The sequence below is a fragment of the Rhinolophus sinicus genome, linkage group LG16, assembly GCF_036562045.2.
Source record: "Rhinolophus sinicus isolate RSC01 linkage group LG16, ASM3656204v1, whole genome shotgun sequence".
NCBI classification, from domain to species: Eukaryota; Metazoa; Chordata; class Mammalia; order Chiroptera; family Rhinolophidae; genus Rhinolophus; species Rhinolophus sinicus.
The window spans coordinates 9,601,337-9,703,110 of NC_133765.1; the positions used below are offsets into that span (position 1 = coordinate 9,601,337).

At 39.6% G+C, this 101,774-nt stretch overlaps 1 protein-coding gene and 1 pseudogene across 4 annotated transcripts; one reads left to right on the top strand and one right to left on the bottom strand.

The window, feature by feature from the left end:
* Positions 1-462: 462 nt before the first annotated feature.
* On the bottom strand, positions 463-84,541 carry APLP2 (amyloid beta precursor like protein 2). 4 transcript variants are annotated; one of them, XM_019713972.2, is made up of 18 exons: positions 84,351-84,540; positions 35,894-36,067; positions 34,906-35,029; positions 23,889-24,001; positions 22,900-23,096; positions 22,289-22,509; positions 20,942-21,109; positions 17,726-17,856; positions 16,655-16,729; positions 14,985-15,143; positions 13,999-14,127; positions 10,948-11,047; positions 9,217-9,369; positions 7,678-7,713; positions 4,718-4,803; positions 3,573-3,647; positions 3,049-3,204; positions 463-1,908 (listed from the first exon to the last, which is right to left on the bottom strand). In XM_019713972.2, exons 1-18 carry the CDS (start codon positions 84,444-84,446, stop codon positions 1,807-1,809), a joined length of 2,295 nt encoding a protein of 764 aa, XP_019569531.1. In that variant the 5' UTR covers positions 84,447-84,540; the 3' UTR covers positions 463-1,806. The 4 variants fall into 4 exon arrangements, with proteins under 4 accessions (XP_019569531.1, XP_074177739.1, XP_019569532.1 ...); XM_074321638.1 differs by lacking the exon at positions 20,942-21,109 and having other exon boundaries at positions 84,351-84,541; XM_019713973.2 differs by lacking the exon at positions 7,678-7,713.
* Positions 59,490-64,661, top strand: LOC109435843 (cell division control protein 42 homolog; annotated as a pseudogene).
* Positions 84,542-101,774: the final 17,233 nt, after the last annotated feature.

Consider the following 101,774-nt stretch of genomic DNA (forward strand, 5'->3'; position numbering starts at 1 on the left):
ATGGGTTTGCCATCATTAAAAAAGGGATGTTTAAAAAAACAGTAAGATAAAGCAAGCAGCCCTTACAAAATTTAAAAATATGATTATAAAATTCACTAGAAATGCTGAAAGGTAAAGAAAAAGCAATCACTCAGATTACAGAATAAAACTAAAGCAAAAGAAGCCATCAGGGAGGTCCAAGGTCTAACCAATTATAATTTTAGAAAACATGCAAAATACAGTGGAGGAAAGCATTAAAGACATAATGAAAGAATATTTATCTGAGTTAATAGACACCTGCCTTCAGGTTGAAAGCACTTTCCCTGTTACTTTAATGGAATTCAAGCTCAAGAGTCCAACTTGTGTGAGCAGACTAATCCCCACCTCTGCCAGCAGCTTGGCAACCCATCGTCCTGGACGTAGTAGGGTTGAAACCATCACCACAGAATAATAAACCAAGGCCAATAAAACAAGGAGTCTTGGTGGAAGTTAAAGTATTTATTGATGTGTTTAAATTCTGTACATTCTCCACAGATCAGATTAAGGAGTTTGTAGGTACAGTTTATCTGTGCATAGTGGGAAGAGACATGGATACGGGAAAGGAGGGGAGAAGAAAAAAAGTCACAAGGAAATAGAAAAAAATACACCACAGGTTACCAGAACCTTCAGCATAATAAGAAACAGCTGTGAGCATCAATGCCAACTATACAAGCATTACAGAGACTCGTGTGAAGGAAACAAAATCTTCACCACTTCCCATGGTGTCTACAGACCATATCAGGTGTAACTGAGAATATTCTCCTTCCACAGAAAGCAAACCTCCCATGGTCTCTCCCCGGCCACTGGCCACCTGCGACTACAGTCTTCTCTGAGTGAACACCAACAAGGCTGGTGATGGGAGAGGGAGGGCAGAATAGTCAAGGTACAAAGGGGGAGGGACAAGAATCAGTGCCTTCAGAGGGAAATGTCCAAAGAGGGAAAGAGCACATTCGGACATTCCTTGGGAGGGAAGTGAGCTGTAAAAAGCTACGGTAAATAAATGGTGGACAGTGAAGTTCATATACAAACTACAGGCTAATTTTCTGTGGAAGAACTGGATTTAGAAGGAAAGCAGTAGTGGATGCCCTATTCTGTATACATTAGGCTTGCTTAAAGATGCTGGAACTCAAATGCTTTTAACCTCCTTGGTGATGGGACTTGTGTGGAGACACCAAGGTACCCAGCAGTCGAACACCAGACTCCCGAGATACCGGTCCTTTAAAATAATTTGGAGAGGGTATCAAGATGTGCTTCAATGGTCTTACAGTTCCCTATTTCATTTAGTTTCCCAGCAACTTCCTGAAAGCCCATTTTAAAAGGGAATACCTTTAAAAAAAAATAAAAACCAGGACAGTGAATGAGCCTTAAAGAGTTGATTTATACAATGCAACTGGAACAAACAACCTGCATATACAGTCTATCATTGAAAATCAACATTTTCCATGTCTATAGAGAGCACGTGTGAAACAATACAATAGAAGTGGGATTCCTGATTAATTTAAAAACAGAAAACTACATCAGTCAAATATCTGCAATAGATCATTTTCTCATTTCATTTAAGGTTTATATATCATATATTGTTATATTAACATTTTTTTCACCCATTTAAAAGAATGGAAATTGTGATTCTACAGTAGTACTTTATAGTCTTAATGATCCAGGAGGTCTGAATGTAAGATGAAATCCTCTGGAAGTAATTGTTGGTCAGTAGTCGATCCCAAATGCTGGACCTCTCTGGCCCACCTGCACCATTGCACTCCAACGGGGGGGCCACATGCCTTCTCCCACTTAAACCTGCATCTGCTCCAGGTATTTGTAGGTCGGATTTTCATAACCATGGTTCTGCATCTTGTTCAGGTGACGCTCTTCGGGGGTGAGCATTGGGTCGACCTAGAGGAACAAAGACTAAGGATCACCTAAGAGCATGGGGTCAACCTAGAGGAACAACGACTAAGGGGCACCTAAGAAAATGGCACAGGGTTCAGAAGACCTGAGCTGTTTGCTGTGCAATCCCCTGGGGACCAAAATCAGCCCAGCGTCCCATTTCCACTGGGTGAACCAAAAAAGAGCTGGTGGTGAGGACACAGGAGGACAAGAGAGAAAAGAGGAGGGTCCAAGAGGCAACGCTTCTGAAAGCTGGAGTCCTAAAAGCTTCGTCCAAGTCAGAGAAAACAGTGAACTGAATTTCCTAGAACCACAGTGACCAGCAAGTCTCTGTTTTGCTACCTACCATCTGGGACAGCCTAGGCGAGCACCCTGTAAAACAAGGAGTGGGCCGGAGGCTCTATCGGGTCTTTTCCAGCTCTTGGAATTCTACAACTGGGTCTGTGTCCAGCGGGAGATGAAACCAAATAACTAAGACATGCATCTAAACTAATTTCCCAGTGCATGTTACATTCCTTATTGGATTCATTTTCTAGAATCAAGAGACTGGACATTTCCACCACCCACCAAAATACGGTGATAAGCAGTTCTAATTACAAATCAGCAAACGATGGAACAGAAACAGCCTGCTCTGGCTCTTTCTAAATTTCTGTTGCTTTTTTCACCATTAAAAGAGAAGAGTATTATTCCCAGTTCATCTTTTTAAGGCTTAATTCACTCATAATCGCCACTGTTGCCTGACCTATCATATACCTGGTTTGTTCCTTATAAAACAAGTCAACAACAACAACAGAGTATTAAGAGTCCTTCATTCTCAAATATCAAACATACCTAAAAAAGGGAAACACTAAGGAAATAATTGCAGAGAACAGTTTTCATCCTCTGCAGCATAAAATGCTCTTCGTTTTCTCACATTCACAGTCAAAGCCCAAATTAATGCTGAAAGTTGGCAACAGCCCTTTGTCATGGGATCAACATCATTCAGTTGGAGCCGACTTCCATAACGTGACCTAACAATCCAGTGAGGAGTTTCCATGATGTGCAGCACCCAACAAGTACAGACATCTGAACTCCACACAGCTCCAAACAGCAGACAGCAAGCCTTGCCCGCTCAGAGCCAAGTCGGAAAAAGGCTCAGCTACTCACCTCAACAATCCCATGGCTGATGGTGCCGTACTGTCTCTTCCTCAGCATCACCAGGCTGATGACTATGACCGTAGCAATGGCCACCGCAATGACCAACAGGCCAATGAGGGCACTGCTGCTCAGACTGAAGTCCTCCCTCAGCTGCGCCACGGATTCCTAAAACAACAGGGCAGATGTGTGACAGTCCCAGTGACCATGGGCACAGCGTGAGAGATGGCAGCCAAGAGGAGAGCAACTCAGTGAGAGCCATGCTCCTTTAGTGTGTCTCTAGAACCAATGGGCCCCAAGAGCCTGCTTTCCAGGTAACCATCCACATGGGGAGAACTCCCACTTTTTCCAGTCTCCTTGGAGATTCTAATTTTAGATATCTTCTCCCAAAGTATGGAAAAATGGGGATGAGGGTCCTTGATAACCTAAGACACCGAGCATCTCTCCCATTTTCTACTTGAATGAGATGTCAGGAAAGAGAAATAGTTGAGATGGACATAAAAACCTGGCATTAGTTTCTGGAGTTAAACACATACCGGTTCTTCCTCAAGGCCTCCAACTCGCTCAGAATTGAAAATCATTTCCTTAACATCCAGCGTCTCATCAATGACCTGAAACAGTATGAAAATGTCAGTAACGGGGATGAAAGGGAAATGTAGTATAAACATTACTCCATTTACTATTTGGTAGAGGGAAGCAGATGATACCTGATGGAAATACACTAATCAATCAGTTCTGTCACATTTATCTAAATCCATTCACCAAACCCCTACATGAAGGACCAAGTGTGACTGGAAGACTATTATACAGCAGTTGGTCCTTTAAGGGCTTTCACCTCCTTTTTCCCACAGAAAACTGTTGTGGAAAGGTATTTCAGGACAGATTTCTAGGTTGAAATATCAAATTCAGTGAAGGATAATCCAGAAATTTAAGTAAGAGAAAATGCTAGAAGAATAATGAATAGGTGGTATAAACCTAAGGCAGTGTAAGGACCAAACCCAGCTCTACTCCATTTTTCCTCCCTCCTTCTTCCGCCTCTCCCTCCCCCCTGCCCCCACTCCTCTTCAAGCCATTGTTTCTCAGTCTAGTGTGTAGGACACAGCTCCCTAGCCCATGCTGGTATTATGAACCTTGCGCCGCACCCCCCTCCCCTCATCTCTAAGGCGGTCAGTCGGCGGCCGCTCACAGCAGCACTTGGCAGCTCATGCCAACCTCTGGCTGCTCACGGCAGCCCAGCTCCAGGGAGAGCCGTTGTTCACAATTTTAGCTGTAGAGGGTGCAGCTCACTAGCCCATGTGGGAATCGAACTGGCGACTTCGGCTTTAGGAGCACAGCGCTCCAACCACCTGAGCCATCGGGCTGGCCCTCTACCCCATTTTCATTATGAAACCTCTACTCACTTGAAAATGGCCTCTGATAGTTCATTCATCTCTTCAGTTGCAAATATATTTTCCCACAGTATAGTAATAATGAGCTACTGAAAAATAATTATTTATTCCTTCTCATACCCAGATGCTAAACAATACAGCAATCCTGTGGGAGCAGCTGGAGCCCACCCATTTTCTATCATATGGAAAATGAACACATGGTGGTTCATCTGGGAAGAATCTAAAACAATGTCACTTACTTTAATTATTCTCAAAATTAAAACAGGGCAGGGCAGAAGAGAGAAATGGCTCACCATATTTTCATCCACTTTATTCTTACTGTTAATCACTTTCTCCTCAGCACCAATCAGTCCTCCATCCTGCTCTCCTACTCCAGAGCCTGTGTGGAGAGAGAGCATAGCTGAGTTTCCCAGGATGGGCTGACCACAGAAGCAGCAAACACCCTCCTGAGGGCAGGGAGCCCCCGTTGAATGCCTCCCCTTGTGACTCGATATGCTACTTGGTTCCCATTTTTGAGGACATACTATGCTCTATAAGGATGAATGAAACAGGCATTTTTCAGAGGGCCAATGGGAATAATGAAGAGAGAGTGCTTACTTGTATCCAACTCGGAAAGATGGAATACAAGCCTTTAGAAGAGAATGTTTATTGTAAGAGAAACAGAAGCTGAATCCAAAGGCATTCTAACATGGAACACATGTAGCACCCTATGAGACATTACCGAGCACCTACTAGCCCACAACTCACTGCTTCAACACCCGGGGTTCCCTCTGAATGGAATCACTGTTGTACCAGAAATGAATTTGCATGTTCGCCTCCAGCATCGTATTTGATCCCACAGGCAATTCTTTCTGCCTGAAATACCCTCCCTGACCTTAAACCCTTCCTATTTGTCCTTCAAGTTGTATCTGCTCTTAGGAGACAATCCCAGGTTATGGCACTTAAAATCTCCTGTGTCTCCAATAGGCTGTGATCCTCTCAGGGCCTAGACTACACACAGTCACATCCTTTGATGGTTACTAGTGAATGAACAGGAAGGAAGCATTCCACAAACAGGCGGACTCCTAACACCAGGGTGGAAGGTACCTTTCTATAAAAGGATCAAGAATAGCAACTCTCTTCTTGCCAAGGTCAGACGTGGCCTGAGCCAATGTCACTTGTGTGTAGCACTCCAAATGACAGTGTCTGAAGGTGCAGTATGACTGAAGCCAGAAAAAACCCAGAGAGGAAAAGTGAGGAGCAAGCCTTTTTATTTTTAGCTCCAAAGCATGTGATTTCTAGCTATCCTAAGAGTTTCTTATTAATAATAACATACACAGTGCTATATGAACATCTATGATTAAAACCTTTATAAATAGCTCAACCCGACAGCATACTCGGCATTGTAAGGTGACCACCTGCAAGTGAGGAACATTCCAACATGAGTATGTGCAAAGCACTGCTGTCCCTGTACTTGCCAAAGGCAGGCAACGATACTGGGCCAGCCACAGCAAAGCTTTCCAGCTTACAACTAGACTCGTTCTTGATGGAGCAATTCATAACAGCTACTGCAGTTGAACTTGCAGGCCAGCTAATGCAGTAGTAACTCATTAGAACGCAGCCAAAAATGGTGCGTTTTTTTTCCTAAAGCTTTCATTTTAAATAATTTCACAATTTAATTCTAGGGTAAGTTAAATCAGGACTGGCTTTTGTAGTCTCAAAATACAACACTGCACTTGAATTATTTGAGAAAGGGGAATGGCGCTGCCTCAGCTAGGATGCTCATGCTCAAAGCTAATCACCTCTAATTCTCAGCTCTGTCCATCACTTTTCCTTAGGATCTCTTCCTCAAAATTTTAAAGGTCATAAGGACAGGATCCTATTTGAAAAATAATGTGGCACTGAACCCACTAATTTAAAGTCCTACTACCAGTCCAAGCTAGTTGAATACTTTTTTGGTGGTATATCCCACGTGTTTCTTAAACACTGACCAAAACCATTTTGGTTTTACAAAATGCATAAACAAGTTGACTTTAAAAGACCAAAAGTTAATATTTAAATTATTCCAACTAATAACAGTTGATGTATGAGGGCAAAAGCCAGTTAACATTCTAGAAAATTCATGTCACACTAAAAGAATCTTAAGATGTGCTGTTCAGAGGCACATTAACACACTGATGAAGAGGCATATCCCAGCAGAATAAAATAAAGTATTTACATAGAAGCGATTTTTAGAAGATTTAAATCACACCCTTACATTCTGAGAATAAGCTGTGGCACAAACCACCAGCACATTCTCAGCCAGGGAACCCTAGCGGTCCATCCACAATCCATCTGCCAAAGCCAAAGGAGCAGGCTCATAGAACACACACTAAGAACACAAAACATTTCAACTGACTCAGTGACTCTAGCAATTGTGGACTACCCAACAACCTGGGGATATTCAGCAGCCAACACTGGCATTTTATGTAACCGAAACAGCATGGGCTTTGAAGACAGAGGGAACTGGGTTCAAATTCTAGTTCCTCCACCTCTTAAACTCATGACTTTAAGCAAGTCCTGTAATCTGTAAGACTTCTTCAACTGCTCAATCTATAAAAGAGAGCTGAAAATACTAACTACAGTGGCTTCAGAGGATTAAATGAGATCAAGTATACAAAACATTTAGCACAGTGCTTACATAATGTTACATTTTTCTGAAAATTGGAGATTCACTACAGCAAGAGTTCACTTGTCTCCACCTGTTTCATCCATCAGTTTCTAATACGTTTTGATTAATGCTGTAATTCAGGAGACATGAGACAACTGGCAACAGACAGTTGGGCACAGACAAAGGGCAAGGGATGGCTAAAGAGGGAAAAGCTGTAAGTGGGAGGAGCAGAGAAAACAAGAGGTGAAAGAAAATGACTCTCCACCTGACCATAAATTAAGCATATTTGTTCACATACTAGCAATTTTCAAACAATCTGTTTAAATAGGATATACTTTTGAAAGTCTACCCAGATTGAAAGAATTTATGAAAAATCTACTTTGGTTACTCTGGTAGTCTCTGGACATCCAGAAGGAAAACTCAGGATGGCCACTGTGTAACCAATACCACTGACACTGGACTCTAGGTACTGAAGATAGGGCCACTCTGGCTCCACACACAGCCATGTCTGAAGAAATGAGGTGGAAAAATCGGTGATGTTATGAAACAGAACATGAGACTTCTGACACATTGGGGAAGTGACAGGAATGACGGTCTTTAAGGGAACATCTCTGACAAACCAACCTTTTTTCATTGGGTGGTACAACTCCGGCTGGGTGTCTAGCAGAAAGGAAAACAATAAAAACAAAATAGCACAAAAGGAGATTAAGAAAGAAAACGGCTTCTTTCAAATGTCCTATCTTAGAATTTCTCCATAATGTGAGCAAAAAGTATCCTTCCTTAAGAACCATGCCTGAGATATTCCATAAACAAACCAACGGTAAGAACTACAGCAAATGACCGGAAGGTAGGAGAGAAAGAAGTAGGTCTGTCTTGGGTCTTCGGGGGAAATTTTTTGAGATTCCCAAATTATTTAGTTTAGCCCACAAAGTTCTTTTTCTTAGACAACAACAAAACCAGAAGTTAGTATCGATTGTGATTTTCTGAAAAGCAGACAAGTCCTAGTTCTGACAGGTCCAAATGCCCTGGTCCCAAATAAGCTGTGTGGGCGTGGCCACTGTACAGCCCCCCCGGAAGTGCACGTTTTAGGAACACAGATAAACACTCTTTGTTTATCCACCTCTTTTCTCAGATTCTGTTGTATTATTGGAGAGTCAACTGTACTGAGTTGGTATTTCTGAGATAACTAGTTGAGAAGACATTTAAGGTCTGAAGGCTAAGCTGGATGCCCCCTTCTCCCCCCGATGCTTTTCTCAGGCCTTCGTCCACCACTAGGCTATCTGGTCAGAGGTGAGTGACTGCCTAGGACTGCAGGACCAAACCAGCTTGGGTTCAAATCCTTACTCTCCACCTACAAGCTACATGACCGTGGGCAGATACTTCACCTTTCTGTCTGGGAACCCCCAAATGGAAATACTCCAGTAGAGAATTATTTTGAGGATTAAATGAGAGCATCCATGACCGATGCTTAGCTAAAGCTGGCATAGCTGTGGCCACTATTTTTTCCATCACCACCATCAGCAGCAACAGCAGCAGACAAATAAGTAGAATCTAATTCCACACCCTGGTATTAGGGTACTGGTCTCAGCAGCTTGCTTGTTTCTGGTGCAGAAGCTTTTAGAGATCCCTCGAGACATCAAGAACGAGCAAGGGAATAGAAGAAAGCATGCGTGACTGGGAGGAGAAACAGCTTATCCCCACCTCATATACCAGAGGTGTCACCTTGAGCGAGTCGTGTCACTGCTGTCCTCTCCACTACCTACCTCCCAAGACTGTTATGAAAAGATAATGACATAATATAACATGAAAGTGCTATTTAAACTGTAAAATGACTTCCACATGTAAGGCATTACACACACTGGGGAAGCTGATGGGACCAGGAAAATCAGTGGTATTTAAGCAAACCATCTATAAAATGGGAGAAATATTATTAACCTCATGGTGCTACTGAAACCAACTATCTGAAAGCACCCAGCATGGTGTCTACGCAGAGTAGGTGCTCAATGAATTGAGTCTCCCTTTCTCTGCCTGTCTCTACGAGAATCACAGCCTCCCCAACACAACGCAGGCTCAAAAATCTGACCTCAATCTTCTAACTGTGTTCTTCTCCCCGCACACGCTCCACCCCCACTGCCAAGAAGTTGTAATGTCGATCATACACACCTTCGTTCTCAGGTAAGGACGGGAAGGGATGGAAGGGGTGGAATGGCGGGATCTCATCACTCTCTTCAGAGCTCACCCGGACATCCACGGGGGTCTCTGAGATAGAGGACGTGAACTGGTCCATGTCTGCACGCTGTTCTTGAAGTAGCTCATCTGACAAAGACAGACATGGCAGGGAACCAGGTTTCCAGCAAGATCTAGTTTCTAGGCACAGGACTAACAGTCTGAACAAGGCTAATTCATGTCATCAGAGAACACGAGACCTGCCGAGGGGAGCACCTCTCCAGCTCCCAACACAATCAACAACCCCCTCCCTCCCCCCTGAAACAGCTCCCCCGATTCTGGGGCATCGCAGAACCCCAGCACCGGGAACTCCGGGGCTCCAACCTGGGCACCGCTTGCTTCTCTATCGATTCACTCAGTTTAAGTCATTTCACCTGATGGCACAGTTTTAAATACCACCCACATATGACTCCCAAACCTACCTGCACCCACGGCTTGACCTACGCTCATCAATCTACTAGCCCACCTTCCACCTCCACTTCATATCCAGCAGGAATTTCTGTTTAACGTGTGTAAAGGCAATGCTTTACCTCAGTCAAGTTTGGCACCACCATCCACTCAATCGCTCACAATGAAAACCTGGGCATTCTTTTTTTTTTTTTGCGTTATCCTTGATACTTTTCTTTCCCTTACTCTCCCATCCAACCCATAGCACATCCTGTTCACCCTACTCTGAACCATTTCCTGAAAACCACCCCATCTCTGTCTCCTTTTTTTTTTTTACCATCTTAGTGCACACAACCACCCTTCTCCTGGACTTTTACAATCGCTTCCTGGGTGGTTTCCAATTTTAATCAACTCTCCACATAGCAGCCCATTATCTTTTCTTTAATTCACGTTCTTTTTAAAAAGCATAATCCAGATCTAGTTAGTCACTAGTTTAAAAGCCTCTAACAGCTTTCCATTATCCTGGAATAAAATACAAACTCCTTCATTTTGCTAAAAATTGCTTGTAACAAATTGGCCTCTGCCTACTTCCTTTGGCCTCATTTCTCCCGCTTTGCCCTACTCACATGTGCTGCCACTTGATTTAAACTTCAGGCCTCTGCAGTAGCCATGGCTACGCTAACAGGCTTTATTCTCCTTGTGGTCTCAGGTTACTATCCCTGAGACAGCCTCCCTGACCTCCCAGCCATTCTTCACAATCTCACCCTAGTTGCACCACCCTACACAGCTCTCGTCCCCTTGGAATACTTATTTTGCTGTCTGTTTCTCTCCTACTAGGACATGCGCTCCAGGAGACACTGTCTGCATGTGCACCATTTTACTCTGTGACACAGAGCAGATACAATAAATACTTACTGAATAAACAAAGATGATAGAGACAGAAGGAGAGGATGTGGCCATGTGTGTAAAATAAATGCCTTGAAATGTATCAACAATCAAGGAAGGAAAGGGTAACAAGAGACTCCCCCAGTCCCTTGCCATTTCACAGCCTAGATTTTTCTTCCGGTGACAGAGTGAAGGTCAATGAAACTCAAGGCTCAGAGCCAGTACTTGACCTTGCCACACAAGCTCCAGTGAATTCCAGACTTCTGAAACGATGGTGTGCTAACACCCAGCTTCATGGCATTGCTTGTGCTATTTCTCTAATCTAGCACAGCTGTCATTCTCGAGATTCAGCAAGAAGTCCCACCTGACCTCAACACAAACACAGTCAGCACCCACCAATTTCCTCTTGGATTTCTTGGGCTACATAAGGTACTTTGTAGAGCAGAGAGAGGCTTTGGTTCCTTCTTTCTTCAATCACGTGGAGATGAGTCATCACCTGGAAGTACAGTATGGCAGAGAGGCCTTGTCACCCAAACATCGGGCCAAGAGGGACATCCAAACACACTTCTACAGAGGCCAGCTGAAAAGGTACATATGCTCTCTACAACATCCAGCAAAGCTGCTGGTCAGAGGGAATGTATTAATCCCCACACAATATTTATTGACCCCTAAAGTATAAGAATGTGTTCAGACTGTGTGATACCCCTCAGTGACCTTAGAATTTATCCAGAGAGAACTCCAAGTTAAAAGAAAACTTTAAAATTTTCACAAGCCACTTGTTGATTTTTCATATGAGGAACTTACTAACTGTACTGAATGAGTTAAAAAAGAACCCTAATTTTTACAATGCCAGGTACTCAATAATGTTTTTCTGAGTGAAAATGGGAAAGAGTCGACCAATTTTTACCACTGGTCAGATTAGATGGGGTAAAAAAAAGAATGAAATCACAAGCTAAAAAACAGATTTGGGGGACATTCATGGATTTTGCTTAGTAAAGCAATTAACTAAAATGATTATCATGATGAATAAGAGTACTAGTTTATTCCTATTTAACTAAATTAGCTAATCTTTCAAAAATTTGCACTGAGATATAAATAAACCTGATTTTAAGGGGTGATAAAGGAAGACTTATCTACCACCTGTCTTCCATAGCTTACTACCTTTTCTAAATGAAAAGTTCCAAGGTTATTCACTAAAAAAAAAAAAAGCCATTAAAGCCGGTCACTTACTTTTAAAGTTTTTCAGGGTGGAAGTGAAAGGTGATTTGGGCTAACTTCCACCCCAATGGCACAGCGAGGCACATTGTAGCTCCCCCTAAGCTACTGTCCTGCCTGGTTACACTTGCAGTTGTCGAGCTCTCCCAACAGAGGGCGCTCTAAACCAATGGATTAATTATGTGGACTTGATGCCATTAACATGAAGGGTCAAAATGGAAAGAAAAAGTTAAATGGAAAGATGCTTTTATTGTAGATTGATGTCTCTCTGACCTTTAAAAGCAAGGAGAAGTAATTTAATTTTGTATTTGCCATTCTTTTAATCAAGTAAATTGATGGGAAAGTACAAGAGTGAGTGCCTCAGAGACAAAATGCAAATGGAAATGGAAACATGGACCACCCACAGCCTCAGCATGTGTTGACACTGTTATACTTCTTCAGATGAATTAAGAAGCCATTTGAGAGAGGATGGTTCATATACCCTATGAGGACACACAAACCACACGGTGGGATACTGGACATTAGTATCTGCATAGTGAACCCTTGAGCTGTAGAGCATGAGGTGAAAGCACCACATCACCCACACCCAAACCAAATACGCACATGTTGTAATAGGCTGAAAATATTCAGGGCTCTCTAGAGTCCAGATAACAGAATAGGGGACAGATAAAAGGTTAATGAAATTCAGTGGCCAAGCTTCACTAGAATTAAAGGGTCAGAGCAGACAGTGAGTATCACACACTAGAACTGGGTTCCTCCGCCCTGAGATTTTTCTAAGGAGGGTTCTACTTGTATGACCTAGTGTAGCACTCTGATCTTGCCTGTAGATAAGTCATTCTCTACTTGTTAATTTAATATACTGATCAGGTCTCTCCTTTCCTTCTACTCTTAACCACATAGGACAGGCTCCCCCAGCCCATAAAATACTATGCAGTAGTCTAGTTTTTCACACACAAAAAGGAAAAACTGATTACATTTTTAAAAAATCAAGTAGACCTGAAAAACCTAACCTGTCAAGATGCATGCATTGTTCCACCTAAGCTTCCTGGGAGCCAATCTAGCAGATTCTTGGCCTTTTCTCCTTCTCTTCTACTCCGTCCAGCTTAAAGGGAACCACTGAGCCCCAGGCCTATACCATATCCCCACTGTGGTCCCAGATCCATCTCCTGTCTACATTCTTTCCATCTTGTAGGAGCCCAAGTTCTTTCATGTCTCCCAACATCCAAATGCTAAAGTGAGCTCTGTATGTTTAAGGACAGTTATTCTTCATCTTTATAGTGAATTAATTCTGCTTCTCAAGGGTGCACAGGGATTGATTCAACTTTCTATCATGAGATGCTAGTGCAGAGTTTGGCAGGTGAACAGGAAGCACATAAACTTCTGCTCAACAAATGGAGCAATAACAACCTTACTGCACTGTTCCTAGACCCGTTAGGCAGATTTCCTTCCCATCATAACACACATGCGACAAGAGGCTAGGAAGGGGAGCTCCTGGGATGATGGGCAGGGACCCGCGCTTACAAGTGCCTCCCACATATAGTGGGTGCTCACAATCAGCACAGTGCTGCATTATAATATGGGAGGAAACACAGTAAGATCAGTTACATGGTTACGACGCCCTCTAGGAAAACTAACAGGCTGAATTATTAGACTTCCTGATTCAAAAGGAGAGCTAGCAGTCTTGTAGGCAAGTTCATTTTCAATGAATACAAGAGAGTAAAACTCAAGGTAATATATGGGTAATACTGAATTAGAAAGAGGGTCCAGAAACAAACTTTTGTAGATGACTGTAAAGAAAAGCTAGACCCAGCATAAGACAAAACCCAGGAATGTAAAAGTGTCTGTTTAAACAAAAACTATGATGTACAAAACAAAAGAAACCAATTTTTAAGATCTGCTTGATATATTTGCCCAAAAAAGATTTCAAATATTAATTCTGGTGGTACCCTAAATCAGAAGTAAACTGATAGAAACAGACTTCAATTCAACATAATCATGCATTCCTGAACTTTCAGAAACTATTTAAGTAGAAAGTACTTAACATAAAAAAGTATGGAAAAAGATTTTAAAAATAGTAACTTTGCAAAAACCAAGTCTTGTACCTAGGATGTCTCTGGAAATCAAAAATCATTTTCTAAGGCCTGGTATCAAGCAGAACTATCAGTGCTGTCCAACTGTCAGTCAAAGCAGTCTCTCTCCACTAGAAACACTCTCCTACTATGTCTAGTGTACCTGGGATTTCATCTGGGCTGCCTTTTCGGGGTCGACAGCCAACACATGCTGGTAATGACGGATGGTATGCAGGCGATCTTTGTTCTCAGCACGGACGTAACGCCGCAAGGCCTGGAGGATGCGATGAGGCTGCAAGAAAGAACAGTTGTTTTATATCCAAAGACCAGGGAAGTGAACACAGGCAGGAAAACAAAGCTATGAAGATTCATTAAGAATGTAAAGCGCAGTGAGGCACAAGAATGAAAGCTGTACTTTTAAAAGCTTTCAACTTGTCAAGTACCAAGAAGCTACCTTTCTAAGAAAAGTACCAAAAACTAAGTTCCAAAGTTATACTTGCTCCTTAACAAACAGTATTTTCCAGAACCTCTAGCCCACTGTCCTCTTCAATGTGTACTCTGTCGTTGGCTCAGCCTCCAACACCTTAATTACAAGCTAGGCGGTCCCTGTGTCACCCAGAAAAGATTTTACTTGCTTACCTAAGAAGGATACAGATATCCTCCTTTTCAATACTTTTCGTCCCCCAAAGCAAGACAGGTTAGAATTAAGGGATAAAAACGTTTTGAGACCACCAGCACAAAAAGGTTTCTGTATAAATTACTTTACCTCTTTCTTCATCTTATTTAGAATAGAAGTGGTTCAAAAGCCTTTGTCCATGGAAGGCATATTTTTGTCTTTGAACCTAAGGCTGCCGCAAAAATTCAGTAACTGGATAACTACCAACCAATATCCTGAGGTTATGCTTTTTTGGTGTCAGATGCTTCCAGGCCACAGGTGGCATTTGTAGGCGTAAGGATAATGCTAAGCTTACATAAGCAGATACTACAACTAATACCTTTTCCTCCTTCCTCTTTCCTTACCTCCAGCTTTGCCAGAATTTGTCATAAAAATGTCATTTTATTGACCTGTGTGTCATGCGTTGGTTCTACACAAACACTACTTCAGGGCAGGTGACACTTCATCAGTGACCTGCTCTTAAAATGACTCACCCGTGGTGGGTCAGACTGCAAGGCGGCCAGGTAGTTCTCCAGAGCCATTCGGCGGCGGTCGTTCAGCATCGCTTCCACTCGAGCCAGGTGGGTCTCCACCAGCTGCTGCTTCTCGCTGGCTGCTTCCTTCTCTAAAGCTTTCACCATAGCTTGGAAGTGCTAAACCCAGGACGTAGGAACAAGATATATGTAATTCATGGTACCTGGAGGAAGTCTAGGCAAACAACTTTAGAGCCCAATGCTGCCTGGGCACGCTGGGAACCAGTTCAAAGAGTTGAGCAAGGAGAAGATCTAAGTATTGTATAAAGTAAGTCCTCACTTAACATCCTTGATAGCTTCTGTGACTTTAAGTGAAATGACGAATAACAAAACTAATTTCACCATAGGCTAATTGATATAAACAAGAGTTAAGTTGCTACAATGATACTGAATGAAAGGATGTGATTCGAGAACCGGGTACACTTTATCTGCCTTGTCAGGATGAATCACTTCCTTGTCTAATGACAGCATGGTAAATCGAATGGCAGAAGGACTCCTTAGCATATCCGTAAGTGACATTACTCGTTTCTCCACATACTCTACAAGAAAAGGAAGGCGGTTGCTTTCCACATTGTAGCAAGGTACAGACTTCCAAATCCTGAAACCACAGCCTAATAGGAGATGTATTTTAAAACATATTCCAGGAATATGGTGGGTTTGGCTGACTCATTCACACTGCAGTCCTGAAGGGCAAGTTGTGATCTGTGAGGTGCCTGGCCAACGTTTACAAATATAGGGATTTTTTTGTTTGTTTTGTTTTTTTAAATTTTTACTGGGGAACATTGGGGAACAGTGTGTTTTTCCAGGACCCATCAGCTCCAAGTCAAGTCGTTGTTTGCACTCTAGTTGTAGAGGGTGCAGCTCACTGGCCCATGTGGGAATCGAACCAGAGAAGTTGGTGTTATGCGCACTGTGCTCTAATCACTGAGACAATTGGCTGCCCCTAAAGGTATAGTTTAAAGCTACTGAATTAATTTCCTTGCACAGGATGCAATGGCTATCTAGAAATTAGCACTCGTAGATTTTCTAGGTGTTCTGATAAAGGTTATCATGAGAACAGAGATTTCAGCTAAACATAAACACCAACTGATTTAAAATGTTTAAAAATTTTATGAAACCCAAGTCTGTCTTGTGCATTACTATCTCTATTCCTATCAACGCCCCTTCTATCCAAGGAGAATGCAGTTGCTGCTGTGATTCTACGGTTACACGCTTACAAAGTTAGAGGTGAATTGGTACCAGAGAGCTTTATTTTCTGCCTTTGACTTTCCAATAAGTATGTAAAAAAGGAATTCAGTACTGCTAAAAAAAACAAGTCGCAGCCTAAGAATGAAGATGACTGAGGACATTTGCCAGGGAAGCAGAATTAACAAATGGAGCCCAGCTAAGGTTACTTCCTGGCATGAATTAGGTGTGCTCTGGTCCGGGATTTGTTTTCCGTCTACCATAGGTGAGCTATTCTAGAGAACACCAGTTAGGGGATGAAAAAAAAAAGCAGGCCAGTTAAAACTTCCTTGTAACATAAGCTGTCGACTAAAAGGAGGTGTCAAACTCTAACTTCCTGGGACTCTGACTTTGACGGTACTTCAAAGGGTCAGGCTGGAGCTCTGTCCCTGGAGAATGCATCTTACCTGGATCAGAGTCTGCCTCTCCGCTTTAGGGAGGTTCTTTGCCTGAAGCTCAGCCTCTTCCCATTCCTTCTTTACCTAGAACAAAGGTCAAACCATTCTAACCAGAGAGTAATCTCTAAAACAGTGCCCCCATTTTCTAAAAATACAGCCAGGTCTTGAATATAACGTAGGAAACTGTGCAAAAGGAAATCACACATATGATCCCTTCATGAGCTCAGGGTTGTTTTATTCATAAAACTATCGCCTCCTAAGAGCCCAGGCCTCAAATATCCTCAAACAGAGTCTCAATCCTCTGATCTCCTGGCGCTATAACCTTGGGGAGGTTATTTAACAGTCTCTGTGCCTTACTCTCCTCACCAAAGAAAAGGGGGGAGGGGGTTAGTAAATACGTCTCAGAACTGATGTGGATAAACTCCAATAATGAGCGTTTCCCAAAGTATAAACGCAGCACAGGTGATGTGTGAGATTTTACGTGGCACTCAAGACCTGGCAAGGAATTCTGTTTTTAATTTTCTTTTAACCCTTCTGAATAAGTCTAGGAGAAAGTTGCACTACAGTGCTCACGTGGTTCTAACACTTAACAACCCTTTAAAAGAAAAGGACACATCCCTGAGGCTCACAACCTTTACCAGGCAACGGGATCTAGCTAGACTATATTAATAATACATGTTTGCTTTCACTTAATATATTTTTATGGTTAGTTTGTTCTAATGGTAAATGATACTAGCTTTCTATTTACAACAGTGATATACAGGTTCCTTCTTCAAAATAAAAACTTTTTAAAGCTAATTAATGGCAAAGAAAAACAACAAGAACATAATGGTTACTGGAAAAGTGTTCTGCAGAGTCTGGAACAGAGGGTAATTATGTTATCCTGGAGGTAGGAGTTGGGGGAGGGGAGGAAGTTACCCAGAAAGTAGCTCCCCTTATACTCTCACACCTCACCTGTCCTAGGTGACAGTGGCACGTTAGCCTGACAATCTAGGGAGATGGTAGCCCTTTTCTTCAGCTATGAAAACCACGTTACCCAATGCCAAACACCACGAAGGTAAGGGAAGTGCATAGGTTTACCCTGTCCATCCGGTTGCGGTGCCGAATTTCTAGCTGCTCCTTAGCCTTCTGGAAGCGAGCATGCTCATTATCATCTGCAGAGGTCTCAAAATACACATCGACATCATTGGTTGGCAGAGGAGTTGGGGGAACTGAAACAAAACGACAAAGGGTGTTCTCTTTGGGGGTCAGGCCCAATGTTGAAACTGCACTGTGCTTTAGGAAGAAAACCGAGCTCAGGACTGCAGAGCAGGCTAGTTTGTCTTGTATCACGTTCAAAGTACAGGGTGCTCCTATCTGCCAAGGCCCGGCTCTGTCAGATACACTGGTCCATCTTCCTCACATGACATTCACCCACCAGGCCAGTCCAGGCCCCCTGGTAACTGCGGCAGCAGCGAGGCATCTACTTAGTTAGGACTCCAGGAGCAGAAATGGAAATCACTTCTATACCATCCCTCAGTTCTTGAAGTCTTAAATCCTAAAAAATAACTACCTTATTGCTGTCACTGATAACATCTGACCAGAGAGGAGGCCTGAAATCAGACCTGTAGAGGCACTTCTACAAATTCTCCATTTTGAAAGGAATTTCAGTGCTCAGGTTTCCTCCTTTCTTCTGGCTATTTTTAGGTTGGAACTTACTTTGGGGAACTGATTCAACTGAATGTTTTTTGCATGTGATCGACTAGGTAGAGAAAGTCCCAACAGCTCTAGCTACAGTTGTTCAGTTTTCAGTTATCACTGAAGGACGCTTAGCCCCACCCCCAATAACAGAGAAACAGGGATAAAACTAAGTTGCAAGGACAAAGTTGCTATATTTGTTTGACAAGGATTTACCAGAGTGTGAAGATACCTTGGGATTTTCAATCCGTGACATTCATTGGCTAACAGGCCATCACCCAGAGAACAAACCCATTAGAATAACCACTCCTCACTGATAGTCAAACAGAGATTCTTATGGCTCCAGGCAAGGAAGTATCTGCACAATGGAGCTTAACCCCATCAAGGAAAGGACTGAGATGACAGGTTAACTTAGTCAACTTCTCAAGAAATATCTATGAAAATTTATTAGTCCAGTTCACTCGAGATTTCCCAAGCGAGGGAGGATGACATGCAACTTGCTGGCACAACTTGCTCTATCCTGACGTAATGTTAGAGCTAAGTGCATAGCAAATGCCCACATTCAATGAATTTTAATTCAGAAACAAATTCACCTAAGTTCCAGAATTGCGTCACTTTATGTAACTTTAAAACAACTGATTAACTGACGAATTTAACTACACATGCGCCAGCCACTCTAGTTTCCCATCAGAGCATCTTTTATTTATTAAACCTATAAACTACAACTAAAATCTTCAAAAGAATTGTTGCTATTATACATTCATTTAAATAGAACCTCAATAGCCAATTTTCAGATTAACTAAATTAAAATACATAGCTTCACAAACCGCATTCCCCATGATACTCCAAAGTTCAGCTAGGAGAATTTCAAAGCACGGAAGTCCACCGTGACACTAAGCACGTCTGCAGCTTAAAGGCTTATGTGTTGGAGACAGAGTCTTTGGTTCATATCACTAGGCTGGATAAAGATAATACCAAACACAAGCTGCCTCCACCCCCTGGGAACAAAGGGGGAAGAGGAAGTAGGCCTAGAAGTTTGGTTCTGAAGACACATGGGCTCAGACCTAGAACCACATCCCCTGTCCGTGTGAAAACAACCAGCTCATTCACCCATTTCAGTCCCCTTCAAGGAGGAACACCAACTTGACCACGGGAACAGTGATGCTTCTGGGCTTGCAGAGCACTCCAGCCAGGGGCCCCACGAGTACTGCTCCTTGGCACGCCTCCCCTACCACAAATAATAGGAAACCACAATTTTGCGGACTTCATTAATGCTCTGAAGAACTGCCATTCCAAAGTGTGCTGTGGCACTACCTCTCTGATCCTTTGGGAAAAGGACACCATCTGCATACTCAGCAAGATCTTAACAATCCGTGATTCCTCAGGCTTCAACACAAAACAAATGTCTTGTTGCCTCTTAGTTTAAGTAATTTTATAAAGCAGGAAATATCACAACAATTTCTATCTCTACATCTTTCCTGAATAAAAAAGTCTCTGCCCAAGTTCCCTAAGAACTCATTTATTTTCCACCTTTCAGTCATCTCAAATCAAAATAGTCTTTTCACAAAGCCGCAGCTGGAGTGGAAGTGCTAAAAATATACCATATTATATTAAGATTTCAAAAATGTTTTGGTGCGGGGGGAAGAAAGAGGGAACCATGAAGATATCTGAATGAAAAGACATCAGAAGCTACAGCCAAATACCAGGAACAAGCAGCAACTCATTACTCTAATGCATTTCAGAACAGGAACCAAGAAAGGACTGCCTGGCTTGAAGATTTTCCAAACACATGGGTTGGGTTAGTACTGCAAGGTAAGAGAAACAGAGTCTTAAAAAAGAAAAGGGGTAACCATGGAGAAAAGCAAAACTTTTCCTATCTAAGTAAACCCAACTGAACTGAACCACTGAATTTCCTTTGTGACCAAAGAACACACAAACTAAAATTCCTTCACTACCTAAAGCTCTGCATAAACCAGTGTTGCCAAAATACTGGAGAAACAGACTTACTACCACTTAGCTGCAGAGTTCACTCCCTAGAGTGCCTAAAGCAAAATATTTCAATATTTTGGACTCCCAAAAATATCCCCATTGCCACTGCTTTGGAAAGCGGGCATCATGGGGGTCAGAGAGAGGTTAGTTCAAAGACAAGAATGAGAGGGAAAGCCTGGAAACAAGCATATGCAGAACTCATGGCAGATCTGGTTACCCTTTCATGCCTTTCAACTAGAGACAATCAAGGGCATGGCTGCCTTCCCAAACAACACAAAGTGCACTGGGAGCCTGCAGACTACACGGCGAGATGAGAAAGAACAGGACTCTGGGCACTCTGGGGGTACCAGGAAGGGAACACACCACCACCACCGCCACCGCCACCACCACCACCACCACCACCACCACCACCAGACCCACAGTGAGCACGGGACATGGAAATCTGAGCTTACAACTACCCACAGGAAAGCAAGTCTAGATCTAGAAAGCACAAGATGAGGGAAAAACGACTGACAGCAAACACCTGAGTGGGCAGGGAGCACTACACAGATGCAGTCACGAGGACGGCTGGGAAAGACAGAACGCTGGACAGGACGATCTGCTGCACAGAGCCAGCGTGGTGGGACTTACTCATCGTTTTACACACAGCCATACAATAATCCTCAGACTCAAAATTGTTCCTGTTGCCTCCGCAGCCGCCATATATAAAGCGCACGCACTTTCCCTTGGAGAGGTCGAAGTACCAACGGGGCATCACGGCCCGGCAGGGCCCCGTCATCGCCTCCTGGGAGCAGACAGCTGTGTGGAAACGGTCAGAATGTCAGCAGGACAGAGGTAGCAGCTTCAAATGTTTCACAACGCTACAGACTGCAAGGGCTGGGCCAGGTGAGGAGGAAGGACCGGGTGACACTTAACAACAGTGAAGGCTAAGGTTAGACAGAACCTGATCGCCCTGGCTGACTATCTCACCAGCTCGAGCCAGTCATTTCTGACGATGCGTTCCTTTTCCATTCGGAGGCAATACAGTCATTTATGAACTGAAAAAAAATTTTGTGCTGTCTTGAGTCTAGATTGATGTATAGGTTGACATAGAGAATTTCCTTATTTCATAGCTCTGTGAGCCCCACATTTCTGACCAGTTAGGTGGCGGTATGTGCCTGATTTGTCTGTCTTGGTGGGGTCAAGGCCCAAAGGAGAACGCAGGTGAACAGGTTGCATCAGCAGTGATGACCCCAGCAACCGCTACTTAAGCACCTGGAAAGGATGAGTGTGCATTTTTAAGTCCTCCAAGGTGAATCATAAACTTCTAGGCTCACTAAGTAATTTCTCCCTAGTTGGTCCTAAATAATTCCTTAGATCTTAACTGGCTTCAAATACACAATCAGCAGGAGGCTCTGGGTAAACGGTTCTAGAACTATCGCAACCCTAAAATTCACAAGATGAAAAAACTGTGGGTCCCAATTCCTTACCAATAGGCCATTAAATTCCACCCTCCCAGTTACAAACATCTTTCTAATGGATAAATAGGGCAGCCTACAAATTGGAACACACTCAGGAAAAGAAGAACCAAGAAAGTTATTTCCACTCCAGAAGGTAGGGGCTTTAGCAGTAAAGCCCCTTTAGAGAGGCGGGGCTCCCCTTAGAGAGAGAACATTTTCAGGCTGAATGTGGAACAAGCCTGCCCCAGGGTAGACCCTGTGGTCTCTCTTACTCTCCAGTTAAGTCCTTACAATGCAAAAGATAGTTTTCTGATTCAATTCTGCACCTCTCCCTGGACGTGACAACTGGCAGACCCTGAGGTGGCCCAGCCGCCCACTGCCAAGCTGGCATCACCAGCGTGCTGGAGAGCTGACTTCCCCTTCAGTGCACAGAGGCACCACCTCTCCTTCTGTGACTTACCTGTGATGCATGCAGACCACAGTTCTAAATAAACAGTTACCATATGGGTTTTACAGCCACCGCTCGACATCGGGTTACCTTTAACATCGTGAGTGATTTCCTTTTCTGAAATGGCCCCATCGCTGCTGGGTTCCGTGGGGTTCTCTTCGGTGTAGTCATCGCCTTTAAACGTGTCGTAGTAGTAATCTCGATCTTCCACCACTTCCTCCCCTTCGTCCTCATCCTCGTCGTCGTCGTCATTATCCTCATCCACAGCTGCTTCTGTGAAGTCTTCCAAATCTGCTTCGGTAGGAAACTCACTAAGGTCACAATAAAAGAGGAAGGTTAACCAATTCCTCTGCACAAAGCACAACAATGATTCCCTTCCCTATTCTGAAACACACAAAGAGAGACAGGAAGTCAGCTCAGCTCGCATTTAACTGCGCCACTAAGGCCCTCGGCCCCGCTACGTCAGCAAATAGGAAGAGTTAATGAACAGAGACCACATTACCCTGTAGAAAATAATGTGGCCCAGAATAACATAAAGCCAAAAGCCACTGATTCTCCCATGATTGGCTCCAGCTGGAATGAAATGCAAGCTGGCTCAGCGCCAGCATGAACAAAGCAATGCCCACTGCATCCAGAAATGAGAGGCCAGCAGCCCACAGCTACCAACAAAATAACCTCACGGGCTCAGTACAAGAGTTCACCTTTTATAAATGTCATAGTCTTCCTCTTCCTCCTCCTCATCTTCCTCCTCCTCATCTTCCTCCTCTTCTTTTGACACAGTAGATTCAATGATCTTAGTCTGAGGGCAGCACACATACTCGGTGCCGTGGAACTGATCCACCCCACAAGGGAGCAGCATGCCGTAGCTGTATAAGGTCATTCCCTGAGTCAGACAGGCCTGAAAGAGACCCACAGACCCACATCAGGACATACCCGATTCCCAGCTTTATCCAAAAGAAACCCTTATCAAAACACTATGCAATGCTTTCTCTTGTGGACACATAGATTTTCTGTCAAAAAGTTATGATGTTATTACTTTAAGAAGATTGACAAATTTTGCTTAACTTGCAATGGGCAAACAATATTAAAGCCAAAAATAATAAAAGCCCAAAGCTGAAAAAAATTAAGGGAAAGGGAGTTTCTTCTAGTAATTATCAACACCAGTTAGAGGTGGCCAGTGATCACTTCCATTCCAAACTTGTGAGGGGGAGCGCTGCTTCAGACACTGACCAGTTTGACCACCGACTGGAGAACCGACTTAACCACAGAAGACAAGTGCTAAGAAAGGGAACTACTTCTCACCACTAGAAGAATGAAATGACATCTAATCCTGTCAGCGTGTGTCCAGACACAGAGTTTCTGTAATGGGTCATTTCTCCCTTGAGGCCTGAGGGTTAGGACGGCCTTCTTGGAAGCCCTGCTGACAGTGTCCTTGCCTAACGATCCTTTTCATATCCTTAACTTTAGAGGCTGGATTGTCAACACCATACTTCTTACAAAAACATCTATTCTTCTCCCAGATTATTTTTAATTTAGAGGATACAAGTAATTATAAACTTTGAAGGGAGAAAGGGAAAATAAAGAAAATTACTTTAAAACCGTGGTGAGATTTGCTAGGTGGTGAGGAAAATGCTACTTTCTCTCCTAACAGAAAAAAACAACCCTTGACTTTTCCCATCCATTCTTTTACCTCCTTGACGACAGTGTGCCAATGCTGGTGATTCTCGCACACCTCCATCCGCTCTTTGTGGAAAAACTGGCACTTTTCTGGAACTAGCAGAACGTCACTTACAAATTCACCCACTGGAAAAGAAAAGTTTTGTCAGAAGCAAATCTGAATTACAGTGAAAATGACCCTTACTGCAGATTATGACAGTTGCAGTCAGGTGTAGACAGGTTCAGCATCTGTCATCTGCAAAGGCCAACTGGATGTTACAGCTCAGGCAAACAGCCACAAAAACTCAACTTTCCATTATAGCCACAATGCCTGGAACTTTCCTCACTCTTCCCTGACTCCCCTCATAGTCCTGCTGCAGAGCTATCGCAACACATGATGGGGCAGTAGGAATAGGATCCCCCCTCCATGACCTCCAAAACACACACAGGTACTTTTCCCCACCTCTGACTTCACATGCAATAATCCCAGCCTCTTACGTCTCTATTTCTGCCCACAGTGGTGCTAATAACAAAATGCCCAGGAAACTAAGAATGGGTATTCTCCTAAACTACAGATGAATCTTACTCTAGCCCTTTGTGTACCTAGCTCTAAGATCAACCATCATTGTAGTAACTGATTCACGTAATCATCAATGGAAAGCTAATTACAAAGGGAAACAAGTGATTTGGCAATGGAAAACCGGTGGACATGACCGTAACCAGCTTTATATCCCCAATCATGGACAAGGTGACATATACCATGTCCTAAGAAGAACGTATTACCTACACAGTCTTTTTGCCAAAGTATGTCAAATCATGATAATACAATAAGGCACAATAAGACAAATCATGGTAACACAATAATACAAATTCAAATTCAGGGATATTTGGTTAAACAAATGACCTAGACTCTTTAAGAATATCACTGTCATGAAAGATTTTTTTAAAAAAATAAGCCTTAGGCACTGTTCTAGATCACATATAATGTGTGATTCCCTTTTAAAATGAAGCTGTAAAGGACATTCTTTGGACATTGAGGGAAATTGTTCCAAGTATGATTGTGATTACTGTATCCTAGTTATAGAATGTCCTTGCTCTTAGGAGAAACAAGCTGTAGTACCTGGAGGTGAACTATCATGACGTCTCAACTTACTTTCAAACAGTTCAACAACGACGAAAAGTACGTAAGACATACACACACACACACATAATGGGATGGATAAATAAGGCAAAATTGGAGAACCTATATAAAGGGTACAGAGGAATTCACTACTACATTTTTTCTATAGGTCTAAAACTTTAAAAATAAAAATCTGGAGGAAAAATACACATAGCTGTTTAGAAAAGAGAATCCTTATCTTTTAAAAAATATTTATAGGAAAAAAATGGTATCTGTGATTTGTTTCCAGATAAATCAATCAGGGGGTAGGTGGGAGCAGGACCATAGATAAAAAGTAGGAGTGGCTCACGAATTAACGAGTTACACACCTTGACAGCGGGGATGTGAGGGTGAATGGTATTGTTTTCTATGTCTAGGTATGTTTGTAACTTCCATATAAAAAGCTAAAAACTTATATATCACCAGATTATCACCCAGAGATTCTGATTCAGTAGGTCTAAACTGGGACACAGTACTTTGCACTGAGCAAGCAAACACCCCAGGCGACTCTGGTGCATCACCGATATGCTCCCACAGGTTGTACGTGGGTGGAAAACCATGGACAGGAGAGACATGTACTTAGCTCAGGGAGAGATGCAATAAGCAGGGGCAGGAGAAGGAAGCAGGCAAGCTAACTTCTGAGGTTTAAAAAAAGGAAAGTATAGTAAGAAAGTCATCTGGCCTCAGAAAGGCCTTAGGGCTCTGAGCTAGTGTGAAAGCTATGTAGACCCCTCCCCAGCTTCGTCATCATTGCCTGCTCCTTCAGGACCTGTCGGCCTCATCTCTGGGCAGGAGAAGCCAGCCTTTCCACTACCCAAGTGGCAAGTAAAGGAAGTCTCTGATCTACTATAAGGGGAAGATATGCTCCTGACATTACAACTAGAGCAGTAAACACTGCCTCCCCATATTACACATGGGGAGTGAGATTATTCATGGTAGTGAGATTTCACTATTAGTATAGGGACTTCTGGGGCCAAACAGCTCAATTTGACACGAATGCAGGAACACAAAGGTAAGTTAGACCCATGTACACAAACTTTACCAATCAACCAGATTACAATCAAAGCTTAGAAAAACAAAAATCTCCTGGTAAACCAGGATTTGCCTCTACTGGGAGAGACACCCCTGATACTCAACGAAAGTAGAAATCACAAAAATTCTGCCATCCAACCACCAACTCTCATTGTTTAATGTGATTACTGTATATTGACGAGGAGATTTTTTGTTAATTTATGACAAAAAGCAACAAGAGGCAGTGTGTACGGAGTTAAATGCCGGGGTTCAATCTCAGCACCATCATTACCAGCAGAGTGGTCTTAGGCAAGTCACTTAACATTTCTGTGCCTTGGTTTCCTTATCCTGTTATGAGGGTGAAATGACAATATATACAACAGGAGTACATGAAAAGCTTACAGCAGAATCTGGTACATAGGAAGCACTGAGCACTACATAAATGTTAGCTCTAAGTACTGATGTTAATGTTATTCGTTTAAAGTCCTGAGTTGAGTAACTAGTCTTATACAAAGCAAACTATACAACGCACAGTTATTTTTTAAAAATCTATAGTGAGGCAACAGTTAATATAATTTGTAAAATCTCAATTTTATACATACAATTGCAACATCAGAAAAAATTAAAACACTGATTTCATTACTAGATATATATTCTACAGAAACAATAAAAAAGCTGAGTTTTTAAAAAATATAGCTGAATACTATGTATCAGGTTAAAATGAATTAACTAAATTTACTTACATCACACCTTAGATAAGCCTCAAAATGACGTAAAGTAAAAGCAAGTTGTAAAGGTAAGATACAGTATACCATTAATGTAAGTTTTAAAACAAAAACAAATTGTTTATAGATGTAGTAAAAGTATAAAAATATGCATGAGAATGATACATGCTAACAATGGGGTAGTGGTTACCTCTAGAGGGAAGAAGGGAAGAGAGGAGGGGAAAGAGGTGGAATGATGAGACTTTGGAACATCTAAATCCTTTATTAAAAAATAAGATGGAAAATAAAGAAATTTAAAAAAAAATGGAGATATACCAAACGGCTTATGGAGATGGCAAACTGTTGAAGAACTTAAATCAGAATGGTGAGTGCATGAGTGACCTTCAGATTGTTTTATCTTTTCAGCATGCCTTGAAATATTTCAAAATCGAAAGTTTAAAATTAAACCTTTTTTTTTTTCCTTTTTCAGGATTTTATTTGGGAAGTGTGTACTTCCAGGACTTTTTCCCAAGTCAAGTTGTTGTCCTTTTCAATCTTAGTTGTGGAGGGTGCCATTCAGTTTCAAGTTGTTGTCCTTTCAGTCTTAGTTGTGGAGGGCGCAGCTCAGCTCCAGGTCCAGTTGCCGTTGCTAGTTGCAGGGGACACAGCCCACCATCCCTTGCGGGAGTCAAACCCGCAACCTTGTAGTTGAGAGGATGTGTTCCAATCAACTGAGCCATCCAGGAGCTCAGCGGCAGCTCAGCGACAGCTCAGCTCAAGATGCCGTGTTCAATCTTAGTTGCAGGGGGCAGGGCCCACCATCCCTTGCAGGACTCAAGTTGTTGAACCGGCAACCTTGTGGTTGAGAGCCCACTGGCCCATGTGGGAATCCAACTGATAGCCTTCGGAGTTAGGAGGACGGAGCTCCAACCACCTGAGCCACTGGGCCAGCCCAAAATTACAACTTTTTTAAAAGCCAGGAATTTACTAATTAACTCCATGATTAATCATGAAATGAAATGCCACCAATCTTTAGCTATTCCATGACTGACTCGATCTGTCTGACCTCTGAAAACCACAAAAGAATTTATACCACTGAATTTGAAAATAAACTATAAAAATAGAAAAACAAAAGTATTATGATTCAATTAATTCTAATTCTAAACATATATTCTAAGAAAATAAGCAAGTGAACAAAGATATTCATCACAGTGTTAGTATTAAAAAAAAACAGAATCAACTTAAATGTCCATTAATAGGGAATTAGTTAAATAATGCTACTTATGTACTGTGGAGTCATAAGAAATACGGTTTATGTCTATGTTTAAATTATTAAACAAAAGCGATAAACACACCCATATCCCCAAATCCTCCTCCTCCTTCAGCCTGGATAACTCCTGAAGTTTGTCTTTTATTCAAAGGTGCATGTATCCTTAAGAGGAGCACTAACAGATGCTCAATAAATGTCAACTTAAAAAGAAAAAAGAAAAAAAACAATAAAAAGGAATGTGCAGTGTGATCCTATTTAGAAAAAAATGCATTGAAAGTACACACATTTCCTTCCACGTGAATTGAAAAGAAAAGTCTCAATTATACAACAAAACGTTAATCATGGTTAACTGAGTGCAGAAATGGGAAATGACTGTTTTTGCTTCCCTCCTCCCAACTTCTTTTATTGAAAAATAAACTTTTCAAGCAAGTAAACTAAAAGAGGAACACATTTCAATCCTAGCATCACTTTTGCATTTGCCACAATTATGTATCGGAAGCTCCTAGGGAAAAAATGGCCTACGCAGATCAGTATTACTCTATTTTAGAGAAGGACACTGAAAATGGTATGGTCATACTTTAAAGGTTTATCCAAATTTTTAAGTCCTCAATTTAATCAGTGGAGTACAACAGATAATGGCCACAATTTCCCAAGTATATCCCAAATAAAAAGCTATATTGTTTTTGCTATTTGATTGAACAAGCTGATCAACATATATGGCAACTGAGCAAAAACTGAGCAGCTTTTATGTAAGCTGCATTTATTGATTTATTGCCAATCTCTATCCATTCCCTTTGACTGTTTTTCTTTTATACCACCTCCCCATAGCAGGGCCATGGCAGACATCAGGTTTTCAGAGTTGCTAGACTGTTTACCCAACAATAAGACTGTTTACCCAACAAGGGAAGCCCCCAACACCAACACTCACATTATTATAAATAAACCTACTTGCAAAAGTACTCTCCAATTGCAAATGGTAAGACCAGGTTATGTGTGGGGCTCTTGGAAGCTGTAAGCAGGTGGGAGAAAGCCTTTTGTAATGAGAGTAAACCACCCCAGGCAAGTTGTTCTGAGGTCTGGTGGCCCTCCCTAGCAGGTGTCTGAGATAAATAAGGCTCTGAGAAGTTAAAGACCCAGAATAATCCCCACAAGCAGGAACATACACCGGGCACAGGTATCCACACTGGGAACAGGGTGAACTGCTGATGGACTATCATGAATTCAAAGGGAAAGATGACTTGCAAACGGACCCCTGCAGTGGTGAGCTGCTGAGATACCAAGGTACGGCTGCTGAAGACTGCACCTCAAAGCTTTTGAGAATGAAAAGTTCCTTTGGTTGTCTTCACACCACAGTAACACTCCCTGTCCAAATCTTCTCCCAAAAATAACCAAACACGAAAACAGTCCTGGGCTTGCACAGCTCTCTTCTTTTAGTCCAGGATCCAGTCTATATATAAATGTCAGAGATGACTAACTCCTTCCCCTAAATACCAGCAGTTTTGCTTCTTCACACACCACCAACTCTGTCCTTCTCAGATCGTCCTATTTATTTATTTAGATAAATTTTTACAGATGAACGGGAGGCAATTAGTAGTAACGTGAGATATAAAGGCTCATTTTGAGGAGAAAAGTGAACTGTAACTTCTCACCGAATATACCACGCATCAGTTAAAAGAGTCACATTGATGGGTAATTAAGCATGCTCTCAGAGGAGAGCAGAGTTGAATGACGTGAACACAGACATCTCCAGACAGTGCAACATCAGATTTGATGCAAACACTGCTAGCAACCTAAATTCATTCTCAAACTGTTTTCAAGCGTGCTAATCAAGACACATCCTTCCCCTCAACCTTGAAAAAACAACAAAAACAGTACCTGCATACACAGATAAGGCTCCTGGAACATCCAAACCAATTCATAGAGGCACCCAACCAATACAGACACATCCTGTTTTCTCCCCAGCTCCCACCTTCTAACACTTCTGGCTTGCCTATGATTTGCATTCGCTGGGAAGCAGTATTGAAAAGGGGTTTCAGGGATGAAGATAATTACCTACTACCATCTTTTTCCTACAAGTATTCATTTTAATATGCATAAAAGGACTCACTATGGTTACTCTGATGAATAAAATGTATGCATTAATTTTTAGTACAGTTTGTTATGTTAAAAGAATTGAGTATGGTTGCATAATTCAGTGAATGTACCATAAATCATTACACTGCATACTTTAAAATGGGTGAATTATATAGTATGTGAATTATATCTCAACATACCTATTCACAAAGAGAAGAGACTGATTATTTACAGGGGATACTGAGAAAATTAAAAACACATACTGAAGACACTGGAATTGGAGGTATCAACATGAGCACAATGTTTTTACTAGATACATACAGAAATACAGATTTGTGTGTGACTAATATACACATACATATATTTCTTAGCTCTGTCTCCTGAGTGGGCCTAGAAGCAGTAACATTATAATAGCAGTAGGCAAACCTAATGCCCAGATCTTGGCAAATCTAAATACCCTTCCCCTTCATTTAGGGCTAATCTAAAGCCCTAAATGAAACCAGGGCTTCTCAGAGAAATGGTTGACTCCAGGGGTGGAGTAGGCAAAACACAGGATGAACCTAGAGCAGGGGTGTCCAAACTGCGGCCTGCGGGCCAACTGCGGCCCATGATCCATTGTTAATTGGCCCGCAGCAAATTCCAAAAATATATTTAGTTTACTTAAATAAACCAGGTGAGGCAATACGTACTTCACCTCGAGTGAGTGGCCCGGCTGTTTGTGTATTTTACCGCATAGGGCCCTTGGTGAAAAACGTTGAAAAAAGTTTGGACACCCCTGGCCTAGAGCATCTTTTTGTACCAGAAAGTAAGGAAGCTTTCAAAGAATGACAGGGACATAGTAAAAAGACACAAGAACTAGAATAAATGGGCTCCCACTGGCTCAAACTGAACAATGATCCCATAATGAAATAAATACATGAATGCAGACAACATCTTAGCCAGGTGATAAACGTTAACACCGGCAATGAAACAAACGGACACCATGCAACTCCTACTACCGTACGAGGCAGCGAGAACACTTCTGTGACAGTACTCTGAAAAAGGCATCATGAAAAGGATCATAAGACAAACTCAAACTGCAAGGCATTCTACAATGTAACTGGCTTGTACTCTATACAAATGTCAAGGTCATGAAAGACAAGGAAAGGCTTTGGAGAGAAATAAAGGCAACATGAGATCTGAATTAGATTCTAGTGCAGTTGGAACAACAGGCGAAACTTGAACAGGGTCTGTAGATTAGATATTGGATAGATAATTTCCTGATTTTGATGACTGCACTATGGTTATATGGAAGAATGTCCTTGTTTTTAGAAAATACACAGTAAAGTATTAAGGGATAAAAGGACATCCTGGCCGGCTGGTTAGCTCAGTTGGTTAGAGGCGGTGCCCTTAACAACAAGGTTGCCAATTTGATCCCCACATGGGTCACTGTGAGCTGCGCCCTCCACAACTAGATTGAAACAACTACTTTACTTGGAGCTGATGGGTCCTGGAAAAACACGCTTAAAATAAATAAAAGTTAAAGAAAAAAAAAAAAAAAGACATCCTGTCTGCAACTTAAATGATTGAAAAAAAGAAAACAGAAAATTAGTGTGTGTGTATGGGGGGGGGGGGGGGAGGACAAATGATAAGACTAATTTTACCATTATTAACCAAATATCAACAATTAGAAAATCTGAAATCTGAAGAAAGGGTATACAAAAGCTCTCTGTACATTTTTGCAACCATTCTGTAAACCTGAAGTTATTTTAAAATTAATATTTCTAATTTAAAAAGGCAAAAGTAACTCTAAAAGACCATCACCAAAAGGCTTTCTAAGGAATCTATGGTAAAAAGGGAGATGGTCCTTGCTGATTATTAGCCAACATCAGTTCTACCTGGGTACTCTAAGGGGAGGTGGGGTGAGGACAGCAGGAGACATTATTAAATGATGACACGGAAGAATTAGCAATGTTTCTTTCCTATGACCTCCTTTAAACTCCAGTCAGCTGCTCCCTCACTACCTTAGGCTCAGGCAAACTGTATTCATTTCAAAACACAGTTTTTAGGGTAGCTCTACTCACTGGTTAAGAAACTGTTTAAATGGATACTGGTGTAAATACAAGTAATTGTCTGAACTAAGTAACATCAAAGACTGTATAATAAAGAAAGACTGCTTTCTTTATTCAGTGACCACAATGCAAAGAAGTTACTGAATGGTTTACAGTCAAACTGTCTTTTATGCATTTAGTTAATGACAATATCATTTCATTGTCTGGTTCTGTAACACACTGATAAATTCACACTATAGCATTTGGAGAATAAAGTAAAATAGAATTGTTGTGTACTAGCTATGGTTGTGGTCTTGTCTTGTAATTATCATTAAGAGTGTATCCTATATTCTAGGCACTGTCATGGTGCTGAGCAGACAAAAGACTAAAGCAGGGTCCTTGGTTTCAAGGCGTTTACAACACAGTTGGAGAAAGATACATAAACTGTATCTTTTACATAAACTGAAAGAGACATCACTGTCCAGTGACGGGTGTAATGGCAACAACAAGGAGAATTTCAAATATCTAGACAGAAAATACAACCAGGAGGAAAGCTTCCTTTAAAAGAGGCATCCCCTGAGATAAGTCTTGTAGGGAGAACTCCCCAAGAAAAGTAAGTAGAGGCAAGTCATTCTCAACAATGAGAACTGGATGGGTAAGTGACCAGGAGTCCTGAGACGAGTCTAAAGCACAGAGTGGGAGGGTGTGGGGGACTCAGTAGAGCTAAGCAAGGACCACTTTATGGAATTTTTTAACCCATGCTAAGGAGCTTAATTAAACCCTAGTTTTTAGGTGAAGAAGACCTACAAAAGGGTTTTACGTGCAGGAGAGACAATTCAACCTTCATTTTAGATCAGAGGGCAATAGTCTGGACAACAGAACTGAGAAATATGCATGGAGGCCGTTGTCACAGCCTACGCAGGACATGATGAAAGGCTGAACTAGAGAAGTGGGAATCAGATGGAGGAGGGTCTAAGCCACAGGTTCCCACACTTTCTAGCCACAGCACCGAGTATCTCAGTAATTTTTTCACAGCACCCCCAGACCAAAAGAATGCCCCCAAATTAAGTAGTTAGGTCCAGCAATTTAATAAGTACTTATGTCCTAACAACTTAGTGCCTGCTGGTCCCTGTGTAACGCCTCCAACGTTGCAATTGATTAAACACCATCACCTGTATTTCTTCTACAGCGATTTTGTATGATGCTGGCTTTTCATCTCAGGAACCACTAAAATACAGCTCCAAAAAGATATGTGGTCATAGAAAGGAATGAAATGATGTGGTGTTGAAACTGTGAATACCTCAGCTAGCAGTTCACAGGACGTCTGACAGATGTTTCCCTTGAAAATCAAAAATATCCCACGATGACCCTGTGAGTTTGCTGCAATGTCCTGGAGTGCTTCAGTGCAGTTTGGGAACCATGGATATAAGCCATATTTAAGAGGTAAGAATCAGGCTGGCTTGAAAACTGACTGGATGTGCAGGTCTCCCAGACCTCAAGCTCAGAGTTCTGAGTGGGTAGTGGAACCAGCAAGAGACAAACACACAGAAGGGGGCAGACCAGGCTGCAAAGTCTTTAGGGATAACAGTGCAAAGGGAAGAAATGATTCCAAATACTGTCTATCTACAAATATTCAGGAATATTCTCGCTTCGTTTAATGAGAATTTTATAGAGAATGAATGAAACCTCATACGCCGAGATTTCCTAGAGCCAAATAGAAAGAACATCCTTAAACCACATCACACAAAATTTTATCAAGTCAGTAGCATGGTGCTTCAATTTTAAAGTAAGCGAAGTTAAGCACACGTAGTGTCTCTCTCTACCCCTTTTAAAACAAAGAAATTGCTACATATTTTAAATACTGTTATTCAGGTGCTGACTCTTCCTGTTATTTTGCTACATGTAAGGATGAGAAAAGCAACGTATTCCATTTTAGGAAAGGTTTTAATGAAGGGAAGGAGAGGAATAAGTTAAATTCATAGCTAAAATTAAATACATCCATAGAATTACCCAGGATGTCTATGTTAATGCCATATTAATATTAATCCTATCATGGATCATCTAAAATAAACTGTTTTTTGCCTTTTTAAGTTTCTATGACCAAGTCTGTTCCTGAATCACCCAGAGTACAGATATGTGAGTATACTTCAGATGTGTCAGTGATGAGTGGTTAGGATGAATACATTAACTAAAAGCATTTGAAGCAACAACTCTGTTCTGGGTAATAAAATGTGACGGTTTTACTCAAGTTGGCTCTGACTGTTAACACCAACCACACAGAGTCCTAACACCCTTGCCAGCCCTCAGAATGGCAGGCAGCACAGGGCCTGGCCTGGGCATGCCCAAATGTCCACAGGCGGCCGAGTGACTTCTGAAAGCTACCACAAGTTTCATGTGGTTAACAAGACAGGATTTTGGTACCTTGCAAAACGTGGGTAGGATGAGATGGGGGAACAGAAGATTCTATTCCTTGGGCTGCTTCAGTACCACTCCACTGTGAGTGTAAAACAGTACTTTCAGACTCTCCCTGGGAGGCAAAGCTGGGCTACTCTGAGGGCAGCACTCTCAGTCAGTGCCATGGAAAAGACTCATCTTTAAAAGACAGAAGGATGCGCACAATGGGAGACGGAGAGTTAGCGACCATTGAAGACAAGTCAACGATTGATAACAGGAAGCAGTAAACATTCAAGAGAAAGCCCTACAATACATTCCTGCAGCTTCTGAACAGATATAGGTATTTCACTGTGAGTCAAGAGAAGATTAAATTTAAAAACGAGGGACCCCACCTCGTGAGAAGTACCCACCAAGACACTTGAAAGGGATCACAATGTGGCTCTTGCACTGCTTTTTGTCCCTCCGACACCAATTATCCACACTGACTGGCTGGTTGGCTTCCATCACATTATTGATCTGGAGCTCTGGATACATCTGCAAGGGAAAAGAGCACATCCACAATTAAATGGCTTGGTCCAGAATAAATGGACATTCACTCGCAAGTGAGGATGAATATCTATGTTCAACTCAGTGTCACCATTATCCTTTATAAATCTCAAGTTCCACTCTGCTGCCCCTGGCTCCAGATAAACTCTTCAAGCAAGAAGATAATGTACAGATTAGTTTTCTTGTGACAGGCAGATTTCTGACTACCTCTAATGCATTCTCTTGAAGAAAGGAATCTTTAAGGACATAGAAAAGCTGCAAGCTTTTAGCTCAATAAATCTATCACGTATCAAGGCCACTTGCAGGGTACAGGTAAGTAGCTGAGTTCATGAACTAAAACATGTTAGAGGCAAGTCTATAGAAATGTCTGTTAATGAAATTATAGAATAATGCTTCAACCCTGGCCCACAATGCTAGTCTTGGTTATGTAAGAAGTTCACACATCTTATATCCTTTTCAAGGTCACGTTTTGACCCCAACCAAGTTAATCAGACCTGACATGATCACTTACAGCAAGTGGAAAACACAAGCATACACATGCCATGTTTTGCTTCACATCTTCCCATATTAAGTGGGAAGCCAAGAGAACCAGGCTGCACTTCCGCGGTGCGCGTCAGGCTTCTGCAGTATTCCTTCCTGAAAGAACTGAAGTCCACAGCACACACAGGCACAGCCTTTGAGAAGTCTTAATCATACCATACACTTAGAAACAAAAGGCCCCGTGTGCCCGTCACTAGCAACTTGGTCTTAGGTCAAGGGAAGAATGACAGAATATCCATTTCGAAGGCAAACAAACAGGTTCAAATTTGACCCAGAAAAAAAGCAGTTTTAACTTTCTGGTAACATTCTTACCTCCTGACAGTACTGAAGAACTTCTTCTTTTGTTCCAAAGCAGCTCTTCGTGCCTGTTGGGTCAGGTTCCCATTTCCCAGTCTGAATGTTCACATGCATATTTAACTTCCCACAAAACATTGCTATCTGAGGCTCAGCAACAGCAAATCCTGTTCCAGCATTGGCTGCAAGAGCCTACCAAACGGAAAGAAAAAAACAGGTTTACTCCAAAAAGGCTGGCACAAGGGCACAGGCATTCAGGTTTGTGACAGTAGAACTGATCTTCAAAAAAATCTTCACTGTTTACTATTTTTATCTTCATAAACAAATCCTTCTCCTAGAAGGTAGGCCAGAATAAAAATGACCTTTGGACATATAAGATCGAAGTGAAAGGGCAATGGGAAATCTAACTCCTACTCCCCATCTGGACACTTCCAGCTTGGGAACCTAAAATCCAACTATGGTCTCTTCTAATACAAGCAAATCTACTTTCCATTCCTTAATATATCAAACCACAAAAGTATAGGATGGGTAAAGTTCCAGTAAATTTTACTCAATTCATTCACACAACAAAATTTTATTGAGTAAATACTATTATGCAAAGCAACAAGCTAAATGCTTACACAAGGGTAAGCAAAATGTTATGGCCCCTGCTCTCATGGGGCTTATGGTCTAATGCAGGAGACAAAATTCACACCAAAAAAGTGTGATCACATTTCCAGACATCTTAAGAAGGAAAAGAACACAGCAGTGAAGAAGCATATGAAAAGGGACTCTGCCTTAGGCTTGGTAAGGTGATCAAGGAAGCTTCCAGAAGAGAATGGCACTTGCGTAGATCTTTGAGCATATGTGGAAAGAAGGTGGGTAGAGAAGGGGAGGAAAGGCATGCAGGGACAAGACTAGACAGTCTAGACCAAGAAAGGATTTTGATCTTTATCACTAGAAGTGTGAAGAAGTTTAAAGCCCAAAGTTAGTATTTTCAAAATGTAGCTCTTATGCTTTCTCTAGTTTCAGGGTAAACAGACTGACTGCAGGGGAATGGCGCAGGAAGCCGGAGTTGCAGAGTCCTAGAGAGACACACTGGTAGCTTGGGCTCAGGCAGGGTGGGTGATGAGGAAGACGTCACGTCTGGCTTTGATGATGTCAGTTATGGAAACAGAACACTGAGGGATTTCGTGAACAATTTTATTTCGTGTTAGGTAAAAGTAATCAACTGCACAGTCTGTCTTTGACTAGTATTCTCTTCTTTGAGAAAGACTGTAGCTATTAACAGGTCACAGGTTACAGGTGAGAACTAACATCTAGGCATGATGACAGTAAGGCTCCCGCAGGGTCTCTTGCACTAGAAAAAACACAGGCATCCCAGCATCCAGAAATATGCCCACACACGGTTGCATCCACAGGGGACTTTTGTGGTCTGCCCTAATGTAAAAGTTCTTTCAAAATAAAAATTAAACAGCTTTTTTTTTTAAATGTTAACACTTGGGGGGTGGGGGGGTGAAGGCAGGGTTAGATTGTGTGGTCTCTTATATTGTTCTTTTTAAAAAGAGCAATGAACACAAAATGGTTTTCCTATATCAGCAAGAGTAGATTTAACTTAAAACATAGGGGAAATGTATGCTTTCTAAGCAACTCTTACTGATCTACGCTGATGGCCACACAGATGTGAACGATCCTTCCAATCAGGAGGCTACATTTGATTTTGAAATGTATTGTGATCCTTTTCCAGGACAGATGTACCACCTACACGGGTTCTGCTTTGAAACTTAGGAAAATTAGCTGCTTTCTACTAGTACAAGAGAAGGAAGCATAAACACTTGTCGGATCGCTGGGAGAAAACTAATTTGGAAGTAAAATGCTGCCTAGATCAATCCAGGTTGAAAAACACCAATTAAATCCAATGAGGAGAATAATTAGCAACTTTATTAACTAGAATCGATTGTAGCCCTGCTGTAATAGTAATAATCACTTATTAAAGTAAAAGGCAGATTCTAAGCCTTCAGTATAACTGCACGTGAAGCTACAGATTAGGGTGAAATGCTGTCTCCCCCAAAGAAAGAAAAAAACATTTAAAGATACCTTCAGAAAGGAACACACACTTATTTATAGGTAATACTGCAATGGTCTTTAATCAAAAGGAATCATTAAAAGGCAAAAGGACGCTCAAGGCAAGTATGTTAATTCTCACAATGACATGAAGACATGAACCAAAAGGCCTCCTGTGTCGGCCATTCTTCTTTTGGGAGCCATAGCTAAGCAGTGGGGCTAGAAGCTCTGATTGTGACACGGAGGACAATAGGCACATGTAAAACGGGTGCACAGAGAGACAAAGGCAAGGAAACCCCAGGGACACTTCTGTGTATTGAAACCAGTGTTCTCCTCAAATTCTTTCCTTCCTATTTCAAAAGCCCAGACAGAAGTAAATGAGGAAAATCCAGGAAGACATGATAAACATGTAAGCAAGAAAGCTAAACTGACAGGTCAGAAAGGAAGTGTTTCCTAAACCAGCTATATATGAACTAAGACAGTCAAATCTGAAAGATGCTGAGCAGTATTTCCTACATTGTCTGTGGCCTTGTATTATTTTAACATTAAAGGCTGCCCTTAAACAGTAGACTTTCAGGTGTGGTGTTTAATTTTTCAGAAGCATGGGGGGCAGGAGGAGGATGGGGACATTTTACTTCTTAAATTCCAAAAAATGAATACAGGTAGGGCACAGGGTCAGTAAGTTATGTGAGGTCACTCAAGCCACAGCTGTGGAGTGGTCAAAACTGCACAGGCAGCCATTTATCAGCACCAAAGATTATGTCCACATGTTACTCATTATGGCTGCTGGCTAAAAGACCACAGAGTTCCAACTGTATAAATGTTCAGTTTATGGGTCAACCACTGAGGTCAATACAGCAGTGGTAAGTGCATTTGATCTTTGTGCTGAGATGGTCAGCGTTACCTTCCCTAAAGAGAATCTAAAATACCAGAGGTTAAAGCAACAGGAAGAGGCCACTAAGCAGCGGACAGCTCCTCACATCAGTTACCACCGAGAAAAAGGAGAGAACCTGGAATCGTTCCAGACAGCTAATATGCTATAGTGATTCACTTTTGAGTTCAGAAAGATTAATCCTTGTGGTCATAAGAGACTCTCAAGAAGGTATCATCTGAAACATAAAAAGCCTCTGTGGACCATGTCTAGGAATCAACTAATCAAACATACCCCAGCCTTATCTAGAGGATAACAGGATCTTTTTTTCTGTTATGTTTGTACTGCTTTACTTTGAAAATGCTCTTATTTAATGTGCTCTCCATTTTCTTAAGCACACACTGTGCCTTGATCCATTACATCAATGTATAAATCAATCTGTTTCCTAATCTAACATGTTACAAATGGGATTTCACTGCCAAGTCAGCACTTCTGATATCCTGTGAACCTGGAATCCGCTCTGAAAGAAAATTAATGCCCGTGCTTTGGCACGTAAGCCAGTCCTTGTGATCTATGCACACTGCAGTACTTTGAAGGCTTTGAAAACAAATTGCATCAATTGCTTTCCCAGCCCAGTGCTTCCATTTTACTTAATAATTCATTCTTAATAAGAAATTCCATCTTATTAATTTGGCTCTAAGAAGAGTTTAGCTATCTAAGGACAAATTCAACTTGGTAAAAAGTGCTTCTAGTAACTTGGTTGAAAACCTGAAATGGCTTAGAGCAATAAATAAATCTCTATCTGAACCTAACCCAGGCCCTTTAATCATCACTAAGAGACACAACTCCTGGGCGCACCTAAGCCCTACCTCCTTTCACAAAGCCACTCTGGACCAATGCAGCCTCCCAACCCAAGCAAACATGTAGGCCCGTTACTCCTTCCTCACTGAAGCTAGTGCCCCAGAATCTAATCTGGCTCCAGAGTTTGTGAAAGTGCCTGCAGGGGAGGGAGCTGATTCCAAAGAGGATTTTATCCTATGACTGAGTGAATCATGTTTCCTTGGATAGGAAGGTGCTGCATTACTGCCACTCAACTGCCCAAGCTTCACCCTGGGAAGGCACGTTAACACAGTTCTAGTTCTAATCAACACTTGAACAAGCAACTAGTTACCTCCTGAATGACAGAGATATGGGAAGACAACAGCACTCTTACTCAAAGACCCTTTTTAAAAACTGTCAAGTCTGTAAAATGACAACCTATTAATGGATGTAAAAACCCTCTATACTAACGCATTCCTGTTTGTTCAAAGTGCTAAATGCTACTTCACAATTCATACATTCAAATGACTTCTGTGTCCACAAACCTGCACCTAAGATTTACTTGACTGAACCAAGTTTTTAAAAACCCATAGTTTCACGGTAGCTCCCCCCAAGGTATTTATTAACTATAAAAGGTAGGACAAATTACTTCACAGTGAAGGCACCAACATTATCCTCACCAGCAGTAAGACATTTAAGAGGACCGATGGGGAAGGACCGAGCGACTATCACAGGCTGGAAAAGCCTAAGGAGAAATGACGAGTAAATGCAAAGTGGGGGCCTGGGGACAAGATCATGGAACAGGAGAAGGACATTAACGGGAAAACTGGTGCAATTATTGGAATAAGGTCTGCAAACCCATTAATAGTGCTGTCCCAATGTTAATTCCCCCCGTTTTGGTACCTGCACTGTGGTTATATCAGATGTTAATATTAAGGAAGGAGGTCTATGGGTATGGGGAACTCTCTGTGGTAGTTCTGCAACTTTTTTAAAAACTCTATAATTAGTTCAAAATAAAGTGGTTTTGGTTTTTAATCTTGTTCATGACCTGCCTTAATTTCAATTGTGATTGCATGGTTCCAATCTGTCAAACAGAGAAGACATCCTTTCAGGTAGGGCAACTAGTAAGTATAATCAGAGCAGGCCCAATTCATGAAAAACTTACTATTTATTCTGAACACGTGGGTATGCATCATAATGTAGTAAAAACCCCTGTGCACAAGTATTAAATTTGGTATCTCTCCAACGGAAGGACTATAGCAATTCTGCCCAGAGTCTAAGATATAAGAAAGTCCACTTTTGTTACCGTCAAAGCGTGCCTACAGTTTGGAGCCTTTAGAGTATCTTCATCAACGGTACAAAAGTGAAGCTTTCAATTTTAAAAAGTCCAAGCTTCAAACATTTCAACTCACTATCATTATTATTAAACATTTCCCAGTTTTAGCAGCAAACAGAAAACCTGTCCTTAAAAGTGACAGTTTGCATTACACCAGTTGAAAATCCTTGGTCTTTTTTTACATTTGAACTTAATTCTGACTAGAAGCTGGTTAATTGGGTTTAGGAGGGAAAAAACTCCAAATGTAAAAAGGCCATTATCCTTCCACTGACATATACCAGCTGTTAGGTATTGTTTTCAGAGGCAGTAATTTATACAAATAATCCCTGCTTGTATTAGAGCTCTAAATATGAAAGTATAAATGAGGTATCATTTTCAAGACTGGAAACAGTTTAGACTGTCTCCAAGGCTTTTTATACCGGTAGGATCGTGGCAATTTGTCCATCTGGATTACACTGGTAAGGATCCAAGCACCAATATTTAAGAGGGATCTTTCTGTATGTGTGTCCAAGATGACAGCAGGAAGTCTTTTATAAATGAAGTTATTAAAAATACATAGAATACTTTTATGTAAAAAAAGATGCAGAACAGTGTTTATGGACTAAAATTCTCAAGTGAACAGCTTCTTTATTGGTTCCTTTCTTTCCAATTTCCTATAAGAAAATAGGAATCTAAGAAACTGATTTACACAGGTATGCAGACAATATGGATACACCTTGTCCAACCATTGGTCTTCTGCTCATTTCACTCCAGACCTCAGAGGAAGTGCATGATGCTAACAGCATGGGCTTTAAGAGGCAGACAAACTGAGACTGAGTTCCAGCCCCCTCACTGACTAGCTTGCCACCTTTGACAGGTCACCTAACCAATCTGGACCACAGTTTCCTCTCCTATAAAATGATGACAATAGTAACTGCACACCACAGTGTTGTTTTGAGGTTTAAATGAGTTAACACATGTAAAGTGCTTGAAATAGTGCTCGTTACATAGAAGTTCTTCAAGTGTTGGTGGCTATTATTACCAGGCTTTAAATTTCTTTATCTGCGAAACACGGCTACTAACATACATATTCCTCTCGGGCTTGTTTTGGGTATTAAATTACAATAATGCACTAAGCATAATGCTGGCCTCAGAGCAAGCACTCAGATGGTAGCATCATTATCACAGGGCTGGCTCCTGAAGATTTAATTCTCTGGCTACAATTACAAAGAACTGGGGCTTAAATCATGGGCACACAGGGAAAAGCATGAAATCCTCACGCGACCAGTCATCCTCCCCAAATCCAGGATGGCATGAAATGGGCTTAAAAGACTGCACATTTCTTTTTTTGCCTGTTAAATTGGACATGCCTAAAGCAGGCTGCAATAATACTCTATATTTTATTTTGTGGGAATTCAGTGACCAAATGCTTACATGAACAATTTAATACTGCCCTACTATTTAAAGGAAAAGCACCGGGAGCTGCTGGCTTCCTGGCTCTGGTCCGGCTTCCGTCTGGCACGGAAGTGAGTTCAACATGAATCTGCAGTTCCTACTGAGACACTGTTATGATCAAAAGCACTATGTACGTTATTTCTCTAAACGCATTTTCCTGAGGGATAGTCCCCTAGTTACTAGCTATGCGACCTCCTGGAAGTTATTTACTCACTCTCTCTTGACATTAGTTGTCACTTGTGTGCAACATAAATATGGCACTACCCAAACTTTAGTTATTACAATAAATGACACCCACAATATTAACTTTGTATTTTGGTTCACATTCTAACAGATAGAACTGTCCTTTCCTAAAACTCCTGATGCCTAAGAAACACGGCTTAGAAACAAAAAGACCGCATCCTCACTGAATAAGAATCTGCATGATTCCAAAGCTAAGCAGTAACGTGTCATACTTTGAAGGCCAGCTAACTGCAGGTCAGAGAGCCAAGAGGCTTAAACATTAATATAGGATGATCTAAATGGTGTGAACTTGGGCTTAACCTTTGAACTCACTGGCCAGTATCACTTAGGCAGTTATTTACTAAGGGTGTGCTAAGTAAATAGTGTGTGCAAGGTTGGGGGGAACGTATAGAGATATGTTCAAAGGGTTGAAATGATTCCAGTAACAAACACCCAGAAGTACTACTACTAAATATTAATCGTTAAATACCTTCATTCTAAATCATTTTTACTGATTTGCAGAAGACAGAAATAATTCAAATGATGGGAGGTTTTCTGCAGAATATCCAAGCACAAACCTAGCCATAGTCTCAGAAATTATAAGCATACTTCTGGTTGATCCAAAGCTCTATGATATTGCATTTGGTATTTGAAATGCAGTGTCACAATCCTTAAAAATTAGGTATTTCTTTACCATATTTCATGTACTTGAAATGTAATAATTTACATCTTTTAAAGAAGTATTCTATTCTCCACATAGATCCATTTCACTAAAATAAATATTCAATCTAGTGATTTTTACCAAGGTTAAGGTGGGAAACTATCCAACACGTCCACTTTGGCTGAAATCTTGACTTCAACATGCTACAACCACAAACCTGAAAGGCCAATGTCAGAAATCTGAAATTTATTCCTCTGGATCTCTTTTCCTCTAATATATACAGGAAAAGAAAACAAATCCATGCAGCTAAAAACATTCATGTTTTAATATGTAGGATGGTTTTTACTAGTGTTTTAAAGCAAGGGTTCCCTAACACTCAGTAGGGGGCTAATCAGGTCTACAACAGATTTTAAGTGACCTGAAAAATAAGAAAAGTCTCGAGTGCACGTGTATGTGCACACATGGCTATGAGTGTCCGGGTACAGAGCCGCTCACTGTTCTCTCGAGAAATGACTGTCCTGAATGCTAAGATTACTTTCTTTCCACCTTTTGTTTTAAAATGTTTTTCATAAAACGATGGCAAAAGTAAGTAGGTATTATTTTTAAATTAAGTAGGTATTATTTTAAAAGTAATATTTTTAAAAACTATTCTGTAATATTAAGAATTGACAACCTTATCTATCTAAAAATTTTTTCTTAGTGTTTATAGCCCATGAAAACCTTTATTTCTAAGGGTCTGTGATGCCGAAAGTCAAGAAAGGGCAAAAATTCTTAGGTGAATAATCCTTATCTCTGTTTATAAATAGAAAATAAGACAATTTGCCAAAATGACTTTCACAGAGCAGGAAGAGGCAAATTCACATTTTAAAATACAAACAGCAATTTCCACATGCTATTCTGCTAAACATTTTACTGTTTTCTAGGTACAAGCAATTCAGATACCAATCTTGATGTAACGACTCACTTTTAATTTCTAAATCCATTAAAACAACTGTGAAGATAACAAAAATATGAAAGCGCTCCACCCTCTCCAAGTTCAAAGCAAGTCAAAAGGCATCTTTCCTATGATTTATGAAGCATTTAAATTTGAAAGTAAATAGAGGCTGTAGTATCAACTCACACCAGATCTGCTTGCAGACAATAATTCTTCCGGTCTGGGACCCATGCCCATGTGCATTATTGTAATTATCAGCGATTTAAAAAAATAAAGTAATAAAGCCAGTTTGAGCCGCTAGTTAGTATGTTTACTGCGAGCTGCCACGGCCATTAATTAGCCTTCCTGGGTTCAAGCCACCTAACTACTAAGTAAGCACATAAAAGAGAGCAAAAAAAGTAAAAAGTAAAAAGAATGAATAAAAAGAACGTAAACGTGTGTGAGCACGCGCTCACACAGATACACACACACACACACACACGCACACACAGAGTGGGAAGTATAACAGCACTACTGTTCTCCTTGTCAGGTGGGCCTCTGGGGAGCTGTGTCCACACTCTTGTCCTCCATGCTCCGTTCTCCCCACAGCATTCTAAATCATCTTAGAACACATCACTCTTTGGTTCCAAGAGATTCCAACTCTTTAACAGGACTCCTGCCTCACCCCATCACCCAACCTTATGCTCAGCGCCACCCTCTTTGTGTCCCTGTGTCCACACACCACCCAGGGTCTTTCTAGCCTCAAGGCTCTCCACCTAGAACACCCTTCCCCTGTTCTTCCCTAAGCAGGCACATTCTCACCTTTCAAGACTCTCAAAGGTCAGATGTGCATCCTCTGAGGGGCCTTCCTGAGGACAGTCCCCAATACATTGCTGTTTTACTCCCCCCTCAAGCAATCTGAAACTACTTGCTCACTCACCTGCTCTTTCCAACTCCCTTCATGAGAATGTAAGTCCCTAAAGGAGACCCTCATGTTTTTCTAACCACAGTATCTGGAAACAGCACCTAGAATATAGAGGTAATCATTTCCACTAAAGTGACTGTCCGACTCTAAAGCCTGTGTTCCTCCTTTTTATCAAGACATTTAGTTAAAGTAGCATCAATTAGCAGGTATCACTCAGCAGCGATTTCTAAATGATTAACACTGTGCTAGTCTTCATATAACTAGACCGATAACGAATGACAAATTAAAAAGAAACTTATGCGGTATGGCAAGCTTTTATTTTTATTTATTTCGTTATTTTTTTGCCAAGTGAATCCATGTAAACAGCTTGAAAAGCCACATAACACAAGGCTCTTGGAGGAGGAGCAGTCCTCCAGCCCAGGTGAGCACCCCTGTCAAAGGGAGCATCACTTCTGGCCCTTTTATGTGCTTTCTACCTCCACATTTCCAAACATGCTGTATTTCTGTATCTTTTCAGTCCAGACAGTATCAACTTCCTATTAGAAAAGGATTTAACTCTTAAACCACCATACCCTATGTTCATCTGCCTGCTTCCTCTTGTCCCGTTAAGTCAAATCAATGCTCCAATTTACATTATTATAACATAAAAATGTACTGATTACAGTTCCTTTCTTAGGTAGCTACAAGGTCTGACAATTAAGTTTGCGAACTCGTCCTAGAAAAAGTGCTACGTACCTCATTGCTGAAGACCACGACCATCACCTTCCAAGTACCCCCCTTGGGAAGCTATGCACTGATGCCAGCGCCTAGTCCACCCTTCAAACCAATTGTGGAACTCTTTTTCTGGAATGGCCCTCAGAGATGTAGTCGTATTACCCTTGATGTCCTGAATATCATCAAAATGCCTTCCTTTCAACATTTCCTTTATTTTCAGGTAAAGAAAGAGGTCACTGGGGGCCAGATCAGGTGAGTAGGGAGGGTGTTCCAATACAGTTATTTGTTTACTGGCTAAAAACTGCCTCACAGACAGTGCTGTGTGAGCTGGTGCATTGTCATGATTCAAGAGTCATGAATTGTTGGCGAAAAGTTCAGGTCGTCTAACTTTTTCACACAGCCTTTTCAGCACTTCCAAATAGTAAACTTGGTTAACTGTTTGTTCAAGTGGTTCAAATTCATAATGAATAATCTCTGGTATCAAAAAAGGTTAGCAACGTCGGTGCAACTAGTTCGCGAACTTAATTGTCAGACCTTGTCTTTTCCCATTTTGGGTCCACAACTGAGTCTTTTATTTGCTTGGTTTCACAAGTACTGATCATTAACACTCAAGACTGTCAAAAAGATCTGTGAAGAGCCAGCCTGGTGGCTCAGGCAGTTAGAGCTCCATGCTCCTAACTCTGAAGGCTGCCGGTTCGATTCCCACATGGGTCAGTGGGCTCTCAACCACAAGGTTGCCGGTTCAACTCCTTGAGTCCCGCAAGGGATGGTGGGCTCCGCCCCCTGCAACTAAGATTGAACACGGCACCTTGAGCTGAGCTGCCACTGAGCTCCCGAATGGCTCAGTTGGTTGGAGTGCGTCCTCTCAACCACAAGGTTGCCGATTCGACTCCCACAAGGGATGGTGGGCTGTGTCCCCTGCAACTAGCAATGGCAACTGGACCTGGAGCTGAGCTGTGCTGCGCCCTCCACAACTAAGATTGAAAGGACAACAACTTGACTTGGGGGGAAAAAAAAAAAAGGCCTGGAAGTACACACTGTTCCCCAATAAAATGTTAAAAAAAAAGATCTGTGAAGTTCCTTTCAATGCAGTCATATGCGTTAGGTAATCTAACAGTTTTTTTTTTCCTTTTTTTCTCCCTCGACCCACCATTTTCCTGCTTCACCTACACATAGGCCTGAGCACAGCGACCATTCCTGGGACTTTGATTATAACCATCCTGAAAATTCCTTCCACTTTTCTCCTGTTTTCTGACCCAAGACCTTCCTCTTTTTTGACTCACTGCCTATTTTAGTGACTTACATCTTCCTGAGAAAAGGTATGTGAATGGCTAAGTTTCAAACATAACAGGTTCTCAAAACAAGTTTCTATTTTATGCACAGAGTTTATTGGTAATTTGGTTAAGCACTAAATTGTAAGCTGAACAAAATTTTCCCTCAGAATTCAAGATATGGAGATACTGTCTTCTAGCTTCCAGCACTGCTGATAAATCTAAGGCCCACTGATTCCTGAGTCCTAATCCTTTAGTTCTGTTTTTCCCCCCATATGGAAGTAAATTCTAAGATCTTACAATTTCTGGCAATCTGAAATTTGAATATAAGGTGCCTTGGTCTGGGTTTTTGTCATTTGCGTACCTAAGCTCTCAGTGGCGCCACATCAACCTGGACACACTCAGTCGTATGTTTCCTCTGTTCTCGGTATGAAACTTTTATCAGCTGCATCTTGGGGACCTCCTATATCTATCAATCCTCTATCTTTCTTATCTTTTCTAGTTTCTTTTCATTCCTTCTTTCAGAAAGATTTCTATGTTTTTAAATTTCTGATGTCATGTTTCTAATCTCCAAGAACTCTTCCTTGTTCTCTGAAAGCCATATTTTATTGCGAACTATTATTTCACTGATATAGTACCTTCTCCTCTTTGAGGTATGTATCAAAAACTTATCTGATTTTATCTGTTCCTTGCACTGTCTTCAAGTTGCCTTTTCCCCCATCTGTTTGGTTCTTGTTCATGTTCAAGGCGTTCCTGAAATAGCTGGTGATCCTAAACCACCGAATCCATTAAATACTACTAAGAAGGGGACACTGAAAAGCTGGTTAGAAGTTTTCTGTACATGGATTTGTCAACCAGTGACTCTCATTCCCCTCTCCAGAGAAGAATCCTACACCCTGACTGGGGCCCATGAGTCTGGCTGTCAGGGACCTGGGGGCCTAGTTAGGGACATTTTCACCTCTCACTGCCTCATTTTCTGCTGGGCCTGCCATTAGGAGTAAATCTTAAGTCTTCCTGGGGTGAAGAGTGGGGGAGGGGTGTTGAGGGGCTAATCACTCACATTTAGTTTAAACCCCTTCCCTGTTACTGGCCTTACCCACTCAGAGCCCTGATGCCTTCCATCCTTCATTTAAGTTCTGCTCTGCAAATTAGTTTGCTTTTAGTTGGCTTTTCCCTCTGCATGTAGGTGTCAGCTTTTTCTGGTCTACTAGCTCACTTACTCAAGTCTATCTGCTTTCCATCTTCAAGATTTTTGTGGCCATCTTTCCTTCTCTCTTGTTCTCTGTACTTGTTGGTTTACTCATATGTTAAATGGATGGAAAACTAAGCAGCATTCTCTCATCAGGACAGAGCTAGGACAACTAGAATCCTCTGCCTGCATCGTTTGAGGTGCAACAATTCAAAGCTACTATGAATATATTTGGAAACGAGAGATGGAAAAGTATTGACAAGATCACAAGCTTTTATTTTTTATTATTTAAACATAATGCCAGTTAAGAAAATACAATTGTTATCTTTACTCAGATTATTTCATCCTATCACTTTACAATTATGTTACAGTCAACATGCTAGTCACTGGGCATTATGGGTTAAATTGTGTCCCCCCCAAAATTCATATGTTGAAGTCCTACATCCCACTGCCACCAAATGTGACCCCATTTAGAAATAAGGTCATCACAGATGTAATTATTTAATATGAGGTTATACTGGAGTAGGGTGGGCCCATAATCCAATATGACTGGTATCCCTATAAAAACGAGAAATGTGAAGACAGACACACACAGGGAGAACACCACATGAAAACTGGAGTTAAGAAACTACCAAAAGCCAAGAAACTACCAGTAGCTAAGAGAGGCCTGGAACAGATCCTTCTTTAGCACCTTCAGAGAGAGCATGGTCCTGCCGACACCTTGATATTGGACTTCTAGCCTCCAGAACAGAACAGGAAGACAATAAATTTCTGTTGCTTGAGTCATTCAGTTGGTGGTACTTCATTACAGCAGCCCTAGCAAATGAATATACAGGGTAAACTAGTAAGACTCAATGTACATATTGGGGGAGCTCATAGTCTTTAGAGACAGGATCCAGACATAGAGAAACCCAGAACTACAGTAAAACACATACATTATGAATGAGAGGTGAGGAAGTGAAAACTGAGAACACTGTAAGCTGAGAAGAGCTACAACAGAGGTAGGCACAGGGCTTAGCACAGAAGAGAAATAACTATGGGGCAAGGTTCAGGACAAAGTCTTCATGGCCTCTTCTCCACAGAAACTGTGCTTGGGCTCTCTTCCAGCACGAGTTATGTATGACCTTGCTAGGCATATTTTTTTGGGGGGCAATTATGGAGAGACAGGAGGCCAGTTAGGAAGGCAATGAATTCATCCAGGAGAGAGGTGATGAACAAAAAGTCATCAGTGGGGAAAGGACAGACTGGAGAGATGCTGATAGGATTTGTACAGGGGACAAGTAAGGTCACAATGAGTCCACTTTCTAATTCTGACAACTAGGGAAGTAGTGGAATTAATAATCAGCAGAGAAACTGAAGAGCATTAGTAGGGAGGGGAAAGAGGATGGGAGATGGACAGATTTCAGATTTGGATGCACTGTATTTGAAGTACTCAAAGGTTACCCAAGTGGCAATAGTGGGGGTATTCACTAGACAAAAACTGGCGAGTAATCTGGGCTGGAATGATGAATTTGCTCTTCAATGACAGGCTGAAACAATTTTAAACCCAGAGATTAGGTAGGATCATCTGGGGAGACTGCAGATGAAAAGGAGAAAACAGAACCATAAGAAATATCAACATTTAATGGGCATCCAGAAGGAAAGTCCTTGAGGAGGGAGAAGAACCAGGAAAGGTGAATCAGCAGCAACTGAAACGTCAGCCCAAGATTTCAGTGGTTATAAGAGCACGAGTCACTTCAAGGTGGAGGGAGTGACAGAAACAAGACCACGTGAGCCCAAGGAGGCACATGAGATGTAAGGAAATACAGTCTCAGTAAACAAAGAATATAAGTTTACTTTTCCAACTGTCTATTTTATGGAATCTAAATAACAGGTATTTCCTATGAAGATTAACATCCAAATTGAGATGTAGCTGTAAATGTAAAATATATGCAGAACTTCAAAGATTTAATATGCAAATTTTTAAATGTAAAATATCTCATTAATTTTATTACGTCAGCTTTATAAATGACTACCCATGTTAAAATAATATCTCATCAACTATATTGGGTTAAATAAAATATACTGTTAAAACTAACTTCACCTATTTTTGCTTTTTAAAAAAATGTCAATTAGGAAAATTTACATTACACATATGCCTTGTAATTTATTTCTATTGTAGTGCTATGTTAAACGTTCAGTTAACATTATGCTATGAAAGACATAATGTGAATGACACTTATTCTTTCACCTGTAGATTCCATTTAAATACACTTTCCTTTCTTCCATTATGAAGCCTAGCTAGAGTTTCTGTTAATTTCAAGAATGGGTACTTGCATGGCTCCTTGAGAAATCCTCAAGCTTCCAAGAGTTAAATAGGAAACAGCCACAAAGCTTCTCTGAAGAGGCCAGGCTAGTTCAAGAGACAAGTGGTTAGAAGTAACATAACGAACAGAAATTAGACAGGCAAAGGGATTTCAAGACATTTCATCTTAAAAGGGATTTTCTACCGGTTATATGTAAGTGGGTTAAGTGCCAAGAGCCAAATGTCTTATTTTATTCAATTGCTGGGACACACACACAAACACACACACTATGCTCTCCTCCATCCCCCAACTCTTTACATCTACATATGTGTATGTCTGGTTGAAACAAACCAACCCTCTCCCAAGCTTCTAACAACCACGGAACAAAATCCAAACATCTTCCAAAGATAAAAACAAAAACAAAAAACCCAAAACAGATAAAGCATATATCATAAGATGTTCGTATCACACAGGAACTGCTGATTTAATTATTTTTGTTGTAAGTCAATAAACATTTGTAAGGGCCTTAGGAGAGCAGGCTCCCGAGATAAACAAAATGAATGAGTCACACGTCCTCAACTGTGTGGAGGCTTGGCTTGGTAGGGGAGACAGCATGTAAACAAAATAATGCTAATAAAAAAGGAAAGATTCTCAAACTCTTGTCATATAAGAGGTGCCCAGTCACATCTGACTGCTTCCTAAATGACAGCCAAAAGTTAAGCCACAATGAAAGGTACAATGATGGTATCCATTTTCTATAGGCATAATATTATAAATTGGGAGTCTATTCCTAACCAAACATGAAAATAAAGAGAAAAAAGAGCAGACACTAATGTTGTTATAAACTTAAGTATCTCAATCATGAAAGTTCTTTTCAAGTGTTTCCTTTATAGGCGAGAGTGGCTGAAGCTTCTTAAAATATTTAAATCTCATGAAGTACAAAAAGAAGATGACTTCTTTCCCTTGAAAACTTCCTGGAGCAAGCATTAGTATCTTCTGCTGCTCTAAGCACCTTGTGTTTCCTTCATGTTTGCATGCCTGGATGATTTTCATTGCCAATTCATTGTAGTACCTGAATGCTTCAATCATGTCAAGGAGGGAGCCAGGCATTCTCCCAAAGACACATGTTCAGCGATCTCTTACTCCCAATTTCAGCTAATTTTTCTGGAAAACTTTGCGATGTTTCTGTACCAGTACTTGTAGTCTTCCCCTGAACAATGATTTTCTTAAAATTCATCTAATCTTTTTTTTTTTAAATGGAACAATCAAACCATCCTTTCCTTGTGCTAAAACCTTCTTCCTTTGATGATTTACAGACATTGCGCAGACCAAGTTTAATCAATTACTCTGTATAACATGTTAATCTGAATTCAGGCACTCCTTAAAAGCAAATCAATAAAAGGCAGATGAGAGCATGGCAACCATCAGCAAATTCCAAACTATTATATTTTGAATGAAAAAATGAAAACCATCTTACTAAATTGATTTTATGTATTTTATAGTTAAAAATTCCCAAATGGTCTTTATTCTTAATTTTAATATATCATTACAATCCACAACCATACATATGTACGTATACATATATATGTATATATGTGTGTGTTTGTGTGTGTATATATATCTATGTAAAAAAACCACTTTTTCTTGAAAATTTCCTAGAGCAAGCATTAGTATCTTTTGTCTGTGTGTATGTATATGTGTTTATGTATGTGTATGTATATATGTAATATCTATTTTTATATATATATTTATATATGTATATATTTTAATACATTTTCTTTCTTTCTTAAAATGTGCATATATATTTTTGGCACCCTCTGTATATATGTGTGAAAACTGTATTAAAATTGTAATACTCAATATATATCAATAACAAAAGATGAAACAAGTCATGTGTATACACTTTTTTGGCAACCCCAGTACATATATGTGTATGTGTATATGTATATGTGTACACAAGTACACACACACACAAATTCAGTAATTCTTAAAAATTCACCCCACGAGAATTGAATATGGGTTGAGAACACCAACAACCAAACCAGTTTATAAAAAACTAGCTCTACTAAAAGCAAAGTGTTTAATGTCCTTGGTAGCACTTAGATTACCCTCTAAATGATGTATCAACAGAAACATTGTAGGGAGAAAGGAAAAATTATTTCCGCCAACATATACAACATACATATACAGTGACTTCACAGAAAACAAAAAAACACTGTGGTATTTAAGCACTGTGGTACATTTCAACAGCTATGAGAACCTGTGTAGCACACACATTTTGTTTAGAAAAATCCCTCCTTGCTTTTCTTTTAAATAGTCTTACAAAGTCATCAGAACTAGTTCACCTTGAACCCTTCAAAGACTGGCAGGTCAAACAGCTACTTAGGTCTACCGTGTTTTCCCGGAAATAATACCTAGCTGGACCATCAGCTCTAATGCAAAAATTAATATCCGGTCTTATTACTACAAGACCTGGTCTTATTTTATGATAAGACTTATGTAATATAATATAAGATATAGTATAATATGTCTTATGTAAGATAAAATATAGTACAATAAATATAATACAATATAATATATTGTAATATAAGACCGGGTCTTATATTAATTTTTGCTCCAAAAGACGCCTTAGAGCTCATGGTCCGGCTACGTCTTATTTTCGAGATAATATTAATATAATGCTATCTGGTCACTTACTACCAAGCCAAATTTGGGCAATTCATGTTGGCTTTGTATTAGAATGATTCTTCTTCACCCTCCTCATCTCTTGGGACAGCTATTAACAAGCTCAATGGGAAAACTTTTGTAACTTATTTCTAATACTTATTGCCAGGATGAAAACAAGTGTTCATATTAGGTTAAAGTGACTTCTTTGGCCCTGTGGAAAAACTGGTTTCAAACATTTCCAAACACATGTAAGACTAACAGTTACCTACATAACATCACAAAAGCCTTACCTTAGTCTCAGTAATATTTAACATGGTAATATTATATTTTACTTGGCCAACAATGAACTTTTCCTATGCTGGTATAAAATGATGTAATCTAATCTATATTTGTATAAGACACTCTACCTTTCTGATCACTTCTTTGTCTCTTTACTCTCTTCCAGACGTTTTCTCCATATAACTCCAAAATGTTCCAAATACTGATGTGATATCCAAGAGAAATTTACCTTCACAATTACCAAGTAGAAAGAATGCTACAAGTGGTATATCTGTAACTTGATCTTCATGATAAAGTTTACTGAAGCAACCTTCATTACCTCAAACTTGACTAGGAGTTTATATTTTATTTTATTTTCTCTAGCTTTTCAGAGACAGGCATAGATGCTGCTTACAGAATTATCAGATCACCACAGGGACATTTTAATAACTATCCATTAATCCAAAGGGATCAGTACTGGTGCAATATGCCTTCCACCATTCTGTGACAAGTTCAGTTTCTTCACTGACTACATATTCACATGTAAAACCACATATAATGTCTCAGCTTGTCTGGGAGCTTATCGGGTTTCAGTCTGTGCTTTGCATTTAATCTTTTAAAATCAATACTTAAAACATTTTAATCTGCTTTTAATCTGTCCTGACTAGTTCCAGTGTTTAAAATCAACACTAGACAACATTCAGTCTCAACAACTTGTATCAATTCGCAAGATTAATCTTTCAAAATAATAGCCCAGAAGAATATTTTATTAATATAGATCCTGTGGAAGCTAATCAAGATTCAAATAATCATTTTCTTAAGAGTTGCTATGGGGGGGGGGCGGGTGAACAGTTTCTATAAAGAACATTTCATATAGCATTAAGCTGAAATCCTCTTCAAAACGGGATGGGGCCAGGGCAGAATCTAACCAGCCAATCAAAAAACATTAAGTTATGAGATGTGGTTTTTAGTTCATTTGAAATCTGCCATGAACAATAAATATTTATTGCAAGAGGTGATTTCAAGCCAACTTTCTCTTTCTCCTCTTTTCAACAAAGGTTGAAACTGTAACAGGAGCATACAGGAGTATAAAACAAAAATGGCAACCCACATTCAACCTCCCTCAAGGAGACCAAAGTCTCTGACAACTAAAGGGGCCTGCTGCTACTTCAGCATTGCTGCCAGATTTTCCAATTTCTTCAAAAAAAATGGAAAGGAATTTATATATTAAAATGCATGTCATTTGGAAATAGTGATGTTTAATTTAAATTTAAAATATAATGAAGCCATACAATGGTGAGAGCATGCAAGATTTTCAATCTCTGCTTTAGTTTATGTACCAAGCATCACAGTTAGGAGGGATGGCAGTTAATTTTAAAAGTGTAAAATTCATCAAACACCTAACACTCAGAAGTCATAGTATAAACTAAGATGAATCATATTCTGTCAATTTTAAGAAATTTGATTACAATAATTTACTTTAAAGACCTATGGTATTTGAAGATTGGAAGACTTAATATTATTACAATGGCAATATGAGACAAAGCACTATGCTAATTCAATGCAATACTCATAAAAATCTCAACAGCATCTTTCACAGAAATTTTAAAAACCATCCTAAAATTCACATGGAATCTCACAATCTTGAAAAAGAACAAAGTTGGAAGATTCACACTTCCTGATTTCAAAACTTATCACAAAGCTACAGTGATCAAAACAGTGTTACTGGCATAAAAAACGCATACAATAAAACATACATATAGGACAGCTCAGAAATGAAGTCTCGCATACATATTAGTAAAAGGATTTTTGACAAGGGTGCCAAAACCATTCAATAGGAAAAGGAAAGTCTTTTCAACAAATATTGCTGTTAAAACTGGATATCACCTACAAAAAAATGAAGTCGGACCCTTATGTTAAATCATATACAAAAATTAACTCAAAGTGAACCACAGATCTAAACCTAACAACTACAGAGATCAAACTCTTAGAAGAAAACAAAGAAAAGTCTCCATGACATCTGATTTGGCATTAATGTCTTAGATATGACACCAAAAGCACAGTCAACAAAAGAAAAATAGCTAAATTGGACTTCATCAATTAAAAACCTATGTACATCAAAGAACACTATCAAGGGAGTGAAGACAACCCACAGGATGGGTGGAAATATTTGGAAATCATGTATCTGATAAAGGATCAATATCCAGAATATATAAAGAACTCCTACAACTGAACAACCACCCTCACAAAAACTCTATTCAAAAATGGGCAAAGACTTGAATAGACATTCCTCCAAAGAAGACATACAAATGGCCAACATGAAAGATGCTCAGCATCACTAATCATTAGGCAAATGCAAATCAAAACCACAATGAGATACCATGTCACACCCACACTAGGACGATGGATGGATGGATGGATGGATGGATGGATGGATGGATGGAAGGAAGGAAGGAAGGAAGGAAGGAAGGAAGGAAGGAAAAGGAAGGAAACAAGTGTTGGCGAGGATGTGGAGAAACTGGAACCTTTGCACATTGATAGTGGGAATTAAAAGGGTACAGTCACTGTGGAAAACAGTGTGGCAGTGCTCAAAAAGTTAAACATGCTATTGCCATACGATCCAGCAATTCCTTTTCACTACATACCCAAAGGAACTGGAAGAAGGAACTCAAACAGACACATACATGTCCAACAATGTTCACAGTAGTATTCTTCACAATAGACAAAAGGTGGAAACATCCCAAATGTCCATTAACAGATGAATGGATAAACAAAATGTGGAACATATACACACAATGGAATGATATTCAGCTTTAAAAAAAGGGAAAACATTCTGATACATGAACCTTGAAAACATGCTAGGCAAAATAAGCCAAACACAAAAGGACAAACATTGTGTTTCTCCTTATAGGAGGTATCTGGAACAGACAAATTCACTGAGAGGTTTCCACAGGCTGAGAGGGAAGAGGACAGGGAGTTATTGTTTAACGGGTACAACGTTTCCGTTTTAGATGATGAAAAATTCTGGAAATGGAGAACTGATGGTTGCATAACATTGTGAATGTGCTTAATGACACTGAACTGCACACTTAAAAATGGTTAAAATGTAATTTTTTTGTGTATATTTTATCACACACAAAAAAAATCTATGGAATTTGAGTTGTACAATTTAGAGAAATTTATATCTCGTGGCTGACAACATAAACCGTCTGGAAGTAAACACTATAAAAAAAGGTTTAAAAAAACATAAGCTAAAGTAATTTATTTTAAATGACTAGAGAAGTGTTGACTATCATTTTTCCAACAATAGAAAAGGTTTCTTTCATTTATCATTTTAGGAACCTTATGCTGCCTTCAGCGAGTTATTAGTCCTGTGACAATGCCTTGCTTAGAGCAATGTAATAAATGTGTCTCTGATGATGACTATGAAGAACTTCAAATAAACCAATCACCACAGAAAGTCTTCAACTTTTAAACAAGTTATATCCAAGGGTTCTTTTAAATGTCAACTCAAGATACAGCAAATGGATAAAAAAGGTATAGCCATTAATATTGTTTACATTAGAGAAAAATTAAAACATACTATCGAATGATAAAGGAATGAATTAAATATAGAACAGGAAGACACTTGCTCTTACATATAATGTATTCCAGAAAAGATTAACAAGTTTAAAGATACGCATGGTATTTAGGGCTTCTACTACTAGAAAGATAATAATTTGGACAAATCTCAACTATTCCTAGTGTTTCAGGGGAAAAAAATCCTCGAAAACTTAATTCTACTACTTCATAAACATTCCTTAACTTTTCCTACATAATTGAGCCCACTGCATATTCACCCAAATTTAAAGACTCTCGACCTAGAAAGCATCAAATAAGCACTAACTCCATGAAAACATGCTTCAAATCAATAAAATAAGCACTTTTCCCATTGTTTTCACTCATAATTACAAAATAAAGGCAAAATGCAATCAAATATTCAAATTAGTTTCAATGCTGCTGGCCAATATCCAACCACGGGCTGGTAGGCAGTATCCTTATGCACTAACTCAAAATGTGCATCAACTTAAGTAACTCCAAATTCAGTGCATGGAAGGCAACTTAGAGTGGTACATATTGCACATTTAAAAATGCAGGGAGTGGAGGAGGACGGGTGGCTCAGTTGGTTAGAGCACGAGCTCTGGGCAACAGGGCTGCCGGTTCGATTCCCATGTGGGCCAGCGAGCTGCACCCTCCGCAACTAGAATAAAGTCAATGACCTGCCGCTCAGCTCCCGGGAGGCCAGATGGCTCAGCTGGTTGGAGTATGTGCTCTCAACCACAAGGTTGCCGGTTCAACTCCCACAAAGATGGTGGGCTGCGCCCCTTACAACTAACAACGGGCAACTGGACCTGGAGCTGAGCTGCGCCCTCCACAACTAAGATTGAAAGGTCAACAACTTGACTTGGAAAAAGTCCCAGAAGTACACACTGTTCCCCAATGAAGTCTTGTTCCCCCTCCCCAATAAAATCTAAAAAAAAAAAAAAAAAAAAATATGCAGGGAAAGGCCGGCACCAGTGGCTCAGGTGGTTGGAGCGCCATGCTCCTAATGCCATGACCGCCGGTTCGATTCCCACATGGGCCAGTGAGCTGCGCCCTCTACAGCTAAGATTGTAGAACAACAGCTCTCCCTGGAGCTGGGGGTGAGCCTAAAGGCTGCGTGGGCTACCTGTGACCAGCTGTGAGCAGCTGACCGACTTCCTGGGGTGGGGGTGGGGGTGGGGGTGGGGCGTAAGGCTAATAATACCAGCATGGTAGCTATGTCCTACACAACTAGACTAAGAAACAACATCTTGAACCGGAGGGGGTGGGAGAGGCAGAAGAAGGGGGAAAAAGATAAAAATAAATACGTAAATAAATAAAAATCCAGGGAATTCAAAAGCCCCAAACCATAAACGGTGACTGAACCAAAAGTGATGTTGTAAAATACTTAATGGCTTGGAAAGTTATTCAATATGTCAAACAGGAGGGGGATGATAGGTTATAAACACAAAGGGAAATCCACTCTTTAAAAAAATAAAGATGTACAGAAAACAAAATTAGAAAAATAAAAAAAATTAGTTATCTGGATAGTAAATTAGAGTTAATTTCTTTTTTGGGGGGGGCTATACTTTTATTTTTCTAGCTTTTTCACAATGACCTCATACTTCTTTAACACATGATACATACCAAGTCACCATAATAATTTATTAAGAGTCAATTTAGAATCTCATGGTCACTTTTAATGAAAGATTATAGGAAGTACCAAAGAGATCCTTTAGATCATACACGTTCAAGTCATAATGTACAATTACTGTAAATCTAAATCCCATGACATGATAGTGGGTTGGTAGTGAACACTGAGAAACAACCTCAGAAGAGTTTTCTCTTTACTTTCTAATTACTAAGAATCAACTGCAAATTTTTGCTTAAATGTTGACTGATAACCTTCTCCACAGACCTTTGGTGCCCCCATGCCACCCTAGGATATCTCTTCCCCAGGCATCTGACCCAGGCCACTTGGTCTACCAGTGAGTATAAACTTGAAAGTCAGTTCATCACATACTGACCTGTGACTTTGGTCAAGTTACTTTATCTGTACATGCCCCAGTTCCTACATCCATAAAACAAGGATAACCATAGTTCCTGTTTAAGGCTTCAAAGAATACATGGAGAAAACTATACATAGTAATTGTACCATAAATATAACTTATTATTATATTCCAACCACCACCAGAATCTTCCTCTCTGTTGCTGCTTGTCTATTCTTCCTTAATTACTTAAAGTCACTAGGCTTTCTCTATAAACTCTTAGTAAATATCTAATTTCGAGGAAACTAGCTTCCAATTACAGCCAACTAGGTAATTTAGACGGACTCTAATAAGGACAACTAGAAAAGCAATACAAAATACTTTAAAAGCAAGTGCTTAAAGGCAGTAGGGATCTTAAAAGACAGTGAAAATTTACTAGGTCAGCGCACAGGGGTGGATGGAAGCCCAAGAAGGTGAGTACAGCATGCAGGGCTTTTTTTCTTCTCCTGATGCTGAAAGATTCTGAAGAGAAGAGCTTAAATACTGCTTTTGATAGCATGGAAAGACTAAAGGAAAAGGGACTGGAATCAGGGGGGGAAGAAGCAGATAAAGGAAACATACTTGTTTGGAGAGGATATCCCAAAGCAGGCTGAACTTAGAAGGGTAACCCAGAAATTGACAGGACTTCACAAAGACTGCCGCTCAGCTTCCAATCCTCTCAATCCATGAAATGAGAATGAGATCCTGGATTACTAGTGTCTTCAAGCTCCAGGTAAAAGCAAACCATATGCTCTCTAGAGCATAACATTGGCCTAGGCCTCAAATTAATCTTTAAGCATCTGTGTAATTAAAATGTCTGGCACAAAATCAAAAATAACTTGACAAACATAAAGACAAAATACCATGAATTAAATAAAACCAGCTGAAACAGACAATAGAAAAAGACCCACAGGAGGACCAGACACTGGAATTCAGAGAGACTTCAAGTATGCTTATCATGTCCAAGGACATAAAAGACAAAAATCAAGAATTTTAAATGCGATCTAGAAACAACTGTAAAAGCCAATTTTAAATTATAAAATTGAAAATTACAATAACTGAAATTAACTCAATGCATAGAGTACATCGTAGATTAGTTAGAGCTGGAGAAATTAAAAGACAGGTCAAAAGAAAACCTACCAAATGAGACATGGAGAGACACAGAGGATACAGTGACAATGTCTAAGATGTTTGTTTTTGGAGTCCCGGAGAAAAGGAGAGAATTAGGCAGAAGCAATATTTAAACAGATACTTAAATAGACAATAGCTGAGAATTTTTCTAAAACAACACCAAACCACAGATTCAAGGAGCTCTACAAGCAGCATACAGTTGATCAATGAACACAGGTTTGAACTGCATGGATCCATTTATACGTGGATTTTTTTAAATAAATACCTATATTGTTCTCAATCCATGGCTGGGAGTCCATGAATATAGAGGGTCAACTGTGCACTGATCTATATCATTTCATATAGGGATTTCAGTATGATAGTGGTCCTGGAATCAATCCCCCATGGATACTGAGGGTACTTAAAAGTTTTTGGGGAGTTAAAAGTTATATGTGGATTTTGGGCTGCATGGGGTGGGGGAGTCAACACCCCTAACCATGTTGTTCAGGGTCAACACCCCTAACCCCCATGTTTTACAAGGTCAACATTTTTTTTTAAATCCACATCTAGCTATACAATAGTAAAATTACTGAAAACCAGATTCAAAGAGAAAAAGCTTAAAAGTAGCCAGAGAGAAGGGACACATTACCTCTAAAGGAGCAACATTTACGGTGTTATTGATAAGATTCAACATGACAATATGGATAACATTAAATATGAGCAATAAAGATCTTTAAAATGATGAAAGAAATTCTATTCCCAATGAACTTATCTTACAAGAAAGACAGTGAAACAAAATGTCCCCAAACAGCCTACCCTTAAGAAAATTCTGGAAGAGCATTTTGGAAGACAAAAAATTACCCCAGAAAGGTCAGAAATACAAGAGGCATGAAGAATAACGAAGAGAATATGTAAATCTAAATGAGAGACTCTCAATCTCACTGAAAATTTGACTTACCCGGGGAGTTTTTAAGAAACAGCCATGCACTGCTTAACAGTGGGGATCAGGTCAGGAAGGGTGTGGTAAACAATTTCGCCGACGTGTGAACATCAGGCAGGGATGCACTGACACAAACCCAGATGGCACAGCCTACTACTACACACCTACGCTGTATGGTACAGCCTATTGCTCCGAGTCTACACGCCTATACAGTATATTACTGTACTGAAAACAGGCAGTTGTAACAATTGTAAGTTGTTACACAATTCTAAGTACACTACTTTCATAGGCCTGGCAGTGCAGTAGGTTTGTTTACCCCAACATCACCACAAACAAGTGAGTAATGCATTGCACTATTAGGACCAGGTCCCCAGAAAGGTGCCTGAGCCCTGGGGGAAGTATGTGCCTTCCTGTTTGCAGGCAGCTGGCTCCTCTCCAACTTCACTGAGAGCCATGTGCAGTGTAGAAGGGACTGATGGAGGACAAGGGGGAGGGAGAGGGGAGAAGGAGGGAGGGAGGAAGAGGTGGGTCCTACAGGCAGGATGCATAGGGTGCACCAGGCCATCTCAAAGACACTCTGGATCCCATTGGTGTTACAACGTTGATAGCTACATCACCAAGCAATAGGAATTTTTCAGCTCCATTATAATCTTATGGGATTACAACGGTTATCAACCAAAACATCGCTATGTGGCACGTGACTGTACTCCTGACCCTCCCTCCAAGAGACCCAAACGTAATTTGACTGAATTGAAATCCAGGCATCCGTGTTTTGTAAAAGTTCCCCAGATGATACCAGTGTGCCTCCAGAGGTGACAACCACTGATTCAGATTCATTTGACTGTATAAAACATAGTTTCTATAATGTCTCCTGGGGTTTAAAATGAAGTTAACGTATATGACAACAGTGGCAGAAGTATTCAAAAGGGAGTTAAATAGAGTTCAAGTGTCGTAAGGTCTTTCAATTGTCCAGGAAAAGGGTAAAAATACCAATATACTTAAGACATTGGTAAGTGCAAGTTATTGAAATGTCTAAAATAACCACTAGAGGAATTTACGCGCGCGGGCGCACACACACACACACACACACACACACTCACACATGAGGTCTGAAAATTAAGTTCGTGAGCTCAACCTAGACAAAGTGCTACATACCTCATTGCTGAATATCACTACGGTCACCTTCCAAGTACTTCCCCTGGGAAGCTATGCACCGACGCCAGCGCCTAGTCCACCCTTCAAACCAATTTTGGAACTTTTTCTGGAATGGCCATCAGAGATGGAGTCATATTACCCTTGATGTCCTGAATGGCATCAAAATGTTTTCCTTTCAGTATTTCCTTTATCTTAGGGTAAAGAAAGAAGTCATTGGGGGCCAGATCAGGTGAGTAGGGAGGATGTTCCAATACAGTTATTTGTTTACTTGCTAAAAACTCCCTCACAGACAGTGCCAGGTAAGCTGGTGCATTGTCATGATGCAAGAGCCATGAATTGTTGGCGAAAAGTTCAGGTTATCTAACTTTTTCACACAGCCTTTTCAGCACTTCCAGTTAAACTTGGTTAACTGCCCATTTGGTATGAATTCATAATGAATAAATTCATAATGAATAATCTCTCCAATATAAAAAAAGATTAGTAACATCATTGCAACAAGTTTGCAAACTTAACTGTCAGACCTGTGTGTGTGTGTGTGTGTGTGTGTGTGTGTGTGTGTGTATCCCCAAGTAATAAGAGAAACAAAATAATAACCACTACCAAAGGAGTTAAGTAAAGAGACAAGCATAACCTAAGTATCAACCAATTGTTGGATGAAATGGGTAAAGAAAATATGGTATATATACACACATACACATATACATATACAGAATGGAATACTATTCAGCCATTAAAAAAACCCCTGCCATTTGCAACAGTATGGATGGACCTTGCAGGCATTATGCTAAGTGAAATAAATCAGATATAGAAAAATAAATACTGTATACTCTCATTTGTATGTAGAATCTTAAAAACACCAAACAGACACAGAGAACAGATTGCTGGTTGCCAGAGATGGAGGTTGGCAAAATGCGTGAAGGGGGGCAAAAGATACAAACTTCCAGTCATAAATAAGTCCTGTGGATGTAACATACAGCATAGTGACTACAGTTAATACTACTGCATTGTAAATTTGAAAATTGCTGAGAGAGTAAATCTCAAAAATTTTCATAAGAAAAAAATTATAACTGTGTGGTGATGGATATTAACTACCGTGTTTCCCCGAAAATAAGACCAGATCTTATAATTTTTGCTCCAAAAGACGCATTAGGGCTTATGTTCAGGGGATGTCTTGCTGAAAAATCATGCTAGGGCTTATTTTCCAGTTAGGTCTTATTTTCGGGGAAACACGATAGATTTTTATTGGGGTGATCATTTCACAACATATACAAATATCAAATCATTAAGCTGCATCTCTAAAACTGATATGTTACGTCAATTATATTTCAATTCAAGAAAAAGCAATAAAACTGGCAGATCTAACAAAAAGCACTAAAGAAGGTAAATGAAAACTCAAGTACCTTAGCAATCACATTAAATGTAAATGGGCCAAATATTTCAGTTAAAAGACAAATATTGTCTACTAAATTAACAACAAAAAAAACCCAACCATAAACACATTTAAAACCTAAAGACGGAAATATTACACAAAGTACTAATAAAGACAACTATAAAGAGGGAAACTATATGAGAGGTTCAGTACTTCCAGAAGAGAGAGCAATTTTAAATTTGTATGCACCTAATAACATAGCCACAAAATAAGGAAAGCAAAAATTGTTAGAACTACAAAAAGAAGAAAAGACACAGTGGGAGATTTTTAACACACCTTTCTCAATAAGTCAAAGAAAAAAAGGAAATTTTAAAAATCATTAAGAACAGGTCATAAGCTGAGGTCACTGGATTTGAAATATTTAAAGTGGATAGAAAACTATTTCAGCAATACAAACAATTAAGTGTGTTGTTGTGGGTGATGGTGCGATTCGTAAAACATGTCTCCTGATATCCTATATAACAAATGTCCATCTGAGTAGGTACCTTTTTTGAAAACTATGCAGTCACATTTATGACTGGTAGGGAGCCAAATACTCTTGGACTTTTTGATACTACAGGACAAGAGGATTATGACAGATTACGACCACTGAGTTACCCACAAACAAATGTATTTCTAGTCTGTTTTTCAGTGGTCTCTCCATCCTCATGTGAAAATGTGAAAGAAAAGTGGGTGCCTGAGATAACTCAACACTACCCAAAGACTCCTTTCTTGCTTGTTGGGACCCAAATTGATCTGAGAGATGACCCCTCTACAACTGAGAAACTTGCCAAGAACAAACAAAAGCCTGTCACTCCAGAGACTGCTAAAAAGCTGACTGGGGACCTGAAGGCTGTCAAGTATATGGAGTGTTCTGCACTCACACAGAAAGGCCTAAAAAATGTACTTGATGAAGCAATACTGGCTGCCCTAGAGCCTCCAAACTAAAGAAGAGTCACAGGTGTGTGCTGCTATGAACATCTCTTCCGAGTCCTTTCTGCACACCTGGTGTTGACATCACACTAAAAGCAATGTTTAAATCAAACTAAAGATTAAAAATTAAAATTTGTTTTTGCAATAAGGACAAATGCCCTGCACCCACCGTCATGCACTCATGTGAGACAAGGCCCATATGTATGGCTCCTTCCCACCCCACCCCCCCATACTAGTTCATTTTAAGTAATTGTGTATTGTCAGAAAAGTGACCAGTATTAGTTTTTGTTTTCAATTTTTTGTTGTTTTTTGTTTAAAAGCAAGGCATGCTTATGATGACTCTGTAACAGACTTATTTGGGTTGTTGAAGCTGCTCCCAGGTTCCACTCTGGAGAGTAATTTGGGACATCTAGTGTTTTGTTTTATTGTGGGGTGGGGAGTGTGTGTGGGGTTTGTTTTTATTTAGTCATTTTTTAAAAAAAATTCATTAACCATTAGATAGCCCCTTAAGGAGAAGAGGATGGAGTGATTCCACATTCCACTTCCTAGGTCTAGTTTTTAAAAAAAAGTCACAATGGAAAATCTATTTTTTTATTTGAATGATAATGAAAATATTACATATCAAAACTTGTATGTTATTTAAGGATATGAATTTACAACTAGTAGACAAATTTCTGGAGATCTAATGCACTGCATAGTGAGTATAGTAAACAATACTATATTATAAACTTCAAAGTTGCTAAGAGACTAGGTCTGAATTGTTCTCACCACAAAAAAGAAATGACAATTATGGGACGTGATCTGGTATTAGCAAAGAGTATGGAGTAAACATATTGCAACACATAAATGTGTCAAATCAACACAATGTACAACTTAAAACTTACAAAATGTTATGTTAATTATAACTCAATTTTCAAGAAATAACTAGGAAGCTTTAAAACAAAATCTTATTAACTGCAGCCAAAGCCCTACTGAGAGCAAATTTCATAGCTTTGGGTAAGTATATTAGTAAACAAGGGTGAAAAAAGTTGAATTAAGGCAGTCATCTCAAATTGTCAGAAAAAATAACAAAGCAATGGAAAAAAAGTAGAAAGAAGGAAATAATGAGAAAGAAATAAAATGTAAAATAAACAATAAAGAGGATCAACAAAATGCAAAGTTGATTATTTGAGAAGACTGTTAGGAGGTCCAAGATGGCGGCAGCACAGGAGGATGCTGAACTGACCCCCTCCCATAAGCAAACTCAAATATACATGTACCGTGTTTCCCCGAAAATAAGTCCTAGGTGGACAATCAGCTCTATTGCATCTTTGGAGCAAAAATTAATATAAGACCTGATCTTATTTTACTATTATATAAGACCGGGTCTTTATAATATAATACAATGTAATATATACCTGGCCTTATTTTACTATAAGACCAAGTCTTATATAACATTATATAATATATGACTGTGTCTTATATTAATTTTTGCTCCAAAAGATGCATTAGAGCTGATTGTCTACCTAGGTTTCATTTTTGGGGAAACACGGCATATATAGAGCAATTACTCCTGTGAGAAAACTGAGGGCCAAATGAACAGCTTCTGGAAAACAAACAGGAGAAAAAACAACTACAGAAGGTGGGAAACTGCAGGAACTCTCCTGCAGCTGTGGGAACTCTCCAGGAGGAGCCAGTGAGCACCACTGCTCCCCTCCACTTCGAGCACTTTGCAATTTGTGAGCACTGTGTAATTTGTGTGCTTTGGAACTTCCTGCACCATGAACTGGAGGGCATTCCAAGCTACAATGCCCAGAACCTTTTTCCTCCTAACAAAGGGAGCAAACAGGGTGTGGGTGTGGGGGGCGGGGGAAGGGATTAAGAGGTACAAATTGGCAGTTACAAAATAGTCATGGGGATGTAAAGTACAGCATGGGGAATATAGTTAGCAGTATTGTAATAACTATGCATGGTGTCAGATGGGAACTGGATTTATTGGGTGATAACTTCCTAAGTTTATAAATGCCTAATCACTGTGTTGTACACCTGGAACTAATATAATATTGTATGTCAACTGTAATTGAAAAGTTACCAAAAAATTTTAAACAGAGCAAACAGGAACAGCAGGGACCTGGACTCCCTGCCCAGAGCTGCTTTGGCTCAATAGGCCAGTGTCCCGGACATCTTAGGCACCCACTCAGGCCCTATCAGCCTGCCAAAATCACCGGCAAACACAGCCCACACAGAGGTTGTTTCTACATAAAGCCACTTTTTCAAGACTAGGAGAGACAGCTGTTTTGTCTAATTGACCTAAACAAACATAGAAAATTAAACAAAATAAAAAGACAGACAAAAATCTCAAATGATAGGCCGGCCCGGTGGCTCAGGCGGTTGGAGCTCCACGCTCCTAACTCCGAAGGCTACCGGTTGGATTCCCACATGGGCCACTGGGCTCTCAACCACAAGGTTGCCAGTTCAATTCCTCGAGTCTCGCAAGGGATGGTGGGCAGCGCCCCCTGCAACTAAGATTGAACATGGCACCTTGAGCTGAGCTGTCACTGAGCTCCCGGATGGCTCAGTTGGTTGGAGCACATCCTCTCAACCACAATGTTGCCAGTTTGATTCCTCGACTCCCTCAAGGGATGGTGGGCTGCACCTCCTACGACTAGCAAGGGCAACTGGACCTGGAGCTGAGCTGCGCCCTCCACAACTAAGACTGAAAGGACAACAACTTGACTTGAAAAAAAGTCCTGGAAGTACACACTGTTCCCCAATGAAGTCCTGGTTCCCCTTCCCCAATAAAATCTTTAAAAAAAAAAAAACTCAAATGAAAGGACAAGAAAAATCCACAGGGGGAAAAAAAAAAACCCTAAGGAAATAGAGATAAGTAATGTGCCTGATAAAGAATTCAAAAGAATGGTCATAAGGGTGCGCATCATACTTGAGAGTACAATAGAGGAACTTAGAGAGAGAACTTCAACTAAGAGTTAAGAAAATATTTAAAAAGAAACAAACATACCCGAAGAATGCAATAACTGCAATGAAAAATACATTAGAAGGAATCAATTGCACATTAGCTAATATAGAAGATCAGATCAGTGAACTGAAGACTAGTGGAAATCAACCAATCAGAACTGCAAAAAGAAAAAATAATTTAAAAAAATGAGGATAGTTTAAGGGATCTCTGGTATAATATCAAGCACTCAAACATTCACATTACAGGGATTCCAGAAGGAAAAGAAACAGAAACTTTATTTAAAGAAATAATGGCTAAAAACTCTCCTAACCTGGGAAAGGAAACAGACATCCAGTTCCAGGAAGCACAGAGTTCCCAAAAAGATGAACCCAAAGAGACCCACACCAAGACATACTGTAATTAAAATGGCAAAAGTTAAAGAGACAATCCTGAAGGAAGCAAGAGGAAAACAATGAGTCACATACGAAAAAAGCCCCATAAGGTTATCATCTGATTTCTCATCAGCAACTTTGCAGGCAAGAAAGTGGCAGGACATCTTTAAAGTACTGAACGAAAGGAACCTACAATCTAGAATAATTTACCCAGCAAGGTTACTAATCAGAATTGAGGAGGAGAAAAAGTATCCTGGGTAAGCAAAAACTAAATGAGTGCATCACCATTAAGCCAATTTTACCAGAAATTTTAAGGGGTCTTCTTTAGGCAGAGAAGGAAAGGCCATAACCAGAAATAATAAGAAAAAAAACTCTCACAGGCAACACCAAATTATTTAATGCAGCAAACAAACATTTAAAAAGCTACTATGAAGGTCAAAAGAAAAAAAATATCAAACTCAACTCAAAATACAAGGGGGGTTAGGAGATACACAACACAATAAGATCTAAAACATGACATCAAAACCAAAGTGTGGATAGGGGAGCAAAAATGTAGTCCTTACAAAATATATTCAAAATTAAATAAATGTCTGTCAGTTTAAAATAGACTGCTATAAACAATGGTATACATAAATCTACAAAATATACACACAAATAAAGAGGAACTCAAACAAAACACTAAAGAAAACCAGCAAACCACAAGGGAAGAGGTTCAAGAGAAGAATAAAGGAACAAAGAATATAACAATTATTAACAGAATGGCAATAACTACATACTTATCAATAAATGTAAATGAATTAAATGCTCCAATAATAAGACATAGGGTGACTGAATGGATTAAAAAACATGACCCCCATCCATATTCTGCTTATAAGAGACTCACTTCAAATCAAAGGACACATACAGACTGAAAGTAAAGAAATGGAAAAAGATATTCCATGCAAATAGAAATGAAAAGAAACCACCTGGGGAAACATGCTCATGCCACACAAATTACTTTAAAAAAAAAAAAAGAAAAAGACATCATATAATCATAAAAGGCGTCAATCCAAGAAAATGATACAAAAATTTTTGTAAGTATCTATATACCCAACATACTGTGTTTCCCTGAAAATGAGACCTAGCCGGACAATCAGCTCTAATGCGTCTTTTCGAGCAAAAATTAATATAAGACTCAGTATTATATTATAATTATATTGTATTGTATTATATTGTATTATATTATATTATAAGACCCAGTCTTACAGTAAAAGAAGACCAGGTCTTAGATTAATTTTTTCTCCAAAAGACACATTAGGGCTGATTGTCCGGCTAGGTTTATTTTGGTGGAAACACAGTAGGTGCACCTAAGTATATAAAGCAAGTATTAACGGCTATAAACTGAGAAATTCACAGTTAACACAATAATAGTAGGAGATTTTAATATCCCACTCACATCAATGGATAGATCATGCAGACAGAAAATTAAGGAAATAACAGCCATTAGACCACATCTAGTTATAGACATTTTTGAAACATTTCATCCAAAAACTGCAGAATACACATTTTTTTGACTACACATGGAATATTCTCCAGGATAGATCACATATTAGGCCACAAAATAAGCCTCAATAAATTCAAGAAGATTGAAATCACATCAATCATCTTTTCTGATCACAACAGTATGAAACTAAAAATCAACTAAAGAAGAAAACTGGAAAAAACACAAATACATGGAGACTAAACAACATGCTACTAAACAACCAATGGATCAAAGAGGAAATCAAACACTCTCTTGGAACAAATGAAAATGAAAACATATCTTTTCGAAATGTATAGGATGCAGCAAAAGCAGTCCTAAGAGATAAGTTCATGGTTATACAGGCTTACCTCAAGGAAGAAAACTCCAAAATAAACACTAACTCTACATCTAAATGAATGAAAAATAAAAAAGAACAAAAAAAAATTCAAAATAGCGAGAACAAAGGAAACAGGTTCAGATCAGAGCAGAAATAAAGTTCAATAAAACTAAGAGTTAGTTCTTTAAAAAGATAAAATCGACAAACCTTTACCCAAACTCACCAAGAAGAAAATCCTACCCTGTTTTATAATTAAATAAAATCATAAATGAAAGAGAAGTTACAATAAAGACCACAGAAATACAAAGCATCATTAAAAAAAGCTATGAACAATTATACACCAACATATTTGACAATTTAGAAGAAATGGATTAGTTTCTAGAAAGATATAACCTTCCAACACTGAACTAGAAAGAAACACTAAATTTAAACACACCAATTACTAGCAATGAAATTGAGGCAGTAATCAAAAAACTCCCAACAAATAAAAGTTCTCAACCAGATGGCTTCACAGGTGAATTCAACCAAACATTCAAAGAATTGCCATGTTTCCCTGATAATAAGACCTAGCCAGACAATCAACTCTAATGCATCTTTTGGAGCAAAAATTAATATAAGACCCTGTGGGGACAGAGCCCCAGAGAGCAGTTTCCAGGCTCTCGGCCTCACGTGGAAAGGTGCTGGCTCAGGTAGTAGATGGCCTTCAGCTGTGGCTAATTGACCATCAGCTGTAAACAGTTAGCCAATTAGCCACTGATATTAACTGCCACGGCTGCGCTGGTTGGTCAGTCGGTCAGTTGGCAGGCAGAGAAGCGGACCGCAGGTTGCAAGTCGTGTGGATCCAGCCTCCAGTGAGACTATAGTGCCGCCAGTGAGACGACAGTGGTATGACTCCCCTATCTATGACTCCATGGGTGTTCCTTTTTGGCCTAGTCATATCCTGCGTTCTTATGTGGGGAGCGGAACAGGAGGCCCCGCAGGCTGCCCCACATGACAAATGGCGCAGCAAGCAGAGTCTCCCACACGACAGACCCAGTCTTATAGTATATTATATAAGATCCAGTCTTATAGTAAAATAAGACCTGGTCTTACATTAATTTTTGCTCCAAAAGACGCATTAGAGGGCCAGCCCAGTGGCTCAGGTGCTTGGAGCTCCATGCTCATAACGCCGAAGGCTGCCGATTCGATTCCCACATGGGCCAGTGGACTCTCAACCACAAGGTTGCCGGTTTGACTCCTGCAAGGGATGGTGGGCTGTGCCCCCTGCAACTAACAGGGCAATTGGACCTGGAGCTGAACTGGGCCCTCCACAACTAAGACTGAAAGGACAACAACTTGACTTGTAAAAAGTTCTGGAAATACACACTGTTCCCCAATAAACTCCTGTTCCCCTTTCCCAATAAAAATCTTTAAAAAAAAAAAAAAAAGATGCTTTAGAGCTGACTGCCCAACTAGGTCTTATTTTTGGGGAAACAGGGTGTACTACAAAGCTACAATAATCAAAACAATGTGGTACTGGCATAAAAACAGATACATAGATCAATGAAACAGAATAGAGCCTAGAAATAAACCCACATCTATATGATCAATTAATCTATCACAAAGGAAACAAGAATAAAGAGTCTCTTCAATAAATGGTGTTGGGAAAACTGGACAGGTATGTGCAAAAGAATGAAAATGGTTCACTTTCTTACACCATATACAAGGATAAACTCAAAATGGATTAAAGATTTAAGTGTAAGACCTGAAATCATAAAACTCCTAGAAGAAAACATAGGCTATAAACTCTGACATCACCCTTAGTAATATTTTTTGGATATGTCTCCTCAGACAGGAGAAGTTAGAAAAACTAAACAAATGAGACTACGTCAAACTAAAATGTTTTTGTACAGCAGAGGAAACCATCAACAAAAGAACCTATTGAATGGGAGAAAATATTTGCCAATGATACATCATCCAATAAGGGGTTAATATCCAAAATATATAAGGAACTCATACACCAACACCAGGGAAAAAAAATCTGATTAAAAAATGGTCAGATGACCTAAAGAGGCATTTCTCCAAAGAAGACACAGATGGCCAACAGATACAGGCATATGAAGAGATGCTCAACATCACTAATCATCAGGGAAATGCAAATTCAAACAATAAGGTATCACCTCGCACCTGTCAGAATGACTATCCTTAATAAATCAACAAATAACAAGTGCTGAGAAGGATATAGAGAAAGGAGAACTCTCGTGCACTGTTGGTGGGATTGTAAATTAATGCAGCTAGTATAGAAAACAGTACGGAGATTCCTCAAAAAATTAAAAACAGAGCTGCCTTTTGATCCAACAATTCCACTTCTGGGTATTTACCCAAAGAAAACAAAAACACTAATGTGAAAAGATATATGTATCCCTATGTTCACTGCAACATTACTAGTTCATAGCCAAGATATGAAAGCAACCTTGATGCCCATCAATAGATGAATGGACAAAAATGTGGTGTGTGTACACCAACACACACACATACACACAATACAGTATGATTCAGCAATAAAAAAAGAATGAAATCTTGCCATTTGTGACAACCTGGATAGACCTACATGGTATTATGGTAAGTGAAATAAGTCAGACAGAGAAAGACAAATACCACATGATTTCACTTATATGTGGAATCTAAAAAGACAAAATGAATGATCACAAAACAGAAACAGACCCCTATATAGACACACAGAACAAGGTACCTTGATGGTTGCCAAAGGGGAGGAGGAGGAAAATAAGAAGAAAAGACTATTAACACCTGGCTGATTATTAAAAAAGACAAAAATAACCAAAGTCAGGAATGAAAAAGGGGAACATCACTGCAGATTCTACCGACATTACAAAGACAATAAACATATTATGAACAACTTCAATCAAATAGTCAATTTAAATAGTCCGATGAAATAAATTACAACAGAAACCTAACCAAACTTACACAAGAAGGTATGAATAATCCCACAATTAGTAAGTAAATTTAATCTAAGAAACCTTACCAAAGAAAATTCCAGATGGCTTCACTGTTAAGTTTTTACCAGACATTTAAGGAAAAGATAAAATATTCCAGAGAATTGACAAATGATTGTTAGATTTATCATGGTGATCATTTAGAATATTTATAAATGCTAAATAACTATGCTACACACCTAAAACTCTATGTCTACAATACTTGAATAAAAAAGGTAAAAAGTATTACAGAAAATATAAAAAGAGGCAATGTCCCTCCAACTCCTTTTGATACATATATTATAAAAGAGAAAAATTATAGGTCAAACCCACTTTTGAGCACAGAAGCAAAAATCCTGAACAAAAATTTAACAAACCGATAGTGAACACACAATGTAATATATAGATGATGTAATACAGAATTGTACACATGAAATCTATGTAACCTTACTAACAATTGTCACCCCAATAAACTTTTAAAAAAAATTAACAAACCAAATCCAAAAAACAAATAAATAAACTAAGTTTGGTTTATTTCAGGAATGCAAAGTTGTTTTCGTATTTTTTTAAATTAATATATTTCACACTATCAAAATTAAAGAGAATGGGGGAAGAGGGTTATCACTTTGTGAGGGGTGTAAATGTCCATTACATTGTTTGGTACACCTGAAACTAACTTAAAAAAAATTTAAAGAGAAAAACCATATGATCATCTTAAGAGTTGAAAAAAAATGTGCTTCCAAAAAATTCAGCATTTATTCATGACAAGAATCATCAGCAAACTTAGAATAAAAGAGCTCTTCCTTCATCTGATAAAGGGTATGGTATCTACAGGACACCTACAAGTATCATATGAATAATGAAATACAGTTTTCCTCTGAGATCAGGAGTTAAGACAAAGATACAACCAGCTAATACCACTTCTCTTGAATATTTTATGAGAGTCCTAGCAAATGCAGCAAAGAAAAATAAATAAAAACCACAAGGATTGGAAGGAAAAAGAAAAACCTCACAATTCACAGAAATTTTCAAAATTACCGATAAATTATTAGAATTACACACAAGCTTAACTACCGAATACAAGGTCAATTTGGAAATATCAACAGCATTTCTATATCCATAACAAAATGACAACCAAGAAGTTTTTTAAAGATGCCATTTTCAACAGCATTTTAAAAAATCAAATTTATCTATTAATAAATCTAACACCAGATGTACAAGATCTCCATGCAAAAAGTTGTAAAAATATTGAGGGTAATTAGAGAGGACCCGAATAATGGTATAAGCCATGTTTCTAGATTGGAAGACTCAATATTTGAAAAATGTCAATTTTCTCCAAATAAACCACAGGCTCAACTCAATCCCAATCAAAATTTCAACAAGTGGTTGCTTTGGGTCAAATGTGGCAAGTATATATGGAAAGAGAAGGGTTAAGGGATAGTCAAGACACTACCAAGACAACCAAGGGCTTGCTCTAGTAGATATAAAACCACATAATCATTAAGACAATGCGGACTTTTACTAGGATAAAAAACAACAACAATGGATTGAGAGGCCACAAACAGACTCACCCATATAGATAATATAGATATTATATCTATATTATCCATATAGATAATATTATCCATATAGATAACAACAACAAAGGTGTCATGGAAGAAGAGAAAGAACGACTGTGGGGACAGAGTCCCAGAGAGCAAGACGTTCTCCGCCTCATGTGGAAAGGTGCGGGCTCGGGTAGTAGATGGCCATCAGCTGTGACTGGGTGGCCGTCAGCTGTAACCAGTTAGCCAATTAGCCACTGATATAACTGCCATGACTGCCTTGGTTGGTTGGTTGGATGGCAGGCAGAGAAGCAGATGGCAGGTTGAGGATCAATCAGGTGGATCCTACTTCCTGTGTCTCGCCCAGCCGCCAGGGAGACTGGGGTGCAGGAAGACCCCTTGTTGGGGTACTGACGGATATTTGCTCCCTGTATCTCCAACCCAGCCGCCAGCAAGAATATAGTGGTATGACTCCCCTATCTATGGCTCCTTTGGTGTTCCTTTTTGGCCTCACCATGTCCTGCATTCTTATGCGGGGAACAGGACCAGAGTCCCTACATGACAACGACCTTGACAACAAATGGTGCAAGCTGGATAACCATATGGTACAGACTAGATATCCATATGGAAAAGATAAAAATTAAAAGACTGATACTTCATAACTACACAAAAATCAGTTCCAGGTAAACTATAGCTCTAAATGTGACGGGGCAAAACAAAGCTCCTAATCCACAATACAGAAGAATAACTGTTACATCCTCAGGGTAGGAAAAGACTTCTCAAACAGGACACAAAAGCACCTACCATCATTTTAAATAATTTTAACAGTTTTAAGAGAGAAAACTGATAAATTAGACATTAAAATTAAGAACTTCTTCAAAAAAACATCATTAAGAGTGAAAAGGCAAGCCACAGAGAGAATAGCATTATCTCAATGACCTCAAACTGGAAACACACCAAATGTCCATCAACAGAACAAGTTGTGGTTTCTCCATACAATGGAATACTACATAGCAAAGGAAACAAATGAACCACAGCTACACTCAACAATACAAATGACTCTCAAAAACATGTTTAGTAAAAGGGGCCAACTGTATTTCAGTAAAAATACAAACTGAAGGATTTCATTTACACAAAGCTACAGAACAGGAAAAATTAAACTACAGTGTTTAAGAATGAATGTTTGGGCAGTAAAACTACAAAGAAAAGCAAGAAGTAACTATATATAATAAAAATCAGAGTAACAGTGACTGGGGGTAGTGTGTATTTCTTGACCTTGGCGGTGGTTACACAAGTACCTGATTTATAAAAACACACTGAGCTATATATTTTTTTCTTTTGTGTACTTTTAAATTTTAAAAACTCAAAAATACTCAAGGGCATCTAACGTTAGGTAGGGAGGGCTGCAATGGTGCCTTGTATGCTTGGCACCTTCAGAAATATGGGACTATCTTTACTTACAGTTCCAGTATCTTAAGTACACTTACCTTCTAAAATCATTATAAAAAGCTGTAAAACAATTGAACAAATTGCCCTGATAAACAAATATTGATTAGAACTCTAATAGCCAGAGCAAGTTTCTTTGGCATCCAAAGAGATGAAAGGGGTCTCTCTCAGTATGAAAACATGAATGGAAATGCTAAATTCCCAACTCAAAATTAAGAGTTACTTCTGGAAAGGAAGGTTAATGAGATAGGGAAAAGTTTGAAGGCCTTTCTATTGTAATGTTTATACTTCAGTTCTTCCAAAAAAAAAAAAAAAAAGGCTAAGGCAAATATGTAAGTGATAAAATTTACCAAAATGGGGTGGTGGATACATGAGTATCTCTTATATGTTTACTATACTATGTTGGAAATATTCATAATTAAAGGAAGTAAAATTAAAGAAGGTCCTATACTCTTTTATCAGCTCATTTTCCAGGTTAAAATTCTGCTTCAGCCTAAGCAAATCATCTCTTCAGCCTTCAAGAGACAACATACAAAATATTCTAAAATATTTATGTTCTTTACCACCACCACTAAATTCCACGTTTTCTTCTTCTCTAGGCCAAATATTTGCCTTATAGTTCGTCCAGTTTCATGTCAAATTTTTCATATACTTCACCATTCCAGCCCTTTTATTCTGGATGGCAATATCCCTCAAAATGAAGAACCACGATCCCAATAATTTCACTGTATGAGAGGTTCCTCCCATCTCATTTTCGCCAGCCAACTTTTAATTCACGGATAATTCTGGTAAGAATAAATTAGTTCTTTTTCTTTCTAGCTTGTCTGGCTATATAACCTCCCAAATGGAGAATGCCCTTGTACTAGACATTGGGTTATCATCTGCCGAACATTCATAGCTCTCTTTTCCAACAGAACCCACCCTGAAGTCTAAGCTGATCATGGAGGGACCATTCCCCCGCCTATGTCTTGTTTGGCTAGAAGCATCTGATACAATTCTGTCTGATAAGACTTGAGGTGTCTTCTGCTGGTCGGGTTTGAGAAAGGTTTCTTTACTCTTAAAAGGAGATATACAAGAAAAGAGAGTTTCTTCTTCCCCTGGAGTTATCACATCAGAGCATGTCCTCTGAAACTACACCAATATGCTGCAACCACCAGGCAACAGGCTGAGGAAGGCACAGTACAAAGAGGGTGCTGAGCTGCTCAATTAACCAACCTTACAGGTGCCCCACTCCAAATTCTTATTATCTTTTTTCTGGACTACAGTCTTATCCCAGTCATACTGGTTACTGAGTCAACCTTTTCCTAATGTTTTGTCTACCAGCTAGTGATTGTAAATTTGGTGCCAGCAGCCTCTTCTCTTCCAAATAATCCCATATCCTGATTTTTGTTTGTTTGTTTCAGGTATACAAAACAATGTAATAGACATTTACACCCCTCACAAAGTGGTAAGTCCCTCCCCCAATCTACTACCCCTCTGACATCATATACAGCTGTTACAACTCCATTGACTCTATTCCCTATGCTGTACTCCACATCCTGTGACTATTAATGTGTGTGTGTGTGTATACATATACATACATATACATACATATATATATATATATATATATACACACACACATACATATATATATATACACATATATATAAACTTGCAGTTGACATTCCGTATCATTCAGCTTCAGCTTCAGGTGCACAGTGCAGTGCTCAGACATCTACATCATCCCTGAAGTGGTCTCCCTAACAAGACCATCTGACCCCATACAAAATCTTTACATTACTGATTATGTTCCCCAAACTGTATTTCATATCTTCGTGGCTATACTGTGATTACTAATTTGTACTTTCTTTTTTCTTTTGTGTCCTGTTTGAGAAGTCTTTTCCTACCCTGAGGATGTAAGTTATTCTTGAGGAATATTGGGGAACAGTGTGTTTCTCCAGGGCCCATCAGCTCCATGTTGTTGTCCTTCAATCTAGTTGTGGAGGGCACAGCTCAGCTCCAGGTGGTTGCAGTTTCCAATTTTCAGTTGCAGGGGGTGTGGACCACCATCCCAAGCAGGAACTGAACCGGCAACCTTGTTGTTGAGAGCTCCTGCTCTTACCAACTGAGCCAACTGGCCACCCCACTGATTTGTACTTTCTAATTCCTTTATCTTCTCCCCCAGTCCCAACCCCCTCCCACCTAGCAACCCTCAGTTTTTCTTTTCCCTATATCTCTGAGACTTATTTGTTTTGTTTATTCATTTATTCTGTTCTTTAGATTCCACATGTAAATGAGATCAGTATTTGTCTTTCTCTGTCTGACTTATTTCACTTAGCATAATATTCTCTAGGTCCATTCATGTCACTGCAAAGGGTCTATTTCATTCTTCTTTATGGCCGAGTAATATTCCATTGTATAAATGAAGTACCAGTTTCTTTATCCAATTGTCTGCCATATCCTGATTTTCATAAGCCTCCCCACAGGGGGTCACATTTTCTTAAATTTTTTTGTCAGAATACAAAGATGAAACAAGCTGACTATTAAAATATAAAAAAGAACTTACATATTATATTAAAAGGCGTTAAAAGTTTTTAGAAGTCCATAGAAAATATAAAAACACAAAGTCATCTGTAATTATATCCTTTAAACCACTGTTAGCAGTTTGGTATATTATGTTGTAGCTTCTATGAAATTAGTTTCTTTTAAGGAAAATACTCTTGTCAGGGTTTTTGGTAGTGAGGAAGACAGGTAGACATGCATGAAAAGAAATCTGCAATCAAAAGGGAAACATTATGAAACACCCTGATAGAGGAAAGAAAGAGCAACAGATGTAGAATAGCACATACTGATTCATACCCTGGGCCTTGATGCATGACTTTAAACCCTTGGCCTCTAAAGACTCCCTTTTTAGGTGGGATAAGAATACCTACTTCACCAGACTGGGAACTTATATAAGATAATGTACCCAAATGAGTTCTGTTGGCACTTTTTGGTTTGCTGGAGTTATGTTTTGTTTTTCTCCACTTGAACATAAGAATCACCTGGGAGCATTTGAAAATGAGAATCCCATATGTACTCAATGAGAATCTCTGGGAGTGGGGCCTAGAAATCACATGCAAGTACATTTAGTAGAGTAAAAAGCACAATGCATTATTTGTTTTTAGCACTATACTGTTTAGAGTCTAACACCAGTAGGATGAATAACAAATAAAAACTCGTATTTTAAAAAGATTATAGTTACGTTTAAAAAGAATTCATTTAAAAAGACTTCATGATACTACTTATGTAAGAAAAATTCTCTTAGCAAAAGTAATTATTGTTGGGCCGGCCCGGTGGCTCAGGTGGTTAGAGCTCCGTGCTCCTAACTCCGAAGGCTGCAGGTTTGATTCCCACATGGGCCAGTGGGCTCTCAACCACAAGGTTGCCAGTTCAATTCCTCAACTCCCGCAAGGGATGGTGGGCAGCGCCCCCTGCAACTAAAATTGAACATGGCACCTTGAGCTGAGCTGCCGCTGAGCTCCCGGATGGCCCAGTTGTTTAGAGCATGTCCTCTCAACCACAAGGTTGCAGGTTCGACTCCCGCAAGGGATGGTAGGCTGTGCCCCCTACAACTAGCAACGGCAACTGGACCTGGAGCTGAGCTGCGCCCTCCACAACTAAGACTGAAAGGACAACTTGAAGCTGAACAGAACCCTCCACAACTAAGATTGAAAGGACAACAACTTGACTTGGAAAAAAGTCCTGAAAGTGCACACTGTCCCCCAATAAAGTCCTGTTCCCCGTCCCCAATTAAATCTTTAAAAAAAAAAGAAAGAGAAAACTAATTATTGTTATACTGGATACAAAGGATTGGAACTCATTTTTACTTGAATGCGCCTCCATGGTTCAACTTCCATCCCAGGCCATAAATCAACTACAATAAATTTAATTAAAGCATCAGAGTAATCTAGTTTATCTCACTAAAAATAAAACAACTCATGAAAATTGGATTGTAGGCGATTTCAAATTCTCTCAAATGGCCCCCTCCGCAGAAACTACAATTACTGTACAAATATTTAACTCTACTTTTTTTTTTAACTTTTATTTATTTTAAGCGTGTTTTTCCAGGACCCATCACCTCCAAGTCTAGTTGTGGAGGGCGCAGCTCACAGTGGCACATGTGGGGATCAACAGACACCTTCTTTTTAAGAGCACTGTGCTCTAACCAACTAAGCTAAACAGCTGCCCCATATTTATTCCTATGCTTCATCACACAGAAAACTTTATTTTCTTTCAGTAGTTCATTTTAAGACAATTCAAAATAATTGTTAGGTGCCAGCTTCAATATGCAATCTATGCCACTTTTATAAAATGCATTACTGATTGATCTATATGGATACACATCACCAAAATGTTTACATTGAGGTTTCCCTGTATAATACGATTTCAGATTACTTTTCATTCCTTGTGCTTACATGTATTTTTTATTTTTACAATGAACATGTACTACCTATATAGTATTTCTTCTATTATTTAAAAAGAAAATGTAAATGCCCAGGCCGGCCTGGTGGCTCAGGCGGTTGGAGCTCCGTGCTCCTAACGCCAAAGGCGGCCGGTTTGATTCCCACATGGGCCAGTGGGCTCTCAACCACAGGCTTGCCGGTTCAACTCCCGCAAGGTATAGTGGGCTGCGCCCCCTGCCGCTAACAACCGTACCTGGACCTGAACCTGGAGCTGAGCTGCGCCCTCCACAACCAAAATTGAAAGGACAACAACTTGACCTGGAAAAAGTCCTGGAAGTACACACTGTTCCCCAATAAAGTCCTCTAATAAAATCCTGTTATCCTTCCCCAATAAAATCTTTTTTAAAAAATGTAAAAGCCCAAGAAATCAGTAACGGTAAATAACATAAAGAATCTTGAAAGATTTTCAAGTTCAGATTTTCCAAAGTCAAACAACATCATATAAGTTTAAAAATCTGATTTTTATATTTGGAAATAATTAATAACCCTTCACATATTACTGCCAAGAATTCTAAGCTCTTCAGCTTTAAAAATAACTATGTTTTCAAATGCTATAAAAGATATTATCAGGTCAGCAGACAAACTGGAATATAGACAGTATTTGATTTGATCATTCTATCACCATTAAATTTTCTTAGGTTGATAACTGTACTAAGGTTATGAAAGACAATGTCCTTGGTTCTTAAGAAACACTGGTACACACCATTCTTAAGAAATACTCATACACACTGAAGTTTTCAGGGGTAAAGGGGCATGACATATGCAACTTACTTTCAAATAGCTCAGCAAAAAATGCATAATAATAAAATGAATAATAAAGCAAATGCTAAATAGGGGAAATGTTCACTGGTGAATCTGGGTAAAGGGTATGAGTTGTTTGTACAATATTTGCAATTTTTTGTAAGCTTGAAATTTTTTCTAACTAAAATTTTTAATTGAAAACAAAACAAAAAATAATATTTAAGATTGTCCTAAAAAAAACTCTTAAGATCATGCTGGACCAACTTCAAGCAAGACTTTACTGGGGGGAAACTACTAATAAAAATACTCATGCAGAACCAACTTCAAGCAAGACATTAAATTAGCACTGTCCTGTAGAAATATAGTATGAGTCATATATGTAGTATTTCCTAGTAGCCACGTTAAAAAATCAAAAGAAACAAGTAAAGCTAATTTTAATATATTTCACTTTGTCAATGTCTAAAATATTATTTTAATGTAATCAACGTAAAAATTATTGAGATAATTTACATTTTTTCATACTAAGTCTTCGAAATCTGGTGTGCATTTTACATTTACAGTACATCTCCATGCAGATGCTAACTATTCATAGGAAATACTTTATCTGCATTTAGATTTCATAAAATGTAGTTAAAAAGGTGGATTCACATAACCAAGTTGTTTCAAACATATAAGTTTTCCAATCACCAATTTGAATATCAGTTTTTAACGTAAATTAAAATTCAATTCAATGAAAAATTTATTCCCCCGTCACAATGTCCACACTGCAAGCTCAGTAGCTACATTACGGGGTAGCACAGCTTTAGGTGATGAAACAAATTCCCTCTATTAAAGGAAGACCTGATTTATAAAACTTAGTTTATCAGATTTATCAAGAGACTTTTAACAGAGTTATAATAAAATAATGACTGATACGCCTATCAGAACCAGACATTCCCTATACCAACACTCAAAAACACCAACACAAAGCCTTCTTTATCCTCTGCTGCAGGTGTCATACTTTGAGTTTCCTGAAATTGGCTATTAAATGGCCCACTTATTTTTAAATGTGGGAGAAAGAACTCAAGTTCTGGCTCTCAGAAGCTTCAATGTCCACTGCACAGAGTACAGAGTTTCAGCACAAACACCGTTTGAGAATCCCAAATGGGAGCATGCACACTACAGGACTTGTCCCGGATTTAAAAGAGGAAGTGACCCTGAGTACAGAGGTGGTTTTTCTTTTTAAACAGGTGTAAGAGATTAATTCAGTCAACACCAAGCAACACTAAAGATTCGCCAATCAATAATTCTGTGCCAAGCAACTTGATCAGGGATTTGGCTAGAATCCCTCTGGCTAATCTCAATGAGGACCTTTCCAAAGACATCCCAATTTAGGCCATTCTCATCTAAATTAAGGCTTAGGCAGTCCTTTGCCTGACAACAACAAATAAAGAAAAAATATATACATGCGAATATAATTTTGTCTGCTTGACAAAGGAAAAAAATATTTGAAAGATAATTTAGTGTGGGCAAAAGCATAGTTCAAAAAATAGAAGTTAACCATAAAATAGCATTTAAAAACCATTTTAGGGAAATGTCTAATTCCTACTTTCTGTCTAGCCAGACTTGTCCACTGAACAATGTTGTGGGTAACATCACATTTAATTCACAACAACTAATGCTGATATTGTTAGCCCTTCTTTCCTTGCAGATATACAAGTGTTAATATTCTGCTTCAACTTGAACGGAAGATGTTCTTCATAATTGATTAATCCTTTATTGTGAATTCACTAGTGCCTGAAGTTACTCATACCCCTGGGAAAGTGAGGTTAAAGAGTGTTTTCGACACCCTGCGCCAAACCTTAAGGTCTGTAGTCTATATAAAATCCTTTTTTCCCTTCCTCTGCCATCCCAGTGTTCTAGCTCGATTTCAAGGGACATATTGGGAACCACAGATATAAATCTAACCATTGTGTGGAAGCTAAAATAATCATAATCTAAAAAAGCATTTGTATGTAAACATTAACAATTTCTATTTAAAATTTAACTTCCTTTTTTCCCCTAAAGACTCACAAAACTTTAAGCAGAATGAATACAAACGTTTTGGGCCATTTCAGTGGACAAGGCTTGTTTTTTATTAATTTTTCCCGTGGAAATACTTAAATATTCTGTAGCAGAACACAGTCTAACTTGGGGTTTTTATTAAAAAGTTCTGTCAATGACTACGTAATCAAATCCAGTTCACTTCTCTCTGAAATTAGCTCAATACGCAAAATCAATTGTAATTTGAAAAATAGTGGAGAGGGAAAAGAAATCAACGACACCACCAGAAATACACATTCCAGTCCAATAGTTCAAGTGCTATCTGGAGAAAGCAGGTAAAAACAAAGATCCCGGTCTCCCCAGAAACAAAAAGGTTTCTGTGAAGTGGCGTCGTCCAGATACGCCGCAGAACCCACACAGACCTCAGCGACCCGCCTGTTCCCGCGGCCTCAACTCCAGAGAATCGTCCACGAATCCAGGCCACTTAACCACCTCGCAGCACAAAGATGTTTACAGGGTTATCAGATGCAGAATTACTTAAATTCTTACACCAGAAAAGAATTACACAAAGCCGTTTTTACCTTCCTTACTCGCGGAAACTCACTCTAAAAGGGAGCAACAAGGACATCAGAGAGGAGTTTCCCCTGTTTATTAGACTCAGGCAAACAGCTATATGTAACAATTCCTCTCCAAGGCCTGGTGCCGGCGCGGGGGACCTCCTGGAGAGGGAGACAGGCGCGCAGGAAGCAGACACACCCGCGGCCGGTGCAGGAGCGTTCTCACCGTGCAGCCCAAGCGCACTCGCTCGACACCGCCGCACTTCCACGGGCCAACCCGGGAAGCTGCATCCTGCAGCGGAACCCACCTCGCCAACAAAGGCTGCATCTGCCGCTTCCCGGGAGAAAGACCACCACCGTCCGGGGGGAACGCGCGGCCCCCTCGGCCCCCTCGGTCCCGGGCCGCCCCCGAGGTCCAGGACTGCGGACCAAGGTTCGCACGGTCCCGGGGGAGGGCGCGGTGGGCTTCTGGGCCGCGCGGGGTCCCCCCAAGAAGATTGTGGCGCCACGGGAGGCATGGGGGCAGGGACCGCCGGGGCGGTCCGTCGCCCCCCGCAGCCCGATGCCTTTCATTTGGCCTCTGCGGCGGCGGAGGCAGCCCGACCTCCAGCGCTAAGCACTGCGCCAAGCAGGGGCGGGGGAAGGAGCGCCAGACCCGCCGCAGCGCCGGACCACCACCTCTCCCACGTGCCCACCCCCAGCCCGGCCAGTCCTGGACCCCGCGGTGCTACCCTCTCCGCAGGCCGCGCTTCCACGGCGGGCGAAGGAGACTACGCTCGGGCGCTCGCCCGCTCCCCACCTCGATGTAGCCGGCTAGTGCCGCGGCGGGTACCGTGAGCCCGAGCAGCAGCAGGACCAGGAACCTGCCCGTGGCCGCGGTCCCGGTCACCGCCATCCCTCGCCGGGTATTTCTGACGCTCCGCTCTCACTCTCACACACAGGTACCAAAGAGCTTCCCCACCGCGACCCAGAAGCATCTGAAGCCCGTTCGCCGCCGCCCCGGGGGTTTTACACCAACCGGAACTGACTTCACAGAACCACGCCTTCCTCCTCCACCGCCCAATAGCGTCCCGAAGAACTGCACCAAGACACGTCCCCTTGTTCAGCTCAGACCCAATCAGGGCACCGAATAGGCTGCACCTCCCACCCGCCCCAGCCGCGAGCCCCCCGCCAGCCCCGCCCCCAGGTCGCTGATGGCCCCGCCCCCGCCCGACTTGGCGGCGAAGCTCAGGGGTGTGAGCGGGTTGGGCTCGCGGTCCGCCTGGACCCTGACGGGGGCTTTCTCCAACCCTCAGCGCCCGCGTGGTTATCGGTCTGCGCTGCGTTAGTCAGTGTGCCTGCAGCCTTGTGATACGGCCATGCCTCGCTACCCCCCACCCTGCGGGGTATTTCTCAGATTTCTTTGGGTACCTCCCTCTTTTGGGTTCTGAAAAATGGTTTTTATTAAAAACAGGATTAAAAAACCAGGATGAATTTTCCCCAGTCCTGGCAGGTTTACCGAAGGCCCTCCCCCGAAGCAGGGCAGGGGTAAACGAGGCAGTTTCCTCCCCTCCCGACCCCTGCGCAGGGCGCGCCCCTTTCCAGCGCGCGGCTAACCGGGAGCCGGCTTCGCCCTTTCCTCGCGGCTCTCCCAGGCGGTGTTTTCCAGGCTTTTGACCTCTGTTCCTTAGGCCCTATCCTTACCCTTCCTTCCCAGCGGCCACTTGAGCCAGAGTTAGCTGCCTCCCACTGGAGACCAGTGGTGCAAGGAACACGTTTGACCTTAAAGCCCAGGTCCCTTTCCTGTGTATAGGAAAAGATCGTTTTTCTTTCATCTTGAGGTTTAAGATCACTAGCAAGAGACCTGCTTCTCTGTACCTTCTTGCTCTACTGCATTTCCACTTCAACTGGGAAAACGTTCTTCTGCCCCATTTCACAACTGGCACGGCTTCACCATGGCTTTGTTTTCTTTCAATAGCCGTGTGATTTATATCCCACCCGCTGTAGAGTCCTTGCTAGTCCCTTTAGGTTCATCCAAAAAATAGAGAACAGGGTCTCTACGTCAGGAAACAGTAAAAAGGAAAAGATGGAGTCCACAAATTAAACAGAGTGGAGCAATGACAAGAACGCTGGATTTTCCAGCCTCACTGCATGACATGTACAGTTCCTGGTGGATTAACAGACTCTGCCCCATTCCCTAAAGACAACCCACACCTTTCCCTCAAGGAGCCTTTCCTAGGCCTGCAATATCCGCTCTTCACCAACTAGCTACCTGTTGAAAGCATTTGCATTCTTCCTCTGCTCAATTGAATGTAATGTCATTCTCTCCTGAATCCCCAGAGTGCTGTTTCCCATTATAGCACTTGCTCCCCTAGTTAGTTCCATACCTCTCTTATGCCACTGACAAGACTTCAGTATGTCAGGTGCAGTGTCACTGAAACCAATTATGCTGGGTTCCAGTCCTAGTTCTGGAAATGTTGCTGTGGACTGAATTATGTGCCCCCCAGAGTTTATATACGTTCAAGCCCTAATCCCTACTGTCATGGTATTTGGAGATGGGACCTTTGGGAGGTAATTAGAATTAGATAAGGCCCTGAGGGTGGGGCCCCCATGATGGGATTAGTGTCCTTATAAGAAGAGACCAGAGAGCTTGCTTCTTCTTTTCACCCTCCCCTCAACCTTCTCACCCTCATATGAAGAGACAGTGAGAAGGAGGCCAAGAAGAGAGCTCTCATCAAAGAACCAAATCCAGCACCATGATCTTGGACTTCCCAGCTTCCACAACTGTGGGAAATAAATTCCTGTTGTTTAAGCCACCCAGCCTGTAGTAATCCCTTATGGTAGCTGGAGCTGAGTAGTACAGCTGTGTAACTATGGGCAAACCCTTCATCATTTGGGCTCTCTTTCCTTCTCTGTCAAGTGTGGATATTAAAAACCTGTCACACTTCACCAATTTGTGTAATTCCACGAAGACTGAATGTACAATAGTGAAAATCATCAAGAAACTTTAAGGGGTGAAAGGAGAGTGAAGCAACATGTTACTGAATGCAAGTTTCTATGAAAGTTATGTGTGGAAACAATATCAAGTGACTGCGCAAGTCCCAGTTCTGTTGTGGAGCCTTGGGTGAATCTTATAGTACCTCTGGGGCCTGTTTCCCTGCCCACAAAATCAGGGACTGAAACTCAGGGATCGCTAAATTCCTACAAATCTAAATGCCAAGAAAATAAAACAAGTGAAATTACCTGAGTTCAAGGCAGTGGCTTCACTATTCATGCTTCTGGGGTTGTCTGTTCAAGACTGAGTTCTAATATCATGGGATGTGACAAGGAAATATAGAAAAATGATTTAGGGAGTGTGCAATTTAAAATTAGTTAGGTCCTGAAAGAAGTTTATTTGCATTTTCTGGTCATGGAAGGATCATTAATAAGAGTTTATTGCCCCGTTCATCAATGTTCTTGACTTTAAAATGTTACCCTATTTTTATTACATGTCACTGACAGGCCCATACCTTGTCTTGCAGTTCTCAAACAATAATTTTTCATCTTAAATATGCTCATATCACTTACCAAGTCATATGAAGAGTACTGTGCTTTCGTTATATCACCTTTTGGGCATAAAAGTAAAAGGTCCTAAAATAACCTCCTATTTTCTTTTATCTTCTTAAGAATCAGACTTTCTCCTAAGAGTTCTCTTCCATGTACACTTAAGATGTGTGCATTTCATTGTTGGGGGAAAAAGTAAAGTTTATGTCCCTAAATGTATACCTGTATGAATAGCACGCACTCATTCATTGACACTTAGTTATCCAACACCTATTCAAGTGAGGTAAACCAGGCTAGGGTAGTTGCTCCCAAATCAAGATGCTTTTCTAAATCAACTAAGAAGTTTTATGAAAAGGCAACTTCCTAAGCCCCTGCCTCAGAAATTCTGAATCACTAAGGCTAAGCTGACATAAAGGAATCAGTTTTGTTAAAGCTCTCCAGGGAATTCTAATCCACTAATACTTTTGAGAATTTGATTTTTTTTTATTTATTGGGGAATATTGGGGAACAGTATGTTTCTCCAGGGCCCATAAGCTCCAAGTTGTCCTTCAATCTAGTTGTGGAGCGCCGAGCTCATCACCAAGTTCAGTTGCCATTTTCAATCTTTAGTTGCACGGACACAGCGCACCATCCCATGTGGGAATTGAACCAGCAACCTTGTTGTTGAGCGCTCTCGCTCTTACCAACTGAGCCGTCCGGCCGCCCTGAGAGTTTGATTCTTGAATATCATGGACCAGTTTTTTAAAAAAATGGTTTAATTGGAGCTGCTAATTTTAAATTACCAATGTTATCGTTTTCCAAATAAAACATTACATTAAGACACAACTGTGTATTATCACCACTGTTTCATTAAAGAAAGAACATTTAACCAAAAAAAAAGTAAAAATGGTCATAATTTTAAAATTTAATAGTTGGATACTATGTGATTTTGTTTTGACCACTCAATACATTGCCTTTGTTTGTTTCATTACAAATCAGAATGGTGAACACTTTATCCTGGAATAGTCCTGGTCTAACACAGGTATTGTAACATTACAGTACAGGAAATAAATATGAATTGGTTATATGCCTCGGTTGTGGCCTATAACAGGTAGTCTTTAAATATGCCATACCTAGAATGCATCCCCCTCCAAGCCCCCCCCCCATCCACAATGAATTCAGTATTTAAGATTTGGTTCAAGTGTTACCTGCTCATGGAAGTTTTCTGCTCTTCCCCTTCTTCTCCAAGACTGAGTTGGTGCACCTCCTTTGTGCTCCTCCGAATATTCTGTATATACCTCTGACACACTATTTGTAAAATAAATATTAATCATTTGCTTTCTTTACTGTCTCCTTAATTACACCATGAGTCCCTTGAGGGGAAGAACCATGTTTTGTTCATTTCTTTCCCTTCACAATCCAGGATACTAGTTGTACTTAATAGGCATTCAAAAAATATTTGCTGGATGAGCACATAATTAAATGAGCTCTACAATCTGGCAGAGAGGATAAAACTGTGCATACATAAATATAGTTCTAGGTGGAAAGTCGTATATGGCCTAAGAGGAGAGTCACCTAAGTTTTTTAGGGAATGAAGAGGAGGAGGAAGCTGGTTACATCTGGCTGAGGATATGAGGCAAGGATAACAGAAATTATATCTGAGGTTTCCTAGGAATATACACAGTAGAGCATATATGGTATCAAGAGATGACAAGAAGCATAGAAGGAACAATGTGAGCAGAAACATAGCACTGGAAAAACATAAGGCAGGTAAGAGAAAATGTCAATATTTTACTTAATTGAAGCATAGTGTGATAAATAGCAAAGATAGGATGGTAGGTACTATGACTGCCTAAAAAGATAACTGAGGAGCCATAGTAATCTTTGAACAAAGATATACCTAGAATTGGCTTTTAGGCAAATTAAGTGTGACATCTATATAAGGAATAAACTAGAGCCTAGAGGCAAGGAGGCCAGCTAGGAGCCTCTTGCGATATTGGGGAAAGAGTCCACATGAGTAGAACTAAGAGAGGTGCAGTGGGATTGGAAAGGAGACAGATGCAAAAAGTAAGTTATTGGCCCCAGGAGCCAGTAAAACAGAAGGGGAGGAGGAATAAAAAGAACCTTAAGTGTCCTAACATGGTGCCTGGGCGGATATGATAATGACAATGTCATTGGCAGAAATGAGAAGCCTATGGAGATGGGGTGAGAGCTGAGATGATGAAATGCCAGCAAAATTTCCAGCATGAGGTGAATAGTAATTATTTTGAAAACAGCTCAGAGAGAGCTTGGAATTAGAATTAGAATTTGGGAAGTCATCTAGCCAAAAGTTACTAGTTAAATCCATGAGATAGCCAATGGGACAGCAGCAAGAGAGGTAGAAAGAAACCCAGAAGGATACATTATTTTTCTATTTAAGCAGTGCTTGTCATCACAGCATAGAGTTAAAAGCTAGAAAACGCCAAGTTGGATGAGGACTAAGAAAGGAACACTGAACTTGGAGACCATTGAACTTGGCCATTGGTCATTTCTCTGTAAGGAAAACACCTTTACTTGAAATAAGTAAAGGTTTAAGTTGCTCCTGAGGGAGAGCTAACAAGTACAGTTGTCTCTTCTGTTTCCTGTTGAAAGAGCTAACTAGCAGCGTAGCTCTTATGAGGTATGGGTGGAGAGCTTTGTTATTGTCGCTGTTTGTCATTGATAAGGAGGCACTGGGAGAAAGGGAGAAACTGAAAATGCAAGACAGACCATTGAGATTTGTAAGATGAGTATTATCTTCATTTTAAAGATGAGGAAACTGAGGCTCAGAGAGGTTAAATAATTTGCCCACAGCCGAAACCAGTAACCAGCAGAGAAGGAAATTGAATCTTGGTTTGTGTGACTCAAAGACTTAAGGTCTTCTGTTCATGTGATGCTCACCAGCTCCATACCAGATGTCAGAAAGTATAAGTCTAATAAATCTCTCAGTGGAGACATAGAAAATGTATCAATGACTGGCTATTATTTTTGCTTGCATTTTTAAAGTAGCTTTGTGATATTCTGTAAAATCACATTTTATAGAGATGCCACTCTATAAAAATGTTACTCAAAGAGTTAGAAAGTTACCTAGCTGTCCCAAATTTCTCTTCTGCTTAGATGGCTTCCGTGTTCCCTCTGTCACTGACGCTGAACAGGTGAATCACTTCTATGAAGGACATTGGGCTTGAAGCAGAACAGGTTTAACCTCATATAATTTACACCTTTACCACACGACTAGATAATTAAGATTTAAATATTTTAATTTAAAAAGCCTTTCTTTCTACCTCCTACTGGTCTAGACTAAAACAAGGATCTGGTTTTCAAACAAGTCAAATAAACAAAAAGGTCCAGTACTTAAAATCAAGACAGAGCACCCAAATTCAATAATGCCAGAGAAGGGTCTAGACATAGTAAAGAACCTGGCCCTAAAGTACACCTCTAAATATCTTTTGTTTCCAAAAATAATATTGATTTAGCTGATTACAATCTGGGTATGTAGGTGTGTATGAAATACAATGCTTACAAAATAATTTTGAACACACTACGCATATACTAAGTTTTATTTTCCTGGTAAACTCGTTTACAGGCTTAAAATAAAGAAGGTTTGTAAGACCTAAAACTTATACACTCTTCGGTGCCCTTGTAAAGACACACAATGTAAAATTGTTAAGGTCCCTTCCAAGGCGCTGGAGGAGACTGAAGTAAAGAGTGGCCCTGAAGCAAAGAGTGGCCCTGAAGCTTAATCTTTATTAGCTCTGAGAAAAGCTGCCTCTGGCTGCAAATCACTTTTAGAGGAGTTGTTATTTCATGTGACCCTCTTTATTTACCTACTTTCATTTGTTGTCCCTGAGTGTTTATTTGAAAGAAGCCATCCCATCCCTTGTACTTGGTCTGTTTTGCCTCTGTGCTACGGCTATTTTCTCATCCAGAATGATGCCACATTTTTTAGCGCTCTCATTTGGTGCTTCTTTGAATGATTTATTTTGCCTTCAGTGCAGAAAACATAAAATGATGATAAAAACCTCAGTGTTGGGAATAACTTGCACTCAAACTTCTTACTCTTGGTGATTTCCTCATGGTACTTACTTTTCAGGAAAGCTGATGTGAAAATTACTCAGCTTGAGAAGCCCCAAATCAAAGAGTTTGAAGATATTTGTGTCATCTTTCTATCCTGTGCAGAAGTCCTTCCTAAAACATCCATAATGGAGAAACTCATAACTCTATGATCAGAAATTTTGTCTTTTTATTGAGCTGATCTTCATCACATATTTGAAGATTGTTGTCATATCCCATTCAGCCCTCCCCATTCTCAAAGTGTTTTTTTAATGTAAACAGACTCGTTTCTATATTAATTTTATTTGTGACATTGTTTCTAGACCGTCTTACTATCTATGTGCATCTGCATATATTCCAATTTACCTCTAAAAATGTGTATTTTTAGAGGTAAATAAAAAGCACAATATTTCACATGCTATATGGAGTATAATGGCCTTTTTCTGGACAGTGTATGTTTTATTAATACAACCTAACATTTCCTGATGAGACATCAATGCCTAAGTCACATAATGATTCATTCAATAGATACTTATTACAGCATGCCATGTGCTTTACTTGGGATATAAAGTGAAATATGATGTACTTCTTATTCTCAATTTGATTAATAAATAAAGGATCTTTTTGTTCAAGTGTTATGATAACAGGGAAAATTTCCCAAAGGAGAAGATGCTTTAACTGCGTTTGAAACTATAGGAGTCACATGGACAAAGAAGGTGGCTATGGTTAGCAGATGTCAGCCAAGTGGAGGAATCAGTCTGAGTATGGAGAGGGCAGCACGAAGCAGCATGACGCCATTTAGGAATGACAGAGAGAAGAGAGACTGTGAGAAATAAAGGTGCTGAACTTAAGATTTTAAACTTTATCTTGACAGCTATGGGGAACTACTAAATGATAGTCAGATTTGCATTTTAGGATGATAACTCTGGCAGCAGCAGGACAGAGTCAGAATGGGCCAGACCAGGATACTGTGAAAATAATCCAGGGGAGACATAGTGAGAACCTGGACCAGGACAGAGGAAATAGAAACGCAGAGGAGAGTGACAGGGTTAGAAACTGCCCCACTTGATGACCTGAGAGACACAGAAGAAATGCACATTGGAGAGAAGGTAGGGAATGGTAGCAGATAACATACCGGTTAAACAGGTACTTTAGATTCAGATGAATTTCAGGTTGTGTGACCTTAAATGATTTAATTTCATCAAACCTTAACATTCTGCAAAATAAGATAATATCACCTTTACGGCAGGGATCTTATACAGACTAAACAATGGATAAAGTGTTTACATGTTTTATCCAGTGTATACTGTATAGCAAGTGCTTGATACAGTAGTAGATAATTGTGGTTAGTTGTTTATAGTGATGGTGATTATGCTGGTGCAATTCAGCAAAATAGAGAAGCAGGAAGAGCAAGTCTGTGGAAGAGACAATGATATTATAAGAGGAGTTCATATTTGTATAGTGCTTTTCAATTTTCAAATTTCTTTGGTATCCATTATCTCATTTCATGTTCAAAAGAACTCTGTAAGACTTATTTATTTCATCGCTAGGACTCCATTTTAGGAAAATAGCCCAAAATGAGAATAAATAATGGAAAATGTTTATGAGATATGGTAACTTTTTTAAAAAGCAGAGTGCAAAATTTTATATACAGAATAATTTCAATTGTACATTTAAAGTAGCCTACAAGAAAAAAACCAACACATGAATTTTTTCTGGATGGTTGGATTGTAAATGATTGTTTTATTCTTCTTAATATATTTCAGTGCTTTTCTAATTTTCTATAATGGATATGAATTACTTTTATAATGGAAGGAGGAATGGTACACGTTTCTTTTGTTTTTCTTTGTCTTATTAATAATGCCTTGTTAAATAGATAGCTTAGTCATTACTATTATCTCCATTTTATAATACTAACACTTCTATTGATAATAATAACTATAACTAACACTTAGAAAGTACTTACTATGCGCCAGTCATTGTCCTAAGTATCTTAATAGGTATTAGGTTTAGATATGAGTTTAGAGTTTATTAGAATTGTCTCATTTTTATGTATTTGGCTGTAAATAACAGAAATGTCAAATTGGCTGAAACAAAAATGGCATTTATTGGCTTACATAACTAGAAAAATGTAGAGGTGAAGGGGTAGAGAGCAAGCACGGTTCTGATCAGGATTTCCACACACATCTCTGTGATCCTCCTGGTCCTCATGTGGCAGCTTCATCCACAGGCTAACAATGAGTTATCTGCAACAGTTTCAGATCCTACACTAAATCAAAACAGGAAATGGTCCAGAAGAAAAGACAGCTCCTGCCCCAGCCTTGCAAGCAAGAGTCCTGAGATTCTCTGGTTGAAAAATTTAGGTCACATACCCATTCCTGAGTCAATAACTGAGAGATGGGGTGGGAGGAGGGGCAAAAATACAATCTGCTGAGTGTCTTAAGTCAACCAGGACCTCCCAAAGATATAGAGGTGAGGGAAGTGTGTGTGTGTGTGTGGGGGGGGGGGGGGTGATAACTGAAAATCAAATAGGAAGGGAGAATTGGGGAAAGGATATTAGGTAGGAAATAGACAATGTCAGTGACTATATTTCTCAACATTCATTTTAGTTTGGATCTTACTGCCAGGAAAACTTCATCTTTCCCCCTTCCAAAATGTCTTTCCTGGGATCCTTATTTTGGTACTCCATTTATTATTTTATGCATCATTAAATATATGTTGTTTAGCTAGTCTATGAAACTGCAAAGCTTTAAATTACTTGAAAACCTTTGAGTTGAAAGTAAGATGTAGAAAAAGCTAATATAACATACTCTTCTTCTTTGACTTATTGACAGTGTTTGTTTGTTTGTTGTTTTAATTAAGAAAAGTCAGAGAGTGAGCCTAGCTATCTCAGGCAGAGCCTCACAAAGTAAGAGGGGTTTGATGGAACCCCAAGGTCTGTTCCTGTTTATTTGTTTGTTGTTGTTTTGTTCTGTTTTTATTTTTTAATATATAACAGCTTTATTGAGAGGTAGTTTACATACCATACAATACACCCATTTAAAGTGTATATAACTCAATGCTTTTTAGTACATTCACAGAGTAGTGCAACAATTGCCAATTTTAGAACATTTTCATTACATCAAAAAGAAACACTGAACCCATTCGTAGTCAGTCTCCATTCCCCCCTGCCTCCCTCCCCCAAGCTTTAGGCAACCACTAAGTTACTTTCTGTATCTATGGATTTACCTTTTCATATAAATGGAATCATAAAATATGTAGTCTTTGATGACTGGCTCCTTTCACTAAACATATTGTCAAGGTTCAACTATGTTACAGCATGTATCAGTACTTCATTCCTTTTTATTGTTATATAATATTTCATCATATATATATATATATATATATATATATATATATATATATATACCACATCTCATTTAACCATTCATCAGTTGATGGATATTTAGGTTGTTTCTACTTTTTGGCTATTATGAATGATGTGTTTATGGACATTTGTGTACAAGTTTTTGTGTGGACATATGTTTTAATTTCTCTTGGGTATATACCTAAAAGTAGAATTTCTGGGTCATATGGTAGTTCTCTGTTTTGTAGGTCTTATCAGAACCCATAAAATACTACTTTAAGGTAACCAAACTCAAAGATTGCTATGTAGAACTAAAAGATAATACATCGATTGACAATGGGGTTACAGATTTCAAGAGACCAGAATATTCATACTAGCTATTTGGGGAATATCCTTTTCCATATCAGGTATATAAGAAACTGAAAATTACTTCATTTAATTTTTAATTTAATACAACTGTCTAAGGCTTAGAGAGATTAGATCATTTTTTCCTGGTTTCATAGAAATTAGGTGAAAACAATAGGATTTGAACCCAGATCTTCCTCTTTCCAGACCTGTCTCTCTTACCCCTTTTGCCATGATAGTCGGACATATCTGAATGAATATTTCCATCCACTGACTGCAGATAGAAACTTCCAGAAAGGAAGTTTAGGAAAGCAATGTACATTTTTATATATTTTTTTGTTTTTCAAGAATGAACAACAATAGGAAATTTTTATACATACAAATAATATCGTTTATATTGTTATTATTAAATGCATAAAGTAGTCAAAATACCGACTTTTGCTTTTTTGTGGATTTCTGACACATTTTGAAAAAAAAGACTTGAAATCAATTAATGCAGCAAAAGAGTTAAGCACTAGATTAGACACATACTCCTTAAACACCACCAAATATCTCAGTGCTCATTTGTTAGAAATGAGTATTTCCCGTATTTTCATCCACAATTATATTCCCTCTGCAGGTAGCTATTTGAAATAAGCATTTGCTAACTCTCAGTAGCTTTACTCTCAAAAGGTGACCTGATATCCAAATTCTGGAGGCACCTTGATGTGGCTTTCTTTCTACTGACTTTTGTTCCTAATCGCATTTTCTGGCACACCTCCTCAAAAGCATAGTCAGCAGCATTCAAGGCAGCTCCTGGATTCCTGCCCTACAGGGACGTTTGATGATGACTGTACTATTTTGAGATAAAAAGGGTTCTGCATCCAGCAGCCCAGAAACATATTCTAAATCAGTCTTTAAACCCCTCATTACATTTTACATGATGAAGGCTGCTGAAGACTTGAGTTGTTTCCAGATACACTATTGTAAATCATGTCTCACTCCTTTTTGGGATGGGCTGCAGACCATACAAGGGAGCTATTCACTGTGTGGTGACTAACCCCCCTGTCATATCTTCAGATGTTGCTAATCTTGGAATGGCCAGATTTGCTCCAGATCTTTACAGAAAACCAGGGTTGTACCATCTGTACTTTGCTGGTATTCACACACTAAATTACATAGCCATGATAAAATATTATGAAATGAAGATTCATCCTGAGAAGTTTTGTTAAATTTGTTAGATGTGGTGTGCTGATGTGAGAAAACATTTTTTTTCCCTTTGAAATGCATACTGAAGAGTATCCAGGGGTAAAACTGAAAAGTAAGAGTTTGCCCCTAAAAGAAGAGCCTGTGAGAAGCAGAGAATTGAATATTTGATACAAATACAGTTGATCCTTTAACAAGGTGGGTGGGGAGAGCAGTTAGCAGTGCAGACGCCCAAAAATCCATGAACAACATTTGAATCCCCAAAATCTTAGCTACTAATAGACTGCTGTTGACCAGAAGCATTATCAATAACATAAACATAAACATATTTTGTATATTACATGTGTTATGTACTGTATTCTTACAATAAAGTAAGCTAGAGAAAAGAAAATGTTATTAAGAAATCATAAGGAAGAGAAGATACATTTACAGTATTTACTGAAAAATTCCACATATAAGTAGACCCACACAGTTCAAAACTGTGTTGTTCAAGGGTCAACTGTAATTTTAAAGTGCATAACTATTACTTGAATCATTGAGATTTGACTATGTGTGCAACCTTTCAGGTCTGATAGAAATTATGTACACTGAAGTGCACAGAGAACAGTAAAGATAAATTATGAGGCAAATGTATCAACTGACGTGTTTGATGAGGATAAGTGATACGTGAATACCAGAAGATCAAGTTAACATCATCAAATAAAAAGATTGTAACAGTTTCAAGTCATAAAGACTGATGTATGGGGCAATAACCCATCCTTGCAAGAGAAGTTATTCTGTAGTGGTTGTTTTTAATCTTTTGCTCTTGGCTGCTGCCCTAGATAAATTAAGGTTGAAGCTTTCAGGATCTATGAGGTTGAATTTACAGTGACAAAGGGTGCAGATAGGTCTAAGGATTTGTGCCTTCAATGATAGGTTTTCTATATAATTTCTCATCGTGCCATTTTGCTTAGTTCTTTATAAAGAAAACTGGGATGTTCAATCCTGAGCTCTGTTTTATCTATCACTCAGCTATGTTATAAGTCAATTCTGAATTGAGTTCAGAAGTATCTGATGAAAACCAAACAAGTGAGCTCTCAACCACCCATCTAACTTTATGTGTTAAATCCATGACCACTTATTACTCAAACTGCTACCCCCATTTTTAGCCATTCCCTTGAGGAAATGCAAGGATGTATTTTTTTAAAAGTCAGTTTTACCCTTGGTTGAGAAATTCTGCCAAAAGGAGACCTGGGAGTGAGAAAAGAGAAGGGACAGGTAAGACAGAGAAAATCATGGTGAGACAATTAGTTAAAGTGAACTTTGGGGATTGTTTAAGTTCCACTTTGTATCAAAAACTAATGCAGTACCATTTGGCTTGTGTATGAGCATGCTTAGTAAATACCTCAAAATTTCCTTAGTTAGTAACAATTTTTGCCTGCCACTAAGTCACTTTGAATTATTGAGCATTAATCAACATTAAGGGAAACTAGATATTCTCAAGCAATTGCTGACACCTTAAACACTTACAGCCTATAGCTACCAAATTCCTGGGCCAAAGATAGTCTATATTTGTGTGGTGATAGTATTTTCTAAAGCTAAAATTGAGACATATCATCAGATAATGAGGTGAAATATTTTAAATCAGACTAGCCACCATACTACTTAACAGTTAAAAATAGTATTTTCCCATTCTATACTCTGTTCATAATTGCTTTCATTGTTGTGTATTGGCCAACCTTGACCTTAATCACACCCTTTCATTCTGGTAGAAACCAACACAAAGAACATGTATTAAAGGGGGTGGGGGGAAATGTGCAGAAATAAATAGTGTAAAATAACTGGAAATCATGGTGCTTAGATATTAATTTTCTTCAGTAATGTTAGGTCATTATTTTTAATAAAATTTATTTGTTAGAACAGTTGTTAGGCCATTTTTAAAAACTAGCTTACAACTCTGGCACATCTGATTTGCAAGAACAAAAGAGAGAAAAGCAATCCTGCTATATTCAGCATTGGGAAGATTATTCTTAGAGTATTGTATACAATTTTGGTTTCCCTAATTGTAGAGAGATGTGCACAACTTGGGAATAGTCCCCAAAAATCAACCAAACTGTCAAAGGCTAGAAGATAAGCCATATGGAATTTATCTTCCAGTTATACTCACACAAATGGGAAATAATGAATGTTCATGTTTATTCATCACAACATTATTTATAATGACAAAAGACTGGAATCCACCTAAAAGTTGATCAACATGAGACAGGTTAGGTGAATTACAGTGCAGCTATGCAATGGAATTGATGGAAGCTATAAAAAAGATTGAGGAAACTCTATATTGTGTTAGGGAAAGATCTCCAAGACATATTGTTAAGTGAAACAAGTTCAGAACGGTGTATGGAGTATGCTAGCATCATATTCAAAAGTAAAAGAAAGGATGATATATACTTATATCTGCCTGTGTGTGATAAAAATAATCTCTGGAAGAATACACAAGAAATCAATTAGGGTGATTACTTATAAAGGTCAGGTGGGAAGTGAAATGAATGGGAGATGGAGGAGCAAAGAGACTTTATGTTATAGCTTTTTATACTTTTAGATTCTTGCAAATGTGTTACTTACTAAAATACTAAATAGATAATTTTAAACAAACAGCAAAAATGAAAAGAAATAATACAAAAAATCACGAGAGGGATGAAGCATCCACATTTATGAAGAGCCCCAAGTAATACATCTTATCTAAATATTTCCATAATCAGTATAAATTACCATATGGTTAACTCGATTGCAAAGACAAACAATGAATGAATTGATTGTGCCATAATATAGTTCACTCATGATTCAAAGACATGGCCCTAATTCACAAAATAGAAGATTGAATTAGTAACTGATTTTTCCAAAATGATAAAGAATTAGTCAATGAAAGAATAATAAAATTCACTATTCCCTGGATCAATAATATTTATAAAGCACTTTACCGTTTGCAAACTGCTTTCACATATATTTTCTCATTTGATCCACCTTTACAAAAACATTATGTGGTACGTAGGACAGAAATGTCTATTTTTCATTTTATAAATACAAATAAGAAATCGGAATAAAAAGAAGATGAACACTTGCAGATTTTCTCCGCCAACAGGACAGGATATTTGCAATTGGAACTAGCTTGAAAAATGAGGAATTATATGATCACTTGCCTTGCCAAGTCACTGAACCCCTTAGAAATACTTATAGCTTTAAAATTCTTCTACTGCTTTTTGCCAAGAGTAATTTCTCAATTATTTATTTTCCTTTGTTCTGGTGCAGCGATTTAGCCAAATTTCTGACTTATCTCATTTCTTCGTAGTAAAAGGCATAGAAAACCTTTTTATTTTCCATCCATTCCATGTTAAATTGTGATGTAATAATTATGGAAGAGAGCTTGTGAGAGTACAGATTCCTGGTACCTCTCTCCAAAGGTTCTGAGTCATTGAATCTTAGGTGGAGTCTAGGAATCTGCTTTTTTTTTTTTTTGTCAGCATGTGACTATCCTTATACAGGTGGTCTGATCATTGCCATAAATAATATGTTCAACAGCAAGTGACTAGTTATTTGTAACTCAGTGTGACTGATTAAAATCAGTCAGATTTTCTTTCCAAGATCATTATTGTTCCTGCAAAGTGACGAAGGCATGGAGCTAGAAGTAATGATTAGCCTCTAGTGAGTTGAAAAGAAAGCTGTGGTGACAGCACAAGTGCTAATATTTGCCTAGCGTTCAGGAAAAGACTTACAAAATTAAATTAAAACTCATCAGATTTATTTCCTTTACTTCTGGAAATCTGAAAATATGAGATTGAACTCATCTTGGAGGGTCTGAGCAAGCTGCCTATTTGCTTCGGAGGAGAATTTTAAGTGTTGACGATGTCTATTAAAGACCTAAGTGGTTTGAGATTTGGTTACCCTGGTGACTGCTTCTCTCTCTCTGCAGCGCTGCAGCAATTTGAGATCTGGTAGAGCACATCAATTTACAGGTTCCCAATTCCGTCTAGAGGAGAGGGAACTGAAACCACCGAGGACTCATCATAGAGGACCCTGTGTACAGAACTGCCTCCCCGCTGCAATCCTGGTGAAGCTCCAGTCTGGCTTTCTTCAGAGTTTGGACCAACATTTATCTTTCTTCAGGTGGCTTCTCCATAACAGAATTTCATGAAAGCTGCTTTAAAATTATTTAAAGTAGCTTAATGCCTTAAGCACACCTTTGTCATTGGCTTGACTTTTATAGTTTTAAATAACTTTCTGAGTGTTTTTAACTTTGTACTCCTGCCCCAAGGCAATTATTACAAAGGACATACTTTTATTAATTGAAATAATAAATACTTTTTAGGTGCTCTAATAAAGTGCGGTGATTTAACATTTAAATAGTATATTGACTCATTCTAGAACAGCCATAGAGCACATTTCTGTAAAAGCCAAATGGAAAAATGCAGAGGGAGAATAAACCCAATGAAAAATTAAATAATGGTGCACTAGGTGAGATCACAGAAACAATAGAGAGCATTGTAGGAAAAATCTCCTCATGAGTTTTGGAAAGACATATTCACCAGGAATTTCATTTGCTAACTATTTTTCTTCGATTCAAAAATTATCAAGTGTTAGCTTATCTTGTTGCCCTGTTGGTAGAGTACGTCCTCTACGTAAAAAAGAGTCATTCTGAGCTGTAACCACTTACTGACCTTATGAAGTCACTGAATAAATATTGGCCAATTTCTCCACACTCGGCCTCTGTTAGTTGACCATTAGTCTGATTTCCAAGAAGGGAATAGATAGATACAGCAACCATAAGCTTGTCTACGGATAAAACTGGATTCCTATTACATTTGCTTCAAATCCTTTTAAACTCTCCTTCACAAATAAAACAGCAAGGAGCCTTAGAAGGGTGGATCTGCTTATGTCTCTTGGTGAGATCTTGATCTGAAAATCTTGTAACAGCTGAAAGATGTTGACCAGGACAGAAGCCTGAGAGGCTTGCTAGAAACAACAGTCTCGAAGGAAGAGTGAACTGGGCTCTCATTAGTTAGCTTTGTCTTCCTCATTCATGTCTTACCCCCAGTTTCCTCATCCTGAGTTGCACACACAGACATTTTTCAACGTTAGGAAGATGAAAGTAGGCAATCTGGAAAGTGCAGGAAACAGCCATAGCTGCTGCCATGTAATTCCAGACCAGCGTTATCCAACAGCTCTTTCTGAGATACAGCCATGTTCTACATACATGCTGTCCAACACAGAAGTTACTAAGCACTTGGAAATATGCCTAGTGTGAGTGAGGAACTGAATTTTAATTTTTTTTAGTTTTAATAAATGTAAATGTAGCCACATGTGACTGGTGACTACTGTATTGGACAGTACAATTTTAGACTTTTGGGTGGCTTTTTCAGATATTAGAGGGCAAATCCAGATTTCTTGACAGGTTGAGTTGAAATCTTTACCTTGACCAACTCCTGAGTTTGAACCCAAACTAAAAGAAGAAAGTAGTTAAAAAGTGAAAAGGTAGTGAGAAAAAAAATATCTGTTATTGAGATAGAAGGAGAAAACATATACAATTAATTCTAAACCAAGTAGAAAAGATAGAAAAGAAAAATTTAGTTGATCACCTGAACATTTGGTATCTATACAATGCTGAAAAACAATTTTGCGTTGTATTTTTTTGAAACTGAATGAAGTGAATGAGCAGATAAATTTGGCATTATGTAACATGGTGAAATATAAATGAAAAACAAACACCAGGCAGGCCTAAGTGGATGTGGATTAAATTAAATA

Coding starts and splice junctions, on each gene's coding strand:
- APLP2 (XM_019713972.2), bottom strand. CDS start 84,446: ATGGCGGTGACCGGGACCGCGGCCACGGGCAGGTTCCTGGTCCTGCTG. Junction 17,857..20,941: donor GGCTGTGTGTAAAACGATGA/GTAAGTCCCACC, acceptor GTTTTGTTTCAG/TTCCCCCAACTCCTCTGCCA. Junction 15,144..16,654: donor AGAGGCAGACTCTGATCCAG/GTAAGATGCATT, acceptor TCCTGGGTTTAG/CACTTCCAAGCTATGGTGAA.